Source organism: Trichoplusia ni, chromosome 5, assembly GCF_003590095.1.
Source record: "Trichoplusia ni isolate ovarian cell line Hi5 chromosome 5, tn1, whole genome shotgun sequence".
In the NCBI taxonomy this organism is placed as follows: Eukaryota; Metazoa; Arthropoda; class Insecta; order Lepidoptera; family Noctuidae; genus Trichoplusia; species Trichoplusia ni.
In genome coordinates, this window is record NC_039482.1 from 17,611,412 (window position 1) to 17,755,590 (window position 144,179).

At 35.7% G+C, this 144,179-nt stretch overlaps 8 protein-coding genes across 9 annotated transcripts in view; 4 read left to right on the forward strand and 4 right to left on the reverse strand.

The window, feature by feature from the left end:
• Positions 1 to 7,448: 7,448 nt before the first annotated feature.
• LOC113493792 (cytochrome P450 4C1-like) lies at positions 7,449 to 35,557 on the reverse strand. Its single transcript, XM_026871813.1, has 10 exons — positions 35,329 to 35,557; positions 29,442 to 29,644; positions 25,653 to 25,762; positions 23,767 to 23,857; positions 21,354 to 21,536; positions 20,583 to 20,959; positions 17,878 to 17,946; positions 15,797 to 15,965; positions 12,010 to 12,183; positions 7,449 to 7,651 (listed from the first exon to the last, which is right to left on the reverse strand). Exons 2-10 carry the CDS (start codon positions 29,587 to 29,589, stop codon positions 7,491 to 7,493), a joined length of 1,482 nt encoding a protein of 493 aa, XP_026727614.1. The 5' UTR covers positions 29,590 to 29,644; positions 35,329 to 35,557; the 3' UTR covers positions 7,449 to 7,490.
• Positions 35,558 to 49,644: 14,087 nt separating this feature from the next.
• On the reverse strand, positions 49,645 to 76,544 carry LOC113493793 (cytochrome P450 4C1-like). Its single transcript, XM_026871814.1, has 9 exons — positions 76,367 to 76,544; positions 75,565 to 75,674; positions 66,742 to 66,832; positions 61,415 to 61,597; positions 57,396 to 57,775; positions 56,750 to 56,818; positions 53,233 to 53,401; positions 50,956 to 51,129; positions 49,645 to 50,162 (listed from the first exon to the last, which is right to left on the reverse strand). Exons 1-9 carry the CDS (start codon positions 76,512 to 76,514, stop codon positions 50,005 to 50,007), a joined length of 1,482 nt encoding a protein of 493 aa, XP_026727615.1. The 5' UTR covers positions 76,515 to 76,544; the 3' UTR covers positions 49,645 to 50,004.
• Positions 76,545 to 93,184: 16,640 nt separating this feature from the next.
• Positions 93,185 to 99,286, reverse strand: LOC113493807. Its single transcript, XM_026871828.1, has 3 exons — positions 98,924 to 99,286; positions 98,396 to 98,525; positions 93,185 to 93,343 (listed from the first exon to the last, which is right to left on the reverse strand). The coding sequence occupies exons 1-3, from the start codon at positions 99,010 to 99,012 to the stop codon at positions 93,242 to 93,244; spliced, it is 321 nt and encodes a 106-aa protein (XP_026727629.1). The 5' UTR covers positions 99,013 to 99,286; the 3' UTR covers positions 93,185 to 93,241.
• Positions 99,287 to 99,595: 309 nt separating this feature from the next.
• On the forward strand, positions 99,596 to 112,574 carry LOC113493805 (GTPase HRas). Its single transcript, XM_026871827.1, has 2 exons — positions 99,596 to 100,227; positions 109,148 to 112,574. The coding sequence occupies exons 1-2, from the start codon at positions 99,832 to 99,834 to the stop codon at positions 109,328 to 109,330; spliced, it is 579 nt and encodes a 192-aa protein (XP_026727628.1). The 5' UTR covers positions 99,596 to 99,831; the 3' UTR covers positions 109,331 to 112,574.
• A 531-nt stretch (positions 112,575 to 113,105) lies between these two features.
• On the forward strand, positions 113,106 to 116,174 carry LOC113493798 (conserved oligomeric Golgi complex subunit 5). Its single transcript, XM_026871819.1, has one exon. The coding sequence runs from the start codon at positions 113,221 to 113,223 to the stop codon at positions 115,468 to 115,470; it is 2,250 nt and encodes a 749-aa protein (XP_026727620.1). The 5' UTR covers positions 113,106 to 113,220; the 3' UTR covers positions 115,471 to 116,174.
• A 337-nt stretch (positions 116,175 to 116,511) lies between these two features.
• On the reverse strand, positions 116,512 to 126,686 carry LOC113493795 (lon protease homolog, mitochondrial). Of its 2 annotated transcripts, none has more exons than XM_026871817.1 (14): positions 125,978 to 126,686; positions 125,126 to 125,387; positions 124,202 to 124,445; positions 123,458 to 123,587; positions 123,039 to 123,179; positions 122,508 to 122,671; positions 121,947 to 122,176; positions 121,383 to 121,575; positions 120,694 to 120,881; positions 119,741 to 119,916; positions 119,381 to 119,546; positions 118,731 to 118,917; positions 118,176 to 118,365; positions 116,512 to 117,754 (listed from the first exon to the last, which is right to left on the reverse strand). In XM_026871817.1, exons 1-14 carry the CDS (start codon positions 126,359 to 126,361, stop codon positions 117,590 to 117,592), a joined length of 2,820 nt encoding a protein of 939 aa, XP_026727618.1. In that variant the 5' UTR covers positions 126,362 to 126,686; the 3' UTR covers positions 116,512 to 117,589. The 2 variants fall into 2 exon arrangements, with proteins under 2 accessions (XP_026727618.1, XP_026727617.1); XM_026871816.1 differs by having other exon boundaries at positions 124,202 to 124,499.
• Positions 126,687 to 126,753: 67 nt separating this feature from the next.
• Positions 126,754 to 132,667, forward strand: LOC113493799 (probable tRNA (guanine(26)-N(2))-dimethyltransferase). The gene is made up of 10 exons (XM_026871821.1): positions 126,754 to 126,886; positions 126,983 to 127,231; positions 127,701 to 127,888; positions 128,508 to 128,736; positions 129,133 to 129,281; positions 129,827 to 129,995; positions 130,504 to 130,724; positions 131,101 to 131,238; positions 131,713 to 131,880; positions 132,505 to 132,667. Exons 1-10 carry the CDS (start codon positions 126,842 to 126,844, stop codon positions 132,644 to 132,646), a joined length of 1,698 nt encoding a protein of 565 aa, XP_026727622.1. The 5' UTR covers positions 126,754 to 126,841; the 3' UTR covers positions 132,647 to 132,667.
• A 408-nt stretch (positions 132,668 to 133,075) lies between these two features.
• Positions 133,076 to 144,179, forward strand: part of LOC113493802 (glycosylated lysosomal membrane protein A-like) — a 16,865-nt gene continuing 5,761 nt past the window's right edge. Inside the window, exons 1-5 of the mRNA XM_026871824.1 lie at positions 133,076 to 133,466; positions 134,127 to 134,372; positions 142,323 to 142,505; positions 143,380 to 143,610; positions 143,942 to 144,075. Of these exons, the coding sequence (XP_026727625.1) occupies positions 133,404 to 133,466; positions 134,127 to 134,372; positions 142,323 to 142,505; positions 143,380 to 143,610; positions 143,942 to 144,075 (857 nt within the window). The 5' untranslated portion in view covers positions 133,076 to 133,403. The remainder of the gene's footprint in view (positions 133,467 to 134,126; positions 134,373 to 142,322; positions 142,506 to 143,379; positions 143,611 to 143,941; positions 144,076 to 144,179) is intronic.

Genomic DNA, 144,179 nt, shown 5'->3' on the forward strand with positions numbered 1-144,179 from the left:
GGACTAATCAGAACGAGTGGCGAGTTCTTTGAAAGTAAAATAAATATTCTGACAATAATAAAACCAATTTGAATAGGTTTGGTTTCGTGTAATCGTAAAAAGAGGCGATATAAAAATGTAAAACCTACATAATTTTTTTCATTTTTCTAAAAAGCAACGAGTATTATTGTTTTTAACACACTGGCGTTTACTAAGTCGAATCACGATTAATACTTTCCGTGAAAAAACCGTTTTCAAACAATAATGAATCTTCGTCAAAAAAGTTGTTACAATAACAAGTAGTTACTCTGAGAACAAGTGTTGCTATACTTACCGGATTATCAGAAATCACTTCACTGGGCGGTTTTCATAACTCTATTTATTGTATAGGGATGCCTTCCCATATAATAAATAGAGTTACACAGTAGCTGAATTACAGTAGACTATCACAACTCAGAGTAAAACTGTTCAGAGTGATTTTTGTTTCTACAACAACAAGATTCCTGCTATAAGAGCAGTTATTTAACTGTCAGCAATTTTGTAAATCCGTTTCGCTTTCACCGTTTTGCTGATTAACATAATTACAAGTAATTGTTTATTTAACAGGTCACTCACGCGTAATATCTTTTTTTGGATCTAATCGGATTCCTTAATCACGAGCAGAAGCTCCTCATGATTCAATTAATAATTACGAATCCACCTCACGAGAGTTATATTAATATTATAGTTATAACTTCTTGAACTAGTTACTAAGCGTTTCAGCAACATTTAATACACGTTTTCCTTCCTTATACGAGCGGTTTAGGACTTACCGGACCTTTCTTGAAGGACAACTATTAAACTCAAGGAGAGTCAGTTGCGATCAGCTCTACCCACTTAGGTCAGCACTATTTATCTTTCTTATAAAGATTCTTCTATTGATAGAGAAGATTTTTGTGCGCATAATGAAATTATACCAAGTTATACCATTACCAAAAACATAAATGTGATAGTAAATATGTACGGTACATTTTTACGGCTATACCTCTCTGCCAATCGAACTTAAACATATATTGATGTTCAAGATATCCTCATACAAAATTTTACATAAATGAAACGTGGGTAAGAATATTTATTTAATTAGAAATTGTCCTTATTATCCTTCTTAAAAATGAAGGAGATTCTATATTCAACTGTATTTATCTTTATCTTATTTCAAAATGTTTCGGATTTGAAAACAGCTAGCTTTTGTTGCTACGGGAATTTTCAGCCGAATTTTCGTATCAGCTTACATTGAACAAATACGAGATCTCCTTTAGAATAGACTAGAAATCTACTCTAATACCTATCGAAGGAGATCGGGTTTCTTGATATTTTTTTAAAGGTCTGCCTAGCCTTCATTTGATTCCAGAATGTTCAGTAGTGAATAGGCACTTTACGCAAATCGCTTAAGTAGTTATTAATGGCATCACGCTATGCGAGGATCACTAAATGGAAAGGAATAAAAGCTGCACTAGCGCAGGAACTGCTTCGTACTATAATCTAACAAAAGGGCAAAAAAGCGGAGTGTTCTTACATGTTTATTTTACTCTTTTTAGCGGCAACAGAAACACATCATATTATTATGTGAAAAAAGGCAACTGTCTAAATAACACGGTTCACGAGATACAGATTAGTGACGGAGGAAGATAATAATTGCTGACAGCGGAGTCTCTCGTTGGTACATTCGGTGCAGAAATTAAAAAAAAACTATACGTCAATCGTTTGATTAAGCTATAGGTATGAACTACAACTACAAATAAACTTTAAAAGAAATGTACAGTTCGCAGTAAGATAAATTATTCTATACTCGTCCATCCAAAGATTCAAAGGTTTCTACTACTTAAAACAATCCTCAAGTAAAAGTGATATATCCACAAGAAATAAGTACATTCAGCCGAATTATTACCTAGTATATATTATCCAGAAACTTTGCACCAAATTCAAATCACAAGTGATTTAACGTCATCCTTTGAGGTATTCATTTCTATTTCCGAACGGCTTTGTCAGATTCCCGCGATTTATTTCGAGCGATGAATGTTAACCCTTTAGATAAAACAGTGTGAATTATAGCAATCCGTTTAAATGGTCGAAAGATTGGAAAAAATATTTAGGTCGTTGAAATCTGAATTTCAAACATTTACAGTCCTTGGACTGGTTTTTGTATGTTAACGTTGATCCGTCAAATATTTACGCGATGTATACAAAAATAATGTTTAAAAAACGTATTGAAACAAACTTTTTTTCAATCTGAAATTTCGACTTAAAACTGCGGCAACGGGCAAAACTTTTCAGGCAAATATTCGTACAGTGAAGTTAAAGTGATTAAAGTGATAGATTAAAGTGACGACCTCCGTGGTCGAGTGGCGCACGCACCGGTTTCAAGGTGTCGCTAGCTCTGAGGTCCCGGGTTCGATCCCCGGTCGGGTCAATGTAAAAATGCACATTTCTACATTTTCTCGGGTCTGGGTGTTTGTGGTACCTTCGTTGTATCTGAATTCCATAACACAAGTGCTTTAGCAACTTACTTTGGGTTCAGAACAATGTATGTGATATTGTCCGCATTTATTATTATTAAAGAATTAGAGTGAAAAAAAATGATAAATGTATGTTCTAATTACTTATAATGTTACTTTTCTGAAGTAATATTTTGTTTTCTCGCGAAACCGAAGATAAAACACTGAAATTTCATTCTTTTAATGTCTTTTTTTTAGAGTTCCGTACCCAGGGGCACTATGGAAATCTATTACTGAGGGTCAGCTATAAGTCCGTCTGTCCGACACCTTGCTGAATCTCATGAACCGCGATAGCTATACGATTTAAAGTACAACAGATGATGTATTTCTGTTACCGTTATAATGAAAAGTAAAAACAGAGATCGCCTCTCGTCAACAGTTGTAAATGCGTAAACCTAAAAAAAATGTTGTGGTTGGAGAGGTACATTTATTTGACCTCCAACCGATTTGTTTCTGTTTAGCTTATTTGTAGAGAACCCTCAGTGTCGCGAGTCCGACTCGCACTTGACCGATGTATATTTTAAGAAACAAGCGAATGAGTACACACATTAAGTTCCCTTAAATTTAAATGTTAAAACTTTGTAGTATTTACCCGAAAAATGTTACGAGGAATGTAAACATATTGTGTAATTTACTGTGTCCGAAAAATATCCTATATATTCTGGAAGCCTATTTTTATCATAGACCTATGTAAATCGTTAAATCTGTAAGACTTCTGTTATTGTTTAGCATCTCAACATCTTACCGTACACGAGAAAAGGGATGCCTAAAATTACCATAACATTTTAGACAGAGACCATTCTAGATAACGTTTAGATTATATTTGTAAACCAAAGGGTCTATAATTTCTTGGGTATTTTGAGCATTATGTTCTGAACTGACGATGCTACTAATTAGAGTCTGGTGAAAATTGAATTACTGCTTTTATAGATCAATTATATATCAATGTTCTTCAAGTCTTTATTCATCATTTTGTTTTTGGTTTTCTGGAGATTATGTTGCCGCCACTCGATATTAAACGTGGGCTTGAAAAGTGAAACAAATATGAGTCGAACTCTCGACCCTGAGGATCCCATAAAAAAGGGCTAAAAAAAGCAAATCAGTTGCAAGGATGATAAACTCGATCTTTATTGCTTGTATATTTGTTATATCAGAAAAATAAATAAGCCATCGAAAATTATCTGTTTAAAATTATGTAGGTTCCTGAAATACATTCTGTGTACAAATTGAATTAAGAACGCCTAAGTTCACATTGTGGAATGCAATAAACGTGTATTAAGTATTGAGTATTGAATAATATATTAATGCTTCAACTTTTGCCTTGAAAGATACGCATGGATAAGACCATGGGTTAACCATGGAAAACATAGCCTTGCGTCAATGGACGGACCACTATGTATGCAGCATATTTTCGTTTTATACCTCATTCGTTAAATATTATTTGTCAATCCTTCAAGTTTTCTCAAGTGCTTTTTCTCAACTCTCCGCCTGAAAAGCAGAATGAGTTTTAAAGACATAATTTTTCCCCACGAAATATATTTTATGACTTAACCAGCAACAAATCTAACGAAGGGATGATTCGATAAAATAGCTGTCATCACTTGATTGATGTCAATGACTTGGTCGTTCGGCCTATTGTTCATTTTTCGCTTCGAAAAGTACACCTTTTTGCAATAATAAAAAATTGGATGACTTAACAGGATTAATTTAAGAACAATTTTACGATCGTACGGCTCTTTCGTAGAAGGTCTTCTTGCTGTAATATAATAATTATGGCATATAATTCACCTCTAATACACAATAATCCGTTTGGGAGCTATGACGCTACAGACAGACAGGCACTCCAAACTTATTACACCCCTTTTTTGCGTCGAGGGTTAAACATATGCCCCAAAGTATAAAATATATAAGTGCTTAGGTACCCATTACAAATCATAAAAAAGAAATTGAGTTAACTTCAGGTAATTTTAAAGTTTTTTTTTACTAAAGGGAAGTAAAAATATTTTACAGTTAAATGTTATTGGTTACTAAAGATAGAACCTTGAAGCTTAGTTGTAATACCCTCTAAATATTCATATCCTCACCTCGCAGAAGCGTCCATTGAGCCTATACCAAACATTTACATTCTTAAGTAATTCAATAGCTTTAGTTTCAATAGGTTTGTTTTAGCAGCTTCCAAGGTAAAATTACTGACTGGATAGGCCGAGTAGTTGAGGTGACCACGCCAAACCCACTCCGCGACACGAGGAGTAAATCCCTTACTGTGGGAGTCGTTACATTAAAAAAAATGAGAAGGTGGCTTCTGGTTTGCCGTCCGTCTATGCGTTACCAGGCTGTATCGTAATAACCGTGCTAACTAAGCCGCCGAATTTTCACAGATGAATTAATGTTATCGCTAAAACAACAGTTGTCTAAATTGTTGAGTGACAAACACATTGATGAGGAACCCACCTGATTTGTTTTTCTACAGCCCATACGAACGGAACCAGCGACGCAAATCCAACACATCCTTAACCGTTTTTTAGTAAAATAATTTACTAGGAAAATGTTTGAACTTTGCATTAACAGGTATATTTTAGAGTCATGTACCGAATATATGTCACGATCAACTAAAAGATTGTAAAAACAATCCCAAATATTTATTCAAATTCAGCTAGTGAGTATCTTCGTTTTGAGTTTTATTCGGCAGAAAACCCAAACGGGCTGAAAAGAAAATGAATGAGCTCGGTAAGTAAACCTAATTGACCCTTTTCAGTAAGACAGTTCGAGGCTGGAGTTATTCTCATTTTATGTCTTCAAATACTAACAGAAAATAATAAAACAAAAAGAAAACCGTTTATATTTTTCTTCAGAGTTTTGTATCTATCCCACATATTCTGCACTCTTCTTATTTGATTGTCCGTCTTATAACTTAGTAAATAAGAATGTATACGTTGTTCCCACGTTTTTTGTCCTGCAAACATAAATTGATCAAATACAGCAAAGGAACTTACGCATGACGTTACGCTTGTACTTACATAAATTATTCGAAATTCTTACGTCACAAGCTCTCCTAAACTAAAAAGCAATCTTTTATTAGGATAAAGGGAAGAAAACTTCTAATATATTATTCGACGAACTAAAAAGATTTTTAGATTTACTTTTTAAGTATCACAACTAGGTATTAAAAGTTAGAAATATTCGTTTTTTTACTATATACGAATTATGGCCATAGCATAAGCTGATTGTAAATAAAACATGAAAAAAATCAACTTGTAACAAATGTCAATTTGACAGGTAATCCATAATCTCATGAAGGATGGTTGAAAGCAGAGTTCTATAGATCCCGTAGTAAACATTACGGTTTGAATGACGGATGGTTGATTATGAGTGGCAGAAATGGAAAAATCTATGTAACGTAATGCAAAAGGGAGATGAAATTATGATGAATGTGTGGAAATATTCCTATGAATATGCTCCTCAACGGATTGTATATCAGAATTTAGCTTCATTTTTATGATTACCAAAGTTTGCCCGCGCTGAAGAATAAATACATTGTGCCACCACGGACAGTCTTGTCGCTAAGAGAATCCGTAATTCCATTTAAAACAAATGCTTTGTATGCAAAAGAATTCAATAACTTGTGAAGAATTCGTCGTTCAAAGTTAAATGGTCGATCAATTTATCGTCAAACATGAAAAGACGGAAGATTTTCTTCGGGAAACTTTTCTGGCAAACTTTATCTGGAAACGGTGCACATTTTCGCGAGTACCATTAAGGACATTTTTACGTTGTTAACTTCATTGCAGTTGGGAACGGTTCTGACAGTTAAGGAGTTTTCGATTCGAGTCGTAGCACTTATTGCTTGGTGGAAACTTTCGTGCGACGTTCAAGTGTAAGTGGTGTTGGGCTGCACTTTTGCACATACTAGGTATATACACGTATATGTATATATACGGATCTTTATATCCCGAATACACAGATGATGGTACTCATGATTACAATTTTTGGATGCATTGGAGAGTATATTTAAAAAAAACTTTTGGATTTTATTTTACACATACACAATGACTTGGATATTGCCTTTTCATATAGGTATATAGTATTTGAAAAGAAAGTGTTACACGACAAGGGCTCAATTGGATGTGTTTGTCAATTGCTTTAAGATAAGGTAAATATTAGTGACGTCGCAGTTCCTTCATTCTATACTGTGTCTGTTTCTATTTTTTCCATAAATGATCTTGCGAGTGCTGCGTTTTTCTTCAAACAGGCAAACGATAATAATTTTAGGGAAAAAATAGTATTTTTTTTTGTACAAGGATGACTGTATTATAAAAACAAATCACAAATAAATCGAATCATAAATTACGATTTTCAGCTTTTTGTAAATTTAACTAACATTAAACGATTGTTCTCAATTTAAGGCCCAAATATATTGGGTTCAAATATCGAAGCAATTCCTTTTAAATTGCTTATATGGCCACGTAAGTATTTGGACTGCGCATAACGACCTCTTTCGTCTGTTAAAGGAGGCTGTAATGGGCAGACCAGATGACATCGAAATGACGTAAACATAGATTATAACTAAATGTAGGATCATGCAAACATTTCTTGAGCTTAAGATAAAGTGTAATCATTTTAACTCTTGATATTTTGCCTTTTCGTCTCATACTTCTTTCCATTAAATAACTTTCGTGAGGCGGATTCATAATTATATTGGTATTTATTAACGGTTCTTCCACTTATTTATCGGCATAGCTCAACTAGTAGACGCAACTAGAGTCGTAAATCAGATTTATCAATAAACGATTTCTAAAACATTTTAGTTCACTATTCTTGAAAAAAGAAAAACTGATAAAAATCTTTACAATGGCCTTGAAAATGAAAATAAGTATTTTACCATTCGAGCTAAATAGAAAAATATGTTTCTTTTTTAGATATAAAAATACAAAAAAAGAACTCTGACACATACTTTATTTCATAATTCTCAATAAAAACCTAGACTTTCCTAGGTATAAACTTCACAAGCACTGGTTCCTCAGTCCGTATCAACATGTCAGCGGTGAGCGCGGGCCTCGTATTAGTGGCTCGCGACAGTTTGAAGTTACGACAGATTCCGCTCAGCACGCATTTCATTTCCAGCATCGCAAACCTTTGACCTGCGGACAACGTTCATTTTTGTTAGAAAGCCAGCAATGTAGAATATTCATTTTTAGGTTTTTATGTTTTAGCATGTAGAGAACCATGTTATTGTACACGTTGTATGTCAATCTCAGCTGTTAAAGCTATTGTGTTTTGTTCTGATCATAAACAAGAATTTAGTGGAAGGTCAACTGCGTGGGCTATCACATCAATGGCATCTATAAAGTGTTCCGAAGTTTGCTCTGTAGTTATGTTATAAATATTTCAAACAATTGGTTTAAAAATAAAGGCTTGCCAAAAGTTTGAGGATTGTTTATGTATGTAGAAACTGCAAAGATATTCGAGTGGATAAGGTAACCCCGACAAACCCACTATTCTCGATGTGTGCCCGCGAAGGACAAACCTTTGTTTAATCCAGATGATTGTCCTAAGTCTGGGTGTCTTTGTGCATGTAATTTGAATGTTTGTGAAACCCCGCGACACAAGGATTCAATTCCTTCTTGCGGAAGTTGCTTATTTTAACAAAACCGAAAAAAGAAACAAATACTTGTGAAAGCCATGCAAAGGGTATGATTATTTTTTGTAGGGGAGCTGTTTCAAATTAATATATATTTTATTCTTAATTCATTCGATACTTATACTCGTAAAAAGAATGGTCGTTTTGAATGGACGCAAATGGTGGCATCGTTACCAAAATTTTCTGTTAGCTGTTACAATGAATAGTTTTGTGTATCAAATCTGTACCTATAGACTAAATTCCATTTCGTTGCACTTACTAATTACTGACTCCAAATGCTAATTAAACCAATTAGTATTAAATTACGGGGTACTTAGTCTTTGCAGGTACCTACTATACTTACACTATACTGCTACATTTTCCAGAATGAAAGAATCAAAATAATAGCTATCAATTTGATGGTTCCTTAAACGTAAAAACGGAATCCTATCATAATGGTTTCTTAGGTTTACGCGAATGTTAGACATTGAAATGAAACTACTTTTAAAATCCGTAAAAGTAGTTTCATTTCAATGGAATCCTATCACTTAGGCTCCGCTGTCTGTTCGTCTTCCGGCCCTCTGTCGCCAACCTTTAGAAAGTGTTTTTTACAGATGATGCATTGCTGTTATTTCTGTAACTTTATTTTAAGTTACAGAATCAAAACTGCTATTGAAAAACATCGAGGCTTAGCAACAGTTGTTAGGGTCGATATGGAAAAGATCAATTGTCTAGCTATCTCAGCTCATGAGAGACAACTTAGTGACATTGTTAAATGATGTAACGGTTTACTCACATTTATCGGGGTATCCCGACTATTTTCGGACCCAACCGGAGTCCTTAATCATGAGCAGACGCGGCGGGATTGTGAGTCGAACTCGACTCGCGATCCCGCCGCGTCTGTCAACTGGTCGGGCTACCCCGATAAATACGCGTGAGTAAACCGTTTCATCATTTAATAACTTACTTAGTGACAGCTGAATGGACAGACAGCTGTGCCTCAGTAATAGCGATCCATTTGTACTATTTATTAACGAATCTCTAAAAATCATGGAAGGAAATCAACATTATTTAGACATCAATAGGTCAACCAATACCTTAACTTAAAAATAATCTAGGTACACTTGTCGGAAAAGTTTAAATTGCAAAGCCATTGTTCAGCAAACAATCGTTTGTAAGGCGTTATTAGTTTTCACATACTCCCAGAACTAAGGGGAACATACGTAGTTTGTTATCCCGAGAGTCTACTTTCAGGTTAGACAAAGAGATTTTCTATTGGTGATATAAGTATTTAATAGAAGGTATATGTAGTTTATTGGTGTTAGGTACTTAATAAGGGGAGGCAATTAATACAAGTGACAGCTATGGACACATTGTGTCATTGACCGGTAAAGACACATAAACAACAGTTGGTTTGTGTATGTACTAGTGGTTATAAGGCGTAAATTGAATAAATGTATCTGGCCAGGTAATGAAAGTCGAAAGAAAAGAAAGAAATTTTTAAATCAAAATTTAAAAATCAAATACATTGGCAGCTTTAAGATTTTTGCCGTTTGTGTACTTAAAAATGAAAATTAAGGGTTTTATCTTCGCGTACGTATATGTAACTATTGAAAGTATAAGTGCCTTTTTTAAGTCAACCAAAAAGTCGAAACGAAACGGTGATTGATCTCCACCGTCATACTTGTAAAACAGCAGAAAAATATAGCGCTCAAACACTTAAACCAAAAAGAGTAACTAACTTTTAACGTATCCACAAATCAAACAAATTAAAGAAATTCTTCAACTTCCTATCGGATATAAGATAGCTATATCAATAGCGAAAAACTCTTTTAAAGGAATCATTACAAAGCTTCAAACTCAGACAGTCCAAGTAAACAAGTTTAAATGTGAAGTCTTCAGAAACAGTTCCATTTAAATGCTAACGATTTAGAAAAAATAGAGTCTTGAAATACAATTCGATAGCTATTAAAGAACGTGGAAGTTTGTGAAGTCGTTAGATCCCTACAATTGTGACAGTCGTAATGAGGTCTGTATTACTTCGACTACGAGTCGGGAAACAGCAGTGATAGCCGAGCGGTATGACTGTTGGACTGACAAAGGACAATGGGCAAATTTGTATGGAGCTTGTCCCATCGGCAGCCACATATGTAGTATTTATTTTCTAGTGGCCAATGATGTATACAATAATACTACAAAATACTGTTTCTGTAAGTTACTTGGATAAGAAGTTATCAAGGGTGGATTAATGTAATGTTATTTTAAATGAAACTAAAGATTTGTTAAATACGTTGAATCATTAAAATAAAAAAAGATGTGTGGCCCTCGGAGACTGCCGAAATTACAATTATATATTCATTTTATTTATGCAATTTTTTTTCTTTGTTTTTTTTTCTTTGATATTATGTATGGAAAGAGAAAAAAGTCCTTTAATGTCAATGTACAAAGATGATAAATACCTATACACCTATATACTTTCTCACTAACAACTACTTCCGGTAGTTTTCCAATAAAACCAATGCCACTTAAAGGCGGGTTGCTGAACTAAAGAGATAAGCGTGATATTTCAAAAAGTCATTAAATCAGCCATACTAGACTACCCAGTACATAGAAAGTCCAGTATAAAAAGCACAAGTCACCAACTCAAGTGTTGTGTCGCACTCGTCGCTCATTGGTCTATCTTTTTTCTCAATTGATATTTAATCATAGTGCTTGAACAATATTTGTTCTGCAAGCATTCACCTTTCAAATGACACTAGTTTTATTAATGGCCGCTAATGGGCCAGGATGCCCATTGTTCTTTAAAGTCGTAGGGTCGAGATCCTTGGCTCCAAATTCAAAGTCATTTTCACGTTTTTTCCGGATGGGAAATCATCAAATGACTCCTTCCGCTTTAGGTTGAGTCTTCTACTGACTAAAACTACCCATGTTCTGCTGCTCTTTCGGGCATCAGCCCTAATGGGCTCCTCAGACCTTCGCCTGTAATGTAACTTCAACTGATGTAGATTTTTTAACTACCACAGTCCTTTATCTTTCAACTAGATCAATTAGATGAACTCGGACGATTGTAGAACCTCTCTTGTTTAAGGAAAGGAATAGACGACCTAAACCTAACTTAGTAAGGGCTTCAGGCGATTATCCGATAGGAATACCGCGACCCCACAAACTAACCCATGTTACTTTCTTTGTTCCTTTGTGTATTGGTGTAGGTTTAAGTCAGTTAGTCTGATACTACCTTCCTCTCAACGCAAAGCAGGAGGTGTTATTTGATGATTTCCCATACGAAAAAAAGGAAAATCTTACAAAAAAAAATACATGTTTCCGTAACCAACATTTTTGAACATTATTTTAACATGTTTATGTTAAACGCTTATTGTAAGTACCGAAACCAGAAAATATTGTTATTTTTCCGATCCTAAAACAACATAAATATTTGTGTTACCGTTTACAAGTGTTACCGAAGTATTAAGAAACTGTTATTTTACATTGAAAGGGTTCGATCGTACGATGTGATATTATTTTTGGGGGAGAAATATGTTCTAGCAGTGGACCGATAGACTGAATTGATTGATTGAATCTATTTTTCAAACAGAACATAAGATTTTTCTACTCATCAGTGCATACTCGTTGAAAATTTATTTGATTCTAAGTAACTTAAATTAAATTAAATATCCCCGCCGACTGCGCCGACCTAAAATTGTCATTCTTATGAAAGTGGTTTCAGGTTTGAACCCTATCCAGAAATATGTCTTTTTAAACCTACACGTTATGTCTTCATTATTTTAACATCAACGGTAAAGGAGAACATCGTGAGGAAACCAGTATTCTAAACATTGAACTGAGGGACATTCACAAGCTTGTATTATTTATCATGCTTACCAATACAGTTTCTAGGTCCAGCACTAAAAGGTACAAATGCATAAGCATGCATGGGTTCTCCGTTAAGGAACCGGTCAGGTTTGAAAGCTTCGGGATCATTGAAGAGGTCCGCTCGACGGTGGAGGTCATATATGTGGACAGCCACCTCCACACCCTTCTTTATCGGAAGATCATCTGTAACAATGACAATAGTTTTTGTAATAAAACTAAAATTATAAATGCGGCAGTATATGAATGTGTGTATGTATGTGTGTTTCCGCATCATGCCCAAACGGCTGGGTATATTTTGATGAAATTTGATATAGTGGTCGCTAACACCTTGGATTAACACTAATGCTACTTAAATCCGATTTAATTAAGGTGGGGAAATATTTTTGCAGCTATAACGAAAATAAATCCGGGAATAGCCGTGAGTAAAGACTATGTTATGTAATAGAGATTTTTCGATAGTAACTGTCGTGAGAATGATTCATTATTAAATGATATAACGGTTTACTCACGCGTATTTCATGCCACGTCTGCTCATGATTAAGGACTCCGTTTGGGTCCGAAACTAGTCGGGCTACCCCGATAAATACGCGTGAGTAAACCGTTACATCATTTAATAATAGAGATTTTATTTGTAGTAGTAGTAATTTAGTCTACAAGGTTGTCGATATGTGGCATTCAATCTTTGACTCAATACTTCAATAGCCAAGTGGCAATGGTTTAATAGCCAAGGGCTTTAACAAATATCTTTGGAGGCTGTCATTGGGCGTTTGTTTCAAGGGCTATCATAAGTATTCAATATATTATTTGATCAATAAACTTTATGATGAGCAAAGACACCCTCGGACATGTAAAAGCCGTCCCACATTTTCACGAAAAATACGCAGCAAATAACTTGATGATCAAATTTCTTCCGTTAAGACATCTAATTAATCACTGCCAAAACTTTTAATGAAGTGAATTAAGTTAGCAAATTGAATTGGTTCACCATTTAGCCGGCACCCTGACCCGTTGGACTGAAAATATCACAGTTGTTGTTTTGTAATTTTCCATGCTAGCTATTTCCGCGGTTACACCTGCACTTTTCTACAGTCGGGCAAAATGACGTCATCTAACTGTAGATCAAATTTCATGTCAATTAGTTAAGCCGTTGTGTGAGAACAAGCAAAGTATGAATCCGAAATGTGTCCTCCCCCTTTTTAGACATACGAAAAAACATGTACATTGCTCCTACACTTCAAACATGATTACATTTCTGTAGGACCTACCCAGAAATGTATGTTAAAGCCTTGCTCATATTGTTTTGTGTGAAAAAGGATTTGTGTACCTAATTGGAAATCTCGCAATACAAAAACTTCTGTTTGTATAAGGAATATTTTTTATTTGAATTGGTTTCAATATAGATTATGCTAGGTCATCATTGGCCTCGCCTTTCCCAACTATGTTGGAGTCGGCTACCAGTCCAACCGGTTTAAGCTAAGTACCAGTGTTTTACAAGGAGCGACTGCCTATCTGACCTCCTCGACCCAGTTACCTGGGCAACACGATACCCCTTGGTTAGACTGGCTGTCAGACTTTTTCAAGCTTCTGACTACCTGTAACGACTGTCAACGATGTAGGAATAACAGCCGGGACCCACAATTTAACGTGCCTTCCGAAACACGGAGGAACTCGTTATGACAAAGATGGTCACCCATCTACGGACCAACCGCGTCAAGCATAGCTTAACCTGTGATCGAATCACTTATGCGGTTATAGCTTAGCCACGAGCCAGCTCCTCTTTTTATTATGCTAGGTGTTTATTCGTAAATTGAACTATGTTTAGGTGTCAATGTCGTCATAGTGGTTGGTAAAGTTATATTTTCAAGCCATTCTGTTTACAAGGTCCAAATCATAAATGATAGAACACAAAACCTTCTAACACTTATGTACGTAAATATACAAAAGAGCGCTATTATTGCAATGAACTATTTATTTTTTCTAACTTAGTCTTCTGTATAATTATATGTTTAATAAATAAATAAAACAAATTGGTTAACTTCGAAGAATCCAAATTTTGTTGTAAATTATATTTTCTTGATCCACATAATTGTATGAAATAAGTATATTAAAAGCACTTTAAGAAATCTTCCCAGACTTTCTTATTCAGTAAGTCTGATTTAGCCTGATTTTGCTGAAGGGAAGGTAAGGGTCAAAGGTGGAACGTTAAGTAAGTTAGGTTAACTTACTGAATAAGAAAGTCTGGGAAGATTTCTTAAAGTGCTTTTAATATACTTATTTCATACAATTATGTGGATTAAAATTCGTATCCATATTCTATTTAATTAGTATAATTGTAATTACTTGTAATATAAGAAAATACTTTCCAAAGTATACGTGTGTATACACGGTGACTTTTTAGTCGTCTTACAAAAGCAGCCCAGTTCATGTATCCGACGTAAAATTCCCCTAGGCGCAATTATTATTTTTTTATCATCTACTAAGGTAATAAGTGCAAAGAAAAATTAAACAAGAGAAATCTGAAGTATACTCTTAAAAATCCGGCGCCAGCGCCCTTCACCATTGTTACAGGGCTCAAACCGCGCTCGCAACAGAGCTGTGTTTCTAAAAAACTACGAATTGCGTCATTTATTCAATATTTTGCTATTTTTTTTATCATGAACGTGTTCTAGTCATTGGATACATAAATCGGGCTGCTTTTGCAAAACGACAAAAAAATCACGGTGTATATGCTTCAATTTTTTTTCTACTTACCCAGCATTTACCCAATTGAGTTCGGCGTCCTATGATACCAGGGTCCCGAATCAGCTATTTACAACAGCCGGTTAATGAATGGCAATTGAATATAATTTGAAACTATTCCTATTCTCTTAAGCATTTTGCCAACACAATCATTGGAAATTCATTGTATTGACTATTAGTGTACCGCTCCGAACTGAATTTCCAATTATGGTGTTAAAAAAGTGCTAAGAATAATACGGATGGTGTTAATGTAATCCAATTTTCATTAATTCATGAGACATTGTAAATAGCAGAATTGGGAGCAGATTAGACTACTTATGACATTATTTTGAGTATGCAATCATAATGCGGAATTTATTCAACAAATTAAAATTATTGTTGTATCTCAACTTATTTACAGGCAAACAATTAAATTAAAACTCGATAAACTGACTGGAATATTCAACATTTATTACCAGAGACAATTGAAGCGACCACCGGCGAGCGAGCAAGCAAATCCGATTACTTAAAACAAAGGAACGGAACAATCGGTTTAATGAGTTTACATTGTCCAATCAGAATGCTGATATTTCATGAATGTGTTTATTTATTATTATTACTCAGCAGTACCAAATTACCAAAAAAAAAATGGTAATTTGCGAATCAGAGTTGCTGAACTGCAGGTTTCGTACTACTATTGACGTTAGCCGTAAGTAAGTATTTACGGATTATTACGAAAACTATTTGAAAGATAATTTACATTAATCAATTTGTTGTTTTTAATGATTTGCCAAGCTTTCCACAATCTTATACAGAAATACATCATCTGCGAAAATAATGAAAAATATCTTAACTCAGCAAAAATATGTCTGAAACAAACGACTTCTTATCTTGAGTCTGGGTGTCTGCACATGTAACTTAAATGTTTTCAAAACCCCCACGGCAACTCCTTACTTCGAAGTCGTATTAAAAATATCCTACAATTTAGGTGTGCTAATGAATAAAATAACCCAAAATAGATTTCCGTACCTACGTATGGTCATGTAGCGATGCAACATATAGCCTTCAAAGATCTTACCCAACATGAAGTCCTCAGTGATCTCCCGAGCGATGAAGGGCACGCTGGGGTACAGCCTGAGGGTTTCCTTGATGACAGCTTCCAGATACTTCATGTCGTTCAGATCAGCCATACTCGGAGCCTTGTCTGAATCATCCAGGATCGTCTGCAACTCCTCGTATAGCCGGTCCTGGTGAAAAGTAGATTAGTTAAATAACTTACTGTTGGATCCTAACAACGGTAACACAGTCATGTTGCCATAAGTGCTAAAAATCAAACTATTTTGAAACAATTTGATGGTCGCTTAGACCCATTTGAACCCATTTTATGCCGATTCGCAGATGCTTTATGGCAACAATACTTTAATACTTCTACTACCAACAGGTTAGCGATGTGATTAAGAATCCTTCCATGATCCTTAACGTTTATTGAATCTGGAGAAAGTTTACCTAAGAGTTACGAATACAAATTTAGTTAAGCTTGAACCTACTTCTTTCTTTTTTAATTGTTAATATGGTAACATTGTAATCTTGGTACTACTAAGGTAAATTAGGTAAATTTAATAGCCCTTCCACTGGTGCTACCAGTTCGTGCAGTTTCATCGTGACCTTTAAATCAGGCACGTTTCCCAACACTGTGGCCTGTTTTGTCAGAGCGAGAAGCAAAAAGAATCTTTGGTTATAACCCGCAAGTTTCTATTTAAAAGGAACACTGAATCTATATGTACAGGAATACCAAAATTTTATACACACGGAAAAAAAACTGAACTTACCCTTAACTTATATTACTACTACGTAAACTATTTTGTTTCAGTTCACTAGCACTATTAATAAAACTAAACGGTTTGCTGCTTGTTTTAAAGTCAGCAATAATAGATAACGTCACTTCAGATTGCACTTGCAAAGCTTTCCGGTCTTTAAAGTACAGTGTAAAGTTACGTTGGAGACAAAACTTTTGTTTTGTCTTGACTTCTTGTAATTATGATAGTAGGTTCATATTTAACCGAAGACGAGGTGAAAAATTATATTAACTTAATTTAATGTGACGGAAAATAAAGCTCACTTTAGCATTGCCTTATGTACGAAGGACTTAAAAATAAAGCTCTTCTGATCTCCATGGATTTTATACTGCGGAAGCCGACGGTAAGTCACAGAAGATTAACTGTCGTTTCATCAAGACTGGCTAAACTTGAATGCATACAAGTTTGATTTAAAACAATTTAATTAAACAAAATGTCAATGTAAATAGCTCAGATGTTAGAACAGATTTACTAACACGAATTAAGGAAAAAAACATTGCTATAATGTAATAATTATAAAAATGTCAAGTGACAAGTAAAAGTCGATAACAAAATAAAAAAATAAACGAGTTTCGTAATTCCATTAATTAATTGGTGCTCAAACATGCGATTGACATCTGCGAATTAATTCGTACTACTTAAGAACTGTTAATTGACAGACGCCAGTTTGACACTGACATATGATCCAGGCCATTAAACATCGATCGAAAAAGAAAAACTCAAATGCTGAAAATAACTTTCTTTGCATTTAATTATTCGGGCTATCTCTCTTAAACGAGTTTGTAAGATTTATTGCACTTTCGATAAGAATTTAAATATTTTATTTGGTCATAAATACATTTATAAATCAGACAAAGGAAACAAAGTTTTGAAAATAGCCACATTTAATATGTAGTGTAGCCCAATGATTCGTAATTAACTTCGGTCGAACGTGATTTCGATTAAATTCATTTTATCAAATAAATTTGTTACATTGGGTATCCGCTTAACAACCGTATACAATCTTTTACATAATATATGTATACAGTGTACAAAGTTATGCAAGACGCAAAACGTGGGAAAAATATTATACCTCAAAACTTAGATCGACAATTTAAGTTGGTAAACATGACGTATTAACCAACTTAGATACCAATATGAAAACTTTTTAGCCCAGTAAAAGACATTTAGATTCCAGTATTACAATGATTCTTACCACAACAACAGACCTGGACGCCTAACACCATTAAAACCTCACCAGCCTTTATATTGAAACATATTGTTATGTTCAGTAATTATAATGAATATTGAGACATTCATTTACCTGCACTTCCTGATGATCGGCTATCAGCATTAGTCCAAAAACAATGGCCATGGCTGTAGTATCGTGACCCTGCAACAAACAACCATTAGGATATAACACGATAATATTAAAAACAAAAGAATCTTGAATTTGTTGAAATCTAAATACCATTCCATTCAAATTTTGTCATAATCAGTCCAGCCGTTTTCAGCCGAAGCTACTCTAAAAATTTCAGCCTGCTAGCTTCTTGGGAAATGCCTCAAAATTAAGTTACAAAAATCCAACCGGAACGACAAACAAACAAGAAAGTGATTTTATAAAAATGTGGGAAAAAGGACATGTTTTTTCTACGTATCAATAAAATTATGGTTGAAAGACACATTTTTTTAATTTCTTCAGTTAGTGCAGTGTCCAGCAGGTTGCCCTAGTTAATGTTTTCAAAAACTAAAATCTTAGAAGTGTTTTTTTTTTCTATGTTTTGATTATTGCTACGAAGTTATTTAATAAGACTTGTCTTTACGTTAAGCTTCCTATAACAAAGTTTAATATTATTAAACTTAACTGAAGTCATTAAAAATCTTGAATGCCCGTGGTTCCTTCAAAGACAAGCAAAGTCGATAGTCGATGGGTAGAGTCACCGATCAAGTGCGAGTCGGACTTGTGGCACTGAGGATTCCGTACAAATAAGTTAACGATAATTAGTTCGGTCGGGTATTGCTGATCCTCTAACTCGATATTTACTTGTTGAATTTCATGTTATAGCGGCAACAGAAACAAGGCTCCAATTCTCCTATTTACAATGGCCAATGATTGAATGGCAATTGGATTAAATTGATACTATTCGTATTATTTTTAGCATTTTTTCCAAGTCAATGACTGAAAATTCAGTACGGGCGGACCATCATCATTCCCCTGCCCTTATCCCAATTATTTTATTTGGGGTCGGCGCAACATGTCATCTTCTTCCATACCTTCCTATCGGCCGTCATCTCACAAGAAAGATGTACGGGCACAGTACGGGCGGACCAATCACGGTAAAAACAATGAATTTCCAAATATTGTATTGGCAAAATACTTAAAAAAATAGGAATAATCTCAATTTTAATCCAACTGCCATTCATAAATCGGCCATTGCAAATACCAGAATTGGGGCCTAGATCATCTTTTAAAATGTTTACTGTCTTGCTATGACAGGTCATGAGATACAGCTGAGACAATGGTGACGGCCGGACGGACAAACAGATGGATAGATAGCGGACCCTCTGTGAAAGGGTTTTTACTTTTCAGTTACGGATCCCTAAAACTAAACAGACCTGACCTTTTACAACTCTATATATTATTTCTATTTGACATTTTATAAAATAACAGTTTGTTTTATTTATCTTTCATCTGAATTTGCTTTGTGAGAATTCTTGTTGATATTAATCGAAATAGATTTACTGTCTGATATTTACAAACACACAAACATTTGTATTAAAATGTAAGTATATATTATTTCGTAACATTTTGTTATATTATAAACAAAGACAGTTTTTATCTCTATTATATCAAGTCTACTAGGTACAGGTAATTGTATCATAATATTTGAATTGCGGGGGCTTTCAGAACTAGTGGGTTTCAAATGTACGCCTACTGTAATGTACTCCTTTGCAGGTATCATGGTCACGGGCAGTCTGCCCGAGAGAAGTCGAAACGTCGTTTACTAATATCAAATATTAAACCGCGATAAAATACAAAGTTATTTGTTAAAAATATCATGAGATAAAATAAAAACATTTCTCATTTACCAAATAGAACCTTTTGAAATGCCAAGAGGTTGTATATGGTTGTATAACTAATTTGCGGTAGTATAGTTGTTTAATTTTTATGAGTTAATAAAAAAAACAACATTTTTTTCCAAATATATCTAGAGTGCTATAATTAACTTTATTTTAGTCCTTTTCAACTATTATTTAAATATTACTAATATTACAAACGGGTAAGTTTTAATGTATGGATGTTTGGTCTTCTTTCACGCAAAAATCACTGAACGGATTTAGATGAAACGGTAGGCCGATGAACACAAATAATTAATTAAAATATGAAGGTAGAACGAGCAACATCTTCTGTCAAGACGAACGCCATCTCAGTCTGCCCGTGACCATGATACCTGCAAAGGTTTCGAAACGTCGGGAACTAAAATCTAAAATTAAACCGCGATAAAATCCGTAAAAGTAGTTTCATTCCTATGTTTGTTATTAAAACCTTAAGTGTAAAGTTGTTTGAACATTTGTACTATGAATTTCATTCAACTTTTCAATGCTTTTAGTCTGACATTCTGACTACAATGGGGAGAAATATAAACTTAAACATGTAATACAGAATTCAAACCTTCGATTTATTCTTGTTGTAATGTGAATAACATGGTTTTGGTCTTAATAAGTATATTTCATTTGAAATATCAGAGAAGAGCGGAGGTCTAAATACTCGTGTAGTTTGTTAATTCTATTATATAACATTTAAATTCGTCAATGTTTGGATACTTATAAAAATTATACTTTCATGGCACCTAGGTAATATTTTATTAGTCCTGATTTCAGGTATCTAGTTATGAAACAGTTAGCTGTTAGCAGAAACATTATGTTTCTATGGTACGGTAAACGGTTACACTACGTAAGCAAGAATAAACAAACCAGAAAACTCGACAAGCACAAACAAATGAAAATCTATTCAGACATACTACTAACCTCAAACATAAAAGTGTTCACTTCCTCCCTGATCCCTTCAAAATCGATCTCCCCTTTATTCTCCGCTTCCAGCAGAAGATCCAGCATAGCCAGCCTCTTCTTCTGTCCGATGCTATCATCATCCTCTTTGAAGTCCCCTTCACCTGGTTTCCAAGTACTCTTTCTTTCCATTATGACGTTGTCAGCAAAGGAACGAACTTGGTGAAGGTATTTCTCGAATTGTTTACCAATGGGGAACTTTCGGAAGATGTATTCATTATGGAGCCACACCCTGGTAAGGCGGGCTAGGAGAAGACCACCTATTTCCATAATGGCGTTTTTGTAGGCTACAGTAGACTTTGATTTGTCTGCGTCAAGTTGTGTGCCCATTGCAGTTTCTGGAAGTAATGGGATATTTAGTAGATTTCCCAGTTTACATTTATCAAGTAGGAACATTATTTTGTTTATAAATATGGGTGACTGACTTTATACTATTTCATCTTTGTTTTTTGGCCGCTGGAATATAAAAGTGAGTTTTGTCAGGATAACTATCCACAAGAAAAAAAGGGCATTTTGTTTGAAACTCCTTGTTGTGGGGTGGCCCAGCACCGCCTTTTTAAAGTTTTTTTTTACAATTGTAGAAGCGAGCATTTCCCTACACGCCGTGGCGTCGGTCATCCACTACTGCAACATTAGGCTTCTACAGCACGTGGCTTTAATGCTCACAATATATGTAAGCAATCCGATCATCGTTACCACTTTTCCACACGCCCTTCACCTTTACTTACTTACCACAGATAGTGGACAGTGTGTAGTCACTGATGACCGGCATCAGACTGACCTCAGCCCCGTCCAGTCCTCGCAGCCTCTCCACAAGACCTCTTGCTCGCTCCTCCATCACAACCGCGAAGTTCTTCAGAATGTTGAAGTGGAACGTCGGAGTCAAGATCTTGCGGCGTTTGTGCCATTTTGCACCTAAAGGAAAAAGGTATTAGGTTGCTATTGATAAGTTGCTTCTCTTTTCAGCAGCGAAGTTGGTATTTTTTTTATTCGTTGTAGAAGGTTTTGTAAGTCCGTCAGACAGATTCCCAAAAAAAAATGAATACGTGTTTTTCATTTTATCGCATAATTAAAAAATAAGGAAGATAAGCAATTAAGTTTGGTAGTGGGAGCAAAAAACGTCACTTGCTAGTAAAAAGCGTACTGATGAGTGACGTAACGCGAGCGTTGAAATCACTGTATCTCCACTTCAGTTTTTTATTTAAAAGATAAAACAAAATAATCGTATCCATTATTTTTTGGAAATCCGTCTTACGGACTTAACAGATTTTAGTGAAATGCGCTATTGTAAGAATCGTAGATATATGGTTTTTAAAACCAAATCAGCATTATACTGTTACCAATGTAGAGAGCACTTACAGAGATACAAATTGCAATTCATACGTAAACTGTTTATTTGGAAAATGGGTAAACACAAAATAATAATATCACAGTACTCAGTAGCACACAATACTCAAACAAAAACCTTTCCATTTTTTATTTTAATCCTCTTTGCCATAGTTTAACTGCCTTAAGCGATAAATACTCACAAATTCTCTATAAAAATATTTTTTTACTTTTTGTAGTTTTTCTTCCTGGCACATCCTTTTTAGGTAAAATTATGGTTTTGTAGTCGTTTTTAACACGAAGATTATAAATCGAGATTTATTTTTATTTGAAGACGGTTGTTTTTTTTGTTGGTAAATGAATATTATCCTTGGTAAGTAAGGAAAAGTGTTTCAATACACCAATAAATATTGTGACAGCCCTACCAAACCCCATTAAAACAATTAGGCACTATTGCAATATGATCGAAATGAGTTTAAACCAATTAGTGTCGTGCCTAAAACGTATAATTGAAACGAATTAACCAACTTCAATGTGGCACTTATCAACGCATTTAGTGCCCTTGTCAAGCAAACAACTCGCTTTGTGACCACAATGCGCTTTATTGGAATTATAGAGCATTTGTTTAAACTAAATTAGTGAGAATAAATTGAATGTAATAAATAGAAGGAATTTGGAAGCGAGAACTAGCTAGAGAGACGCCAAATTAATGAATCGATCTTTAAATAATTTCAGTTTATTTTTAATTGATTACATTATATTTTCTTTAATTTATATAGATGCTATTCTGATGATAAATAAATATATATATTTTAACCGTTTAAGACCCTTTTTTTTTTTTGTTTAGGCGGGGGAATCCTCATGGACACCCACTCCCTCGGGGGAGGAAATGGGTAGTGTCAGACTTTTACTGACTAAACCTGAACCGCCGTGCTACGTCATCCGCGTTTTTGTGTCGGTGTATGGCAATGCGTTGCAATCCTTCATTCACACCGTTTAAGACCCTAATTACATGTTTTTTTTTCAAGACTTAAAAATAAAGGAAATCATTTTGAACGACTTTTCCTTTTAGATTTCCCTGATTTTGATCGGCTTTCTTTTTTTCCAAAACTAACATAAAATCTATTAAACATCTAACATTATTCTTTCAAAGGATTAACTTGTTCAAAGACGCGCCCAGAATCCATTCTTAGAATTAAACGTTTATCAGTGCTTTGTGTTAAAAATATTCTAGTTTGTGTGTTGTTTGAAAAGAGGTGTGTTCTTTTGATGGTTCGAACGCAAAAATCCTTTTCTTCAAAGGGAAGTCTCTACTAAAGTTAGAGAAAATTATAATAATACAAAAAAAAACTTAATTTAAAATACTCATCTACAGAAAGCTGTTAGTATTTAGCGTATCATATTTAAGTAGCACTTGAGACAGCGCCCCGTACCTGCCTCTCTTCCTAAGTGCTCTAGTTTTGGAAAAAAAACTTTACAGTAAAGGAAATGATTTCATGCTTCTAGAACGTTTGATATTAGATTTGCTGAAATGGTAAGTGACGTCACATAATATTTAAACTCACTGTCTCAACTTATACAAAAAATACGAAGCAAATATTTTTTTAAAGTCTATCTGATAGATTAATTCAATTGTATTAGTCAAAAACCCAATTTTGACTAATCCCGGGAGACTTGAAGCCGACTCCAACCCGGTAAAGTAGTTGATAACGGCAAACCCACCTCCTGAACTAATTGCGCCGACATCAATTCGACTTACGACAGCCAGCGTAGCTTGAGATAATGTTGAAAGAGTTAGTTTATAATAGTAATGTCTTACCACTACTGAGCAGTAGTCCGGTGCCAAGCCAAGCTTCCAGGAACGTGTATGGTTTGCTCTTCTTAATATTTCTTGAATGGGAGAGGACAATCTGAAAAGAAAAATATACTTTTGGTTGTCTTTAAGACATCGGTATAAGTGATAAGGTCAAACGTTTTAGCACCATGTAACTTATCTTTGACAAATCCTCTACACATTTGTTGTGCTATAAATAATATTCTATATATCTTTTTCAATGCTTTGTACTATTATTATAACTAGCCATTACTGTCCCACATGAATTAAAAGGTCTCTGGTCCCTCCTTTTATTTATCCTAGTCTAAAGCTAATTGGGGCCAGGAATCAGAATCCAACTCGTTTGGGACTCACCGCAAAACGTTTTGACTTGATGATGCGCTTCAAGAAAAATTGGTTAAAAAAAAGCCGTAGCGAGGGACCAGGTGGATGATAAATTAATGAGTAATCGATTTTCCAAATATCGCAATCCCTAGCGGTATATCTTATCTGTCAAATGCAAAAGAATAACGATATTGAAACATTTTTATCGCGGCAACAAAATTCTGCCTAAGCATTACATTAACGTTGATTTTAATTATTTTTAAACCCCGCCGCAAAAAAAGAGTTGTATAAGTTTAACGTTTGTCTACTTGAACGTATGTCAGTCTGTCTGTGGCATCAAAGCTCCCGGACGAATTTTGTTCGAAGTGTAAGAATACATGTTTATAACAATCAGTCGATCTATTAAAAAGTTGTTAGGGTGAAAGTTTTCAATGTCAGGGTACTCTTTATTTTCAATTTTATCCTGTGTTCCAAAAAATATTGAAACCTTTGTCAGATTCGTATCTATACAGTTAAGATTGCAATAAAGTAAAGGAACGTGTTGCAAAGTAAAAAAGAGCCATCCATACATCCAAATGAAAATGTTTGTACCCAATGCCTGACTAGTGCAAATAATGTTTAGAATAGAGATAAACCCCACCCTTTATTTGTTAGAGTGAAATTGCGTATGAAATCAGTTTCGTTTTCCTTTAATAAGTGAAACCGGGCTCATTGCTATGAGGCAAAGGCATACACGTAGTTAAGAACAAAATGTGATATCGCGAAAGACCCAAAGATTTCGAAATCGACGCTTTCGCACAAAATTCGTTTTTGAGTTTGGATAAAATCTTTAAATTCTCAAAAGCAATATATAAATCTTTCAACAGTTTTTAAACAAACTTTGTCATATTTAAAACTTCCTCATTTGATCTTTCGTGTTCTAGTCATTAATCATTGTTAGATTTAATAATAACCTGACAATTTACTAAAATCGGATTTAATATGTATTCACTTACTAAAAAAGTAAGCTAGAGTTTTCAACGAGTGTGTAAAACAATCTAACCACAAACAGAGCCTTATGTAGCAATTCAACAAGGACCCTCGACAAAGCGTCGAAAGGGCTTCAGCCTTTGCAACAGACTAAAAGCAACACTGACTTGAGCTAACAATCTTCCTGAGTTTGTTTTTGTTATAATTTGCATTTGCAACCGACTTTCAAAATGTACAGAGTTATGCAGAACCTCTTCTTCTTCAATTTGTGTAGAGTTAAAGAGGTTTTACGATGAAAATATTTAGTAGCTGAGCATTAATAGGCCTGTCCTTTCTCGTGCCAATTTCTACGGTCCTGTGCTAGCCTCATCCAGACAACCGTAGAAATTGGCACGAGAAAGGGGAGCCCTATGCCCAGCAGTGGGAGGATAAAGGTCGTGGATGATGATAATGATGAAGAGAATTAATAAGAATTATTGGGCATGACAAACTTATATTTCTTAGATCTAACTTCTGTTATTCTCAACTTATAAGGTAATACTTCAGGCTCAGGTCTTTCTTAATAAAATGGTACATACCTCAACATCCTTAACGCTATTAATATGAAGGATTCTTCTCTTGAATATCTTGATGACGTAGCGGTCTCCATAATCTCTAGTGAATTGTCGAATCTTCAGGAACATTTCACCTGTAAGTTAGGAACTTTTGAATTACCAGTTCACTATGCATAGGATTTCCATTCACATACTGAATGCATGAATGAATGAAGCATGTATCTGAAAGGCTTAAACTTGAAGAAGTGTGCCTGGGAAAAGGCTAAGCCGATGATGATGTGATACAATTGGTGTAAGACCGTATTACTGCTAAGTCAAAGGTTCGAGCCCAAGGTACGCTAATAATTTTATTGAAAAAGAACAACAGCTTAGTAATAGATTCTTTGTTTCGGACCAAACGTCCCCGTATGTCTAGATATGGGATTGCCATCCCATCGGGCAATGAGTGTAAGGGAGCAGAGAATTCAAGTGCGTTGATGCATACCCTTGTACTACGCATGTCCCGCGCAGGCCCAAATTTGGTCAGGACACTATTATTGTTAAACTGGTCGTCTTATTTTAACCCAACAGTAAATATATCTTAATTGGAAGAATATAGTCATTTAACAAATTACCAACAATTTTCAAAACATAAGAAACCCTAACCAACATTTTATCTCCATCAAACTTGTAGATTGCAAATCGTTAAATAAACCCCAGTCGATTGCTGTACAACTTTGCATTAAGTACTCTCGAACTTGTAAACTATTTAAATACATCCACAAAGTTCAGTGCAAGCGCTACGAGTGCTTGGTTCTATCAATATTTATTCACCTCCAACCTTACATCATATCGAAAAGTTCCGAAGTCAGCAAGTCGAAAGTAAAAGGCTGATCAAAGTGAAACTATGCTTTGTACCGAGAATAAAAGAGTAAAAATGGGCTACGGTCGCTATTAAACGCCTTTTTCTTTTTGGTAAGACGGGGAATCCTCATGGACGATCCCTCCCTTGGGGGTGGAACGGGTAGAGTCAGTGCTACTGATTACACTTATACCGAGATGCTACGTCATCCGATTTTTGGGATAGGTGCATTTCTATGCAATCCTTCATACACGGATCGCGGCTCGGTTTCTAGTACTGTGACGATGATGACGTGTAAAGAGCGTCAGCCTCCTCGCCTTAATCTGGGACCACATCCATTGCACCGAATGTGCCCCCCCCCCCATCCTGAGATTTCTACAGTTTGGAGCTAGCATGACGTTATGCTAGCATTTTACCCACCTTTAAGATCAACTACCAACAATTTTGAATAAATTCTCAGCATTCGCGGTGGTTTTATAAAAAGAAATAATGCTATGCGCAGTGAAGCGAAGATTCTGTTGTTCATAAATATTTTTAAAAGAAAATGTAACTTTCAATGGAAATATTTAATGTTTCTTCTCAGAGGCGCGTTAAAAGAATTGTTGATAAAACTAGTGACGTCACTTATCAGTACACTTGCAAATAATGTTAGTAGCCCCACTCTACACGTTTGACCATCCTTGAAGCGTTTCATCATATATTTTATTGATGTGATAAAATTAAAAAACAATGTATGTCATAGTTTATGTAGTAATCTAGGTTCTCAACTCGAAACACAAATGTGGTTTCTCCTCAAGCAAAATAAAAGTTTACCAAAAATTACATTTGCTAGTCTTGAATCCAAACGTGTATAAAATGAGAGTCTACGATCTAAATAAATTGTCTGAAGCATTAATCAGACTTAAAAAAGAACCCCTCATTACGTAATGTTTTTCGTTGTATTAGTCTTATCTTCCCTTGGTGAAATAAGGAAGCTGAAGAAAGATTTATTTCTCTTTTCTTATTAGTTGACTATTTGTCTTGGGCACTTGAGCAGCGTTAGTAATTACGGCAAGCAAAAACAGGCCAATTAGGTTTGGTTAATAGGTACTAACCGTCATCGTCCCTAAGGAAAGTGAGTGTTTTTTTTGTTTATAATAACTTTCGCGAGACTGATTCATTATTAAATGATGTAACGGTTTACTTACGCGTATCTATAGGGGGTGCCCGACTAGTGTCGGACCCAACCGGAGTCCTTAGTCATGAGCAGACCTGGCGGGATCACGAGTCGCGTGAGTAAACCGTTACATCGTTTAATAATGAAAGTGAATGTATTTAGAGAAGATTACATTTAAGTTTCTCCAGGTGAAATTAATTTTATTAATTAGTATATTCTGAATGAAATAATAGCTATACCGGCCGAGTAAGAGTGGAACTCGGGATACTAGAAATTAAGTAAAGATATGCCTAAGAAAAACAAATTGGTAGTCCATCCAATTGTTGAAATACAACAACTGTGAAAAATATGTATCATGCTTCATGAGATACAACCTGGTGATAGACAGACCAACAGACAGCGGAGTATTAGTATACGGTTCCATCTTTACCCTTTGCTACGGAACAAGCAAAGTTCAAATGAAATGTCTTCAAAAAGTAAATCTGAACATCAAAAGGTCATTGTACATTTGTCAGTAAGTCTGATAATGTTCACTATCTTTTGTTTTGACTGTACACTTGACTAAGCCTACGCATATTATTATCAAAACAAAATATAACATAAAATACCTCGTCTTGAGCAAACAAGATCAGTGATACAGTCTGTTTCGACTTGGCACTCACGTAGACAATGTTTATCGCCGGTTGCAATTACAAGCAATCAATAAAACCAGTCTTATCATTAGATAACATCTTGTTTTATGTAAACATCTGTGTCTGCTTATAAATCCTTATCTGACCTAATAAAGCTGACGTTGCTAGTTTGAACACACGCCCGAGTCTGAGTAATTTTAGGAAGTGATAACTTTGAAGGTTACCGCGAACCACCTATAGCAAACTCTAGCTGTCTATCCGAATTATTACCACGTGTATATACAGGATCCTTTTTTAACAATCTAACTTTAAACTGTGAAAGATCATCGTAATGAAACATAAATTCCAAATCTTGGAATCTGAATTTGCTAACCCGTAAAGCTAGCGTGGTTAACTTTCCCTATATGGAAAGAGACCTATGCAGGTGAACGTGTTAGGATCGTATTAGGGTGTAATCTGTTGCCCTAGCAACTTGGTTGAATGTCAGATGGTCATTCGCTCCTTGTATAACGCGTTAGATCAGACACCGAACCCAACATGCTTTTAAAAAGGTAAAGTTGTTATGATTATTCGTTTTATTTTTTCACGGCTTCTTCATTTTCTTGAATAAACGTAATTCTTGTTAGCCTAATACTAAAGCAATCTGCTAATAAAGATGCTACTTTTCCAAATCATCAACTCATTTAAGGAGTTGATTTTCATGGAAACTTAAGTTTAAAGTTAACAGAATTATACTTACTTTTCTAGGTAATTGCCAAGAATCCTTATCTTTTTTGCTATTAAATATAAATATAATGGAAAAATTAAAAACTCAGACACGGCGAGAACCTGCGACTCCTGGCTAAATGCCTTAATCACTTTATCACTGACTGAGGTTACTGACCAAAAGCTCTTTGTTCACTTTATCGCACTTATGGCGGCTGAGTAGGGCATCTGGTGAGCTAATATAACGTCACCTTCGAGAATATATATTACTGAATCCCGCGGGCCCGCCCGCTAGAAATCGAAAATTATCCGACGGGAACATAAAATCGGAATAAATGACTATTCTCTGTATTAATTCAGGATATAAACTACTTGTGTACCAAGTTTTGTCAAAATTCGTTTAGTGGTTTTTGCGTGAAAGAGTAACAAACATCCATACATTCAAATTTTCGAGGTTTTAATATTAGTAATATACTTACGGGGTGAAATATTCAGGAACTCTAATGTAGATCCAATAATAGGCCTGCGTGGTGGTCCCGGCAGCTTGTCCAGTGGAGACACTTCATCATCCAAGAGTCTCCAGATGATGAGAGCGGTTAACACTAACAGGAATATTGATAAGAACATTTCTGATTACTACGTCTTTCTTTTTCTTAGAAAGTCTGTTCCATGTGATTTTGACCTGAAAATACGAACTGTGTTAATTCAAACAGTATTGTAAGAAGTGGTGTATAAGGGTACCTACTTCAGTACCACTTCTTTAAGTTATATACCTAGTTTATGTTTTTTTTCCAAAACATAAACTAGCAAAGCTTGTATTATGGGTACTAGACAACTGATAAACATACTTATATACAGTTTTCTAAATACATACATTACAAAACATAACAACACAAACTCCGGTATAGCAGTCAGGGTCACTAACCACTTGACCAACAGGCCAGTCAAAACTCAAGTTGTGGAGCAGAGAGCGATTGTAGAGTTGGGTAACAGGAGCTTGCACAACTGCAATTGTTTTACTTTATGACTTTACGGTTACAATACATTATTTATATACCTAAAGTGCAGAAAATAAGACCACTAAAAGGAGGCAACGCTCCACTCCTACTCAGACCACTTCAATTGTAGAGAGACTTATGTTGAAATATATATTTTAAATGTGGCAAACAATAATAAAACTGAACGAAAAATGTGACAGTTTTGCAGATAGCAAATGAGGTAATAGATACTGCTATCCACAATAATTGAACGTGTACAATATCACACCAATACGTCACGAGTTGATGAGTAAAATTAATGGGGATGTTGACTTCGCACTAAAAAGGTGTTTTGTCTTTTTGATCCCGTATTTTAATAATATAAAATATGTTATTTATTTAGCTTTTATAGATTACGAAACATAAACCGATTTTGTTACTTATAGCGAATCTAAATTGAGGAAATGAGACTCATGACTTCACTGACAGCCAATGAACAATTGTCTTTGGGTAAGAACGGACGAAGCAAGTCCACTCTGACTTTAATTAATTATTTTGTTGTAGATCGGAGTTAAAGCATTAATAATAGTAGTAGGGGATAATAATAGTAGGGTTTCAAAATTAAAATCTGATATTATGAAAGATTAAAATAATTATATACGAAACATGATATAATTTTTATTTCTTTTCTTATTCTCACTAATTTGTTTCAACTACGTTTTTATCATTATTTCTGTCAGAGATTTTTTCAAATTTGGGTATCAAGGATTTTAATACGGAAGTAAGTTTCGGATTATTCTTATAATGGCGCTAAGCTAGTCTTAATTACAATAGACTAAAATGAAAATGTAAGTTGTATGGTTCACTGCAATTTTGAGAAGGAATAACAATCCAAGGTCAACGTATAACGAGTTTTTAGCTTGTTTTCTTGATGTGGGATTAAAGTAATCTTCAAAACAGTGACCTCCATCCAGTACCAGCATTTAATCAACACCATGTCATAAAAATATTGCATTGTCACGCAACATATTAAACCGGGAAGTGGGTCAAATTTAAGGCTTGGAAATTTACCTAAATTGCCTGAGGGTTAAATGATGTAAATCCAAAAAAACTTGTTTTATTGACATCATAGTTTTATTTATAAAAATCTTGATTTCAAGGTCCCCGTCACTTTTTTTGTTGTACCTAAATAACATTACACATTAAAAGAATGATTTAAATACGTCATTACATTAACTGCCTCTGTCTAAAGGTAAATTAATTAACATTTTCAAAATTTTTGTAAATACTAAGTTTGATTGTTATTATGTAAAATTTTATCTTTCGGTCAGTGACCTTGACTTTAGTGACTGTTGCAGTCAGCATGTATATTATCAGATATTTCTAGAATACAATTAAAAAAATATTATTTAATGATATTTTAAGCAATTTTGTTTGTCGCTTCACGAATTTTATTGCTTTGATCAGAGATTACTCATTAGCACAGATTACTTCCTATTCGTTGCAGCTTCTATGCCTGTCTAGGATTAAATTAAAAATCAATATGATAATGAGAACAAAAAAATAGCTGATGTTTATTAATTTAATTCATATATAATATATAAGAAAAACAGCATTTTTAACAAAACCAACACTGCACTTTACCCTTTTGAGTTCCGGTTGTTATAGATAAGATAGTACAATAATTAATTAATTGTTTTGACTTACTATCTTTAATCCGCTCGTATGTAAACTCCGCGCAAAGCTCTATCTGTATGAATTATTGATAAAAAATGAGAACTTTGACGCTGACTTCTTTTGATAAGTGACCAGGGATTATTCAAGTTCATAGTCAGGCATTTGATACATCTAACATCTATCACTGTTTATTTTAAAAGCAAGTGCGAGTCGGACGAACGAACAAAGGGTTCCGTACCGACGCCAATAAATATAAAACATATTTTTGTGAAGAAAATTGATTCACGGTTTGTTTTTCGTGAAGTAGAATAGAATATGAATAGGACAGGACACTAAAGGTTATACCTCCTCGGTAGAGGAACCGGGGCAGTCAGGCTCTTACTGACTAAACCGGAACCGCCGTGCAATAGTCCCTAAAATTCAGTCGGTGCGCGGCATTGCATTGCAATTAATCACGCACTGATATTATGGGCAGGCCACTTCGCCAGACGAAGTGATGGCAGGTGGACTAAAGCGGTGACAAAATGGTGGCCAAGACAAGGCAAAAGAAGCGTCGGTCGTCCGGGAGCAAGATGGGTCGATGACATTATAAAGGTCTCGGGTCGAGTCTGGATGAGGCTAGCACAGGACCGTAGAAATTGGCACGAAAAAGGGAGGCCTATGCCCAGCAGTGGGAGGATAAAGGCTGTGGATGATGATGACATATTTTCGGAGGTCGAAATTAACACTCTACTTTTTCCAAATCGTAGCATTTAATTTAAATTGATTCGTTTCTGAAGACTTGACATTTAAACTTGTTTACTTAACTGTCTGAGCAGTAAATAAATGAAAATATATCGCATCAAAGCTTCAATTTTTGTACCGATTTATCACTCACACACAAACCGCGAGACAAAGCTACAGAACCCTAGAAGAGGAATAATTGCGTATCATCCTCGCCTACATATTCATTCACATTATTACAAGTGCTTTTTCAGCAGATATTAAACTCGGGGGAATGAAAAGGCTTTTTATTAAGGTTTTGGTTCTAAGTAAATATCAAGACTTTCGTACCCTTTGAAAGGATAGAAAGGAGCTAAATGGAAAGTACTAGAATATACTAAAAGAAAATATGAGACTGCAGACTTTTGAAATTTAAAAACGTTAATACGTAATGGCGTTATTCAGTTTTTGTTCAATATTTGAATCGGTTAATAAGCGAATGAGGCTTGGGTGAATATAACATGTGCATTTAAGAACATGTGCCTTTTTTAGAGAAAAGTTCTCTAATCTGCAATTTTTTTTTTTTAATGATAAGGCCTTTTCGCGCGATTGAGCGGTTTGAAGGTTGGCTATGTGAGCTATGTCTCGTATATGTAGACCATCATATTATTTGAACTCCTTAATCTATCGCACCTTATGACTCGGTTACCGGAAGCCTGCGTTGCCTCGTGCAAAAAGCAGTGGAATTCGAGTCCGATTCACGACGTTGAGGGTACCGTGCAAATAGACTTAAGTAAATTATATTTTCACAAGTTACTTAACCTAGATTTTCATTTTTACTATTTATTTTTTTAGAAATACATAATCTGTAAAAAAAATTACTGTCTTGCAATCACGGCTTAAGAGATATACCTAGAGACTATTCTGTCTTGTATAGAACTCTAAAAGAAACCTTATCGTATCAGATTTGAAGAAAGCAATCAAATTTTTGATAAAATTTATTACTAAAACAGACAGCTGTCTGTCCCTAAAAGACAATTAACATTAGTTTACGAAATCTATGATTATTTGAGTTTGAAATCATTTCAAAATCAACACAATTATTTAGTTGTTATTTAAACTTCATTAAAATATATCTTACTGCCTTTGACAAAAAGGGATTTGTGACTTTTTATTCAAAAAGGTTTCTTTTAGACTTTATCTTTCCACAGACAATACGTTTTTCAAACAATTGAATTTTATGCAAAAAATGGCCTTGCGGTTTTATGCATGGATTTAAATGCACAAGGTGGAGGTTCGATCCCAGCACAGGAAAACAAAAAAATGAGACTTTTTCTCAATTAAATGTTCTTTTTTAATTATTCTGAGACACCACTGACAAAAATAAAGAGAACATCGTGAGAAAACTTGGATTTCAAATGTTGGAATCTGCAATGGCCCTCAGTGAGATAGCTTAGTGATTAATGCTCAAATAAAACTTACCCTATATGATAAGAGGTACGTGCACAACAATGGGAGATTCATAGTCTGGTATTATTGAAAGGCATAGGATAGAACTACATGTGATAAAATTTTCGTTTCGTGTCGTAACTTAGATCTTTCATTTTAAAACACCAAAGAAGCCCTGAATCTCCAATTGGAAAAAGTGTTATCTAAATCCAGTTCCATTCATTCATCCCATTGCCATTGTAAATAGTGGAATTTGGGCCCAGACCGTATTCCGCACGTTGTCCATTTTCCGATATATCAGCTACGGCTACATTATTAGAAGAGAGACGCAAAATACTTGCTATCTCGCTTCCACAATTAACCAGTGTTTGTGGTAAGCCTTGAGAGATCAAAATAAAAACTCTAATACCACACTTAATGTCAATGTGCAAAAAAAAACGGTAAATTGTTATTTTGTTTTAACGCCGAGTGTGGGAGACTAAATTATAATTTGTATGTATGTTATATACATACTACATGTTTATATATTGGTTAGGTTAGGTTAGCATGGTTAGTTTAGTAATATTGTAGGTTTTGAATACTTAATAATAATTAAATCTGTTATGTTTTGTAAACTGAAAGACAGCGAGCTGCTAGGAAGCTTATTGCGCCAATTTTTATCTCGAAGCGAAAGCAATGATAGGTTGGCAAATTTGGCTGCTGTCCATTGCAATTTGACATTTAAAAAGTGCTGCTTAATAGCATAATTTGAATAAATGAATATTGTATATTTTGAAATATCATTTTAAAATAACATTTATCGTCATTATTACGTATCATTCTAGAAAAGTACTTTCTATAGATACTAGATATAACTACAAAAGATACAAAAATACAACATAGAACATTTATCGAAACGTTATTGGTAAAGTACATAAATAAAAACACGATTTGTTGATAAATAGTATACCTACGTTATCAATGATCATGTATCGACTATTTATAAAAGTAACCGTTATAACTGCGTATCCGATAATATGTTTAATCTATATTCCATTTGATTAGTTACTTAAAAAGGTAAACACTTTTGTCGGTTCGTTTTATACAAACACATACCTTTTAACAAATAAACGACTGTTATATATGATTTTATTAGCTATAGCCCGCGGGCCTGTCTTCTACGTATCGAAAATGATACAACGGGAACATCAAATCGGTATCAAAATGCTATCCTATCCTGTGTTAATCCTGGTTATAAACTATCTGTGTACCACGTTTCGTCTAAATCCGTTCAGTGGTTTTTGCTTGAGGAGGAACAAACATCAGCATACAAACAAACTTTCGCGTTTATATACTAGTAGGATGTTTTTTTCGTCGTTTTACATTGGTATTTAATCGCGTTTTATTTTTAAATCGAGATTTTAGCCAAAAATACACTCAAATAGATTGTTTATTTTTATTTATGTACCAAAAAATAGAATACGAAGCCATACATACATGCATATACATAGGACATTAACAAGACAGACATAAACAACAACACACTTATAATAGAATAAACCTTAAAATAACGAAAACTCACTTTATTGAATCATCCGAAACTATTGTACACTCACAAACAATTAAATACCTCACACTAGACATAAACCAATAAAACCATTACAATGCAACGCCACACAATATCTATTTTAACAAACACCTAATCACCATACTTTAAAACTGTTTAGTATTACAAAAATATTAAAATATTTCGAAGTATTTTAGCTTTATATAGCAACAATAAAACTGTATCTGATCATATCAATTCGGATACTGAGTAAGAGAGCCGAAGCCAACACTGACACTGACAGATAAACAAGATATTACGAACCGGTAACCACACAATGTAACACATCCATGGATGGCGGAACAAGAGCAGTGCAAACAAACTATTGCATTAAAGTGGCAATGTATACAAACCCGAGAATAGCTCGCACGTGCCAAGGTCATGAACTGTAGCTTGTCTACACATTTTTTATCACTATTCTATTAAATACGTTTAATTACAGATGTTATTATTGATGAGAATCTTATAAACAATGGAATTACGCAATCAGTTGCTATGTATTTATCTGTACCTACTTTGTAGTTCGAGCTGGTTTACATAGATGGCGCTATTTTCAATGTACTCCGGCGCATTAAGAGTAGAATTAATTTCTTGGTACACGGATGCTGTAATAATTGTTTAATAACCGGACTTTGTCTTTGAAGACGATAATTTTAGAAGGATTGCTAGAAAAATAGCTCTTTTTCTCTGCTTTTACTGTATGCTGTATCGTGCTTTTTACTTAATTTAGTGTTAGCAGCTAAACTAATATTTTGTTTTAAATACATTACGTTTGAACCATTCATACAACAGTGGACACTTTGAAATTTATGCTATTTAAAGAGGTACGATAGAAACTCCGCTTGTTACAAACTAATCAATAAATTAATCGTTGACTGATTTTCATGTTTCACTGAATCGTGACAAGACTGTCTTTATCCCCTTACAATCCACACTTGCCTTTCAATTAACACTTACTCATTAAATATCACAAAACGTTATTGAAAATACTATTTCAAACTAGAATAGTAAGAAATCTGTATTCAATAAATTCGTAGTATCTAAAGAATTCTTAAAATCGTATACAATTTGATTCATCGATGTCTCTTTCTACGCTTCGCTGATTCGATTAACAACAGGTGTCGTTGACCGGGTATTTACTAGAATTTCTCAATATTATTGAGTAAAAACAATTTCGTACTCAAGAACTATATTCACGACTAACTTGTCTTTATAGACTGCTGATGTTCAGATTACCCAAGATTTTTATAGTTACTATCGTGAGAATGATTCATTATTAAATGAAAAACAGTTTAATCACGCGTCGAACTTTTCGAGTTCGACCCGCGACCACGCCGCGTCAGCTCATGATTAAGGACTCCAATTGAGTCCGAAACTAGTCGGGCAATCCCGACATAGGCATACGCCTGAGTAAACCGTTGCAGAATATAATATCAGATTAACAAACCTCGGTATACATACGTATATGTGAAGTATGTCTTGACCTTTACTTGAAGACATTCTCGAAGTTTCTACTCAGAGAAAGTAAAATAATATAACTTAAACAAACTACTATCCTTGAGAAGATAAGATTGAAAGATACACAATGTTGAGAAGATGTATTCACATCTGCAGCATACTTGTGTGTTAAAGATTTTAGATTTAAACTCATTTGACAAGACCTAAGAACTATGTGAATTATTTAAATGTGAAATTCTCTATGTTAAATGTCTCTATGTAAAATTTATCCATCGTGTCTTTATACATCTCAGAAAATCATTTGAACTGCCCTTAATACATAACGACGTACGTCTATTCAGCTTCAGCTCAAGTCGTGAAGTAAATAAAATAGACAAAATAATTAGATTGATGGACCTTGTAATAATAAAATAGTTTAATGCATTTCTAGTAAGTTTTAGGTAAGTTTTTTACTTATTATAGAGCTAGACTAGTGTATATTTAAGTCACATATTTACAGCTGTGAACGTGACAGCGTTGTCGTACAGCGTTGCCTCTCCTTTGAAACTGTAAAATCCCACTAACATTATTTTATGGATGCATGTTTGTTACGCTTTAACGCTTAAACCACTGGACAAATTTGGGTACACAGATAGTTTATAATCTGGATTAAGACAAAGGATAGTTTTTATCCTTATTCCATGATTATTGCAACAGCTATTATAAGTATGAGACAACAATAACCACCTATTTTTATAAGAGTCAACTGACAAAATTACTTTAATTTTCTTGTACTTTCTACGTTGAAAGAATTTTAATGAACCCTGAAAACAGTGAAGACTACGAATTAAAGATTAACGATAAGGGTGACTGTTTTAGTTTTCCATCTTAAAAAAATGATCAAAATTCACAAACACGTCTTCTAAAGCTTAGGCCCCGATTCCGAATTAAAATGACACTATTCGAACTCTCCTAAGCATTTTGCCTACACAATAATTGGAAATTGGCGGAACACTCACGGTCAATACAATACATTTCCAAATATTACCTATACACTTATTTAACGTTTTAGATCGTTAGACAACAAGCGATGTAATAAATTTTAAGTATTAATATTGCTTAAGATTCATCAGAAATTGCACAAAGTAAAGACATATACTTCAAACATATAAGGAAAATGATAACATAAATATTGAGATCCACAAAGTTAGTCAGCGATGCACGACTTGCAAGATAGGTTCACATGATGCAATCTCAACTTGAGGATAGAAATATCTGCAATACAGCCTGCATGAATAGCTGTCTGACAGCTGGTACTGACACGATGCCAATGACCTTTCAAGGGCTTTCTGTGGGTTAGTACAACGCACGGACAGAACATTTATGAGCTTCTTAAATACTTGATCTAAATCTGAATCTTCTTTATGCATGTGTTTTGAATGTTTGCGAATTTTTGCAAGGGATAATAACCTACTCTTAGTGGCGTAAAAATTACTAAATATTTTAATGGTCGTTGGTATATTCCACCGCGGTCTTGTTATCTTTAAATGATTCTAGCTACTACATCGTTCCATACCATGACCGTGCTATGAACGTGTCAGGCAAAAAAAATATTCTCTGTATTAAAAAGGCGACGATGCAGTCGGCGACGGGCATGGTCGCATACTTTTGAATACAGAGAATATGTTTTTGCCGGACACGTTCATAGCACGGTCATGATATGGAACGGTGTAGTGGGCAGTCGCCTTAAGGTAGCGTAAAGCACTGCGAATTAAAAAGTCACTTATTTAAATGAAATCTCCCATGGGTACATACATTGCTCTGTTTTATTTTGCAGTAATATCCGTCAACAATGGAACCTCAACAACGTGGCATACACTTTTGATTACCGTAAGCCTTCGTAGGTACCGTTTTGATTAACGACATTCAATTTAAATAATGATTCATTACACTTTATTCAGATAAAAATATAAATTACAACACGCCATTATACTCCGATTATTTTCACGGCTCACTTGGGAGTGAGCATAAATCCGGAGCATCCACAATTTGACAAAATAACGAAACTTTTTCAATTTACCTTTTTATACCCTGAAGGGCTGCTGATTGTGGAAGCTAATTGCATTAGGTATAAAGTTGGTTCCGTTCGTGATGGAAATTCTTAAAGTTAATATTCTACAATTTTATTGCCTTACTAGCTGTTGCCCGCGACTTCGTCCCCGTGGGTAGAAGATATAAGTAATGATTTAGGTATACCTCGGTTTTTTTTCACATTTTCCACTGTATCTTAGCTCCTACTAGTCACAGCGTGATGGTTTATAGCCTAAAGCCTTCCTCGATTAATGGGCTATTCAACACAAAAAGAATTTTTCAATTTGGACCAGTAGTTCCTGAGATTAGCGCGTTCAAACAAACAAATAAACTCTTCAGCTTTATATATTAGTATATACACCCTTGAAATTTAATTGATCGGCTAGCTGAGTACTTAAAGTCACCATGCCAAACGCAAAGTGCGATTTTGAAATTGATTTAAAAAAATAATGAAGCAACAAGACTTAGACAAATAAAATAAATTTCTTTGGATGTCATTTAATTGAACGACATATTTTCTAAATTATTTTAAATCTATTCAGAGCTGTTCAAAAGTATAAAAATCTTTTACAATAATACTAATAAAATAGACATCATTAGAATTAAAAAAATATAATTCCTGTCACGCGACACATAAATAGTGTCAAAGTCAAATTCTTTATTTCAATAAGACCATTATATGGCACTTTTGAACGTCAAACAATTTATTAAATTGTCATATTCCTTATAAACATAAAAAGATAAAGTTACTATATTAAGTTCCGATGGCGCATATTCCTCGGGCCACGTCAAATTGAAATTGGATTACATCAGATGGACTCTCCGAAGTCGAAAATAGAAACGTTTTATGTCGAAACAGGTTCTGCTACTATTTTGTTTTTTTTTATTCGCACTTGTGACTTTGGACTTGTTTGTTTGTTTCGTTCGTACCGAAGTCCATTGGCCGTGTTTAAACTTGATATCGTGTTCAAGCTTCAGCTCACTTGTGGTTAAATGCGCCGCTAAGCTGACAACTTTTGTCGTTATTTAACCCCGATCTCGATAACTAAAATCCATTTTTTCATACTGATGGGCCAGATTTCGTGTGTCCATATTTAAATAACTTTATGGTTACCTAAAATATCTTAACTCTACTCCATTTATATTTATAACTTCAGGCTTAGGTTTGTACATAATAAAGCACACTAAAAACACACTAAGATTGGACTGTTTTGTTTCTAAAAAACTCCGTTTAAAAATATATTTGGGTGATTTGGGTACCTTTAAGTGACCTCTATCACTGGGTAACCGGTCCAATATACTTCTCCGGTCACATTGTGCCTATACCTATACACCTCAAATAAAATACAAAAAAAGACAACCAGATAAACTTAAACCATAACGGTTAAATGGCTCGGCCGATTTTTGTTAAACATGTCTAAGAACGCCCGGACAAAATTCACCTTTTATTCAAAATAAACTAAATTGAAATCGCTTAAACTGTTTGAGAGCCACGATTCCGCATACAGATACATCAAATTTACAACATCCTTCTTTTTGCGCCTTTAAAATTAAAACTATGCATCAAACAATGAAGAATCAAAAATATAGGTTATCATTTCTTATATAAGTATATCGTGACAAAAGTACTAGCCAGCCCATGCCAGCGTGTAGTTTTAATTGTTCTATATGTGAAGATATTGAACATTGAACAGCAACTGCTCACAATCACTAAGTAGTATAATTTGCTCTGACTAGCACTCTTTGGATTCAATTACTTCGCTGCGCTTATCTCGTGTTCTTTAAAAACGTTTTTTACTATGACTCATACAGATGTGTTTAACAAGAGTATTTTGTAAAATCATTATTCTTGTGAAATAAATAATTGGATATATTTGATACTGTGTGATGTATGTCTAGAAATAAAGGCAGGTGTCGTAGATTTTTTTAAGGAATTAAATCATTGTAACGCAACATACAAACATTCAATTCACATGCTCAAAGACACCCAGACTCAGGACAAGCATTCCTAGATCACACAAACGCTTGTCCTCCGCGGGGATCGAACCCGCGATACGTTGAGCTCACCGTGCAGTCAAGCCTAAATGCAAATCACAGCGCAACTGTTATTTGGTTCAAAACAAAATTTTACAAAATTCCAAATATTTAATGACAATATCACATTGATAACTGGAATTCGACGGTCGCAGGCAAAAATGTCCTTTAAAAATATCGAAAACGAGGAAACAAAAACATTGGCAAAGTAAGGGAAAATCCCCAAAATTAATTTTATTGGTAAGAGAATCTGAGCGGTGTATTATTTTTAAATTAAGCTCCTTTCTCTCTTTATATTCTAATATAAAAGCTTCTAAAATGTTTTCTCGTCTTTTGTGAACACATAAATAAGTGTGTTTTTATTGAGGTAAAGTTTTCCGCATTTAGCATCCGGTAATATGGGACGTGGTTCATGGGATCGTTGACCTATCCTGTCAACCAGGAATTCTAAAGATTTAGTATATTTTGAAGTTTTATAATAATAAATGCGTTTATTAGGTGCATTAAAAGATAAATATTAATAACGTAATGGTAAGTTATAAACGCACTGAAATAACTACTCTCTGATGTCCCCCTTGAAGTGACTCGCCCTTAACAGACAATTCGAATAAAAGACAGAACCTTGTTAAATTCTAGTCGAACCTATAACACGGAGGGTCCCGTACCAATAAAGGTGAGAAAAACAGATAAAGGCTAATGATAACACTAATTTGCAAAAACCTTAACTTAAGGTTAGAGCAACAATTGCTACTGAACCTAGAATTTTTATTTTTAAAAACTTTCTTAGATGATGTTTCTAGTTTATTAAAGTAAAAACAGAAATACAACATCTTGCCTGCAGCAGCCTGGTTACTTGAACGCATGAATAGACAGCGGAGCTTTGATAATAGATTTCCGTTTTACCTTTACGATATGGAACTCCCAAAAAAGGCTACAATCTTTAGTTACCAAAGCTCTTCGACTCCTCATGTGCAAATGGCACAAATTGACACTCGCATCCATTATATCCACAATGTTCTGCAAGTCATAGCGCTAAGTGAGCTCTCTGCAATATTCCCGGTAAACTACGCAGTCGCCAAAGGGCTGTCATACTTGTGGATAAGATGCAAGTCATGCTTACAAGTCAGAAATAATGTACACTGCGCTTTATATAACATCATGGTATGGACCTTTATGTAGGTGGAGGTAAGCAACGTTACATTTGATATGCAACAAGAAGTAAATTATAATTTGTAGTCGCTTGTGATGAGGCCTTGGTAAATATTGAGATTAATAATCTGAATGTTCTCGAAACACAAGGTTTACGTTATATGTTTTGATGCAATAATAACATAAACTCTGGTTAGTTGGGCGTCGGGTGACAAACTGCTGCAATGAGGAAAGTGTACATATTCTTAATGCTTAAGAAGTAATCATCTGTCTTAATTTTTGTACTTAATTCCCTGTGCCATGGATTTGGGGGAAAAATCCTTTTATTATTATTCGTCCTAGGCCACCATTCGAACCAGCCCACATTATACATTTATATGATACCGCCACCTTTTCTAAGTCTGAGTTAGGTCTATTAAGATATGTTCTCGCAAAACTGATGAGTCCATAGAAATACATAACAAAAATGGTCATCCATCCATTTATGAACGTACACACCTTTGCTGTATTCGATTGATTCTGTCTAGCTAACACGGTTCATAAGATATAGCCGGTTGTCAGACAGACGGTTAGATGGCAGACCCTGTGCAATAAGGTTCCACTTTTGCCCCTTGGATACGTACCCTTCAAAATGAAGTCCTCAAAACGAGGGTGGCTGGAACCGCGACCCATTTTGGTTCGTCCCAAATTTTAACGCTTATCTTTCAAAAATTATCAATTCGTCAATGATTAAGTTCTATAGTTGAGAAGTTTGTTTAAATAGTCTCTTAATATTCAAGAACCTTCCCTCCATTTACCGAAATATTTTAGCGCGATTGGCGTTTTTACTTTATAAATTCAAAAAGGCAATTAATTGATTCTGTCTGAAGATTTAACTTCATAAATCACGAGTTTCCTAAAACTGTTGAGTCATGGAATGAAAAGGCAGGTGTTGGTGTCCTCGGGAAAGATGAAGTGTCATTAATCTTAGATTAAACACTTACTGTACTATAGGCAAGGGTTCTTGACTTTTGAACTATAGTCGATTTTAAAAAATAACAAAAAAGGAGTATCTTAATGAAGCCCCCGACAATAACCCAAAACCATACCCCATGCCAAATATTTTTGCATGGGGTATGGCGCATGGTATGTCAAATTATTTAAAAAAGTCGTAGGTTAAAGATGTATAGAGAGACTTTGTTGTGTATTTTATAAATACTATTCAATTATTTCTGCAGGTGAACAAACTGACGTAGTTTTAAAATTTTGTTTAAGTGATCAGGAAAAGAAAACTACTAAGTATACTATCTAAAAAAATACATCGGAAAGCTAGATTGACGTTCGAAGCTATATAACACTTATAAATTATCCAATAGGTCTCACTTCAAAAAAGGCAACAAGCACTCAGGCTATTAAATTTCTACTATCAATATAACGCACCAATTAACTGCACAAGAGTTGACGAACCAGAGCAATATTCCAAATTGGCAATATCAATCCGTTTTAACGATTTTGCTGTAGCTTTCGAGTGTGTATGTAAAACCAAAACAAAATAAAAAGTTTACAAACTACAATAAATGTTACTAAATTACTTTATAGCTCTAGAGAGTTCTATTAAGTAGTATAACCATTAAACCCAATATAAAAACTTTGAAGCGCATTTTTGGTTACATTTACTATTTTTTTTATGAAAGCAATAACAAAAAACAGATTAGTTCTCTACGAGCAACTTTTACACCATCTAACTTTTTTTGTTTATTATTTATCATGTTAAATATGATTAATAAGAACGACATTAATACGATACGTTATGCGTAAATCAATTCGTCCCAGAAGTCTCCTAAAAATATATTTTCTCCCGCAATGAGGAATTTAATACTTACTTCTCTTGGTTTTTCACAAGTCACATGAACAAAGACTGTTGTTAGTAGATAATATTTGTATTCACACATGCAAACAGTTCATTGTCATCCTTACATTAACAGCTTTGATAAGTGTTTCCTAGACGCAACATCGCAAAATGATAACATTTCTTGCGCAGATGCAAGGTATGTTATGTCATGTATATCTGAGATTTATGTGTTTGACACAAACTCAACAACAAACAACTGTTAAACCAGTTCTAACTAAATCTGTTGTTTGTATAGTTAGTTTGTAACTATAAAACTAATTATTAAAGTGATTTATGTTCCGACATCTATTTAAAATTTTATTCTTATCATAAGTTTAATTTCGTTCATACCATATCTTTTTATACGATCTCAAAAATCAAAATCCATTTGGTCACGTCATCTCAGAGGCACTTTTGAACATCAAAAAATCATGTTATGTAGACAGGTACCCGTATCGACCACCCGTCACCGCTTCATAAGTACTCTGGCTGTGAAAAACTCTTTACAATATTAAAAACAATATAAAAAAATACGAACATGAATTAAATATCCAGGAACCACAGCAAAATCAGATGCTGTTTAAGGATACTGAAGTATGACTGTAAGAAATACCAGCCGTTGCCAGCGACTTCGCGTTTTATACACCGTTCATGTATCCAATGACTAGAACACGTTCATGATAAAAAAATAGGTATTTATGAGATTTAAATAAATTTAAAATGCAATTTTTAAAATCGGATACATGAACTGGTCTCCTTTTGTAAGACGACTAAAAAATCAACGTGTATATGTGAAGAACATAAAAGTTTGAAAACAATTTATTTTCTTCAATCGTTTCAATCGACTTAATTTTTTTCGGCAATATTTTCTGTTCTGTTTTTCAATTTTTTATGAGCCTAATGTCAGCAGGCCTGCCAGTCGCCATAGCCCTTTGTCATCCCGCTTCTGGGCATGCTGGACAGTGGACACAGGTCTAGGCTAATTATATCATGATATTCCTCTCGTTCCTGTGTCCTATCCTGCTTCCAATCGAACAAAGGCTGAGCTATCGTTGTCAATTTATCTTGCTCTTGAAAGAGCGAAAGTACGTCCATTGCTTTTTTTTTATTGAATTTATTTTACATGTAGACATCCAATATATATGTTACTCTCAATTTATGACCGTGAGCTTCATATTATGTTACGTTACACGAAACATTATGATATTAATCAGTATATAAATTGTTTATTGTATAAGCTTGTCTTTTTAGGGATCCGAAGGGTTCTAAGGATGAACGGAACCCTAAACTACCTTAATATTACTTATACTCTAATGCTATGCTATCAATCCGACTGGCAGTCTGTCCATCTGTGATTCCGAACGTCACCAGGTTGTATCTTACGAACCGTTATAACTAAACTGTTAAAATTTTCACAGTAAATCGATTAATGTTACAGCGGTAGCAACCAATATGAATGCAGAATGAAAATTCCAAGGGTAGAGATACTTTAATGGTTGACCATTTATTTGGTTCTTTCGTTAGCCTCTTTACACGGAACTCTCAATATCCCGAGTCTAACTCGCACTTGACCCGTTTTTTAGGATATGCTCGGGTTCCGTTCCCGGAATATCGTAAAAAGTATGTTTTATTCATTTTATGATGGATCACGTTTTATTAGATCCCGGTGTAAGATCCCATGCTAATAAAATTCTCGATGTATTTTTTTTTTCATTTACATTACAACACATGCCTACAAATAATAGGGAAATGTTTACTTTGGTACATTAGCGGTAAAACGATTGAAATAAAATTTTACTGACTGGCTATGTATATTGGGCTTAGGCTTAATTTTACCCCTCATGTCCGTCGTCTGTCATCCTACAATACTGCAAAAAAGCTACATTCTGTACCTACTATGGGGGTGGTCCCAGTACGAGGCGAGGGGGCCGGCGCTGTTTACGCGTAGGCGTAAGGGTCACGGAAGCCCACGGTGCATGAATTGCCAGTATGCACCGGCACCAGAACGTAGATGACGTAACACGGCAGTTTATTTAGTCAGTAAGAGTCTGATACTACCTGCTCCAAGGCCAGGGAGTCCATGAGCATTCCAAGAAGACTAATTTTATGCAAAAACACATGATCAATTTTGATAATGATTTTTTTACGAACTGTGCAGTTCTTTATCAAACAATGACTAAAATAAATACAATCTGAAACGCAGTTAATATCGCTGTAAATAAAAGGCATTTTCAATTACTAAACCCTTTATAAAGGCCGAAGACAATTTGTTTCGCAAAGGGTTCTTAATAGCCAAGCATTTGTCCTCATTGTAAAGAGATGGCCAATTATCTTTATATTTTCCTCTTTCTTTTACTAAAAAGAATATGATTGTTTATTCTAAATTTAACCAAGTTCTGTATTAATATTCCTGGATTTGAGATAAATCAAACGACTAATCGGTTTTCTCGGATTGTGATATGTTTTTTTATATGGAAATATAAATCTCTAATAATATAAATGCGAAAGTTTGTGAGCATGTTGGTGTTTGTTACTCTTTTGCGCCCAAAAGGCTGTTAAAATTTTGATAAAATGTCCTTTGATGTATTAAGTAGTATTAAAATTTGTTTATTTAGGGTTGGCAGACACTCAATTAGATCAAAAAAGACCTAGGTAGTACATGAATAATAGGATGATGACTGATTTTGGTTTTTAATTTCCATTAGTTAAATTATTTTTTAACGAAATTTTAGGCTAATTAAAGTTAAGGGCTTGGGAAGTCTCTATGTCCAGAAATCTAAGCGTTTTGTTTCCTTCCTCAACTTTCAATTCGCGTTCTTAGGTAGATATTATTTGATACTTGGAAAATAATACGTTTGATTTGATTATTTCCATCTCCTCATGTAGAAGTAATTATATTTCTACTTTTTACTCTGTTAATGGATAATTTCAAGATGAATACTTTATGTATTTTGTGCCTTTCTCTGTTCATCATTTTAAATAGGAGTAATCTTTATTTTAACTCAGTGTTTTAATGTTTTAATGCCCCTTTAAAAGCTATGAATTTCGCATTAACAGAAACACAAAATTAATTAGGAGTATTCGTTATTTCAGTAATTTGCTGTATTTGCGTACGACTTATTTGCTGTTTTAATATGAATTTTCGTAATTGCTGAGATTTTCTTTATTAAGATATTTGTCTTACTTTGCTCTAACTGGTTTATTATACTGAAAAAGGAAAAATTGGTTTTGTTATTGATATAATCCGGTATCAAACCCACTCACTATCATAATATATAACAACTCTGCCAAATTGTTATTTCTTTTACATTTTATCAAAAATGTCTACACTACGATTAATTCCTAGCCATTACCTGATTATACTCCCAAAGGAATTAGATAAATCCTTCGTACATGCATTCCCAAAATGTTTTGGAGAAGTTTCTGAGAATGATCCCACAAAGCAATACACGTTTCAAATATAATGGTTTCCTAGACGGATACTACAACGATTAATGCTCTGTTTCATAATTCAATAATTTGCATAAGCAGCTTACGTGGGGGAACTCCTGAAATAATACTGGCGCTGTGAGTTTGCAACTTCACAAATATACTCTCGCTTCGTACGGATCTGGGCACGTGTGGTCAGGGATTAATGTCTTCGGATACAGGAGAGTTGATTTGTCTCCTTTAATACGACCTAAAACTCTAAAAAGACTATAAATACTTTAAAAGTTTATTTTAAAAAAACCGATCAAGTGCGGGTCATACTTCCGACAGCGTTTTAAATAAGCCAAAGACTAACAAATCGCTTAGGTGACAAATTTATGACCGAAAGATCCGTTGCTTAACTACTTCGGTATAATACCAATAAACACAATATTTAAACAATAGAAATGTTCATTACATCACTTACGAGACAGGGAAATGGTTAACCTTGATCTTTATTTTACTATTATTGGTAATCGCGTCAATTTAAATACGTCATCTGGAAAATATCAACTGTTTAGCACGGCTCTTGAGAAACACCCTGTTGACGGAAGGCCGGACAGACAAACGGAAAGAGGGTCATAGATCATAGGGTTTAGTTAGTTATTAGTTATTAATACACCTTACCTGAACTTTTTAATTGATATTAAACAAGAAATTGTAAACAATTCAAATATAAAAAAAACATCGTGATTCCCGGTACTGGAAATAAAAGTTATATGAGACAGTGACATAGCAAGGTCATTCTGTTTTATAACATTATCATTAAGGTGTACACGTAAAGGTAGGAAGGCAGCGGAAATTAAACGTCTGTTTATCACACTGGTGCGTTGTAACGAGGTATCAAGACATCACATTAAAGATATTTTCTCATTATGGTTATGGCTTTGATATCAAGAATGAACTGTAGTAGGTAAGTACCCAAATATATAAAAACTAGCTGTTGCCAGCGACTTCGTCCGCGTCCGCGTGGTAAGAAGATATTCCATTGTATCTTCGCTCCTATTAGTCTCAGCGTGATGGTTTATAGCCTAAAACCTTCCTCGATGAATGGTCTATTCAACACAAAAATATTTTTTCCATTCGAACCAGTAGTTACTGAGATTAGCGCGTACAAACAAACAAACAAACTTCAGCTTTATATAGAGTAGTATAGAGTATAGATTATTTTATCATCATTTTATAAAATAAATATGAATTAAAATAAGTAGTTAGAAGATATTTTAAATTTATAATTGCTACTGACTTTGTTAATGTGTCTGAAACTCCCTACGACACAAGCATTTAGTTAGTCAAGCCACTGGTCCGCTTGCGCAAATAATCCTAAAATGTTATTACAAAATAAAGTACCTACCTTAAAGACATATTGACTACTTAAATATCAAAATCAAAATCAAAAGTTTTTACTTCAAGTAGGCCGTTTTTCAGGCACTTTCAAAACGTTAAGGTGATGGCTCTAGTTGCGCGGTTCCAAAGTGTCACTATACTACACAATATGCATGCTGTTTAGTGGTACCGTACCAAAAGAATAAAAATGGAACCCTATTATGAAGGTTCCGCTGTCTGTCCGTATTTCACCATTCTGTATCGCTAAAACAACGTCAGATAAAAGGAAAAAATATCATAGATGACCTATTTCTGTCGCCACTGTAAACCAAATCACAAAAACATTTTTTTAGTTAAGCATGTGTCACCAGTTGCATTGCATTTTTTTTTTTTAATCTATTTGTGTGAAACTTTCGGTATGACGTGCGCAACTTGCTCTTAGATGGCTTTATTTTTATTTTTTTTCCTTCTCTAATAGCACCAACCGAATAAGGGATATGAATAAACGGAAATGTCGTCAAAAAGTAAATAGACCTCTTTAAAGATAATTGTCAGTCAATGTCAGTCGTGAAAATGTAAGTGATGTTGATAACTTCGAAATATAATACTAATTAAGTAATACTTGAGGATAATTACAGGATTACAAATTTTAATGAAACAACACAAATAAAATACTGTTATTTATTTCTATGAAAAATATAAACAAGAAGTTAATATCAAACAACAAAAAAATCAATTACAGCAAATTAGCTAGAAGGTGTTAGACTTATAAAAACTAGCTGTCAGAACATAAAATTGGAATAAAAACTATCCAATGTGTTAATCCAGATTATAAACTCGTTCTTTTGTTTTTGCGTGAAAGAGGAACAAACGTCCATGAATCCATACATAAAAACTTTCGCGATTATAATATTAGTAGGATAGCTCGGAAATGTTGTTAAGGTCGAGAGGACGCAAATCAAACACTAACATAAAATGATTAAACTTTTGGAAGACGGAAAAGTGATTGAGACAAAATTCTTTTGAGAACATGTCCACTATTGTCACTACTTTCATTAAGACAATGACGTTCTTGATATAATTTACATAATTTCTCATAATCAACTTTGTTCCTTCGAATCTTGCATGTGGTTTTCAGAAGACCACCACGTCTTAAAGTAAGACTTTTAAGAAAGCAAGACAGCGAACTAATTGGAGTAGAGCAGCAATTCTCTTCCATACGGCAGCACTTTTACTTGAAGGCCTCAGGAACCGATCTTCCCTTACTAATTGAGCATCTAACGCGAAAGGAATTTAACGTTAATTGGATCGACGGGTCTCAACACGAGGTCTGCCATCAGAGTAGGCCTAAAGCCCTTTACTTTAGGGACCAGCTTGAAGTTACGGACGATCTCGCTCAGGGTAATCTTCATCTCTTGTATAGCAAAGCGTTGACCTGAAGAAGGACAACCTAGATTATAATATGAAAGTCATGTCATCCTAAAAGCATCCTAATTATCGAAATGGTAAGGTACTTTTTTGTCATACATTACTACCTATTTCGTAACTTGGTATTTATGTTTTAATAGTAGGAGAACGCGTAAGAACGGACTGTGCTGTAAACATTTCTAAGAAATAGATATTTAACAAGTAGCTCAGACTACGGAAACTTCATAAAATAAGACGATCGTATTACTCAGGAAACTAATAATAAAACAAAAATGAAAAGTAAAGACTTCACAAAGCTCCTGTTCAAGAAACTAAAGTTCAAAAATAATAGAATTTCTTCAGAAACTTTACTACACATAAGCACATTGACTTGGTTTCTTATAGTGAACAGAAAATATTTTTAGAACCGAATTTGATGCTTAGTATATTTTTCATAAATAACTGTGCTACTTGGTTCAGTCAGTCAACACGTCGACATATCCTATACTATACCCTACCCTCAACGCGGGTAATTAGTTACGTCATAATCATTTCTTTTACTCTCCCAAAAGCGTGACTTACGTCACCGACGAAAGGTCCACCTCCAACGTCACTGAGAACGCTATTTATCTGCATACATTATGACCGGCGTTGTCACTCCCGAATAGGCCTTCTTAACCACCAGCGCAAGTGGCAAAATCAGAAAAACTAACATGGCTGCTGATTCAATCATCTGTCATACATGTTAGAGGCGACTGGTGATGAAGATGAATTATTTCCCTAAAATCAGCCTGATTAAAAAGGTCTGTTCCAACACTCACCGATGCAGTTCCGAGGTCCAGCGCTGAAAGGCACGTAGGCATATGGATGCCTCGCTTCTCCCTCCAGGAACCGGTCAGGTTTGAACAGCTCTGGCTCGGGGAACAGCTCCGGGTTCTGGTGCAGCAGGTAGATCTGCACGTCTATCGTGGATCCTTTCTTTACAAGGAGATCGCCTGGTTAAGAGAATGGATATTAAGGGTATTTTGTATTGACAGTAGAAGTCAATCGCTTCATGATCACTGTTTGACAAGATAGATGGATGGAATATTCTTTATTGCACACCACATAAGTACAGGAGTTTATAGAAATAAATAGTTACATGGTGCCACAATGGGCGGTCTTATCGCTAAAAGCGATCTTGGACAAGAATTATCATTTGGATTCAGCATTTCAGGTGTTAAACAAACACCGCAAAGGAAACAATACCTAATATTTCACGTCGAAGACTGGTGTTTTTAATTTTTTATTTATTAAAATTGTTAAAATATTAAGAAAAAAAACATTTACTAAAAAATCAATCTTCGATTATATTTACCGTAATTTATTGTAAACTCAAATATTATGTTTTTTATTTTTTCGCGTAACAACTGCAAGTTATAAAATGACCCTGCGTGTTTCAGCAACTAGTAACCTTAGCAATGGTCATTTGATACCGACAAACAAACATTATTGTAACTTAACTGCACTCTCGCTAACGTTACCTAAACCAGTCCGGATGCATCCCAAAGGAGAATTTAAACCACAAAGACGTTAGCAAATATTCCTTGGAGATAAATTTCAGGTCGTTGTCTTTTGTAACCAAAAGTCATTAAATTAAATTAACTGAATACTAAAGTATCTTTGTAACTTTTTCTAATGCATTTGACTGGCCGATTATACTTTTGTAATCGACTTGCTTCTTTTTGAAATAGTTTAATGGAATTTATCGTCCCTTATTTCTAAGATAGACTATTATTCGTGCATTACTAACTGTTATCTAAGAAATAAATTTAATCCTTGCGGATGCATGAGGTGTCAGGTTTCTTAGTTACTCAATAAAAATGTGAAAGAACATATCGTGAGGAAATCTAAATCCCAAATATCGGATAATCAGAAAAAAACCAACCGCTGCAATGTGCTGTCTCGGTTATCAATTTCTTCAACTATTCCTATATGAAAAGAGGCCCATTGAAATGCACATAACATTAAGACACGCCCTTTTATGACGATTATATTACAAAACAGTCTTCTTTCATCCATTATACAATTCTGCAGACTTATAACATTTTATTATAACTCTCAAAGCTTGCAAGGTTTCGCGAAAGACAAAGGCGTCTTCATATTATTTGACACTAAGCTCTATACGATAATGTATTTTAAGAGCTTTGGAAAGAGGGCGGGCTGGAGACCAAAGTAAATGAGAAAATTGTGGTTTAAATTAAGCTTGTTACTCGGGATTGTAGCCTGTTATTAGAATAATAGAGAACTTAGTATTCTCTTTTGTTATTTTTATTCGTTAACATTTATTAAAATAGCATCTAGATACACTTAGGATAATAAGAATATAGAATAAAATTAAATTTACGAAGGGCCAAAATTTGTAATTGCGTATTTTGTTTTTTAGCTTATTTTAAGTATGGTTCTGGTGTTTAAGCTTTTTGTTTTCCGGTTCCAAAAGTCATGATTTTAATTGAGGGGCAATTTATTGGTAACCGTAACTAAGAAATATTAAAATAATGCATTTAAATAACTTTGACATTAAGACGTGAATCGCTGTAATCTCGAAAAACGTTTCTTGATCACTGTACCGCTTACACCGAGGTCGGCAACAGACATAAGGATTTGTGGAAGGTCTCCAGTGGATAGCGGGTATAAAGTAAATATCGAAGACAGCTCTGAACCCTCGCGGCCATTCTCCTTTCAAGGGAATACTCGATTTATTTCTTGAATGTAAAAGTAGTCGTTTCATTTCTACTAGTCAAGGTTGAACTGCTCTTGTTAAAAGGCAATTATGAAAGTTCCTTTGATCTGTTGCTGAGTTGGATTTATATTGGTTTTAAAAAGAATTGGGAAAATGAATTAAGTATTGGAGCTTACTGAAACAATCAAAAGATTTTTTAATGTCTCGTATTAACAGCCGTATGAGGATAACGAGTAAAATGCCTGGTTTTGTCATTATTAAGTAAATTAAGAGACAAGATAAATGTTTTAAAATGTCCTTAAGTTTCCTGTTGTTCACCTATACTGCTGCAAAAAAATCGTTAAAGAAACTTTTTTGAAACAAAAATGTCACTTGCCTAACTTAAAATCTTCGACTGCCTCTCGTCCTATGATCGGTACACTTGGATAGATCCTCAGGATTTCTTTGATGACAGCTTCCATATACTTCATCTCCGTCAAGTCAGCCAGGGTTACGGGCCGATCAGCACCAGCTAGGATGCTCTGCACCTCTTCAAAAACGCGCTCCTAGAAACGTACCTTAATGAGAAGAAGGATACTAGGACAAAACGCGAAGGCTTTGAAAAAGGATTTAGCCAGTTTGGCTAATGGGTATCGTGTTGCCCAGATAACTGGGTTAAGGAGGTCAGACAGGTATTCGCTCCTTGTAAAACACCGGTACTTAGTTTCATACGGCTAGAATAGAGGCCGACCCTAACACTGTTTAACATCGATCTTTATTTTTAGTTATTTCTTGAAATAATGGCCGCAGAAATAAATCATCTGTGATCATTTTATCCGTCTAGCTATCACAGTTCATCAGATAATATACAGTAATACAGTAACTGGTAATGTACAGACAGTGGTGCCTTTAGGTAAAAACCAAAAAACAAATCCCTCCTGCCTTCAAATTTTTCAATATCTTTATCACACGCTGTCACAGAATATTCAATTTCAGGAACTTTCACTGGAACCACATTCCTCGATATTTCGTAGCTAAAATTGACCCAAAAGCTACTCAAAATTCGTAAGAGATGAACGTTCCAGCGTACAGTGCAAACAGCCATACAACGCCGGACACATGACACGGTTCAAGAGGCCCGACCTCGACGGCAAAACGGTTATCCTTCATTTCGCGTGGCGAATAGAATTTCATTTCAATTTCCTCCAAAGCGCAGCTTTCATTAAAGCGATTTATTTCACTTATTCCACTCTGTTTGAATATTAATATTAAATGCTGCAATGATATTAAATGTTGTGTTTGTTCGGTTTTACGAGTTTTATGTTATGTTGTTTATTTAGTTTATCTAAATGTTATGAGACATAATCCAAACATACCTATAAGCGGTTGCTATAAGCACTAACGGCTCTGGCAGAGGGGTCTATAAAAACATGACTAAAACTTTTAAACGCTTTTTCTCGCGAATACACGGACAGCCGAGTGGTATAGCGCACTACGCCTAACCCTATTTGCGCGACGTCTCGCGGGTTCGATCCCCGAGTAGGACAATAGCATTGGTGTGATCCAGGAAAATTTGTGTGGATCTTTGTGTTTATTAGTCACAATTTTTATTTTCTAATTTATTTTGGATTAGTAAATAAATTTAGACGATGACATAAAACACCAACCACTATTACATATTATTACAAACCATTTCAATCCCTGCCTTGGTCTAGCTCTTAGAAAGCTGGAAAAGACTCAAATGACTCAAAGAACTGGAATTCAAGTGACTAACGAGTTCTAGTCCTGAAAATGTAATCAAACCTGAAATGGAGACTAAAAGACTCGAGTTTCATACAACACTACTTATTTGAGTAGGTAACAAATTTAGTAAGAGTTTTACAAACATGATTGTAGCACTCTTCTTGATAAATCAAAATAGGTTGTTTCGTCGCAATAAATAATACTTGTTTCGAATTACAAACTCCACTTCTCTAGTCGTATATTTTTACTACTACGGCTAAAATGAAGGTCAAAAGCTGCATGTGCCTGTATCTGACAGGATTTCAGTATTGATGTGACTGTCCGTCCTTCCGTCACCACGCTAAGGCTCATGAACTATGGTAGCTAGACAGTTAAAATGTTCATAGGTAATGCATTTCTACTGCCGATATCTAAACCAAGATACGTTGTTGTTTTTTTTCATTTGATTGTAATTTTACTAAAGACCTTTTGTAAAATTATGATCAAATGAAAAAACTTACTAAAAGATACTTAATTTAATTCAAAGGCAAAAGCTTACTAACGGCCGCTTTCTATATTCGATCCCGAATCTAAGATTCCGATCAATCCAGATTTTACTCAATCCCTCGATTGAGCTTGAATCTGCATTTCATTAATCGATCTCGTCTCAAAATCCATCGAAAAAAAACGGATAGATCGCCCTGCTAAACGTTTTGTTTTACGCATGTGCAGAAAAAGTACTTCAGCGATTATTAATGAGTAAAATGATGGCTTTGTTCTTAAAGCTTATCTATTTTATGAATAATCACTAGATATTGCAAAAATACAAAAAAAAAAAGATTGGGAAGTCGTAGCGGTAAAATACTATAATTCTACCTCAAGATTTTCTAACACATAAACGACAATAAACGTTTATTGATGAGCAACGGAACGTCAGTCAATCGAAAAGTTGTCAGTCAGTTTGACATTAACATAATATATTTTAAAATCGCAAGTTTATTTGTTGTTTGTTTTTCCGATGTCTCAGTTATAGAATAGAATACAGCGGTAATATTCGAGCGCATTTAGAATAAGTTCACGCGCCATCTGTCCAAGAAACTGTATGGAGTGTATCCGTTCTACCTACTCATGGATCTCACTCTGTTTGTTCTGAGCATGGTTGGCAATGATCAACTGTATATGAGACGGGAGTTTGCACTGGTCGTCTACTTGGTGAAGGTGCTTCGTGGAGTGGAGAATCACCCGGAGTGGGCGGAGAAGCCCGCACCTACTGCTGGTTCCTACCGCGAGAACAAATTTGCTCGCCAAAGCACCTCTTACAAGAGCTCTCCACACCACCAACTTCTTCAAAATCAGACTGACGTGTTTATGTGTTTTTAATAATGTAATGTGTTTCAATTTTTGTTTAGTTTAAGTTCTTTGCTGTCGCATTAGGGTAAACCCTGTAATGATACTTCATGATTTTAAATAAATAAATCAAAACGAGAATATTATAATCGTTATCTATTGATTCCAGTATTACAGATATTGGTAAAAGTGTACTTAGTACACAAAAACTATAATACCGAAAGCAAAAAAGTTTAAGCGTCAGCTTATGCTTAGCAATCCAAAAGAATTACTGAGCGCTGGTCTTCAGCTTAAATCCTTGACCCCCGTTTACAAGTAAAGTACAGAACAACCACTCGATACCTACATCACAATCAAATTACAAATTTTAAGGACAGAGTTTGTTCTACTTCGCTGTCACTACTATCCCAGTCCAATAGCTGAGCTAATACTTCAAGATCGCTATCACTATCACTTGAAAATATTTCCATTTTCACAGATTTCTCAGTACAATCCGTGAAAAATTGGGGATCGCAATTATAGATCAAAAACGTCAAAAATCGATTTGTCAACACCAGAGATCGGTTATAGAAAACGCATAACTGTCACTTTCGTACAAATACCAATCTAAAATCTCGATCCGCCCTCCCAAAGATAGATTGAAGAAAAAGATCGAGAAAACGATCCATGGATCGGTTATAGAAACACTAAAAGTTGGAAATGGATTCAAATGTCAATCTCGATCCGTAAATTAGGGATTGAGATCGAATATAGAAAGCGGCCGTAAGAGATCTTTTTGTGAGATTCACATTGGATGTACGAATATGTAATTATTTGAAATATAAACTGCAAACAATGGATGTTACCTGCACGTCTGCGTGATCAGCCAGTAGCATCAGACCGAAAGTGATAGCCATTGCTGTTGTATCGTGACCCTGGAAGAAACAGATTATCAATTTCACCATTCAAGCTTAGCTGATAAGGTACATATTTATGTAACTACTTGCAATCCCCACGCTGTGGTTTATCAGATTCACTGCCAAACAGAATTACAAACATGCATACAACTCCCGCCTTTATACTATAAGTGATTAGGGTTACAGTGTGATAGTGTATTTTTTAGATGCCAGTAGCACCGCAGGTGTGCTAGTCAACTCTTCAAAAAACTGATTCAACATAGAACCTCTTATCTGAATTTATTGCCATGTAGAAAAATCCTTTTTAACTAGGGTTCTCATGAAAAGATACACTCGCAGTCAATATTTAAGTTTCTAATCCCAGACATTTGGGCTCTGCGGTGTCAAAAAGTAGCTAACGAAGTCTTGCAGCGTTATTCGAAAACAAAATAAAGAGCAAAATAAATAATTTCAGCTAAAACAGCCTATCCTTTTGAGCATGAAGACGAAGCAAACATACATACACATCTTCAAAATATTAGTGAGCCTGCCACCAGTCTTAAAGTAATACACTTGCAATAGTGCATTACGGCAAGAAGCATCTTAAAATGTGTACCTCAAACATGAAAGTGTTGACTTCATCCCGGATCCCTTCGATATCGATCTGCCCTTTCTCCTGCGCCTCCAGCAGTAGATCCAGCATGGCCATTCTCCTCTTAGTCCCAACGCCATCGACTGACTCCTGCCTCTGAAGACTCTGTTTCTGAGCTCTCTCTTCTTTCCGTTCTGCTATAACCTTGTCGGCGAAAGATCTCACTGTCTCCAAGTACTGTGCGAACTGCTTGCCGTGTGAGGACAGGTTGAATATTGTGTCGTTGTGCAGCCAGAACCTCGTGGTCCTGCTCAGTGTCGTCATCCCGATCTTAAGGATAGCAGCTTTGTAGTCCTTTGCGTTTGATGTCTTGTCGCTGTCCAATTTGGTACCCATTGCCGTTTCTGTTGGATAAAACGGTTTTCAGTTTATTTATTCATTGAAGGAGAAAGTTTTACTGCATGGATAGCCGAGTGTTAGCAGTCTCCACGCAATTCACAGTGCGTTACGTATCGTGGGTTTGATCCCCGCGTAGGACAATCGTTTGTGTGATCAACGAAGGCTTGTCCTGAATCTGGGTGTATTTTGCATGCGACTTAAGTGTTTGCGAAACGTTCCTTAACACAAGGACTAAATTGCTTAGTGCGGGAGTCGGAAAAAAACAAACAAAACCTTTTTATTACTTTTTAAGTATAGTTTGATTTGCACATTTATCGGTATCTCGAGATGAAACAAGGACGGAAATCAACGAGATTTAATACAGTTTAGAATCAAATAGTCCACTTGTGAGTCCGTCTTACCAGTAAAAGTAAAATGGTTATTTGGAAAAGTATTATGCAGTAAATATTGTGATATAGTACCTACATTTAAACGAAAAAAGAAACGACGATGGATAATTTATTTTTATTAATTCTATCAAAAATACCTACTATCCTTAAGTTTTAATTTCAAAACATTAATCTAATTGCGAATGAAGAACGAATATACCAGAAATATGTAGATCATTCAGAAAAGTTTAATAAATAAGGAAAACCACCGATACTGTCAATACACGTGGCAATTATGAGTTGTCGACTAGAAATAGACATTTGAACAACAATAATTGTTAATTAAATTATATGACGACCTCCGTGGTCGAGTGGCGTATGGGCCGGTTTCAAGGTGTCGCTAGCTCTGAGGTCCCGGGTTCGATTCCCGGTCGGGTCAATGTAAAAATTCTTATTTCTACATTGTCTCGGATCTGGGTGTTTGTGGTACCTTCGTTGTATCCATAACACAAGTGCTTTCGCAACTTTGGGTTCAGAACAATGTATGTGATGTTGTCCGCATTATTTATTATTATTTCCTAGCTTTTAGCCCTGTACAGACCATAAGCTACACTTCATTCACCGTTTTCTACCTAGAGTTAACTTTTCATTTTTTTATTGAAGAAGTCCAGCTGTCTATCTGAGAATGACGTTAAAATTCCTGGAACCCTAAACAAGAAGTCCTCTTGTGATCTATTCTATTACCGTTGACCACAAACCAATACATGACAAATTTTAAAATAAAAAAGACTCTTTAAAGTAATATTCTCACCCTATATTCTCACCCCGAAACTTTTTGATATCTCAATCAATTTTTATCAAATATATCTAAGAACACTCGCATAAATCACTTTGCAAAACTCACTTAATTAAAATCTCTCAATCCGTTCACAGCTATGATGCCTCAGACAGACAGAGATGTCAAAAAATTTAACACCCCTCTTTTTGCATAAGGAGTAAAAAAGAACAGAATGTAGATGTAGCGATACTTATATATCTACTTAACTTCTACAATACATAATATCTACCTACGTTACTATTATCTTAGTTTACGATCTCGAGTTCAGTCAATTATGGTGCAATTTAGTAATAATCATAGCTCGATACGGCAAAATAAGAACATAATATAATACGCAGAGAATATTAATGTTTCTAAGAGGTTGATGAACTTCTTAAATCTATTTTAAATAAATGCAACGGTGGATGGATTGTGTGAAAGACGATATGGCTGTAAAGAGAGTTTCTTGTGAGATGACGGCCGATAGGAAGGTATGGAAGAAGACTACATGTTGCGCCGACCCCAAATAAAATAATTTGGATAAGGGCAGGGGAATGATGATGAAATAAATGCAACGTCACGTCTTTATCGGAATTACCCGACTAGTTTCATTTAAGTCCGAAACTAGTCGGGCAAACCTGATAAATCTTAAACTTAATAATGAATCACCTTTACGAAAGTTTCTTAAATCTACTTATACCGCGAAAGTAAATTTGTGTGTTTAATTAATCTTCCCACTGGGAAACTATTGTAAAGGTTTTGATAAAATATAGTTCTTAGGTAGTTCATAGCCTGGACTTATACAAATGGTCTAGGGAGGAGAACATACCCCGCCAAAACCAGCGAAGCGTTACGGCTTACTTATAATTATTTTCCGTTTTAAACTTAAATTTTAATTCGATATGAAAGATATTTCAGTAGGCTTCACTTTTTGTGAAAAAAGGCTATATTATAACTTTTACATACATTAATAATTTACATATACAATATATCCAATTATCCAACGACGGTACATTACCATTCTCCTCCAAAACATAATTTCGGAGTGAAACAACCATGTTTGACTGTAATTAAATCAATTGAGGAGCTTTCTCCGCAGATAAGACCCTCTTATAATATCAGATGATTTTACTCTAAATTTGATTAACCTTAAAGGGCATGTTATTTTATGAAAAGTTAATAGCTTTGAATATTTCGTAAGATGTTGAAGAAGAGTAATGATTTCATATTTTATTAAAGACATTTTGTTATCTGTATCTTACGAGGTTATGATCATCTACGGCCGCTTTTAAGTTTAAAATATACAACGCGATTTTTTAGTCTTACAAAAGCAGCCCAGTTCATGTATCCAATGACTAGAACACGTTCATGATAAAAAAATAGGTATTTATGAGATTTGAATAAATTTAAAATTCAATTTTTATTCAATATTATGATGCAATTCGTACTTATTATCCTAGTTGATGATAAAAAAATAATAATTGCGCCTAGGGGTATTTTACGTCGGATACATAAACTGGGCTCCTTTTGTAAGACGACTAAAAAATCACCGTGTATGTAAACTACTTTTTTTTTGGTTGGGTGGGAGAATTCTCATAAACCCCTCCTTGATGGAGAAAGGGTGTGTCAGAATTACTGACTAAACCTGAAACGCCGTGCCACATCTCTTGCGTTAAAAAAATTAATTTGCCCAGACATGTAATGCATACAGAATTAAAATAGTACATTTATGCAAGATCTTAAACAAAAGTGGTTCCCGACATGTGTGCCATTTTCCTAATAATACCTGCATCATTTCATGACGCAAGAAGCCCTAACCTAGCTACCCACCTTCTGAACTTTGACTTTGTGTTATATAAACGGGTACTAATCAAATTTCTATAACTATGCAAACATGCGTGCAAATATGTATGAAAATTACTTTGAAACCTATTGACCTAGTGCTCGTAAGACATATTCTTTATTCCCTTACTTTTCTGATTGCTCATGGGACTCGGCAAGGTAGCGGTATACATTTTTGTACTAAATTGTCACGTAAGTCTCGGGGTTTATAACACGGCCGTTACCGCAGAACCTCTGTGTGTCTAGGCAATAAAATCACTACAAAACAATTCTGAGACAATTGGTAAAAGGTCCCGGTATTAACGCGTCAATTCCTTTGAATCGTCACTTAGTAATATTATTGGATAGTTTAATAAACTTTCTAAAAAAATAAGCTGATAAAATCTGTTTACAAATTAATTGACTACTCGATTTCTTTCTACTTTTTCAGAATAAATACTATAATCGTTTTACTTGTTTATCGTTCGGGTACACAACGAAACGAACGCTTTGGAAAAGAAAGAAAAAGGTAATTGGCACTACGATGTGTAAAACAGACAGCATTACTTTAATACGCGTACCTAAGGCTACAGACACACGCCAATACAGGTTTACAAGTATCTACAAATACCACTTACCACAAATAGTGAAGAGTGTGAAGTCACTGACCATGGGCATCACATCTAGCGCCTCGCCATTCTTCGTCTTCAGCATTTCCACCATATCCTGCACCTTCTCCTCCATGATGATGGAGAAACTCTTCAGGATGTTAAAGTGGAAGGTCGGAGTCAGGATCTTGCGGCGCGCGTGCCAGTGCGCTCCTGATAACAAGTGAAAAGGTATTGTTTATAGGGTAACAAAAGGGTTTGGCTGTCTGTCCGTCTGTCTGTTTGTCAGTTACCAGGCTGTAGATAGAGAGTTCAAATGTTACAACAATTCAACAAATATTAATAAACGTAAAGGTCGAATTTGGTGCAACCACAAATTTGATGGGTGATCATTTTTTTTGCAAATTTGAATTTATTTCGTATAATGACAGTACGGAGCCCTTATGTGTTTTGAATTTAACTCGCCCTTCACGAGCTTTTGTGTAAAAGTGGTCAGTAGTTAAATATTTTTTAGGTTTAAGTAAATTAAACAATATCGAGTCCTAATAGAAGTAAAAATCTGTGAATTATTTGGTGTCAAGTCGATTGACATTATAAATTGAAAACGAATCTCAGTAAAGAACTAAAACACCCTCGGCAAACCTCGCGCACGAGAAAAAAACCAATTAAACTTGTTAAATAAAGCACTTATTTATAGATAGTCTACGTAAACTACACGTCAGCTGGTATAAACAAGACTTTACAAGACAGCCGAAATTTAGCCCTCAAGCAAAATGAAATTTTGACAACTGTCAGCATTGATAAAAAATGTTCAGAGGGAGGTGACAGGCCAAACATAAAAAAAAGAAGACGACTCACTCATTAAAGAATTTAGGCCTTGTTCCGCGGAAAGTTTAAAAAAAAACGACTCTCGCATTCAGGAATTTAATCCTTACATCGCGGGGGGCTTTACAATCACACAACTCACGTGCACAAAGACACCCAGACTCAGAACAAACATAAGTGGATCACTCAATTGCTTGTCCTACGCGGGTTCGAACCCGCGATACGTCGCGCTCAGTGGGTAAAGTGGGTTTGGCGTGGTGACCTCAACCACTCGGCTATCCGTGCAGTCAAGATTCACAGTTATCAAGACACATGCACAAAGACGCCCAGATTCAGGACAAGCATTCATTGATCACACAAACGCTTATCCTACGTGGGGATCGAACACGCGACACGTGACTTCAACGATTCGGCTATTCATACAAGTCAAGTCACTGGAATATCGAAACAAAATTTCAATCCCATACATTTGAGCGTGTGACGCAAACTATTGTAAGAATATCCCCTGGCTGGACGGTCTGGCTCGTATAAGTTATTTTGGAACAAATTGTAAAGCCAAACAAGTTTCTAATTTACAAAGATCACAATTCAATTTGTTCGCCTACGCAGTTTATTTAAATAAATCAGTTGTTAACACTTGTGATCCTTCTTAATAAAGAAACAATATTACTGAGGGATGAGTGTTCATTCAATTAGGATACAAAAGGATCAAATCATTTTCATTCTAAGAATTCAGTAGCTAGACAAAAAGAATGGTAATAAAACTATTTTTATAAATTCGATAAGTATTTTCAAAAATCCATTCATTCATTGTAGTGTTGTGGAAAGAGATGCCGCTCTACGAAGTGCAGCTTGCTGTCTCGCTTCTACAACGGCAACAATTATACTTAACAGGCGTTAGTGGCGTTAAAATGTAAATTTCCCCAAAGCAGACAAACTAAGCTGTGTATACAGATTCAAAGCTAGACAGAGTAAAAGTCGGAAAAGCCGACCGGCTTTTGTCTTGCCCAAGATAAGCTACACGTAAAGCCAGCGTAAGTAACGTCAGGTCTTCCCTACCGTTGAGGTCAAACTACAATACCAGTGGAGACGAAGCGACTTTTAAAGTTATTTAAGATTTATAATTTTCTTTCTCTAGCCCACTGTGTCCCACTGCTGGGCAAAGGCCTCCCCCATATCCTTCCACGACTCTCTATTCTGGGCCGCATGGAACCAGCCAAACAACCAGCAAGTTTTATAATTAAAGTTAGTAAGTAAGTTTAAAATTCTCAACATCGTAATGCTCATTACGGTTGAGATTAAAATCAAGCAAATTATAAGTATTAAGACTTATACATATAAGTATTAAGACTTTGATTCACGCCTCAATAGGCTTTGAATGACTATAAGACGATTCGAGTTTTGAATCACTAAACAAAATAACATTATGAAAATTTATTCTGTAAATATTATACACCATCGCGAACGACATTTCCTATCTGACAACCCTGAGAAGAAATGTTGAAAGAAAGGCAGAGGTTGAATGTTTAAAACTTTAAAATGAAATACTTTATTTTTTAAAGTAAGTATTTCAGCTATGTAAGGCTAAATCCTTGGCTGGCCATTGAAGCCCGCAAAATGGCTAAAATAAACTTATAACTTTTATACTCTCCTTTGCATATTCTTTCTTATAAACTTTAGGTTCTCAAGTGGATTTCGAGAGGAATTACATAGCTTTCTGGCTTAAGGTTTTATTCACTTACTACTTGAAATCCATTTTTTGGTAAACATTTCTACGAAAAAACGGACCGCTCTTAAACACAGGCGGCGTTAGAATTATTGAGCGTAATATTCGATATTTGATAAAACCTAGTGTGTATTACAGTTTTGACGCTGACTTTCAAAAACTGTGTTACGTAAACGTGCAAACGTGTGTTTCGTTGTTTTCTATGTCTTCAATATACCTTTTTTGTGGACAAATTACTTATAATATCATTTTATTTATTTGAAATGACCCTACGTGGCAATATCGTCATTGTAGAGAAGATAAGGCAGAACAGATTGAACAATTTCAATGTGGTTTGTTTTATATTAAATGTGAATTTCTTTCCGAAATCAGTCGGTTTCTTTTTTAATTTTATTTTTATCGTCCCTTAAGGCAAGAATGGTAGGTCTACACTGCCTTTGCCGATTCGTGGTCAACAATAAAAAAGTATACGATGGCAAATTATTAAAAAACTGTGTAAATAATTATTCTGCATTCTGCAGGCAATGTTGGGGAAGTCAATTTGAACATAGGTTATTGTAATCCATCTTCTTTGTTTCGCAACTCAATACTACATTGTGCTCTCCACAATACACAGAGTAACATTCGTACACCGTATCGGCTGTTGATCACTTTTAAATATTCAATTGCTATCGTCCTAACAATAGTGTCAAAGAAGTGTACAAATAGGCATACTTAAATTGTTATTCTCTGTTGGATTAGATAACTGTCAGCTCGAAAAACAATTATTATTTATTTAAACAATATCGAAAGATCAAAGAGCTATGCCTTTGGGGTTCTTGCGGTAAACTTAAACAAAGTATAAATGTTAAGAAAACGAAATAGTAATTGTTATTTTTCATATGGTATTAACGCGTTATATAAACATTCCTCAGCGAGCTATGGAGAGGGCTATGCTCGGCATTTCTCTGCGGGATCGAATCAGAAATGAGGAGATCCGTAGACGAATGAAAGTCGCCGATATAGCCCGTAGGATTAGCAAGCTGAAGTGGCAATGGGCGGGCCACATAGCGCGAAGATCGGACGACCGATGGGGCAGAAAAGTTCTGGAGTGGAGACCACGTACCAAGCGCAGCGTTGGACGGCCACCTGCCAGATGGACCGACGACCTGGTGGAAACCGCTGGGTCCCGTTGGATGCAAGTGGCAATGAACCGGTCGCGCTGGAGAAATTATGGAGAGGCCTATGTCCAGCAGTGGACTGCTATAGGCTGAGATGATGATATACATTTTAGAGACCGCACACAAAAAGTAAAAACGGAAGATCCCTTAGCCCATCTGTCCGACATTTTAGAACAAAAGAGGAGTACTCACATTGCATTCTGAGTAAACAAGTTACGCTATTTAAGTAAATAAAGCTGAAGTATACGAAGTCATTTAAGAACGTTAACTCAGGCGTATTTATCTGAATGTCCCGAATCATGATTAGACTCTGGTCGGGTCCGAAACTACACAGTTGGACGATCCCGTTTAAAAAGCGTGAGTATACTATTCTTAAACAATTATAAATCCATGTCCCAAAAATAAAAATGATAATATGATACTAAGCTGGCAACTTCAGCCACAGTGGGCTCAATGGTTAAAGCATTAACTGGCCGGTTGGTCTAGTGGTGAGTGACCCTGACTGCTATACCGGAGGTTCGATTCCCACCCAGAACAAAAGTTTGTGTGATGAGCACGATCATTTGTTCTGTTTCTGGGTGTAATTTATCTATAATATGTATGTATTTAGAAATATATAAGTAAGTTTATCAGTTGTCTGGTTACCATAACACAAGCTCTGCTTAGCTTTGGGATCAGATAACCGTGTGTGAGTTGTCCCCGGATATATTATATTAACTATTAACGGTAAAGACCTACAAATTAACGACAGAGAAGAAAACTGATATCTAATACTTAAATCACAAAAAAAAAAAAACTTGACAATCGAAAACAAAGAAGCTCCATGTTATTGTGTAAACTTTACGATAGCATAGAGAATAGCTTCAGCATTCCAGACATCATCAAATACCTTCCAACTTGCTTTATTTTTGTAACCTTTTCATTAGGATATCTTTTACATTCCATTTATGAAGCTTTCTCTATTTACGAGTAGGTATGGTTTTAAAGGTCCCTAAGAAAAGAGTCAAAGCGGGACGGAGTATTACTGAAAATCTTATGGACCGTAATTCATACCTGATTAGACAGTTAACTTTTTTGCAAACTGTTGTTACAGTCATTAAGTGAACTTTGATAACCAAAAAAAAATGTTGGGTATCAAAGTTCAAATTTATTTATCTGTCCTCAACCGATTTGTTTTTTTAAGCCTATGGTACAGTGGTACCGTACCAGTCAGACTTGTAAGGCTTTTTTAGAGTAAATATTTGTAAAAATCATGTTAAATTTGAAAGTTGGTTTCAAAAGTACGTAATAATCCTACCCTCAAACTGGATGTTTTACACAATCATAAACCCTGTAAGAAGGTGCAACGTTTGAAGTTGATATGATAATACAGACGTAGTTATAATTAACAGTACGAATAATCGAATTGTATAAGTCACCACGCCAAACCCACTGAGTGAGACGAGCCGCAGCGCGGGTTTAGTCCCCGCGCAGGACAAGCGTTTGTGTGATCCTTAAATACTTCTTTTAAAGTCTAAATATCTTTCTACATGTGATTGAAATACCCGTCTCAAGAGAATTAAATTCCTTAGAGCATTCCGGCACACACGAACTCTCCTTTTAAAAAAGGAAAAGAAAAATGTAAGTACCCTCTTACTAGTACTTACCGGTGCTCAGAAGTAATCCATCCCCGAGCCAGTCCTTCAGGAACCTGTACACTATACTCTTCTTAATATTCTTCGTATGCGAGAGCACCACCTACGTAAAACAAAAGAATTTCAGATTTTATTAAAACTTCAAACAATTTTAAGGTGTTTTTTCTTTAAGTGACTTCACATTTTTCGTTTTGGCATGCTTTCATTTCTAAGACTGCTTGAAAATACACGTTTATATACTTAGGTTTTTTTTATATTTCGTTGTTTGAATGTGTTTAAGTTCGACTGCTAGCAAAGTGGTTGAGATTACCACTCATACCACAGAGATACCACATTAGCATTAGTGTATTCTGCAAATGATTTTCAGAGGCTGAGTGTTTTTGTGCTTGTATCTTGACTGTTTGCAAACCCCCCGCGACACAAAAATTTAATTCCTTAGTGCGGGAGTAGCATATTTCTCAATATGTTGGAGTAAGAGTAATTCCTCATTAATAAAATCGCAAATTACTTCGGCCTGAAACTACATGGACTGTCGCAATTAGGAACTCCTTTGGTCTTTATCTCGGTCTTTTTATAGAGCTAGATCTTTTTCTATACGAATATCTGTGCTTATAAATAGGAATACTGTCCAAAAACAACAGCCTGTATTACCAAAAGTCTAGTGATATCGTGACCCTTAGGAGCCATGTACGATCAAACAAAAGAAAGTTTTAGGTTACAATATTATTCACATATGACGGTCCCCCAGCACCATTTCACTGCCCCTTAAATTACAGTTTTAAAAGCGAGACGGCATTATACACGACGTGGAGCGACTTCTCCCTTCCACAGCGGGAACAGTTTTATCAAGAACTGGTGCTACGTACACATAGCCGAAAAACTTCCGAGACACATTATTCTAACCTTTATAAATTCATTTACATAATAATAGAGTCTAATAGAAGTTTTTATAAGTGGTCCCTTGGGATGTGAAACTGATAAAAACCTTGTCAAGTGCTACTCGGCTTCTCGACACAGAGGGTTCCGTACAAATAAACTTACGATGAACGAATCGGTTAGGTGACACATATTTTTTGTAGATTCAATCCTCAAATTTATTTCGATGCAACCAACAAATTTGTGACCGTAACCAACGTTGCTTAACCTCGATCTTTATATGTCAATATAGCGTCAGACGAAATACATTATCGGTGGAAATTTAAACTGTCTTAATATGATTAGTTTAAGAGATACAGCCTGCTGAGGGATGGACTGACAGAAGGCCGGACAGAAATTAATACGACACCGTTTACCCTTCGGCTACGGAACCTTAAAAAGAATAAGTTAGTAAAACATTCGGACCCTTATCGTTGGTAAAATTAAGGACGTGTCCAAGTGAAGCGTATAATGTGACACTTGGACACATATTGGTGTTGAACTACGATAGTATTAATACTAGAAAACGGTCTAGATGGTAGCTAATGTCCGTGTTATTTTGTGACATTTACAAAAAGAACATGTATTATTCGGCCTTTGCCTAAAGGGATTAGGAAAAAAGATAACGATAAAGTTACAGGTACGGACAGTTAGATAATTTGATGAAAAAATTGGTTGAGAATAAAATCGAAATTGTCAATTTTGTTGGTAAAAAAATTCGTTGAACTGAAAAGTATTATACCATTCTTTTTAAACAGTTATAAGGAAACAAAGTTTCTAACAAGCGGGGTTCAAAGACACACGAACAAGAACAGTGTTTGACTGATCAATAACTGAGGGTTCCGCAAAACCCACGCGTATTTATCGGGATTGCCCGACTAGTTTCGAAACCACTCGAAGTCCTTAATCATGAGCTGATGCAGAAACGCGAGTCGAATTGCATATAGACTTACTTTGTCGATCAAAAAATTATAGACATAACAACGTAGCTTACGATCTTAATTTAGAGTTTATTTTTGTTATAACGGCATCAAGAATACATCATTTGTTAAAAAAATACTACTTTGCTTACACCACTTCCAAAATATAGCCTGTCGAAAGACGGAAAGACAGCGGTGCCTCAGTAACAGAGTTGCTTTTTTACCCTTTGGGTATATAAACTCTTATAATAATTATAAATAAATAATAAATAAATAAATAATAAATGCGGACAACATCACATACATTGTTCTGAACCCAAAGTAAGTTGCTAAAGCACTTGTGTTATGGAATTCAGATACAACGAAGGTACCACAAACACCCAGACCCGAGACAATGTAGAAATGTGAATTTTTACATTGACCCGACCGGGGATCGAACCCGGGACCTCAGAGCTAGCGACACCTTGAAACCGGTGCGTACGCCACTCGACCACGGAGGTCGTCAAATTAACAATAAACAATTTTGAAACACCAAAACGGTTTTGTTACGATGGATTTTACAAAACAAACGAGTGTTAAACTGTTCCGGGTATTTCGAACTCAATTAAATTCCGAAAATAAAGCTTTATTGGAAAAGTTTAACAAAAAACAGAGTCCCAAAAAAGGCAATTGGGTATTTACGTAGAAAAAAGAATCAGTCCGTCGAATAGTTTTTTAAAACATATCGGATGAGTATTTTTTCTTCTTAATCGCATAAATAAAAAATTAGATGAAAGTTGAAATCTCGTGTGACGTCACTTATCAGTACACATTTACGCGACGTTTTTAACCCGCTTCCATACGTTTCGCCACCTTTGGTTAATAATTCAAATAGGAAAAAAAACATGTCTAATATTTTCTCTCCCTTAGTAATCTTGCCATGCATTAAACATTCATGACTTGCTTGACAAAGTTGTAGCTGAGCTCGCCATCTGTCAACTCGAGACCGGAGCAGAGTGCCCTTGCAATCTGGACAAAATATCGTGCAATAAGGTCTTACCTAGTTTATCCTTCTTCTTACTAATGTTATAAATGTGAAAGTTTGTGAGAATGTATGTTTGTTAAACTTTTACGCAAAAACGGCTGGACCGATTTGACTGAAATTTGATATGTAGATAGGTGATACTCTGGATTAACATAGAGTTTGATTTGATATAAAATTTTATGTTCGCGCGGGATCATTTTCGATAAATAGCGGGCGGGCCTACATACCTCTACATACGGACCACAGCAGGGCTTCAAATATATGCGTTTTGTGTCTTCAACTTTAGTAGGTACTAAGACATGTCAAATTCTAAAAGCAAAATAAAAGACATCTTTCAATACTTATTTGTCGTTTAGATATCAAGTAACAAATACAGACTCAAGGTTCGTTAACCTAGACAGAGTATACATTATTAGAAAACTAGAAAATAAGTATAAAAAGTCGAACATTGCACTCTTTTCTTAGATCATTTCTCTTGGAAATCCAGTACCGTTGAATCAAGTATGAAATACGATGTGAATGTATTTCGAGTGAACTTTCGAAAAAGGTAATAAACACACCGAATTATAATCATGTTGAATTGAAGAGTCTTTTGTCTTGTCTTCAATATTGAATTCATCTATACTTCTATACTTAAATATATAAAGCTGAAGAGTTTGTTTGTTTGTTTGAACGCGCTAATCTCAGGAACTACTGGTCCAAATTAAAAAAATCCTTTTGTGTTGAATAGACCATTCATCGAGGCTTCACGCTGCGAATAATAGGAATAATAATAGGAACGAAGATACAATGGAAAATGTGGAAAAAACAGTTCAGGTATAAATCATAACTTTTATCTTCTAACCACGCGGACGAAGTCGCGGGCAACAGCTAGTTTAATATATGTATTTCTTAAAAGATATTTACACTGCATTCTAGGTAAAAGTAATTTTTTGCTTTCAATTTTGAGAGTATTGCAATTCTTTTTACTTAAAGCCTATTTTGAGTATTCTGCTACTTTAGATATTCGTTGATTTTAATCTTTTATTTTAATTACTTTCATTTGAATTTCTCCTAATGGCTGTGTTATAATTTTATTGAAGCGAAATCTTTACTTTTGCAGGCCTTTTGGGATTGCCCGACTATTTATGAAAAAGAAAAAAAAAAGAAATATTAAATTAAAAGGACAAAAACGACCAAGTTGATTGCTTTTTTTATTGTCGAAATGTAGGAAAAACAGTTATGTTGCAATCAATCCGAAAGCTATGATTTTTCACAGTCTTTTTTAGCCTTTCAGCTACATTTTGTATCTACCGACTGTAAACATATTGAAACATTATATTTACACTGATACATAAAAAATAAGGAAATTTTTTTTTGGTGTTTTAATATTAGTCTGATTTATCTGGAATAGCAATTTGGAAACGGGCATCGAGCTCAGTACTGTAGCTAACATTAAAAATACCTATTTTAGGCCTACTGGAATGGATGTCATGGAAGCCATTAGACGATGTGCCCATCCGGAAAAAAAAATCATTTTAATTTTGTGAGTGTTCCAAAATTACAATCAACTTATTTGATGTAACTAAAATAATGGCCAAGAACATTACTCTGGATAAAACTTGAGTTATAACCTACGAAGACAGCAACTGCTTATATAAAATTGCAGGATACTGATAATAATGAGGTCAGATAGACAAACACATCAGATAGTCCCTCCTTGTAAAATACTGGTACCTACTTAGCTGCGTCCGGTGAGACTGGAAGTCGACCCCAATATAGTAGGGAGAAGGCTAGAATGATGATGATGACTGATAATAATACAATATTAAACGGCTGGACGCAGAATTCTTATCAAACAAGGTAGGTATAATGATGATTTTATTGAAAATGATGACGTTTTTAAGATGAAGTGGGAAACGATCTAATCGAATTCATTTTTCACCTCGCGACTCAAGGTTAATCCCCCGACGTGCGGGGCCGTAAAAACTGATAGCTTCGAATGGATTCTATAAATGAAGAAAACACGGGTGAACACTAACTCATATTATAAGAAAAATTCTCAAACGTCACTAGAAGATGATCAGGGATGACGATCAGGAAGGTGACCACCAACTCACAAAGCGATATTATTGCAGTTGTGGAAACGACATCACGCACTACACAACGAAGGACGCAGACTTTTTTCATAAGCCCTCTTTTAAATGTAACTTTGAAGTTAAGTTAAATAAAAATAAGTTCTAGTTGTAAGAAGTTTTTAACAACAAAAACATAAAACCGACTTCAAATAAAAACTACTGATTGAAACTTGATAAAATGTTCATGAGACCAAATCACAGCTACTGATATTTCACGTTAAACAAAAAAGGATCAACAAAATCAGTTCACCCAGTCCGGAGTTCTGAGGAAATGAGCGTAAAAAAAGTGAAGACGAATTGAGAAACAACTCTTTTTTGAAGTGTTTGAGAATTTAAAATACAAAATAAACTAGTAACCTTTCATCAATATGACTAGTGGTCTAAAGGGCCAAAAGATAAGTAGGGATTTCAGGTTCAAAAAGCCACTTTAAAAAACAATGTCAAAAAGGGATGCAGCTTCACAGTGTAATTCGTCGTGCCTCTTCCACAACTGGTCGTAAACTAACATAACATAAACTGCAAATAAACTCGCTTTTGTTTTAAATGCTAAAATATTACAAACATACAAAAAAGAATTTACGCTCAAAGTTTTAGGTTCAGCGACGTTCAGGGTTTAATTTAATTTACATGATAATTATGCTTAAGTACTAAAAAGACATTAATTTTCATATAAGCAGTTTCTCTTTGAAGGATTGTCAAAGCCTTTATATTTAAGCTTTATATTACCTAAGTCCTAAGTCCCATGTCGATAAATAATTATGTTCTAAGAAAACACTAAGCGACTTCTTTGGAAGATAATTGTTTTTATTAACAGTTTTATATTATTTACTTGGTACATCGTTTTTTGACTTAATAGGGTTTTTGCATTTGCTATTTTTAGCTTTAACATAAAAACGTAATCAAAAGTTAAGTATTCTGAAATAATAAAGGACTTCTAAATGATAACGAAATATATTCTCGAGTTTTCAATATTAATATGATTATACTTAACGTGCCATTTAAGTATGTTGTAGTAGCCTTGCCTTGGGCCTTGGCATTGGTTCTATGAATGGATTTGTAGGCATTAAGTGCAGGTGCGATCGCCTCGCAAACAATGTACCAATGTGAATTCTCCAAAGCATTTTTTTTATTATTTTATGAGGCTCTGCTAAAATATTGATTTCAATTTTTATCAAAATTTCTTGTATGATGACGCCTATGCCCAGTTGTGGGACCTCTACTACAGATTCCATAGGTTGGTATTTCAGTAAATATACCTATTATTTCCATAGCCCAATTATTACAAGTAGGTAAACACGATTGTATTTACTGATATGCAAAATCTAACAATTAACAAAACACTCCTAAAAATAATGACACTTATTGAAATAGAGGGATTTCTGCATAAAGCAATAGCGAGGTATAAATAAATTGAATTTCAAATTAACACGCTATAGTTTTATAATTTGAGATTAATAATTTGATTTGTTCAAATCAATACGTACAGACAATGATTAACAAGTTCATAAAAAAAACGAATTCTTGAAATTTTCAAACAAACTCTATTTTAATCTTCAATTTCGAATATTGCCAATAAAATACAATTCGTTACAAAAGCGCACAAAAAAATCTTTAAATTTCAATTTTTTTTTACGATTTACAATATTGCATTTGTTAAATTGCAAAAAGTTTTTTTTTTAATAATCATTATTGTGAGATGTTTGTTCCGAAATTATAGTTCTCCAAATCAGTGTTGTTTAATGAAAACGGTCAGACGTATTACTTAGGATCTGGCTTATACTTCAGCGGCCAACGAACTTAATCAAAAGTCTAAGAAAAACTAAAGAAATATTTATCAAGAAGGTATCTTGTGATTTTCTGATGAATGCGTCTGCTTACTTGAAGTTTTTGTTCAAAGAATTTTGTTTAATTACTGTAATATTCAATTAAATCATCTCGCAATTAACGACTAATTGAAAATAATATCGTATATCATAATGTGCAGAAATATTTCCGACCGTTACCAAATTTCAATTCTACGTCAGGTTTTTTGTCATAAAATTCGAGTAAACATTTAATGTAAAGAAAACAAACCGGTTATATTACTTTTTGTCCACTTTTGTTCTCCCTCTTTTATCTTTAAACGAGCCATTTTTGTATATAATTTCAATCTTGGAAACGGCTCGGACGACTTTCGTAAGTCTTATTTTTTTTATTGGAAGATATTATATCAAGAAATTGGCGATAAGGTAGGCCTAATGTTACCTCAAATTTGATTAAAAAAAAAAACAGTTTTCCTATACACAGCTGTGTTATTAAATCTGACTGTTACCTAAATTAAATAATATAATTTAGACAGACAAATTCAGATTCATTTATTCCAATCTCTGTACAAGTGACATTTTTATATGAATCGCACAGTATGAAGACCGGCACTTAAATAAGTGTCGAGACCAATGACCTCTACAGTCCTTTTTACTCTAAGTCCGTACGGCACTTAAAGACGACTTTTTACCCTGAGTTCTGTTTGGCTTTCAGTTACTCGCTTAAAATTTGGAAGTCAGAAGTCTAAAGTGTGTGTCTTATAACAAAACATTGCTATTTCCAAACATTTTACACTAACTAAAACCCATCCCAAATAGCAGTTAGATCATTGCTCAAATCTTCCATATGTGTGTGGGAAAAGGCCCGTGCCCAGCAGTGGGACATTTAATACATTTATAGATTCGGATTGTTTAGCTCTATATACATATAGTTAGCTTTCTTTAACGCGAGTTCAACTACCACTTTAAAGGGTTCATAGGTGCTCATTTTAAATGGTCTGTTGGCCCTGCCAGGACAAATGTTTGTGTGACGAGTAGGTGCGACAATTTGTTCTGCACATAAAAAAAGATATGAATGTGTTTAGAAAGTCTAGTACTCATAACACACGATTCTTTTCCTTGAAACTAACTTTCGCTGTGTGAAAGAAGTATAAAAAAAATGTACTTATCCCAACAAATTATGCCTGAAACTTTAAGGAAATCGACTTCAAATTCTATAATTCAAAGAATTCCTTGAATCACCTTTCCGAAATCCTTTACAACACAATTTCCGGGTGTTTGTTTAGCAACACAAAGGCTTTTAACGAAATGAAATGCTTCAGGCCAGGCTCGTGGGCTGCAGGGTTTACGGTTTCTTTAGTGGAAACGGAACAATAAACAATCACGGAAAGGGGGAAACGGTGAATGGGCCGATGTTTTAGAAAGTTTCTTTATGGTGCTTTACGAACGTAGTTAACGTATTTTGTTATTATATCTGCAGCGAAGAAAACAGTCAATCGATACCTAAGGTATTTGATGAAGAAAAAATATGCGATGTTTTAGACTACACTGATAGCCGAGGTATATGTCAACAGCACAAACCCACTGTGTGTAAAGTGTCTTGCGTTTCGATACTTGAGTAAGACAGTCATGTGCATGATCCACGAATGTTCAGAGTCTGGGTGTCTTTGTGCATGTGACTTAAATGTTTTTGTAACCCTCCGTGATTCAAGGATAACTAAATAACCTTAATGCGGGAGTTGTTTAAAAAAATGAAAATAATTAAAAAAAGGGTTTCGTGCAAATTGGCTTATCATAAACATTTTGTCTTGAAATAGTTTTGTTGGGAAGAAAATTTTTTTATTGAAACACGTTAACATTTGGTTGTCATTTGGCAATAAACTGGTTTTGAACCGGGTCTGAAGGTCTTCAAGTCGTCAAGTCTTAAATGATATGTTTGGGGGTGTGAAAAAAAGAAATGCCGCTCTACGCGCATATATTGCACTGTCACGCTTCCACAGCCACAATAGCTTTAACATAAGACGTGATGGTAGACTCTCATGAACAGATATCCTCACCTCAATATCTTCAGGTCCAGCAACGTGTAACACTCGTAGTCCTAATATCTTGAACACAAATCGGTTGCCATGTTCCTTCCAGTTGTCCCTTAACAGGTACAGGAATTTATCTGAGGACAATGTTAAAATGCGGCTCAGAAAAGAATAGAATAAAATGGAAAATTCGTATTGAACACGTCTTGAAGCAGTGAAATTATTACTTACAGTATTAAGGTTGTTACAATGGAGGCCTTATTACTAATAGGGATATTATCCAGACAACCTTTGAAAGGACAGGAAAGATAGATTTACATATAGAGGGAGTCGACTGGTTCACTATTGTAAAAACATTTTGTTTATTCGGTTTGTAGCAAAATACTATTCTGGGCTGTATCTGTGCCATTGCTTTCGATTTGTATTCCGAATATCTGTACCAATATCAGGTGTATAGGAATCTTTTACCGGAATACATATAACGATAACTCAATTTCAACATGGAATGAAATGAAATCATTTATTCTGTAAGTAGGATATATAATCACTTTTACATGTCTCCTTTTTTTTAGAACGCTGGAGTCGACATTTCCTATCTGACTACCCTGAGAAGAAATGTCGAAACAAACTCAGGGGTCACAGTCTCTTTTGAAGTACAGACAATTTTAATGCGAATAGATATGCATAAACCAATGCACGGTATTTTTATATGGTGCAATTTACTTTTGACATAGCAGCATAATATATAACATGCCAGCCTTTATCGCAAAGTGGCATGAAGACTTATTCCTATAGAGAGAAGGATTGAACATAAATCATAATAGGCTACCTGGAGGATGTCTGAAGATCTCCCAAGCGTTGCCTATGATCGGCCTCTTCGGTGGTCCCGGCACCTTATCTAGCGGATCTTCGTCATTTTTGAACAGCATCCACAGCACCAGCACCGCGGCCGCGGCCAGCAGTACTTCCACCAACATCTTGTGTTAACTGCGAACAATTGAAACGAAATAGAAAGAAATCCTTTACCTTTAGATGTGAAGAGCATAAGAACATCACTTTTAGACAAATTATTATATTTTCGACCGACTTTAAAGAGAAGGCTGTTCTTAATTCGTCGGTTTTTTATGTTTATTACCTCAGAACTTAGGACTGGATATACTGATTTTGTTTTTTATTTAACGTGAAATAGCTGTCATTTGGTCCTTTAAAAGTCATCAATTTTGGCCCAGTAGTTTTTATTGCAAGACGAATATACGCCTTTGTTCTTAAAAAATATTCAGGTAGAATTGCTTAAGGCATCGATCAGCATTTACAAAAACGAAATGTAACTTGCAAGAAGGTGCTTTTTCTTCAAAGAATTACTTAATAACTAAGTAGTTTAATACTAAGTTACTTAGAAGAATAAGCATAAATCACGTATTAAGCAAGCTTGCAGTTTAGGTACTCAAACTTAAGTTGTCTAATCAGAGATCTTTATTCAATAGTTTCTCACAAAATCTTGTCTAAGACAATTTTTTCTTGAATATAAAGACCGCCATGAAACTGCTGAAACTGCATGAAACGAAAATATTCTCATTGATTAATTTATTATGTTCAAAGTTCAGCGAAAAATGAACTTTATCTTCTTAATTATAAGACGTATTCACTGCTGTATTAAAGCTTCTTAGCGCCTTTACCAGTTTATTTTCAGACTTAACTAACTGACAAGTAAACATTCATTTATCAAACTCTTCACACTTTACTAGGAAACGAGAATCGAAAGGTCGTTGTAACTGTATTAATTCTTCAGGTGTAGGGTTGCCAGGTCATCAAACCTTATACCTGGACAGAAAAGACAGTTTTGCCGGACATTTGGTTAAGGAAGCCTACATTGTTGAGGGTTTTGAGTAATACTTGGTAGGAAAATAATAAAATAAAACTCATTTTTTATTACCATAAGTCTTGTTACATACTAATGAAATTAAAAAAAAATTGAATGCTAAGGACACCGTGTAGTTTGGTCTAACGAATGGCAATTGAAAACCCTAACTATGTCCACTTTTATTTGGGCGCCTGGCAACCCTACTCAGACACCTACTATAATCCCTTCTACTTTATAACATCTATTGTAAGAACAAGACGCCGCTACCTCAGTATAGAGCACCGTCTCGCTCACACAGCCTTCAGTCCTGCCTAAAGAACTGGAGACATAGATACAGGCTGAGGTTAGTTACTCGTATAGCGCAAACATTCTACACAGTGAATCTAGATAAACATCACTTAACGTGCCTGACTGAACAAGCTCCTTTTATCACAGTAATCTTATATCTGCTATTCTGGGTGCATTTGTATCACTTTTACACGGTACTAGCTGTTGCCCGCGACTTCGTCCCCGTGGATAGAAGATATAAGTTATGATTTATACCTGCCCTATTTTTTCACATTTTCCATTGTATCTTAGCTCCTATTAGTCGCGGCGTGATGGTTTATAGTCTAAAGCCTTCCTCGATGAATGGTCTATTCAACACAAAAATATTTTTTCAATTTGGACCAGTAGTTCCTGAGATTAGCGCGTTCAAACAAACAAGCAAACTCTTCAGCTTTATATATTAGTAAAATAAAAAAATAAAAATATTTTTATTGGAACTAAAACACAAATTATACAGTAAAAAATTTACGTACGATAATGACTGCATTAGTTATAAAACTGTGTCGCAGCCATTAACGCCCATACAAAAAGGTTTGCGCGTCAGCGTTCCAGCGTAGAGAAGTTATTTTAATTAACTTTAAATAACAATTACAGATAAAAAGAAAATATGGTATAGTATAAGTGTGTGTGATGTGGTGTGTGTGTGTGTGTGTGTGTGTGTGTGGGTGGTGTGCGTGCGTGCGTGCGTGCGTGCGTGTGTGTGTGTGTGTGTGTGTGTGGGTGGTGTGCGTGCGTGCGTGCGTGCGTGTGTGTGTGTGTGTGTGTGTGTGTGTGTGATAACGTACGAGTTTTGTATGAGTGCGTGTTGACGTATGAATTGCGTGTTAAGAAATTTTATAATTACATTTTAACTAAGTTTTCTAGTTCTTCATAGGTTAGACCATGTAGCCATTTATCAACTTTGACCCGACACTCTCTTAGAGTAAGGGAATAAATTTTCAATATTTTGTTGACACGATTGTACAAAATAGGGCTTAGGTATTTATTTTGACGGCTAACTACTAAGGTGCTGACTGGCTCGGTTGAACAGACTCTAATAGACCTTCTTCCTTGTTTAATGAGGTCAGCATCGAAGGGCAGTTCGGAGTGTTTGCGTAGTATGGTGCTAAGTACAAATGAGTGTCTCACTCTCGGTACCTCACATAATGCGTAGAGTTCACTTGTGGGGAACCGTATTGGTTTATGTGTCATAACTTTTAAAATAGCCCGCTGCGCCCTTTCCACTCGCAGTAATGAGGTTTTTCCAGAACTGCCCCAGGCTGTTATACAATAGGTTATGATAGAGTGAGCCAGAGCATAGTATACGGTTTTCAATGTAGAAAAGTCAGCAGAAGCTCTCAAGTTTTTAAACACATATATTAATTTACGTACTCTACCCACCAGTGATTTTATATGTTCGTTCCAAGTCAATGTACTATCAATATAAATACCAAGATACTTCATGCAATGAGTACGGTCAATTTGAGAACAATTGCAGTCCTGGTTTGAATTGAGGTTACATATGTGAGCTGTTAGTGTGTAGGCATTAGTCGGTTGTGATGTTATACGCGGGGAAAAGGTCATAAATTTAGTTTTATTTAAGTTCAGGGTCAGCAGATTATTTCTTAACCAGGTCATAGTAGCCTGCAGAGCAGACTCAGCGTGAAGACGCGTATCGGACCAATCATTACCATGTACTACTATTGCAGTATCATCTGCGTAAGTTATAATTTTGGAATTTAGTAAAGGTAGGTTGCAGAGATCATTAATGTAAATCAAAAATAAGGTAGGTCCAAGTACGCTACCTTGCGGAACACCGTAACTGAGATTTTTTGGTCCACTTATGTAATTTCCTATTTTAGTAGTCTGAGAACGACCTGTTAAGTAACTTGTGAGAATATTCAGGGGCAAACCTCTGATTCCAAGTCTTTCTAGCTTGTTTAGTAAGAGTGGAATAGAGACCGTGTCAAACGCTTTAGAAAGATCTAGGAAAATTGCCAATGTTTTTTGTTTATTGTTTAGGTTTTTAGCTATAGTATTTGTTAATTCCAAAACTGCGTCTTCAGTACTTTTGCCGGATCTGAAACCATATTGATTCTCAGCAATAATATTTTGGGCTTGCAAGTAACTGAGGAGCCGACTATTGATGATTTTTTCTAAAATTTTGGATAAAGTAGTAAGTACAGAAATTGGCCTATAGTTGTCGACACGGTCTCTAGCTCCACTCTTATATATAGGGTAAACTAAACCAGTCTTGAACACCGAGGGGAAAACCCCTGTAGCAAAAACAAGATTGAAGATGTGACACATGACTGGGATGAGAATATGCCTTGCATTTTTAATAAGTGCTGTAGAAATACCATCACATCCAACTGCACTCGTAGAGTTCAAACCGACAATAATCTTATCAATTTCCTCGCAATCAGTTTCGAAAATAGCCATAGAGTTTTGATAGGTACTCATTGTGCGGGGGTCTAAGACACGTGCAGAGTTATTATGATCCGAATCAATTTTGGAAGCTAGATTCTTTCCTACATTAACAAAGAAGTCATTAACAACGTCAACAGCAAGCTCAGGGTCATCCATCAAAGACAGTAGTTCATGAGCATTTGATTTATTTGTGTGAAGATTTGCAATAGTTTTTATAAGATTCCATGTTGCCTTCGGGTTTTTGTTGTGTTTTTTGAATTCGGCCCGCTCATATTCACGCTTTAGTTTTTTTAATAAATTGTTGCAGAATTTTTTATAGCGCCAGTAGATCACCCGGGTCACTTCATTGGTGGGTTCTTTTTTAGTTTTCTTATATAATTTATCCCGGTGACGTATGCATTTTAAGATCCCTGGAGTGATCCAGGGCTTAAGTATGCGTTTTTTACTTGGAATGCGATCATTACGTGTATTGTTACTGACAACATTAGAAATTATATTTACTAGTTCATCAGCAGCTTGTGACGGTTCACAACATTGTAAAATCGGTGAAAAATCAATTTTCTCAAGTTCGTTAACGCATGCTACAAAGTCCACACGACGAGTTACTGTTGCGGATTTTGAAGTTTTAATACGTGAGTTAAGAGACACTATCAAAGGGGCGTGGTCAGTAACAAACGAGTCTAGAACCAAGGTGATCATGCGCGTTTTTGATTTAATAATTGCGTGATCCAGGCAGCTATCGCAGCGAGTTGGAAAAAGATGAGCTGGTAACATTCCATGTGATGCAAGTGTATCAAGGTAAAAATGAGAATGCATGTCATTATTATTCGCAGATATGTTAATATTAATATCACCCAATAAAATAATACTTTTAAAGGAGTTTAATGAGTGGAGGGTAGTATCCAAGCTGTTAATAAAGTTTTGGATATTCCGGAAAGACGGAGAACGATATATTGCGATCAACGCTAGTTCTGTAGAAAATTTAACAATGAGACAGTTTGCATCATCGAATATTGGTTTTTCTAAGATGAACTTTAAATCTGACCTTATATATACGACCACGCCATCATTTTGATTATTATGATTGGACGCATAGGACTCAAAACCTGGTATAGCAGGAAGATAGGGACATTTTTGTAACCAGCATTCAGATAAAACAATCACATGAAAATACAATTTAGTTCTCTCTAATATAATTATAAAGTTATTAAAATTACTAATATTACCTATGCTACGAATATTTACGTGGAAAAAGTTAGTATAGAAGTATAGATTATAGAATTATAGAATCATTATTATTGGAGACAAATGGGAGATATTTTAGGCAAAGCTAGTATGAAACATATTTTTAGTTGATTTTGTTTTCTATGTAGTTTAGTATCTCTATTTAAGCCTGCGTATATGAAGATTACCGTCTTTAATAAGTATAATTAAGAGATCAAGTATACGAATAGGATACGTAATACTAATGGTTCCGTAGGTACATATAGAGTAAAAAAAATCGTTTAGATTACAAATAAATTTTGGGGTTTATACCCACAAATCTGGGACCGTTACTGACATGCTGTTATAGCGACAATAGAAACACATCGGTGAAAATTTCAAATGTCTCACTATCGTGATTCTTGAGATACAGACTGTTGTCAGACGGAAAGACGGATTTCGTTGCCTCTATAATAGCCTATTTTGATCCTTTGGGTACGTAAGATTGATTTGTTAAATAACATCAAAACTGGTCTTGTTTTATATTATACAGTGTGATATCTACTTGCAACCTTGACATTGGTGTTAGTTAGTCGTAATCAAAGACTGTAATACAATACTGGTTAGTACAGGTTTCTGAGGGTCGATGGATAAATGGATGGATTTCCACTTTATTTGTCGTCAAGAATATTTTTTTTATATTTTTTTTGTATAAAATGTGAATGTAGTACAGCATAGGCCATTTACAAAAGATACAATAAAACTTAATATGAAAGAAAATAAAAATAAAAATGTTATTAAAAAAAATTACTGTAACAATCTTTTTTGAGAGATTTTTTGTTGTAGCACCAGCAGAGAAACAACATGTGTGAAAATTTAAATCGTCTAGCTATGACGGTTAACAAGATACAACCTGTGAACAGATGGACAGACAGCGGTGCCTATAAAGCGACAGCGTTCCGTGTTTCCCTTTGAAAATGGATCTTCTAAAATCATGTTGTAACGTTGTATGGAAAACACTTTTACTAACAAATTGTGACATTTACATAACGAATACTTGACCGACAGCGAAATTAGTTTATTGGGAAAAGTAATCACGTATTAAAGCAATAAAGATTGTACGATACGGAACACGCAAAAACTACTTCTACCAAGTTAATGGCTTTGTTAGAGTTCCTTGCGTAAAGGGTAAAAAGGAAACCCGTTACTGAGGTTCTGCTGTCTGTTCATCCGACTGTCACTAGTCTTAATCTCTTATTTTTTTACGGATGTATTTCTGTTGCCGCTGTAACAAAAAAACAAGCATCGCGATTGGTTAGGGGACTTAGGCAGCAAACCCCAAAATATTGATAGATGAATATTTATTTTTTTGCAACTTTTAATTTCTTTAGTCTGTTTTTATAGGAACCTCAGTGTCGCGCGACTGATTCGCACTTGACCGGTTATTATTGTTTGTCAAAAGTACTATGTAAAGTACTTTTGACAAACAGTATATATAATATAATGTAATGAATCATGATTTAGATCACGATAGGAAATCACCATATTTTAACGAAATAGTAATCCGAAAAATATTTAACTTTATTAACTCTTAATCTATGGGTTACTTATTTACATAACCTCCTTAGGAGGCTATTCAGTGAGTTCTGTCCTGAAACCGCAAGAAAGCTACTATTCTGAAAGCGCTAAGACTTATTATAAAATAACCACTTAACATAGGTAGATTATAAAGCGGTAAAAAAAATGTTTTATTGAATTAGTAGGTATTCAACCGTCTTCAAAAAGGACCACTATCACCACTGTACCAATTTCTTAGAGATATTTCGTTCAATTAACGTGGTTCTTTTCTTCACGCATGGCAAACCATCAATTGACGTCTCCTTTCCCGCTTTCGGTTGAGTGGAAGGGAGAGTATCAGACATCTTCTGAATAAAACTCACCCACCTTTCGTATAATCCAGTTGAGATACAAAGTAGCTGCTATTTAGTTTTATAACAATTTCGTTAAATTTCTTCAATCAATCAATCAATCAATCAATAACTTTATTGCATTCCATAATGTGTACAAAGCTGGTAGGTAAAATTAAAAGAAACAATTATGGACCCTGTCGGGCACAGCAAAATTAGTTTTTTAGAGGAGAGGATTACCATTCTCCATTAGGATTCTCCCAGTACCTAGCGTTTATTTTAAAGTTAAATAAATTTTACAGTTACTAATTCGAAGTTATTAGTTCACATGGACCAATAGTAATATCTATTCTAGGCTATTGGCCTTTTGATCATTAAACCTGAGATTAGAAAGCTCCGATTAACATTTTTTTACGAAAGGCTAAAGTCTAAACTAACTCAAAGAAATCAGCACATAAAGGCGAAAATCAACCGAGTGATAAATACTATTAGCATAAGAGCTTGCTACGGACTTGAGTCTGTGCCTAGATGATATGCTAATATTATTTGTCATTCAGATTATTTTTCGCTTTTAAACACCGATTTTTTTAGTTTTTTACCAGCTTTTTATTTGTTAAGAGTAATTTATTTAAATGAACGTGCAAGTTAATCCAGTATAAAGGCTAAGTTAAACATGTTAACACTGTATTGTTGAACTCGCGGTGAGATACGAGCTGATCTGTGCCCTTTGTTTCGAGATAAGAGTGCAACGTCTTGTATAACCACCAGCTTTTTGTAAAACCATCTTACGTTTACAGTATACATAACTTATTATTGTTATGAAAATCTGCAATTTCAAAGAGCGATGTTGCTTTTTTATGCTCTTTTTTACAGGGGAATCGGAACTTTGTGGAAGTGACAGTCGCTGTGGGGTGTCGCTTGTCTTGAAATGCAGTGATTCGGGCATTTTTGCAACATGAGAGGAATAAAATGTTTCTCTTTTAATGTAATTTTATTTTATTGGACTGAACGGATAGCCGAGTGGTTGAGGTCACCACGCCAAAACTACTGTACGCGTCGTGTCGCGGGTTCGATCCCCGCTTAGGATAAATATTTGTGTGATCCACAAATGCTTGTTCTGAGTCTGGGTGTCATTGTGCATGTGATTTGTATGTTTGTAAAACCCCCGCGACACAAGGATTAAATTCCTTAGTGAGGGAGTCGTTAAAAAAAAATTGTTCACATTTCTATTCACAATTCGAAAAGGAATTCTGTATAGGTCCAATTATTAGTGTTTTCATTATAGTACTGTTTCGAAACGGTGCCAGTTAATATTTTTTTTGTTATCCTCAGAATTTGCAATACGAACCGAATTACGACCTAAGACTTAAGCTAAATTCGTAAGTAAATAAACATTAAGGGACCCAACCTTGTGGACTGACCAATCGACCCAGCTTTTACTGCAGCGAACTTATTTCAGTCTTCCGTGTGACCTTCAAGTAAATTAACTTGATATCCATTTTAACTGTCAATACTTGGATCAATATGGTCGCACCATGGTAGCTATAGGTTACCAAGCCATACCCACTGAGCGATAAGTCGCAGTTTCGATTTCTGCGTAGGACAAGCATTTGTAAGATCTATTGAAACAAGTCATACAGAGTCGATTGGCGACAGCATAATATGTTTTTTAACCAAAAAAAAATGCCATTTAATTACTTTTCTCTATTCTAGTTGAAATCTAGAACGTTGCATCAAAGCAGGGTTTCAGGATAGGTATGTAATGGATTTCTCCATCCTCCATGGGCCTCTTCGTATATTTCAATCAAACTCTGTCGAAATTACTGAATTTATTCTTAACGAAACGTGAACATACATCACTGAACCTGTATCGCCTATCTTTTTGTGCCGAGTAAATTGAGAGTATCAGAAGAAAGCGTCATTATAACTCACCAAGTGTGAATCGGACACACGACAAGGAGGGAACCCATCCAGTTCATAAGCCAAAAACAAATCAGTTGGGTCTCAAATAAATGTATTTATCCTTATTTGTCTCCCAGCAAATTTGTGTCTGTAACAATCTTTATTTTATTTATTTGTTGTTATGGCAACAGAATACTGCGAAAATTGACGCGCTATTATGGTTCATGAGATCGGTATATGGACAGCGGTTCCTTAGTAATAGAGCTGTTCAGCTTTTTTTGGATACGAAACCCGGGAAAAGTTATAAAATCTCTAAGATCTTCTTATCCAATTGTTTTAATGGCGATGATGTTTTATACATTTTGAACCGATTTTCAACAACGCTTCAAACCGTGTATTCCCATTTCATCAAAAAGTTTCAAAAATCATGGACAACTAAAGGAAAAATTTCAAGACAATATTTGACATTCAAATGTTTCTTTAACCATTTATCCAACATGGCGGCGACTATAATACTGTTGGCGGTATTATTCGCGCCCACGGTCATCATGCGACGCGAATTGATGGGAAGATTACAGTGATTACGGCTTCGCTGAGGTCAGTACTCTCGGTACCCGTCTGACCGCAATGGAGGATGCATTTGCAGCCATGATTACTGCAAATAAACTAACAAAACAACATGATCGAGTTTGCATACTAAGTACTTAGTTGTTTAAACTTTTGCGGCAAGTAAATAGAACCTCATTTTCTTATTAACTTGAATGAAAACGTCTATAATATAATTCCAGCTTGTTTTGTTTAGCTAGCGACTTCGTTTGCTTGGAAAACTGACTACGGACTTATGACCAGTAGTAGGCAAGCCAAATAAATTCTTCTAAACAAATTAAGAGACACGAATATTATTTGATTTCAGCATATTCGCACAAAGACGGCACGAAGATGTTTCATGACTCCTGAACATATAGATTTCAAATTTTCTACGTGGTGCTCTATATTGCCATAACCTATTAATTTGTGATACTGATTGACATAAAAACACTTAATGTTATTGTTAGCTCGCCGCGATATGCCAGAGAAGAAATCCCGCAATGAGTCCCACACGCATAAACAAAAATGCTAAAATTAAAACAATATTTTAAGTTATTATTTTTTTTTAATTGGTAATATATAGATAAAACCTGCTCCATACTACCGGTACTAAAATACAAACACAGAACTTCTGATAAATGTTGACAACATGTCTATTTAATAAAATACTCTTTTATTAAAAAAATCTTAACTTTAAATAATTTTATCCTGTAATACGAGTATCCTATATCAAATAATTTCGCCACTGAAACGTTAAATATTGTACGAAAGAGCGTCTTATCACACTAGAATTTTATTCTAATTCAGTAATTTAATCCAGTTTCACTGAAACTCACTGACCAGAGATAACAGGTTAAGATGGATCCGTTATCCGATCGCATCATAAAGTAATCCAGTAAAAAGGTTAACAGAAAATTCGCTGATCTGTGTAATCCACGATCTTATATTTTTCTTACTATGCCAGTGATACTAAGAATAATTTGTTTCTGTGTATAAATAGTACGCAGTAGTTGTTGCGCGCGACTTCATCCGCGTGGAAATGAAAATTTAAGTTAGGAATTTTTATTATCAGATTAATAGTTTAACGGTGCGTAGACTTCATCCCATTTTTTTACATATTACACTTCTGCTCAGCTCCTTTTAACCAGTGCGTGATGGTAGGTTTAGAGCGTATAGCCTTCCTCTATAAACAGACTATTTAACACTGAATGATTTTTAAATTAGGAAAAGCAGTTCCTGAGATAAGCGCGCCCAAACAAGAACAAAACACATTATACAAATAGTATGTAGTGGTTTCTTAGGTTTACGCGAATGTTAGACATTGAAATGAAACTACTTTTACGGATTTTATCGCGGTTTAATTTTAGATTTTAGTTCCCGACGTTTCGAAACCTTTGCAGGTATCATGGTCACGGGCAGACTGAACTAAAATCTAAAATTAAAACGCGATAAAATCCGTAAAAGTAGTTTCATTTCAACAAATAGTATGAATATATCACAATGTGCGGAGGTGTCAAGAAAACTTAATCAGTAAGTCCAATTATAGACGTTCCTACTTGTAATTGTATTAGTGATAAAAAAATCTGTTTAATCCATCATCAAATAAATTTCAAAACACGTTGTTATCCACCTCATAAATTGCAAGACAGCCCGAATTACGGTAGTCCATATTTATAGTTAGGTACTTTTGATCCCATTAATCTGTGGACAAAAAATCTAATTGCAAATATTTTATGATTATTTTCATCTATTGTTTCAAAAAATTCCCTTCGAAGTCTCTTCAGAATACCAATAAAAGTTAATATTACTAAATCAAATAAAGGCATATACATCTTTGAATGTAAGAAGATGCTTTAAAATGGCTATAGGCAAGAAATGTACTATCGAAGAAGAACGTCAAATTCAATATCTATACTTCTATACTAATATATAAAGCTGAAGAGTTTGTTTCTTTGTTTGAACGCGCTAATCTCAGGAACTGGTCCAAATTGAAAAATTATTTTTGTGTTGAATAGACCACTCATCGAGGTAGACTTTGGGCTATAAACCATCACGCTGCGACTAATAGGAGCGAAGATACAATGGAAAATGTGAAAACAGGGCAGGTATAAATTATAACCTTTATCTTCTACCCACGGGGACGAAGTCGCGGGCAACAGCTAGTCTCATATATTAAATACATCAAATGATATGTATTGCAAAATCTCAATCATTTTAAATCATTTTGATATTACTAAGAAAAAATATATAATTTCAAATTATTAAACCACAATGTATACTAACAACTAAATAAATATCTATAATTTGAAAATGTATCTTTTAGTTCTTTCTTCGTATTTTTATATCTAACTATTGTGCAAATAACAAAGAAAATTCTTAGTATTCGTTAATGAATGTAAACAATAATAAATATCACAGACATGTAAAAGGGAAAACCAAATTGATTTTATTTTATGAAAAATATTTTGGTTTTCATTCGTAAATGTTATTGTTTATGACAACTATAGTCAAGCTGATTAATTGCGAGCGTTGTTTTTTTATAGCTTATTCTCCATTTTTTTTTATTTACTTATTTCTTATTTAGGCAATGGTTAAATATGTCTAATATAAGGGGACAAATCAAATAATAAATGCTTGATCGAAACTAAGCACATGGAAAAATAGGTGCAAAAATTAAAGGAAAGAAAAAGTAAGCACATGGCCAATTCTACTGTGCTTATAATCGTACCCAAATATTTAAAACATTGACAACATATGTCTATAAAGATCCATATATTCGAAATCTTAATCATTTATTAAGATCACATGTCAAAAAAAATACTGAAAAAGTAACAATTTTGAATTGGTAACCAAATATAATTAATAACACCAGTCAAGCGCCAGTCGGACTATCGACACTGTGGACATTAACATAAGCTGTTGTTGACAGATAAATTGGTATTATAGTATATGTTGTTATAACCGCTTCAGTACATAGACTATAGACACCTGTGCCTCAGTAATACATATATATGTACCCATTCGGTCTGTAAGCTTATAATTAAAAAAAAAGTTAAATGAATGTCACTTACTTCAATTCGAATCGTCAAATTTGAATTAAACTGTCACACTCTAAATTCGAAAACAAATTAACACTTGTGTACTGATGCACTGAATTGTATACAGCGTGCGTGCGCAGGAGTCCGTGATCTGTACTCAACTGGTCAACACACTACTGGGACTCAGTTATTCGTTATTCGCAGTTAACAGACGCACTTCACGTCTTTATATACAGTAGTATACAGATACACCTGTTGACTCGATTTAATAATCTTACTATACTATAACCACGGAATATAGAATAGTACTAGGTACGCTATAACTATACTGCACAGCTTAGGTATTTAAAAAAATGTAAACAATCAAAAATTACTATGCTGTAATATTACTATGCTCTTACAGCTTAGGTATTTAAAAACGTATTTAGAAATTAAATGAAATCAGTTATTCTGTATGTATGATACATCATCACTTAAACATGTCTCTTCTTGAGAAAACTAGACTTGACATTTCCCATATAACTACGCTGAGAAGAAACGCCGGAAGATATTCAGGGGTCGCGGCCTCTTTTAAAGTCTAGACAATTAAAAAAAACCGAATAGCAGCAGATAAACTAATACAGAGTATTCCTTGGACTGGACTTTTGAGGTAAGTACAATCTGATCCTGACGTTGTTTTTGTTTAATTACTCAATTAAAAATAAAACACAAAAAAATGTTGCCTTTTTTAAGTAGATAACTGAAGGAATGTAGTAGGTTTAATGAGTAATGGTAAAAGTGGGCCGATCAAAGTTCGATTTACTTACCGTGACGCATTTGATGTAATCAACTTAGTATAGTGTACTTGATACTGGTTGATAAGATAAATAACAATAAAAAAGGATAATGAAAACCTCTTTACTGTTTTAAGGATTGTTCTCCAACTATTAATTACTATGAAAATATAAATATTTAACAAGGATCACTGGTTCGTCTCTCACGCTACTATTTTGCTCAGTTACTCGTCTTTTTCGATCGAAGAAGGTTTACTAATACAAAACCCGTTGATAATTCTTGTAACGCGAACCAACCCTAAAACCGGACAACTGTGAGTTGACTCGTCATACTAAGGGTTCCGTAATAATATTTGATTGGTAGCATTAAAAGCACATGATATATTATGTGAAAATTTCATTTTTTTATTTCAATTTAGCTTGACGTTTCATAGTCTGGTTACAGACTAATAGCTAATTATAATAGACAAACCACGCAACTACAATAATGCGGAACTCTAAAAACGAATAACTTTTCTATCGGCTACTTAAACTGCAACTTTTTGGCGATTTATAACATAGTTTACAGACTATGCTGCTAAGTTAATGAAAATAAATACATTTTAACTCATAACATTTTAATCATCGGGAAAACGTAATTGGCACTACACGTATAAAGTTTCCACGTGTAAAACTCTCGTGTACTAATTGTCAGCTCAGAACCCATTTTAGTAGAGCTCTTTTAAACTCAGCTTCTACGTTAAAATTCTTATTTCATTTTCATGATATACAATCCTTCTTATCTCCTCCTAGAGAAAATTTTGTCTTTCAGAAAGATATAAGTTTTGTGGAAGCGAGACGATATTCTACGCTTTGTGTTGGTCCATCTCACTCTGCTGCATAAGTCTTACAATAATAGGTGGTAGAAGGTAGCCATGGCATAACAGGAGCGAACTCTAAACTGTATCAACTTTGTTTTTACTCGTTAATGAATATTTGATATAGTATGAAGATAAATATGAAGCCATTTTTTTATGCGACTACCGCATTTGCACCCACGTCACTATCCTTATGACGCGAGAGGATTCATAAACCTTCAAGTTACTTACACAGACATTAGACTCAGAACAAGCCTTCGCGGATCAAACAAAAGATTGTCCTACGCGGGGATTGATTCGGCGACACATCGCGCGCAATGGGATTGGCGAGGTGACCTCAATCAGTGCAATTGGTGTTGATTGGAACTTCAATTTAGTACTATTTATTTTCAAGCAAGCTTATAACATAGACTTTGGACTACTAAAGTTATTCTATTATTTATATCATTATCTTATCAAATAGTACTTATTTGCGGATATGTTTTGCTATCGAGGTGATGCTTATTGCTTAAAGATATTGTAAATTACATAAATCAAGACAGAACTCAAGGACTACTTGAGAGTTAGTTTACTTAAGTATTATGCGATACCAACTAAGTTCTCAAGGATTTTCACTCGCTACGCTTGTCTTTTACACTGCTTGCACTTCGGTTTTTTTTAAATGGACGGAGGTATAATCAGAGGTCGGAGAACTCACAGTCACAGGTAACCGTAACCAGAGACCGGTAACCGGTCTCTTCCCAGTTCCCATGAAGTTATCCCGTGACAGAAAAGAGATATAAATAATAATAATAATAATGTGACAATAGGATCGGCAAGTATCAAACCTTTTCTTTTTACGATTTCACGTTACGTAATATTTTCTCATGCAACTCTTCATTCATAGAGGTCAAAAATTGAATGTCGAACTCATGCAAAACACAAACAGTGTATTATCATCATAAGAAAATAATACAATGAACACGAAAACACCCAGCAAATTATACCCAAACATTATCCCGTCTAACAAAAACTGCTGATGTATACTTAATGAGAGTTTTTAGTACAGTTAAAGAGGAATGGCCGGACGGACACGCAACAATTATATTCGCAATGAGACACAAAAAGAGGCTGGAACTGGTTGTTAATATAACAAGGTTTGAGGTTAAGGGGAAAAATACAGGTTTTTGTCGGATACACCTATTAAGCTCTAGAAAATTGACACTAAACATATGGGGAGGATGTTAGGCCACACATGCCTTTCATTGCATCTACTTTCAGCAGGCAGCAGCTACGATCTACATTGAAGTCAAAGGAAACCACTGAAGCTCTGAGTGTTCAAGGGGAAACGACTGCTTTGGAATCCGCATCGAAAGTAATAAGAAATAGTAAAAAGGGGAGACATCGCAAGCGGGAGACAAAAAAAAAGATACTGAACTGAGTTAAGCTCAGTTGCCAAGCGCCATGGATATAAACTGACAAATAAATGGGTCCTATAATTAAAAACACAACGACATTCACAAAAAGAAGAAGGAATGACAACCACCAGAGGCAAAGAAAATGTGTGGGCGGTTAAAATAGAATTCAGGGACTTTTTAAAACACAGTAGTTTAATTGTAAGAGAAAAAATGTTTTATATGTCACTAAACACCAGTGTTAAACGTCAGTGTGTCATAGTTCGAATAAGAATATTAGTTAATCATCAATCAAATTTAGTATTTAGTCAAAGACTAAGAGTTACACCCACGTAAGGTATGACCTAGAATCAAATTGAACAGCCTTTCAGAAACAGAGCATAAGATCCACTTTGACGAAGATTTTTGTAATTAACAGAAGCTTTTCTGTCTGCGGTCGTTATCTTTGGGCTAAGATTATAAACCAAACTAAACGTCTTACGTCTATTAACTAGCTATCACTCCAATGTTGTAATTAAATTAAGTTAGGATAAAGGGCTGACCTAAAACCCTTTTTAACACGTATCAAAAATACTTTTTCGATTATTTTTTTAAAGTGTCTGTTAAAATACCTACCTATTTGTAAATTTAATGAAAAACCGTTCATTTTGTTTTCAAGTTACAGCTGCCTGGGCTGAAGATCCCTTAAATCCACAAATCGGTCATGATTTTAATCTAAATCTGCGATTAAATACTATCAATATTAAGAGTTTGTTCGTTTGAACGTGCTAATCGCTAAGACTTGAAACTGATCCGAATTGAAAAGTTCTTTCAGTGTTAAGTTTTCATGTATTGAGAGAGGAGATGCCAGCACACTGCGATTAGTCGGAGCAGAGTAGCAATGAAATTTGTATCTAAAAAGGGGAAACGATGCGTGCACTATAAACCTGTTAATCCAATTAAAAAAAATCCTAACTTGTATCTTCAAAACAACACGGATGGAATAACACGCTACACCTAGTAGCAAATAATTACAAAGCTTTTAATTACAAAACGTAAACAAAACAATCTGGAAACAACTCAATTGTTGAAGATTAAAAGTCATATTGCAAGAGCAAGTTTTACGAGCATTTAAACTTAAACATATTACAAGTAAAGCTGTGCTCACAACATCTCGAAACTTGAGGCAAGCACGTCTATCACCACCTCCTAAAGTCACACAATTGCAAATGTTAAAGGGAGATGACGATATGCGTCTTGTAGCGTGCCCTCTCACTTCATCAACGGCAATAGTCCTTTGGGAAGTGGAGATAGAACCTTCAGCTCAAAACTTCACGTTCTCATAAATTATAAGTTATACAGATAACTTGTGCGCTCTTAGCAGTATCTTAGGAACAGAAACAGTTATGTTCGAATCAAAGTTTATTCCTCCTTAATACTTAAGGAAAGTTGTGAGCTCATATTGTCTAAGGGTCCGGGGGTGCGTAGGCGAGCCCGATGTTTCGTAACTCACAGTCCTCTTGCATGAAATCCTTCAGCAGAAGTTTCTTTAACGCCGTGCGACGTACCTGTTTGTAAATATCACGCTTTCAATTATACTGTACTAAGTTAATTAACTGTACATATCTAAAGCTGACTATATTAACTATTCTGTAACGTTTCTAAAGTTACGTTGATTAGAATTGAAATGAAACAATTATAAACTAATCGTAAGTTTAAATTACTTTTTTAAATTTTAAATGACGGACGAGGTTTTCGGTGTACTTAAATTGTTATTAAATGGCGTAACAGTTTACTCACGCTTATTTATTGGGATTGCCAGAGTAGTTTCGGACACAACCGGAATCCTTAATCATGACCCCGCCGTCGAAACTAGCCGGGCAATCCCTGTAAATACGCGTGAGTAAACCGTCGTACTTTATAAAAACAGACTTGACTTGACTTAATATATTTAGCAAATCATTACTTTTATTAATACGTATCATGACCTCATAATAAATGACTACAGGTAGAACCATTACCTACGAATACTTAAAAAGACATGAAAACGACATAAAGAACGAAATCCCTAATTTTGCTGCCAAGTCGTTGAATAAAACTACCTTGTTAGTTTCTCTCCTACGCAAGCAAAATACCAGAAGACAAAGAAAAAAAAATATTTACGGTAACTCCTTATTAACTACCACAGACTGAAATAAAAAAAGTCTCGTATATAAATTGGGACTTTAGCTCTAATTTGTAGGCCGTTGTCAGGGTTTCTCCGACTGTTCTGTGGATTATTTTAATGTATTGTCTATTTAGACCATTATAACAATTAAAGTGATGGTTCACCGAGGTTCTGAAGGCCAAAATAAATGAAAGTAGGTTCCAATTGTATTCTGTTTCGCCATCAAAAACATGTAACCAAAGGGTGAAAAGGGTAAAAATGAAATCCTTCTGCTCAGCCACCGCTATCTGGCCGTCTGTCTATCCGTATCCGCAGGCTGTATCTGATGAACTACGATAGCTGGACAAATGAAATTTTCACAAAAAATAAAAATCGAGGTTAAGCTACGTTTGTTACGGTCACAAATGTGTAGGTCGTCACCCCATCTATTTGTTATTCCTCAACCTATTATTTTTTTACGGAACTCTCAGTATTGCGAGTCTAACTTGACACTGAAAGTAATTGAAACTGTTAGTAGAAAAGTTATTTCATAATTGTGTACCTACGTCAAATCGTACTTTGGACCTAGCTAAGTAGATAATAGAATGTCAGGTAATTAACTAATACCTACTCGTGGTGAGTACCTACTGATCTACTTTTATCAAGTGAGTACTCGACTAATTAAATTCTATGCATCATGCACAGGGACGCAGAGGCTATGTGATTGGTTCTCAGTGAAAAACCGAGTCTATTGATGAAATAACGACGCACAAAATCTCTTTACTGCGAACGTATGTTTTTTGGAGTAGCTTTTTCAATTAAAAAAGAGACTTCAATGAATGAAATAAGGTTTGAAAGAAAATGGTAAAGATTGAATTAAACTAGATGATTACAGGTTCATCCCTTACCCCGTGCAAAGTGTGTTTTATCCTACTAACACGAAAGCGAGTGTTAGGATATATAGATGTTTGTTACTCTTTCACACAAAAACTACTTGACGGTTTAAGACGAAAGTTGGTCCACAGATAGTTTATAGAATTTAATTGAAACACATTACATAATAATATTAAAACAGGATAGGTTTTAGGGACCCCTGGGATCATTTTTTACTTGTAGCGGATAGGCCCACAGGCCTACACCTAGTAACTTAAAAAATAACAAAATAATTACGGCTTGCGGCCTTGAAATTTTCGTGTTTTGGTACTTAAAACTTTGGTTGCTAACTGATGATATTATAAAATACCTGCTTGAGCTCTTAATGTTTTAAAACTTATTCGAAAATCAATCGACCTTTTCCGACCACGCTAATTTATTTACTTTCCAGGCGTCCCCGAAGGTATTCGACGACGAAAAAGGTTTAATTTGGAATATTAAAACTGGCTTAATTATTACAATATCTTACTGACAATAGTAAATGGGTGATTTTTAGGGTCCGTACGGAAAGTGTAAAAACAGAACTCTATCACCAGGGTTGTCGTTTATCACTGGACTATATACCAAGAAGTAAGAACCGTGGTAGCTAAACAGTTGAAATGTTCGCAGATATTCTCGCCGCTATAACGACAAATACTATAGTATTAATAAAAAAAGAAGACTTTGTTGCAAATTTAAATTAACTTAGTCTATTTGAACGGAACCCTCGCTAGTCCGACTCGCACTTGATCGATTTTTATTTTTTTTAATTTTGCATAGATGAGACACATGAATGATAAAGGCCAAAATTACAGGAACTACTGATTTTTTTGTGGAACACAAAAAAGGAGGAAAACTGATAATTTCGTCGCCCTAAAGACACAGGTAATAGAATCGACTTGTTATAACATTACTAACTAAATTAGCCCTTTAAGGGCTAACTAAACACTGGAAACCAAAACGCCATGACTTGTAGTGTTTAACGTAAGCTGCAATTACTGGGGTAAGGGTCGTACTGACCCTTATAATGAGAAAGGGACGAACCGCTTACACAAACCGTTACCCTAACGAGAGTTATTGTAAACCACTCGACAACTTGCATGAGTTTGATTCAATAACCGGTTTCAGTATTTCCGGTTCCTAATACCTGCATACTGTAAATACATTGACCTAATAATAATTGGACTTCATTGTATTGACAATGAGTGTTCCGCCCCGTACTGAATTTCCAATTATCGTGTTGGCAAAATGCTTAGGAGAAATAGTGTCAATTTAATCCAATTTCCATTAATTTATCAGCAATTGTAAATAGCAAAAAACCTGGTTACTTTTTGATCTCAAGAACTTTAGGTGTTAACTTTGGGCAGCATATTGGGGCATGCCACTTGATGTTACAGGCTTGTTTGGATTGGCTCTTTTTTCAAAAGGCCAGTCCAGATAGGAAACTGCCTTTGTTTACTCAAAATGAAATATTATTACGTCGTTTCTGTTCAGGGTAGTCAGTTAGGGAAAACATTGATAATCGGCACCAGCTAGCTTAAAATAACCGTTCACGTGAAAAAGTGATATCATTTATCCTTTTGGTAGAATAAACAATTTTATTTGATTGTCAACAAACACCTTGAAAAGAAGGCGAAGGATTTCCACAGGATTTTACGTTATTCAACTTACACTATAACACTCTTTAATGATGTAAAATAAAAACGGATATTTTATTTCCTCAGTCCTTTGGAACCTAATCGTGCTTGATGAAATTCTTAAGCTTATAATGGTCACATTGGTGACCAAATAATTTCATCTAAAATTAACAGCTGTGTATATTGTAAAGGTTAGGTCTAGGTCGATAATTAGTCAAAAATTTGAGCGACAAACAACCTATGCTAATACAGCACAAACTTTGAGATGAATAAAAATACCTTATGCGACATTTAAGACAGGCTAAAACATTGAAACTAAGCGCAGATTAATAAGACATCTCAGTACTAAAATCATTTATCTACTTATTCATGTTTAACAATTACCCGTTAATGGAGATTCCCGAACTAGCAGAGATTAAGGCGACTTAAACGTTTAGTTAATAGCTTTTACTCGTGATAATAGCGTTGAGGATCGACCGCGCTTTTAGACGCATTAGCTTCTAACTAATACATGTTAATACATATGTACATTAGTAATTGTAACTAGCGCTAGGTAGCATGTAATTAGGAGAATAATCAGACATTATTTAGTCTATAAGTAAGAACAATGACATCAGGCATGTGATAAAGTAAATAAGGAAATTTGTGTCGTAGTTTTAAGCTCTATGTAATTTTTTGAACGATGGTGTCGCTGAGCGACAAAGTTCTTAAATAAAAAGAAAAAAATATGGAAATAGTGTTTGGAAATAAGCAAATTATTTCAGGAGAATTCGACAAAAAAAATAATTAAATCGTCAAGACTCAGAAAATGATCACATTTTATTTGGGAGGCCAACTTCCTTTCCAGTTAAAATAAGTGAGTAATTTTATTACATAAAATCATCATCATTGGCAGGTTGGCTTCCAGGCTATCCGGATGAAAAGTACCAGTGTTTTTACAAGGAGCGACTGCCTATGTGACTTATTCAACCCAGTTATCTGAGCAACACGATATCCCTTAGTTGTTAGACTTCAACCTCTTGGCTACGGGATGAGTAAATAATAGCCGCAGTCACCCATCCTCGACCCCACCACATCAAGTAGTGTAGCTTAACCTGTAACCGATCAACTTCTAATCCTGTCTTAGCCCTATTCATGAGCATTTTCAGCGTCATGGATTATAAGTCGGTAAGTATTTTAGATACCTATAGTTATTATAATTATCAGATCACGCAAACTCGTTTAAAACCAGAGACATCACGGAAACTTGTCAAGACTGTGTAATTTCCTGAAGTCGTACTTGTACAGCTTTAGTTTGCAACTAATAAACAAGTTTCGCTTACTTTGCTATTACGGATACAATACACTGTTTGTTATACATTATTGAGCCCTAACACGTGGACGTATAGAATATAGGTACAGCTGGTGATTAGTAACATTTATAGTCTTGATCTAAGTAATAGATTATAAGCAAACGCTGTTTCCGCGAAGTGGGATCTTAGATTTAACATACATGTTGTGGTTACATTGAAGTTTTAATGAAGTCTTACTTTAGAACATCGTAAGCGTCCCTTCTCTAGAATAGGCTCAAAGCTAAGATTCCACGTATCTAAGTATGTATAATCTATTAATTTCTGTTCGCGGCTTGGTGTTTACATTACATTATGTAAGTTCCTTTATTTAAGCATGTAGATTTTCAGCTTTGCAAGTAGCTAGGTAATTTTATGGTGGTTTGCCAGAATTGATTAGGTTTGGATAAAAGTATCTCCATTTCATATTATACCTATAAACCTATTCAAATTAAATTTCAGTTTTCAGTTAAAAATAGGATCTATTATTGCTCGTGGATTCCCGCCTAATACTTTCACTAAGGTCAGGCCAAAGTACCCGCTATAGTAATGGTGAAAATTTGCATAAATGGACAAGTAAACGAATTATGAACTTACGGCAAGAGTTTGCCACTTGGCTTGCCGCAACTCCTCCCGGATGAACATCATTTCCGGGCGTAAGTCACGATGTGCAAAGGGATCCATGTCGATTTTGAGTCTTGGGTCTATGCCCGCTAGCTGTTGATCACTAAAATAATAGTTAAGTAATTTTGTTTAATTATTGAGTGTTAAAAACAGTAATTGTTTCAAAAAACTTAGACTAGTATGAGACTACTATTGCCATCTGTGGTGGCAATGTAGAACTAGAGTTTTAAAATGGCTAGAAAGATGGCGGGAAAATAGCTTAACCAAAAAAGAAAATAATATTAATTGCATTGCTCATTAGTACGAAGCTTAAATTAATAAGATATAATTATACCGTTCCTAATTTTACCAAAATTGAATGAAGCCTATTCTTTGATTGCATAGAGAAGTCATAGCCAAACAGCTGATTGATACGTTTTTAATAAAATACTGTAGACAGCGACGATACCGTTGTAATGTGATTTAATGAACTTAGATATTCAAAACAACGTGATTCCTTACAAATTAGCCCCGACATCTGCTTCTAGAGCACCCGCTTCTTCTAAAGTTTCCCCGGCTTCATCTTCCTCGCTCTTATTTTCAGCCGACATGATTATTACTTCGTGTTAAGTTTCAAGTAGAAACACAGTATATGGAATAATAAATAATTATTCTCGTCTAGTTTACCTAATATTCAATACTGCAAACTGGTTTTGATCGTCAAATAATATTTTTAATTCTAAACATATGGGTACTAGCCAGTAGCCAGCATTAATACGTTTAGTATCAATTTTAATAGATGGGTAAAGCACAATAACAACCACATAATGTAACTTTCTAAAATTAGTTTAAGAGTGTTAAAAAGGACGTACATAAATCGTTTATCATATTTAATAATTTATGTTTTAATATAAATCCAAAAACAACGCCATCTCTGTCTTATTACTGGAACATTTAGTGATAACGAGCCTCAACGCGCTGACAAAATTGTGTCGCAACATAAGGTACGTTCAAAACTCATACTTATAAATGCGTGTAAAATTGTTTCTCCATGTATATATTTTTGTAGACGTTTTCTAATTTAATGTTAATTAGTATTTTGAATATCTACATTAATTATTAATATTTACTGAGGTAGAAAAGAAGAGTAGTATTTTACTACTAGTTAACGATGACTCACCAACACTTAAATTTTCTGAACGCACTCCCACTCCGGTAAAAGGGTGAGTGAACCGCCTCATTGTTATTTATTGCATTTGCCTCTAATAATACATTAATTAGCCGTTTTACGGACACAGCGAGTGCAATAACATAGGTCGCGACAGCCATGCCAATGTGAGTAATTTAAAAGGTGTGGCACGACTAGGGGCGTTGTTTCTCATCTAGTGACATTAGTGGTGTGAAAAATATTCTTCCTAACTCGTCGCAAGATGACCGAGTACAAATTGGTGGTAGTAGGCGCCGGAGGCGTCGGTAAATCCGCATTGACTATACAGCTGATTCAGAATCATTTCGTGGACGAGTACGATCCTACGATAGAGGATTCATATCGGAAGCAAGTTGTTATCGATGGTGAGACGTGTTTGTTGGACATCCTCGACACGGCGGGGCAGGAGGAGTACTCCGCGATGAGGGACCAGTACATGCGGACGGGGGAGGGCTTCCTGCTCGTGTTCGCAGTGAACAGTGCTAAAAGTTTCGAGGACATTGGCTCCTATAGGGAGCAGATCAAGCGGGTGAAGGACGCGGAAGAGGTGCCCATGGTGCTGGTGGGGAACAAGTGCGACCTGCAGGCGTGGGCCGTGGACATGGCGCAAGCGCGCGAGGTGAGCATTGTTTACATAATAACACCAGCACTACTCACATCCATATGCATGCTGTGTGTACATACTGACACTACTTGACTACTGCTGCCATTCCATGGATGAATAACCATCATTATTGTTACACTTAATTGAACAATTGTCTCTCATTAATTTGTAATTTGTTTCAAGTGAAATTATTGCAGTCATCTTATGTAAGGTCTTTGTTTGTATACAATCTTACTTGTACACTACCATTTGGAAATGTACTTCCAACTTTGATACTACTACATTTTCCTCAGCTTTAACATGAATAGACAGTTTTTAGCATTATATTGCGCTCAAAATCATTTGAGGGAACAATACTATTACCATGTTTTGTATGACCTACTTAAGGAAGGAACTTGCAATTATTTTTGCAACAACATCTGGCATCATTGTCTTATACTGTAATAAATATAATTTATCATATGGCAAAAAAAATAAATAAATAAATGGTAGCCTTGTAATTATTTGTTGTTTACAATAATGTTGCCTTAAATATAAGCAGTAGTATAAAAGTAACAAAGAATATGACTGGTTTCAACCTATATGTCAAAATTCTTCATTCATTTACGATCAGACTAGAATGCAGACAAATGCAAGGGTCTTATAAACCAAATTTGGTCTTTACAATTCAAATGTATGTTAAAAATAAAGATCCATTGTTAACTTATTCATATTAAGAAACAATACCATCTCAAAAAAGGTTAAAAACTTTAAAGGTTTGTTTACAAAGACAATTACTATACCTACCGCTATCACTCCATGGAATGATGATACACCGGACATGTGATGACAGCTAGCTTACAAACTAACCATAGTTAAAATTGTTCAAACAATTTAACTCATACATATCATGATGCCATCTAATTCTTACTCAAACAAAGCTTACGGTATCACATTAACCTCATTAGTTTCAATTACGAAATTCATGTGTTACAACTTAATATAAGGTATTATACAACTTCACAATTTTCTATATTATTGTAAACTATATGACTATGCTCATGCATTCTTTATGTTTTTTTCTGATTATGCCTCTCATCAAGAATTATGAAGGAAACTGAGTTCGGAATCTTTATTTGGCAATTGATTGTCTGGTGATTCATGCCCATGCCTTGCCTATATGGGAAGAGTCCCAAGGGGATATTTGAAGGAAGATATTTTTATTTTAATATTACTCTCGCAAAGAGCTTACAAAATTATTCAAATAGATACCGAGATTGCTGTCTACAACAGCAACTGTTCAATATCAGCCATAAACTACTACTGAGATAAAGTTAATTAAAGAATTAGCTTGTGTTGTTCCTCTGATACTACATTTTGTAGAGGTTTATGACATCGTGAGGCTTTCCATATCAATCTATCATTGTAAATATTAGATAATAACATTGATTCAATTCTACTTTGATAAAATATGTGCTTAATGTTGGTTATATTAATCTTCCTGTCTGCTCTGACAGATATAAAAAGAAAAAAACATTTGAAATGAAATCATATATTCTTTAAGTAGAGCTTCAAGTGATAAGGTCTCCTTAAACTCACCGATGAAGACAACAAGTAAAAAAACAAAATATAGAAATTAAATCTGGCCATGGGCAAGTTGGACTCAAGCATAAAAAGTTCTGTACCCACCACCAGAAAGGCAAAAAGGAATCTCAAATGTATTATTTACACTCAGAAAGGGCTTAAAATTTGAACTGCCTTACTATCACAGAACCGTGTGTTAAAATCCTGGTGACAGACAGATTTCCCAGTTTATTTCTTTGGGTAGGGAACCACCCTAACAAGTTTTTTCTTTTGAAATTACAATACCTATAATATGATTATTCTATCCTTTGTTTGTTTTTCTTTATCTATTTAGGGTTCCTAATTTGTAAACAATGGCTTTACGATATCATAATTAGTTATATTGTATTTATCTTTAAGAGTTTGTTGCACCTGTTTTCCTTAGCTGTATTCCACACCAGAAAACATGAGTCAATTATATTTTCATTTAATTCTTTTTAATTCATGGTATACATGATCATCATCCTTCAACTTGTCTCACGAATGGATAAAACAAGTTCACTTATAGATAGAAAATAAGCTCTATGTTTATTTTGACACAATTTAATAATAATTGGATATTATGTTCTTTAAGGAAACTATTGGCAGGCTTGTGCTAAAATTATAAAATGTAACTGAATACACCTAACCAGTAAACATCCTTTGATATTATGTGTATAATGTGTGAAAATGATGTCATATGTATTATAAGGTCAATATGTCACTATAACAACCGTAAAAGACAAAGTTAGTCATTCATTCAGCTTAGTGCCCGGTATTTAGATTGTCCAGTAGTCATTCTACCTCACCATGATATATCTGTACTTATCATTACTTTTAAATAAGAATAACAGCACTAAGTAAGGCAAATATTTATAACAAAAATAGTAAAACTGCTTTTAGTAGAACTTATTTGAGTGACATCACTATATAATCTTGATAATTTATTGTCCAATTGTTATATTCCATGTGTAGAATAATAAAATATATTATAATGTCAAAAGAAATGGCGTGTTGCCTTAGCAAAGGTTTATTTTACTTTAAAAGACCTATAAGAATAAAATATGAAAAGTAAAAAAAATATGTTTGAAGATTAAATAATCTTTTGTTAGGTCTATGTAACATGCATATCCCCTGTGTGTTTCATGTCATAATCAAGAATGAGAGAAAATAAAGCTTGATTGCTTAATTAGGATTATTAAAGTGAGTCATTGTCTGCAAACCGTAGGATAACCAGTGGCAGTGTTTAGGTAGTTCTAATGCACCTTTTTAGAAAACTATGTCAGAAAATGTTCCTCATGCATATCCTATCATGAAAAGTTTGCTAATTTACCTGCTGCCTTATTTCTAAGGTAAATCTGTTCTGAGTCTGTTTGTCATCATTTAAATAAAGTTAACTAGGAAAAAAAAAGGATGATAATTTTTTTTTATCATGGGACAACTCACACACGGTTATCTGATCCCAAGCTAAGCAGAGCTTGTGTTATGGTAACCAGACAACTGATAAACTTACTTATATATTTCTAAATACATACATATTATAGATAAATTAAACAAGAAGCTTTGATTTACATATCACTAGCTGTCTCAAATTCAAAATACTTGTCCTCTTCATTGTATAGGTTGAGCTTTGGTTTTGATTGTAATTCATACATTTTTATATTCAGCTCATTAATTTTTTTTGAAATTTTCACGATTCATGACTTAAAAAATTCTTTTTTTAGCAATTATTACGGCCTCCTTCCTGTCTGGATAACTTGCACCCAACCGATTGGTTTTTCTTAAACCTATTTGTAGGGATATCTCTGTGTCGCGAGTCCGATACACACATACTTATACATTGTATATGAGTTATAGACAGATACATAATAAAATACCATTTTACATTTGATGCCACAATTATTCCAGAAATGTTAATAATATTACGTGTGTTTACATTTCAGTAACAAACTGTTTAGTAAATAATTACCAGCATTTTATCCGTCTGTAAACATCAAATTGTACACATTATGAGTTATAGATTTTTAAAGTAGGTAGTATTGTTGAAGTCCCTTAATCATTGTCATACCTGAGGTTTACCTAACTCCTACCACCATCATTGTCATCCTAGCCTCTTTCATATTATGAGGTTGGCTTCCAGTCTAACCGGATGCAGCTAATTATCAGTGTTTTTCAAGGAGTGACTGCCTAACTGACGACATCCTCCTCGTCGCACTCGTTTTGAAAAAGTACCACTTTATTTCTGTCCTTCTTTTCTGCTCGGATAAAGGGCATTCTTAGTTATAAGCCTAGGCTCTAAACGAAGTCTAATCCAATCGCAAAGAAGATTCTCAAAGTCAAGAATCTTCTCATTCCTCCTAAGCGACCTTCCCACGTCTTCTTCCTAAGCATGTTGATAAGAATTTAAGTTTATAACATATCTATACACTTATTTGGACATTAACTTTCATAGATTTTTGTGCCACTGCTTTACCAACGGTTTTTCCTATTAATTCTGCCGTCTTCGTTACTTTGTCCACGTAAGAGCTACTAAGAGCAAGGTTTGTCATGTCTGCAAAAGCCTTGTGCAGCCTCTTAAAGCAGAAATATTGCGCTGCGTAAACGAGAGATAGATACAGCCTACAGGCTGTACAGGGAATCACATGGCTTTGATCTAAATGGCAATAGTCCAGCTTCAAATGCACATATTAGAAAAACGAGTATCATACTGACACTGAGACCCACTATCAGTGGCACCATGCATCAATATTTATGTACTTACGGGGCGTGCAATGAAGAATATTCTATTCTATGTTTTGCCGAGAAAAATAAACTAAACACACAACATATCTGTACTGTATAAGGTTAAAATAAAAAAATGTCTATATATCCAAAATATATATTTGATATTTTAGGACCCATAAAAACAGTCAAACTTAAGAACAGTCACCACACCAGTATCTCCGAGTATCATGAGCTTTTACAAACGTTCTGTAACCTTTATGGTTATTGTCGAATCCTTTTCTTTTAAGTTGGTTTCTGTGCAAAAATCTGTCTTCTATAATGGACGATACAGCAACATTTTACTTACAACTTAGCGTTCTGAGGAATTCTTCCGCAAAAGTCATCTGTTCTCATACAAAGTAATAAAAAAAACATTTCTCCACAAGTCTTTTATAAGTGATATCGAATTATAACAGCAGTAAGTTCTATAACTCTTTAAGTGTCGTGCAAAGGGCAGAGTTCATGAGTTCTAGTGTCCCAGAATAGTATTCTACGTCAGATATAAGGTTAAAGGTTCAATTGCTGACTGAGTTTCAAGTACTATCACTGGCCTTTGATAAGCTTTCACTTCACTACCTAAAGAAATATTATACTAGTAAATAAGGTAATAACATAAACTGAACTTTTCACGTCGTTACAATAATGGGCAAAAATGATAAATTGTATTTTCTACTCACTTTTATAGGATTCCGACCCCGAAGCGCATAATAGAGCCCTTATATTCCGTTGTCTGTCCCCCCGTCACCAGGCTGTATCTTATGAAGTAGACAGTTTAAATGTTTACAACAAGTAATGTAGATCGGTAACGGTCATAAATTTTTACGTCACAAATTAAGTCCGACTCGCACTTGACCGGATATTGGGACATCTTTTAAGTCGTATAACCGTGGAAGGTCCTTTGTAATAAAGCAACCTATAATATCTGACAACCCTAAACGTTAAGAAAATTTTCATAAAAATCATCAAGCCTGGCGGTAATCACTATGGACACTAAAATTGACAAGTATCGGCGTCTTCTCACGTGACTAACATCTCTGTAAAACCTAAATAACATTGTCGACTTCAAAGCATTAACTAAAACCAATGTAAAGTTAATAATACTACATACTTCTATCAGACTGCAATATAACTATCCTGTATCTACCGCTCACACCACGATGACAAAGCATTGAAATCACAAAAAAATGACTCAATACAAAACTTACAAGACCACCCAAATTGTTTTGTAAGATTGTGATAACATTTAATTTAACGGACATAAGGGTTAAATCATGCGACATTCTGATTATGTTCTTAATAATAAACAACGTTCGAAACTGTTTATTGATTGATTCTGGGTATTTATAGCTGCAGTGCTTTGCGTCCCTAAATGATGAAATAGTATTGACGAAGAAATAAAGACAAAAGAAAAAGATGCAGATGTCGACGATATGCGATGTCGATGATACGGCCTTCTGACTAGGATTTGTACGAGATGCAGGTTCAATCCCAATGCAGATAAAGTGTCAATGTGACTATTTAGACATATGTACTTTCTTTATTATTCGAAGACATAGTATAGGCATAGTGTTCAATGCTCAAACCTTCCCTATACGGAAGAGGCTGTGCGCAGCAGTCGGATGTATACAGGCTAGTAGTATTATTAAATGCTGTGTCAACTTTCAACTGTTTATTCAGGTCAATAATTTACCTGTACAGCATTTTTCAACCGATTTGAAAAGGTTGGAGGTTCTCAACCGACTTCGGGGAGGTTCTGGAACTTTGATGATTCCTTTTCATTTAGTATCAATCAGCTTCGTTCCCTTAAAAATTTGACCGAGTTTGGCTCAGTAGTTTTTATTTGAAATCGGCTGTATACTTTTGTTGTCAAAACAATATTATTATTTTTAAAATGTAAACAGCAACTTATTTTTTTATGAACTCAATTGTGAGCAAATAGCATCCTTATTTTAAAGAAATGAGATACATATTCCGAAATCATGAATCTACTAAAGAAATATCGTTTATATCCACCATACATATTAGGTACTTTTAATTAGATCGGAACATTGTAACTGTGAGTAATATGATCTGTATTTATATTATTTTGTATTTCATTGGATTAAACAGGAACTATTAGTCATTTTATAATATTTTAATAACGTTTCTATAAATATTTATGTGTACCTACTATGTATAGTGTTAATCACTCCGATCATGAATTTCCTCTTAAAATAAGGTATTAATTAATTTATACTCAGTATTTCTTAAAGTTTTCTTTAACAGTTTAAGTTTTAGCTGAAAGACAGGTACAGAGCACGCAATAAAAACAGCATGGTTATTTGAAGTATCTGTTGGACATATACTTGACAATATAAACTTCACTTAATTTTGATTACTTGGTCGACCTGTGTCAGAAAGCTTAGCAGACCCATAATGAGGAAATGAAACCTGTTTTTTTTTCTCATTACCTTGATAGATGGCGGTCTACCACAGTGCATGGAATGGAATTGTTTTTTTATATTACTGAAAATTCATCTTTATACAACAGATTGACAAAACCATGAACCAATTTCAAAATAGTTATTAGACTTATTTAACTTCATGAACAAAGTGCATAAGCTATCTTATGGACTGTACCATGTCTGTGTCTTGCATGTACATTATGTACAACGTTGTATTTAGAGAGTTGTACTTTCTTTTACCATGAGACATCTAACGTCGTCCCCGCATAGCCTGCTTCTGAAAAACTTCACGAAAATTGAATTTAAAAACTCTGCGCTCTTGAGAGAACTAAATTTCCATTTCCGCTGCATTTCATGTTTCATTTAACTTCATTTGCTCTGATGTTTAGCTGTTTAGCACATTCTAAAATATTTCATGTCTTTTAAATAATATGATTGAGAAATGTAAGCATAGACTTAATCTTTATCAACGTGAATCTTGGCATGGATAAAATGTTTCAAAACTCCCTCGCACAGCAAATTTCCCCGCGCGTAAAACTTGCAGTTGCTCGCGTTTTAAACCATTCCGATATTTCTGTCTGGAGATACAATCAATAAGGCCAAGGTTGTGCTCTTATGAAGAGCCTTAAGCGATATAAATAAACTTCTTGCAATAGACGATACCATCACGACTAATGACGTTTTAAGAAAAAGTGTTTTAGTTTTTGCCGGCGACATTTTAGATGTTACTACGTCATACCAAATTGTCATTGTTACCAAGTCAAAAGATTTTCATTGTTAGTTATAGTATACTTCGATACTTCAAGTCGTTTAATTCGTCTACACATTATTTGGCATTACACTACCCAAGACAAGAATACAGAAAAGTAGAAAATACAGCGTTTTTGGGGAAAGCTTCAATAGAAGTCATTTCGTATTACCAATGAAAATCAAATAAGTTTCGCTATCTAATAGATGATAAGCAAATTTCTCAGCAAAACCAACTTTAGTGTTTATTCAGAGTTTACTTGTAAACTAAATACCGTTTTGCCAAATTTGTATCAACATCTGCCTACAACTTTGTTTGTTAGCCTAGCAACTATCGCAATCCAATATATTTAGGTCATCTCTTAATGTTTTTAATTAATGTAAATTGTTCGGGACAATCAGAGCATGAATAAATTGCACAGACGTTTAGTAGCTCAAAAATACATGGACGGTATATAAAATTATCATGGTGGATAATTTGATCTATTGCGATTAATCAGGTCAACTGGGATTTTATAATGTTTTGTATATAAATCCTAGAGGAATATCTAGCAATGCAATGTAGTTATAAAAAGAAAGTAGAAGAATAGTGGAAAATATAACAATGACGTCGACATGCTGGCCTAGTGGTTCACGAAAATCACGAGCAGGTTACGAGTTCCACACCAGTCTAAAAAAAATTTCTCGTGTTCCCCCACTTAAAAATTTTATCCTCGTATCGCGAGGAGGTTTTACTAACATAAAAGTCTCATGCACGACACCCATTAGGATAAGCATTCGTGGATCACACAAACGCGTGTCCTACGCGGATCAAATTGGCTCACTAGGTTTGATGTAGTGACCTCAACAACTCAACTATCCGGGCAGTCAAATTGTTCTAACGTACTTGAAAGATGACATGGTTATTAAAAACATTCATGATCAATTCATCTCCTTGAAGTGGGGTGAAAGTTTGTATGCGAAGGCTAATAGGCCCATTTTACGTTATTTTACAACGTGCTACAACGTTTAATATGAGGTATTTTTTTATGGGAATTGATGAATCGTTGGCACGTTTGCAAGATTTGTTTTACTCTTTACTTTAAGCTTCTTTCATTTTTAATCATACTAAACATTGTTAAACTTATCATAAGCATGTTTAAAATGCTTTACAAGGTTCCGTATCCAAAGAGTAAAAAGGATCCCGGTGGTTCTTCTGTCTCCAGTCTGTATCTCTTGAACTGTAATATTAAGTCTTTATAATTCCTTCGTTGTATACAATCCTAAATATTTTTATGTGTTTCTCTAGCGATCTCGACCGGAATATTATTTATTTTGGTGAACAAGAATATTGTTGCAAGTCTTCTTGTATCGAATTCCTTCATAGATAGAAGTTAAATGTTCAATGTTTGCATTTCCAGGTGGCGCGGAGTTACGGAGTCCCCTTCGTGGAGACGTCAGCCAAGACCCGCATGGGGGTCGACGACGCCTTCTACACGCTAGTCCGCGAGATCCGCAAAGACAAGGCGAGTCGAGACAAAAGGAATCGGAGAGGGAGGAACGGAATAGGCCCCGGACGAAAGTTCAAATGCACGTTTCTGTAAATTGGTATGTAATTTAGTGATACGTAATATTTGTGGATATTATCTCACAAGGAGTCAAGTCACTGTTATTATCGACAATCTCTATGTTAAGTATTGTAAAGTTTTTAGTACACTTGTGACGTTCGCGGCAATGACAATCGATTATGCGCCGATATGTAGTATTTCTTATCACTGAATAGTTTTTGTTAACAATAACATTGACTTCGTGCCACTAGATTAGCTTTCGAACACTTATTTATAGAAACTGAACTCTGACATGAGACTGTTCAGTTTCTATGGACGCAGTGTGTAAGTTAAGAAGCGCTGTAGGTATAAATAATTACTTATAAGCCCTCAATATTATACAAATTTGAAATATGTGCAATTAAAGTTAATTACTTATGTTTATTTAGATGGAAGGTAAACTCTCAAATGTTATATCCAGTTTTTAGCTTACGGATCGAAAGTACTAAACTGTTACGCTTTATTGTAATATACATAACAAATTCTGGTAGTACTAGATCTAAAACAATATCTAAACTTGTATCGACAATCGAGATTGATTCCCTCATACTCACTTGTTTCGATAAGCGCTTGCGTCATTCTTTCTTACCATTTTTATCAAGCATTGTAAGTAGTATGTAATCCTTGTATAATATTAATTGTAATTAGCTAATCTCTGTGAGAAATATCCATAAATATTATTTGAATAACCTAGTAAAGAGGCAGTTATATACTAAGGCATACTTCTATGGCTGAGTAAAACCTTTTTGTACAGTGAAAATTTTCAATTGTGTGCTTATTTGTATCAGATACTTCAAGCTTTTGGAATGTCACGAGGGTAGTTCGAAGTACAGAGTTGTTCTTTGTCGAGCTACCCTCACATTGATGAGATGACAATGATTGTGGGCTTATCACTGCTGCCCGAACATGTTAACCTAGACCTCAGTCTCAAGACTGACAACGGATAGACAAAAGATTCTATTTATTTTTAAGTATTAAACCCAAATTAAGTCTGATTTACGCGTTTTGACTTTTTAGACAAATGTCTCTGTTTGTATCAAAAGTAAGTTGTTATTGACTACGAGGAGAATATATTTATGTTTCAATAACAATTAATTAAAGAAACATTCACTTCTCGCTTAATATCGGGCTTAATTGCACCACCAACTGTGACACTAACAGGACACAGGACGCGCAATGTACGTTTAATCAAATCATATTGTACATTTCTGTCGACATTTAGGTTCAGAAGAATATTGCCAATAAGGCAATAGTTTGTTTATTAATACTCCATTAAAAACTGAAGACGTGTAAATCAGCCTTTAGGTGAATAAGAATAATTTTGTAGACGAAAGAATGTGCTATATCAATAAGTTTCAGATCATGAGGGTACTTTTCTATCTCTAAGCTTATGAAATACTTTCAGGACACTCCCGCCTTCATCTAACCTTTCATATTTTCCGATTCGAATAACTTAACGCTACTGATACATGATATTACAACAAGCATCGGCGTCTTGTTCTCAAGGTGCTATTTAAAGCATAGGACGCTTGTAGCAGAAGCTATGTTTGTTCCAAGACAGCCCCCAACTTTTATATGTGAGCAAAATGCAGTTGTACTTATTCAATGCAGATGAATGTGTTGTGTCCCCCAATTGCTAATAACATTACATATGTAAGCATAACTCTTTTTTCAATCATTACATTGTAAGTTATATCAATCCTATATAAGAGATGATGGGTAAATTCTCAATATTATAGTTATAGAAAATGGTTGTGCATTATTACAGTACAATTAGATTGGTTGTTGTCAGTTGTCATTTTGTTTAGTACAAATAGTGCACAATTATTGCGTAAAACATTATCGTTCCCATCTCTTATTACCTTAATATTAGGATTAATTAACTATATAGCTCAACAAGACTTACAAATCCTATGTAAAAACTATGTTAAATATTTTCAGTTATAAAGATCTTTTTTACTATAAAATTCCTGTTTTAATAAACTTATCTTTGATAAAAATGGCTGCCAGGAATAGTGTGCAGCCAATATCATATACAATCGTTACTCTAGCATAATATTAGAGCATTGTTAAATATTTTCTATAGCTAGAAGCAAATTAGCTGGCTGTAATGTAACTCTATGACCTGTTCTTTTGTTTCAATGCCACCGACTAGGCGTAACTTGTTTGTATAAACTGATGGCTGCCTTAAAAACTAGTGTCTAAAGGTTTTAATACTTAGGCCAGATTATACAAATCTTAGTTACGTTTAAGGTGCGTAATAAATTGAAATCACCCTCTAGGAAGATACCTGAGTTACGCCATGTTTGTGTGTTCCACATTCGCAAAGTGTTATAGAATACTTCTATGAATTATTATTTTACTCAGCATGTACAATGAATTATTCAAACGAATTTTTTTAATCAAATATCAACAATCATGACTTTTAATATTTTGACAGTGTTTTTTTTAGTATTTTAAGTTAATATAATGGTTAGTTGTTAGTTTAATTGTAGTCTAAAAATACACCAATTACCTACTTTTTATTTGTACGTTTTTGTACAACAATTCCTTGATCTTAAGCTTGAAAAACTTACCGTTCTTTGTTTCAACCAACTGCAAATGGACCACAGTGACAAAGGCAGATTATGACTTGCCTGGATGTAAAGTGTGTGTGTGTGTTTACCACTTGGGTAATTACCTACCTTTCGGAAAATAAAATAAAATGAAACTTGAATCGCTCAATTACTTTTTCTTTACCAAGGCAAGTCAACTAATGCTGCTACCTTTTTAAATATATTTTCCTTATTTTTAGGTGCCAAACTTATACTTGTACTCGGTGTATTTTTATTGACATTGTATAATTTAACATACGAACGAAAAGCTGCCATGAAATTCGTCATCAGCCAGAATCATTTTGCCATGAATATGTATTCCCCATTGAGTAGCCATAATTTTGTATTTAACGAGATATTTTTTTAAAGCTTTGCAATAAATATTTACAGTATAAAAACTTATATAATGCTGTATATTAATTACCTTGCTCGTGAGCATTGTTTTCGGTCATTTCAGTCTATGAAATATGGAAACAACGTTCAAAAGCAAAGGCATTATAGTATGTAATATTTTTATTATATTTAAATATAAATTTCAAAGCTAGTGCACAATTTTGTTGGAAATAGTTGGTATTTTATAACTAATTAATTCTGTAACAATATAGCACAAGACTGTGTGCTAATTGAAATAAATAAAATTGACGAGGTTTAAGCGTTTTATTTCACATCGAGCAGCTCGAAGAATATAATTTACGTTCAGACAATTACGATAACAAATCCTAAATCTGGTTTCAAACCGACGTTACGAGTTCAAGTAACCTGTAACAAATCGAGCAGTCAGTCAGTTCATGGAAATAAGCACAAACAAAATAAAGATAAAAATGTTTTTTTAATTTTAATTTAAGTAGGCACTTTCGAAACGTTCTGTGCCTACGCAGTACAGGCATAAAATTTTAATGCCCAAGCTTATTTCAATGATAGGCTTATAGTTCGGAAATCGTTTCCAGTAACACCATCAAATGTCAACAGCAAAATAATATTGGTTAGCTACTGTGACTGGCTACTTACATATTTTCAGTAGCTAAGAATTCAATCACAAGCAAGTTTTATATAAAGAAATGTTTTTGTTTGTATAATAGTGCAGGTTACTGAAATGTTCTTTATACGTCGAAAATAATGAGTTTAATTTTTCGTTCGGAAAGTCACAATCGCAATTTTGAAATTGGCCACACTGCACACACTACTTGATTTGTCAATGAGTCAATCTGTCAGGCTACGACATGTCACCAAAAATCTTGTAAACACGGCAGTTTCAATAAAAATATTGGACTTATACTAATTAAGTGTGAATAAATGCCTACCATGGAAGCAAAAGACGTTTGCGTTGAAATTGAAAACGATGAGTTCTACAGTAAGTTCTTGGACGAGTCCATAAAACCTATAATTAATGAACAGGTATCGGTAACAGATCAAGTGAATAAACTTACTCAGGGGATTGAAAAACTGAGCAAAAGCTTAGAAAAACAAGTTCTTGCCAAACATAATGATCTTCTTACGCAGGCCAGTCATATATCCGATTTGGAAATGACTTTAGAGTCGGTCCAAACGCAAGTACAGAACTTGTTACGCGGCGCCGAAAAATTAAAAGAACGAGTGCATACACCGTATTACGCATTAGAGAACCAAACGTTGATGCTAGAGAGAGTGCAATCAACTTGCAATTTACTTCGACATTCTTCTAAAATCTTAGTATTGTGGAATAAGTTACAAGGTGTCAAAGATAACCCATCGAAAGAAGCTATCATCCTCTTCGAACTTAACGAGTTGATCAGTGATTACGACTTTGAGGGGATTGATCTACTTGATGAAATCCTGAAGGCTGTGCAGCAAAGAAGAAGTGACTTGTTGAAGAATTCTACAGACTTATTGCAGTCTAGTCTATTGAGTGGAGACAAAGTCAAACTTTTGCAGTGCTTCAAAGTATTTCACAACCTGCAATGTACAGAGGAACAGATAAAAAATACTGTAAACAGTATACTGAGTGATTTGAAGAAGGAAATCACAGCAGCATTAAATGTTCAAATGGTCACAATTGAAGTTAAAAAGTCAAGCTCTGGAAGAGTAGCCCCTGGGAAAGCAAATATCATGAATTCCCAAGACTTTAAAATAAAACTATGGGACAATATTGAAAAACTTTTTAAAGTTGACATTTATAACAGCTGCACCAAAGTTATCATGCTACAAAATGTGATCAATGAGTTACATGCTATTGGAAACTTCAGGAACATTGCAAAGAACTTCTGGTCCGAGTTATGCCAAGTCTTTAGCAATGAACTTGAAAAAAGTCCTCTAACTGTCAACCAATCTGTAGAAATTGACTTCCCTAGACTACTCAAGAGTTTCAATGATTTACTTTCTAGGCTAAAATGCAAGAACCTCGAGATGAACCGGTCATGTCTAACTAAATGGGAGAACTCCTTCCTATCAAAATCTTTGGGAAAGCTGTTAGAACCTGTAAGAAGTATGTGGCATATGTCACAAGTACCTAACATGGATCAGGTTGATAATGCCATTAGAATCATAGCAGAGGCCCTGAGCATCTCACTTGGGGACAAACAGCTGAGCATCAGTCTAGCTAACAGTGTTGCAAAATCAATAAAGCAAATGAATGTTGAAGCTGAGCAGAGGCTGTCAATGGACAGTGATGTTGCCCAAATCATTGAACCACCAACAAGCACACAACAGAAGAATGCAGACCTCTGCAATGCCTTATACTATTTCTCATCACAAATCAAAAGGGTCCTTGTAAATATGAACTCAATGTTGCCCCAAGAAAGTATCCAAATTGTTCAAAATAGTTTGAAGGATATTTCTAGTATGCCTATACTACAGCTGTTTGCTGAATCTATCAAAAATTCTTTGTATATTATCCTCATGACTATGCATGATGAGCCTGACCTGATCAGGGCTGATGACCCGGCTGGCAAGACCCTGTCCTGCTCCCCTTACATGAAGGAGCTCCAGCAGTTTGTATCAAGATGCAAAGACATCTACTTGTCCATGTTCACTGAAAAGCCCGCTCTCAATGAGTGTTGCCTAAACATTGCCAGAGCTTGTGTTGAAAGGTTTATCCAGCATATTTGTAATGTTAGACCTTTGAGTAAATTTGGCAGAACTAAGTTACAGATAGATTGCAAGCATTTGGAGATTGCTTTGTCACCATTAGTTAATGATATGACTGAGCTTGGAGACCATTACAGACAACTGAAAGCCTTGCATCTGTTATTGGAGAAGACCCCACAAGAAATAGCTAAGAGCCAAACAGAAGGAGCTTGTTTACCATATTCTTTGGTCATGATGTTCTTATTTTCTCATGGAGGGCATCACTTATTGGCGCCCCACACTTGTGCTGGTTGGAATGTGCAAAAACTGATGCAGTGGTTGGACTCCCACAAGAACGAAAGAGAGAGACTGGAGTTCATCGCGGGAGCTTTGCAGAGATATCAAAACCATGTGAGACAGAACCAAATCGCGACCTATGATGAAGTATACCCAGTATTGCTACAGTTGTTAGATGATGGCAGAAAGTCCATAAAGAAGTAATTGACTTATACAATTTTAAGTAGCTATATTTTAACTGGCTAGCTTTCAAAAAGCCATACCTATTGTACCTTAAGTATACTATATTTTAGTTATAACCTTTTTAACAAGGGGTATATTATTTATAAAATGCAAACTATAATTTAAAATATTAAGTCATTTATTGAAAATAAACTGTTAAAACAAAAACAATGTCTTCTTATATCCCCTTATATCTGGAGCGTGCCGCGCTTTGTGTCACCTATGTTGAGATGACGCACGAAATTAATTCGACGAGTCCAGACCTCGAACCTCTTGCTAAAATGAGCAAAATAACATTTGAGCATGTCGAACTACAAGCTACCATTAACAGAAGTCTGGGAGGTGGTTAAATGGTCTTTCCTGGAAGCAACTTAACCAGACAAGAAACGAATAATGAGCGCTCTTATAGATTACTTTTTTAATTAGGTATTTTGACTATTAAATAAAAACAAGGGACTTTACAGGCGCTCGCAGAAGTTGACATGATTCTGTTTTGTTACTTATCAATGATTTATTATCTTCCTGCACTTATTTTAAGTAATGAAAATCTGTTTCAAGTAACTATCTCAAGTATTACTACTAATAGAATCAAAAGTATTAAAATAAAACTATTTGAAACGGTCGATTCAAGTATTCAAAAGCATTATCTGTGTATAGAATCAAAAATAAACTACCATGGAATCTTTTTAAAATAGTTTTATTTCAATAAGGTATATTAAAAAAACATAGTTTTGTTTAGGAATGCGACTGTTGGGCATGAGTCTTTTACGTGAGAACGGAATTACTGACACCTTAATTTCTATGAAATACGAAACCAAAATGTTAGTAAGACAATAAATAAAATGCAACCCTCACTTTGATATTGTGTAAAAACTAATGTTAATAACACATCATCTCAAATAGTGATATAAAAATTTACTCTTTCAGATAATGCCGAATTAACAGTGTCCCGCGGTTAGATCACCATTTAACGTTTAAATATTCAATATATACATGGTACAACATAATACAAAAACTACAGAATAAAAAAAGAAAATTATTTATTATATTTTAACAACATTCTTCTATAGTTAACAACTCAACCAGCAACATACACACAATCTACATAGCAACTATAACTATAACTACATATTTATATTCTTATTATAAACAAATGCATAGACTTAAAATAAACTGGACAGGTCACGGGTGAACAATTCCTTATGACTTGTGAAGTAAGAATAAGTTCTAAAACCATAAAACCATAGGAAACCGTAGTAAATAATAGTACTTATTTTTATACTGTTTGTAAATATTTGCTTTCTGCACTTAAAATGCCGACAAACCAACGGAATTGATGGAAGAATTTTAGGACTAGACTACTCTGGGTCTTAGGTCTCTCTCTGGGTCTTTAGTGTGCTGCCATCTATAATTTCTAGTTAAGTAATATTAAAATATAAGGCCTTTAAAAGGTCGCAACTCCAATAATATCCTTTAGGCATATTCGCTTGGATGCGAAAATTATCGGGTCAAAAGGGAAAAAGAGTCTAAAAGCGATATTATGACCTCAAAAAAGTAATATAATAGGAACAAAATTTACATGTATTAAAATACAGGTGTAGTGCAGACAAATAGTGCCACAGTCTGATATTATTAATATTACCTAACTAGACATATAATATGTTTTGAATATTAAAATATATCTATCTCTTACACCAATCAACAATGCTAAAATAGGCATACCATCTTTTCATATGACTCCAATAGATTCGATAAACATCTCATACAATATATTACATAACATTCCATCAATTCTTTCTTATAATGATACAACGTCTATCATATATTTTAGTGTCTTGAAACACTTTAAGGGATCTTACAACAAAACTTCTTAGTTCCAAAGGTGTTTTTACAAAAAAAAATATAATTACCAGATTTTATCCAAAATCTTGTACAATTTCGATGCTGTCATTCTTTAGCCGTTTGGCCTCATGACGAAGGGCCAAGTCTACCATCGACCCTAAAAAAAAGTATCCCCTAAAGTAATTCAATCCACCAAGCCGACCAACTGTCTACTCAATCTAGAGTCAACTTTATGCGATTACGATACAGTCTACATTGGTTAAACCTGTTGTTGTTGTTGCTCTTCGAAGGCGACTTTGAAGACGTCCTCGATGTCGCTCACGAAGTGTATGTCCATGTTCTCGCGGATGAAGGAGGGCAGGTCGTCGTAGTCGCGCCGGTTCTCTTCCGGTAACACTACGCAGTTCACGCCCACGCGCTTGGCCTGTGCAACAAAGTTAGATGAGAATGTAATTTGATGTAATCATGGAAAATTGTGTATGACTGTCTCATGCCTAAGATTCAAAGTTTTAAAATTTTATACAATTATTAGGATAAATGATAAAATGTAGGATGTAATACTTTTAAGGAATTAAGTCTCTAAAATGCTCTGCGTGCTTTTAGTTCTGTCATAAGACATGAAACAAAGCTGTTATTATATTTTTTATAAATATCCTTTTTTTGTTGATTTCAGTGTTGTTTCACGATTTTATTTTTAAAGATTTTTGTATTTGAACAGTCGCGTTATCGTCTTATCAAAACAATGCACAGATGTAGTCAATACTGCGTCAATAATCTTCAGAAGTATTTGTAAGGGTTTGTAAACAGGTGAAAGTAAGAGTTGTGTATAGAGGTGGAGTACAGACCGCGATGATCTTCTCCTTGATCCCGCCGACGGGCAGCACGCGGCCGGTGAGCGTGAGCTCCCCGGTCATGGCGAGGTCCTGGCGCACGGCGCGGCGCAGCGCCAGCGAGGCCAGCGCCGTGGCGATGGTGGCGCCCGCGCTGGGGCCGTCCTTGGGGGTCGCGCCCTCCGGCACGTGCAGGTGCAGGTGGCTGCGGGGGGAGGACACAATATGGCCATTTTATTATAATAAGAAGTAATGGAGAGCGTGGGTTTGATTTCCGCTCAAGACAATGTTGTGTGAAGAGCACAATCTTTTTTTTTCACGTTTTTCAGGTGTCTAGTACTCATAAACTTTGCTTAATTTGAGACTAGAAGGCGTTATATAAAAGTTATGTAATATATCTGCGTAGGACATGCTAATATGAGATTCACGAATTCTTGTTCTGAATCTCACTCTCTTTCTGCATGTGATTTGAATACGAATCTCCCGCGACACAAGATTTCAATTTCAAAATAGTCAAATCTCACAATCGTTTTTTCTAGATAAAACTGAAGTTTGACAACCGTCACTGACCTAATATTAAGGAACTTGTTATCAGGATGGCAGACGCCCATGTAGTTCCTAGCGACGGTGAGCGCGATCCTGGCGGACTCCTTCATGACGTCGCCGAGGTGTCCCGTGAGCTCCAGCGAGCCGAAGGGCGCCTTGTCGTCGCACCCGGAGTTGCGGATCGCGGTCTCGATGAACAGGGTGCTGCCGCCTAAGGGGAGGGAAAGGAATTACTTTAATAATCAGAAGTGTCATATTTTATATGAAGGATGTTTGGTTCTCATGGAAATTTTGCGAAAAGTGGTTTGTTTCCTCAGGATTTATTTCATTAGTCATTAACGTAGGTTGGTTTTTCTTTACACGACGAGGAAGGTATTTTTTCTCGAAGATTTTTCAATCACTATCTTTTATATGCTTGGAAAAGTATGTTTGTATATTTTTATTAGCTGACTTGAACCAATTTTTGTCCTGCCGGTCCGATTTGTTAAACTAAACCATTCAAGATGCCAGCCAAACGCACACAAAAGCATATTCCACATTTCACCGATTCTCAGGAAAATAGTAACACAAATTACGGATGTCACCACACTTTTAATACTGCAAATTGTTTAATTAGATGTTATTCTATGTCTAAGCTGAGAATCACCCACATACAGTAGATATATTATACTGACCCATAGCAGTCCAGGCCAGCCCCATGACGACGCCGGGCGGCGTGGCCGCGTACATGCGGTCCTGCTTGAAGGTGGGCTTGCCCACCAGCTCCGACAGGTTCTGTTCCGTCACAGTCATCGTCTCCGCCTCGCGCTTCACTATCTTGTACGCCACTTTGCGTGCTATCTGTTATTGTACAAGATAAAATGAAATAAATTAAAAGTCGACAGTAAAAACTTTAAAACAAAAAGTAAAAAAAAGACATTCAAGTCACATACACAAAGATGCCCAGACTCAGAAAAGTAATCATGGATCACAAAAATAATTATCCTGCACGGGGATCGAACCGAATTTTTTCTCTACTTTACACTATCCCGTACCTTCTCGATGTGTTTCTGCAGGTTCCTGACGCCGCTCTCGCGGCAGTAGGAGCGGATGAGCGCGTGCAGCGAGGAGGGCGTGAGCTCCAGCTGGCCCTCGCTGAGGCCGCAGTTCTGGCGCGCCGTCGGGACCAGGTACTGCTGGGCGATCGCTAGCTTCTCCTCGGCCACGTAACCTAGAATAAAATGGATGTTTTAACTTTAAACATTCCACTTTCAGACGTTTTAATAAACTCTCCTGTTTGTGTATTTTGTTCCGGATGGATTTTTGTAACTCAATTTTAAGGCACTTTCCGTTAAGCTATCAGGCTGAAATTTTTAGAGTAGCTTCAAACCCGATGACAATGCAACAACAACTATAAAACGGCTGAACAAATTTTCGATAAAATTTGAATTCTATTTCACTTCAAACGTGGAGTGGTGTATTTAGATTTTTGAATCTATTAATTTTTGAGTCTACTCTTCTTCCTTCTCAATGCCTGAAGGGTAAAGGTCGAGACTGTATAAGGTCTGTATAAGGTCGCGGTATCAACGAGAGGTCTAAGGCGGGCCAATCATCGACCATTCGAACCGACGTTTGAAAGATCCTTCAGGACCTATAACTAGTTTTCTTGGGATATATCAGTCACGGTAGCGTCCCATTCCTTTTTGGGGTCCCGGCCAGGTGAATCTCCCGCTACGTGCGTTTTAATAAGCCTCGGGTAAATTATAGTTGTAACTTCTGCTTCTTTAAAAAATAAATTTCTTAAAGGCGATACTTTATTTAGAAAATAAAACTAACCGAAACAAATGTTTATGCTGAAGATCAAAAGTATAGGTTGCTCAACTGATGTCAATTTCTTATGCCAAGCAAATTTTTGTTAACAGTTAATGATTTAAATTTTATTAAATAAGATCAAGTAAAATAAACTAGATATTTTCGAACACCACATAAAACCCTATTGTTTACTTACCGGACATATCAATAAGTTCCATCCTGTCCCGTAACGGTTCCGGGATGTGCTCTATAACGTTCGCGGTACAGATGAACAGCACCTTGGACAGGTCCACCGGCACGTCCAGGTAGTGGTCCAGGAAGTTGGCGTTCTGCTCCGGGTCCAGGAGTTCCAGCAGAGCGGACGACGGGTCGCCGTGGACACCTCTGAACAATACAAGTAGCTGTATAAACTTTTTGCTTAGGTTCATAGACAATTACTCTGATTACTCACGCTGGTTAATGGATATAAATATCTTTAACAACAGGTCAAAGTTCCACAAAGTCAATGCTAAAAAGTAATTGCGATGAAACGTTTTTAAAAAGTTTTTTTTAATTATTGTCGGTACAAAACTCTACAAATTGCGATGGTCTTTCAGTATTATCTAGATATAAGTAGTACAAATCAGAACTTGATCGTTATTTAAGGCTTGTACCCGAACTTCTTTATTCAGGCTTCGCTGTTGATCCGTCCGTCTGCTATCAAGTGGGTGTGGTGTATTGTCTCTCTAACAAAAAGTTAAGATGAAGCAACGGCCGATATGATCACTAAGAATATTTGCAAAATTATTTTTCTTTAAAATATTTTTACGGAACCCTCAACGCCGCGAGTCCAACTCTCGAAAGACCTTTTACAAACTAACAACGTAACGTTATCCGAGTACTAACTTGCCGATCTTGTCGACCTCGTCGATGAGCACGAGCGGGTTCTCGGTGTTGGTCTTCTTGAGACACTGCACGAGCTTGCCGGGCATGGCGCCCACGTAGGTGCGGCGGTGGCCCTTGATCTCGGCCACGTCCGTCATGCCGCCCACCGAGAAGCGGAAGTACTGCCGGTTCAGCGCGCGGGCGATCGAGCGGGCTGCAACAATACGACTTGGTTAATCATACTGATACTAATCGTTCCTGAGAATAAAAGGCATGAACAAACTTTTATGCTAAAATTACTGAAGATGTGTATTTGTACGGAAATGTCTGGTATTATTGCACCTATTTTCGTGCTTTTCTTGCTCTTCTCAACTCGTCGGCATTTGTTTTCATGTTTGCTATCCCAAAATTTGAGAATAAATAAACCGATTTGGTTGATTCTTTTAAAAAAAATATCTCTCATACACATTTATAAGTCAAAATAAAAATCTAAGATTTTTTGTTTTTAATTGATTTTCAAAACTAAAAAATACTACCAAACAAGATCTTACGCATAACACAAAAATCAATTTAACATAAACTAACCTATACTAGTCTTGCCCACACCAGGCGGTCCATGGAAGCACAGAATCTTGCCCTGCGTGGAGCCCTTCAGCTGCGAGACTGCTATGAACTCCAGGATCCGCTTCTTGATGTCCTCCATACCGTAATGGTCTTGGTCCAGGATGATTTGAGCGTCTTCTAGTTTTAAGTTCTCCTCAGAGGTCACACCCCAAGGTAAGGAGGTCAGCCAGTCCAGGTAACAGCGGGTTACACTGTAATTATAAAATGTAGATAATATTCAATCAGTTTTTAGGTTAATAAATTATCAAAATCGTATAACTTATGAATATCATGAATTTGTGTATTGTAGACATTGCTCATGGGCATTTATCCACTATATGCGATCTTGAAACTGTATAAACCAAAATTGAATTCATCTTATTAGCCATAGACCAGTACAAATAAAATGTACGTAGGTAGGCAAAGGATGTCTTTACTCTGCAGTTATCGGACAACAATGTCTTGTGTGTCTGTGTGTGTGTGTGTGAAAGCCAAAAATACTTGTTATTAATATAATCATAAGTAAATAAAAAATAATCTTACTTGAACTCTGAACTGTGGCTCTCCAAGAAGTTAAGTTTATTGAGTTCTTCATCTATAACAGTCTGTACTGTTTGTGGGACCTTCTTGTCGGCGAGTCGCTCACGGAACTTGTCACCGATGGCATCCTTATCGTCTTTCTCTAGACCCAACTCTTTTTTGATGACCTGTGTAGAATAGTTTGGTACTTAAAAAACATATTTTAGTTTATTTATTTTATTTCCAAATAACCAGAAGGCGTCTTTACAAACATTGAAGTCACTATTCAAATTGCCATACTTGAATAAAATAATATCTGGCATATAGTCGAGTGGTTGAGGTCACCACGCCAAATTCACAATGCGTGACGTGTCGCGGTTTTTATCCACGCGTATGATAAGCATGTATGTGATCCATGATTACTTGGCTTAAGAGTATGTGTCTTTATCCATGTGACTTGAACGTTTCCGAATAACATGGATTAAATTCATTAGTGCGGCAGTGCGCACCAACATGAACCTAAGATAGGACAGTCAGTATGTTAAATAGGTTTACCTTAAGCTGTTCGTGTAATATGTACTTCCGATGCTGCTGTTTGACTTTCTCCTCCACTTCTTTGCCTATCTTCTGCTGCAGCTTGGATAGCTCGTATTCCTTCTTGAGCAGGGACAGTGACATCATCAGTCTTTTTGGAATCTGGGGAAAAAGGCAAACAGAGGTTAGATGACTAAAGATAAACATTAAAATAAATTGAATGCGCTAATTTTTATATTAGCTTCTTGCTGTAATTTTGCTAAAGGCGAAGCTTGGAATTCTGTGTTTTACGACATCACTTCCCCTTAATCAACCTTAGTTTACGATAGTTGACATACGCGAAAAAATAAATACGTGTATCTCCGTTCAAGTATTAAGATTACAGAACCAGCAACATCAACCTCGAGGACCAAATACCTATAATTCAAGGTGTCACTTACATCCATCTCTTCAAGCACAGCTTGCAGTTCATTGGGCTCAGCGCCCGTGAGAGCGGCGCCCAGGTCTGACAGGTACACCGGGTTGTCCACCACGCGCTGACCTTGGGCCAGCATGTGGTGAAGAGACTCCCTAAGAGACACATTGACGCAATTAGATATATCTACTGTCCTGAACAGAATTAAATAATGAAACTGTCCTTCCGGAAATATTAAGAAAAACCTTTTCGCGATTTAAGTACATACCTTAAAGTTACCGACTGAAAGAAAAAATAAACTTCAAATTGATGCAAAATCTACTGAGGAGACTGGAAGGACAAAGGTATCATGGAAAGGAAACATCTTTCTCTTTTTTTTTTAATATTCGACAACATTCACACAACGCCACCTAGTGTCACGCCAATTAAGTCTAAATCTTGTATGATGAGCACTTCAATCTAGCATGTCGTATCTATCATGAAGAACTATTTTAATAGGGCTAATATACATACCTACTAGCTGAGACTTCATATTACTGAGACTACCACTATACTATGCTTTCTCTCCACAACTTATGTAATAAACATGATCATTCATTCAAAAACAAAGTGGTCGTTTTTGTCGTTAGTCACAGTTATTTCAAATATTCTATTGCATTAAAGATTAAAGAACATGAATTCCATTTTACTCAGTGCTAGTACTACTAACTAGACTCAAAGTAAACAAACATGATAAGAGCACTATATTTACACTGCAAGTTAAACTCACCTGTACAAAGGATTCATGTTAATAATATCCCTGATAGTCTTTATAATCTCCTGTGTTAGCGCCTTCACTTCTTCTGTCTGCTGGAACTTCTCATGCACCATATTCTCGACCTTGACCATCATAACTTGGTCCACTTGTTCCTTCTTCGGTTCCTTCGGCGGCTCAGCGGCCTCGGGCTCAGCAGTCTTGTTCGCCTGCTTCCTCGTGTTCCGATACTTGCGCCTGCGCCGCTCCGCATCAGACTCTTCGCGGGCAACGTTAAGCTCCACGTTAAATAACGGAAACGACAACTTCATTTCTGAAATTATGACATTTCAGAAATGAAGTCGAAGCCGGTTTGTGGGTCTCATACGAAGTGTATAAAAGCCACGGTTAGAAAAACATCATACAGAAAATTCAGTTTTTCATAGGTAAAAGTATAATACTGGAAATTTTGCAACAAGCGACAATTTTGATAACGACCTATTCCAAAAAAAATCTTCAGTATATACAGATTACCTATGAAAAGAAGTCCAAAACAAACTACAAACTACGACATTTATATTTTCTACTAAAACAGGGCAATATTGAGAAATATCTGAGTATGCATCAGCATTTTATTTCAAAACCCAAATAGAATTTAAGTACCATTGTTCATACTTATGCTCATTTGTTCTATTTCATGTTTCCCATCAGTTAGGAGGGACAAGAATTAATTAAAAGAGTAATTTAAAACTGCATTCTTGAAGGCAGTTATTATCAAGAAATGGTATTAAAATAACCAGACTTTGCCTAAACTTATATTAATATCCTGTGAAATGGTAAAATACCTTGGGATGATCTACTTAATGTTCTAACCAGAAGACTTAAAGCTCACCCAAAAACACCCAATACCTTTTAAGCATTTATACCTTACTCATCTATAGGTACAACTCTTTTACTCACCAGCAGGACCACTCTCAATTTCGTCTTCAATAAACTGTCCCGTAATCTTTATCCGTCTGTGAGCCATAACAACGAGCCGCAACTTATAATCCATATCTTGCATCTCATGAATTTGTGCAAACACACCAACTTGGTGCAAGTCATCCAAGTTGGAGACCACATCGGATTTCTCGTCTTCTTTCTTACGTAAAAATATACCAACGTAAGGCTGGTTTAGTTTCACTTTGCGTCTTATTAAGTCTATTAAAGCTGGGTTAGATATCTGGAAATTAGAATATTGTCATATAAGAATCTATTATAGATCAATATGAACATTTAAGTTGGTTAAACTTCCTTGGTAATTTACATGAAATTGAATTTATATGATTTGGAATATCAACAAATTTTCTTTAAAAAATATTATTTTTAAAGAAATTGTTGTTGATGTTGTTTTAAGCCATTGCCATGGAAAAAAATACTTTTATAAATGAACAACTGCTTCATCATTGTACCAAGGTACCTACTTATTTTACTTAATTCTTAACAACATTAAACATTTTTCAAATAGAAACATTTTTCTCTGAAAGCAATCCTTCAGTTTAAAATATTCTGTAAAATGTAAATTCTCTTTAAATTATGTACAGCAAGATGACTTCAAAGAATAATATTATGCAAATCATTGTTTGCACTTTTATTGATAAATTTTTATTGTAAATTATATATTGTATTATCTGCCTGACACATCACATTTGTATAAATTGTAATTATTTTAATCATGATTTACCTGAATACGGTTTGGGATAAGTACCTGTGTAATGACTGAGAGTAGCAAAACATATATTTGGGAGAGGTATAACAGGTTGTAATATTTACCTCTATAAGCTTAATAAATCGCGGGAAGACAGGGTTCCTGTTGATGGCGATGACAGGGACTTGTGGCCACACCTCGGGCACGGCCACCGTCGCCGGCAACTGACTGCTGTACAGCGGCGACTCGTCCTTCTCAGGGCCATCCTCAGGCGGATCATTCTTGTTCCCAGTTGAATAATACCTCTTTATCCCAACCTCTTTACTAGCACTCAAGTAACTACCGCTATAACTACATATTCGCGCGCCCCGTGCACCAGCTACCCCAGAATAACACAACCTATTCACCGGTTTACTGTGTGATGCAACTTTCGCTACATTGCGGACAACCGAACACTTTAAATTCGGATTTAGGATACTGTTCCGCAACAAACTACTGGCAGTATGCATTTTTGTAAACTACTAACTGAATCCGACGTTTTATATGCTAAGTTCCATTTAAAATTAAATATTTCTGCAGTAATGTAGGTTATTTTTCCAGATTCTTCAAGAATTTAAGATTATGAATGAGAATGAAACGTCAATTTGACGTTTTCGCATTCTGCTTTGAGTGCTCTGCCATATTTGGGTAGTTCGGAAACCACACACAAAATTAAATTATTCATGAATTACGGACTTGCAAAAAAAAACAATAACTGCAAGACAGCTCCAAAGAAGATCTACGTGTATCTTGCAAGTTTCTGGTATTTTACTTTAATTTTTTAGGACATGGGATAACTTTGAAGGCGAAAATCTACTCAAGTCCGCTGCTCGGTTTGTTGACGTTCAGACAATGACAATTTGATTGATTGACTGTTTGATACATGGCTGAAGTGGAATGTTTTGACTTTTGATTATAATTTTCATCAATTCTAAATTATTACTAAGTATATGTTAGTACTAAAATACCGTAGACTTCCTTTAATAGTAAGCCAGGTTTGTAAAATTAACATAAATCACACATACTTATACCGTGTAAATATAACCTCTTCATAAACGTAACCTTTTATTTATATTTCTACCATATTATAGCATATAATCAAGTTTAAAATGTCTACAAATCAGAAGACGATTAAAGAAGGGAAAGCTGAAATATGTTTAAAAACCGAGAAGGTGTTTTATAATCCCGTACAAGAGTTTAACCGAGATTTAAGTATAGCGGTATTGAGTATATTTACGAATGACTTCAAAGTCGAAAAACTTGCGTTAGCTGAAAAGAAGGCTAAGAATAAGACGGAAACTTCAGCTGATATTAATGAAGGCAGTGGAGCTGACACTACGGTAGGTTCTTTGGCTATTGAATGTAATTATTTTATTAACTCTTTATGATCAAACTATCAAGTGGTTGCGAATAAACATTAGTGCAGCCAAATAAGTGCAGTAACACTGCAAGTAATGCAACTGCACTTAAGGAAAAATAATTTTTCAACTAGATTATAAATTCAATACTCAATTCCAATTCCGATTTCACCAAAGGAGTACTTACAGTCAACCTTTTTTCCCACGTTTTTAAACACCCACTTTATTATTTGTCATTCCAGTTGGATTTTTGCAACTCAATTTTGAGGCTTTCCTGGTAAGCTAGTAATCTCAAATTTTAGGGTAGCTTCAAACCCGATGACAATGCAATTTACAACTATAAAAATAGCTGGAGCAATTTTGATAATTTGAATGGAGTGACAATTTAAAACGTGGGTATTTAGATTTTTTAATCTATTTTTTTATTAAAATAAAAAATATATATTTGTAGGGCGACATAACCATACTAGAAGCTCTATCTGCCACCGGACTGAGGAGTATCCGTTATGCTAAAGAAGTGCCAAATGTTACAAAGATAATTGCTAATGACTTGTCTCTACAAGCCGTGGAAACAATCAAAGATAATATTGTTCATAATCAAGTTGAAGACTTGATTGAGACTAGCCATGATGATGCTTGGTAAGTTTACATTCATATTCATATATTTATTTACATAGATGTTAAAGAAGCTTAAAGCTAGGTACAATATTATGGACCCTATTAGGACACAGCAAAAGACATTTTACATTATTGTAGTTTTTTACTAGCTTCAACTTCAAAATGTAAATACTGCCTGGAAATAAGCTACATACCCTTTCTTTTTAATAAGCCTCTGCTTCAAATCAATTCCAGGACTATGATAACAAACCATTTTCTAAAAATATGTCAAACAAAAATGGGTACAAGTTAGTCTTTGCACAGGTGTCATGTCATGTCAGTATTTGTTTGTTTTTAGTTACTGTAATTAATAATCACTGTACTTTCTATGACTTTTTTATTTATTTTTTTAATGTAAGTACCCTAAATACTAAGGCATTTTTGTTTGCTTTTAATCTCTAGTCACCAGAGAAATGTGAAATCTAAATCTCTTGGTTAGGTTACATCTTACAGTGTATTTGTTTACCATATAAAACAATGTCTGTTGGCTGTCATAAGTTTGCTAAAAAATAATGCTAGTGTCAGGGCACTTAACAGAAGTACCAACTTAAATGATTCTAAGTGGGTGTGGCGAAACTATAAAACATATTTTTTTTTCCAGTATGTTAATGTACAAACACAAGCATTTCTCCAAGCGTTTTGCAGCAATAGACCTGGATCCATATGGCTGTCCGTCCGTATTCCTCGACTCCGCTGTCCAGAGTGTACAGGATGGTGGCCTCCTGCTCATCACTGCTACAGATATGGCGGTACTCGCCGGGAACGCTCCAGAGACCTGCTACAGTAAATATGGAGCTATAAGTTTGAAAACTAAATGCTGTCATGAAGTGGTATGTACTTAAGATATGCCTTTTGTTTGAATCTAACTTGGCTGCGAATCTGTACTGTGTTCCAGTTATACACCTTAAGAATAATTAACTAAATAACCAATTATCTAATGTACTTTTTATAGTCGAAAAAATATTAATTTCTACTGGGTTGAGATCTTCAATATTACCCCAGTTTAAAGTTTTTTTTTCACTAGCAACCCTTTTGACTTTGATCTAATTACTACCATCAATTCAATAAAAGGAAAATAGCGTCCACCCAAGAAGAATTGGAGGGTTTGTGAATCAACCATCTGTTGTTCTTTAACCCATTCGTAATTGAAACATCCTTCGAATTTGGTTTAGCATATAATATGTGAGTATGTATAATGTATAATAAAATAAGCAGAACACTTCCAGGCTTTACGGATAATGCTACAATGTATAGAGTCGCACGCGAACCGCTACAGCCGCTACATCGTGCCTCTGCTCAGCATATCAGCTGACTTCTACATTAGAGTCTTCGTTAAGGTCTACTCCGGTGCTATTCACTGTAAGAAGACTACTAGGTGAGTAGATGTACGCTAATCTGTTAGAGGAACTGATTGCTTACTACCTAAACTGACTTGATTTATTGAATCATACCAATTTCGAGAGTAAATTCTCGGCATAAGAAAAGAAACGAGTTCTTCTTCAGTTAAGTTGTGATATTGAGTTACACAAGCGCCAATTCGTGCAGTGGCCCGAGTTGGAACTACGCTTAATCGGCAGCCAAAGATGCTGATATCACTGGATCAGTACTCGATCTTGGCTTAGTTTGATAGGCTTGACTTAGCTTAGTACCATTTCAGGGATCGAGAACAGAACAATATCAAATTTAGATCAATTCCAACCAAACTGAATCAAAAACTAAGATCGAGTAACGATCGAATCGAGTCATTCGTTGTATCCGGTCGAACATGTGTAAGAATAACAGTCGATTTGCAAACAGAAAACGCCAGTCAACTAAAGTAATTCATAATAACAATGTACAGAAAAGGCCAATTCGAAATAATAACTAGCGCGATAAAGCTATAATTTGGTGATTGAAAAATACATAACCCCTTTTTTTCAGTAAATTATCCATGGCCTACCACTGCACTGGATGTGACAGCATAACTCTTCAACCGCTCGGTGGAATTAAACCGAACCCTACAGAGAGGAACCCACAACAAACGAAAGGCTATCTGCCTGCAGCGCCACCTGTCGGGGAGTTTTGTGTCCATTGTAACCAAAGGCACCATGTGGGTACTAATATTAGTGTTCGGGATAAAAAAATTACGACATTATTTTGAGAAAGATTTTTGTTAAAAAATATATAAGTACTTAAATTTCATCCTTCCGTCACGTGAATTTTATTAGTTTTTACGTTAGTTGAAAACATTTCAGTGATCGCCATAAAGTAACCATTGTGAAATTTGGATAGCGCAATACAGGGCGTAGAACGACATCTCTGTAACACACCCGCAATAATATTACTTCTTTAGTCAGCTACTTGGTGGTATTTAACTATTGAATAGCACGGAGAGCCCACTGTGCGCGACGTGTCGTGGGTTCGATACCCGTGTAGGACAAGCGCCTGTGTGAGCCACGAATGATTGTTTAGAGTGTGGGTATCTTTGAACATCTTAATATTTGTGAAACCGGCGACACAAGTATTAAACACCCTAGTGCGGCTATTGTTTTTTTTTTTAAGAAAGAAAGAATTTTTTAATTTTATCGTGTGGTAAAAAAGAACATTTTCCCCTTCAGCTAGGTGGCCCCCTCTGGTCGGCCCCGATCCACGACGAGTCGTTCGTGTCTCGCGTACTCACCCACGTCGAGGACAACCCCCAACTGTTCGGCACCGCCAAGCGAATCATCGGCGTCCTGTCCATGGTCAGGGAGGAGCTGCATGACGTACCACTCTACTACACCGTGGATAAACTCTTCGGGAGGGTACATTTGGAGACGATGCCGATGTTGATTATGAGGTATAGCACTTTTACCTTGTTTTTATGAATATGACTGTAGGTTTAGTTGATCATGAACCTGTAAGACATTACACGTGTATTAGGGTTGCTTTTCTTGTTAATGCGAATGTTACTTGTAGAAAAATGTAGGTTGTAATCTTTTATATTTCCTACCTTCAAAGTGAAGGTTGAAGTACTCGTTAATAACGAAAACAATGATAGATCCCAATCGAACTTATTATAGCAAGGAGTGACTCATTATCGATTTAATTTAAAATAATTACCCAATTTATTCATTAAGTAATCTTCCTGACGAACATTACAAAAAAAAGTATCCTTCTGATAATTCCATACTATGTTTTGGTTTAACAAAATATAAGTGAATTAATATTTCTAGGTCAGCAATACTCAACGCTGGCTACAAAGTGTCGTACTCGCACGCGTCACGCATGTCCATCAAGACGGCGGCGCCCGCGCAGCTCCTGTGGGACATCGTCCGGACTTGGCAGAAGACGCACCCCGTTAAACAGGCCAAGTATGTACTTAATACATATCATTTTAGTCATATATTTTGTTGAATTTGTATACTTCATCATCTGATTTGTTTAGTTCTTGACCTTTTGGGCAGTGGTCGTACTGTGTAATATTATTCGTTTTCATCATCCACAGCCTTTGTCCTCCCTCTGCTGTGCATAGGTCTTCCCTTTCTTGTGTCAATATCTACGGTCCTGTGCCAGCCTCATAAAGACTTGACCCGAGATCTTAACTATATCATCGACCTATCTGTCTCCCGGACGACAGCGCCTCCTTTGCCTTGCCTTGGCCACCATTCTGTTACCTCTTAATTCGTTTTGAAATATTTTTATTTAAAACACTTCCTTAATTATTTTCGAGTAAATCAATTCCAACATTTTTAAATTCAAAGACCTTGTCTGTCATCCTTTTGTTTATAACACTTTATGTTGAAATCTTAACAATATTAATATTGATTTAACCTGTTTCCATCTAGATTGGAAGCGGATATTGTAGCGAAATTCATCTTAGACCAAGATATAAAGACGCCTATTGACCTTACCGAGCGTTTGGACGCGAACCCGAGCAGTCGCCGCAACGGCCGCCTGCGCTTCCAGTACAACCCGACGCCGCACTGGGGACCCGGCGCCAAGGCCGCCGTCAAGTTAGTACATTAAACACTTATATATATAGGATAAAGTATATATTATTATAAATAAATAATATGTTCCACAACTTACACACAACGCCATCTAGTCTCAAACGAAGCACAGTTTGTATTATGAATACTAATTGTATATTTAAGATAGATATATATATAGATAAATTAAACCCAGACACAGAACAAATGATCATGCTCATCACACAAACATTTGTTCTGGGTTTGAATTGAACCCACGACCTCCTATATAGCAGTCAGAGTCACTAACCACTAGACCAACAGGAAGGTTTTTATACATGTGTATGGGGGCTCTGGATGTAGCCTTGTAAAGTCTCAACGATAAATCAGGTGGAACTGTTAAAGCCTTTGTGTCTAGGGAACCTACAGAGATGACGGAAAAAAGTGTATCGACGGACGTTGTTACAGTAAATTTAGTTAAGAGTATGTTACTCTGAGAGTATGTAATTTCAAATGGCATACAGAGTAGGTGATTTCTTCGTAGAATCTGATGTTTATGTAGTAGGATTGCGGGTGGCGTCTAGTAAAAAATGCTATTAGGTAATAGTAAAAAATACCACTATAGAAATTATAATTATGTATGAAATTAATTGATTCTCTCCTTTTTAGTGTGGGAGATGAAAAAGTCTCCAAGGCTGTTAAGAATCAAAACAAGTACGCAAAATATAAGCAGAACGCGAAGAGGCAGCACTCTTCAAGTGAAGACGACGAGAGAAAAAAAGCGAATACGGATGGTGAAACACCCTTGTAAATAAAGTTTTTATAAAAAGAATATAGTTTTATTTCATAAAACCGAGAAATATAAAAATTAGTATCTAAATTTACTAAAGCTAACTATTCGTTCGCTCTGACTAGCTTACTAGCAAACCAAAAAGTAACCTATGCTAGCTAGAAAGGGAAAAGCGTTGGAAATTTATAAATTTTATATCATTTTACAAAAAAAAAATGGGTCATATTTAACACCACCTGTAACCACACAAATTATGGAATGCAAATAAATTGAATAGAAGAGTCCATACTATTTAGCGTACCATACTTCTTGGTCTGTACCATAGCTTTAACCGTACAGAAATCGCAGCACTTATCCGATCACGCTGTCAGTGTCAATGGCAGTTGAATTTCTAAACGAATTTGACATCTATTACGCGATGAAATACGAAGTTGTAGTTATTCACCATCGTTATGTCACTTATCATTGAAGAATGTTAGAGCACTAGCGCCACAAACTTCTCAAAATACGATCTCGGTTTTAATAGGGTTATAAAATGACGCAAATATGATATGACTGAACTCTGAAGTCAGAACGTGTGAATTCACAAAGAGAAAGCTATTAATTATTTAATTGATAGTAGTTATCGTACTCGCAATAATTGTCGACGACGTAGGGAGCACACGTGCCGATGTCATTATCATTTGTTTATTGTACTGTGACACAGTGTCGCTGATATATTAACAATAACATAAAAGTAATTGTTTGTGTAAAAAATATTGTTCCTGGAGCGATAACAATGCATTTACGGACTTTATTAATTGTTTTTTTACTATCTCTTGCGTATGGAGAAGACAGACAGGTGGGTCGATTATACTTTTTAATTTTTGTTTGGTCATGGTATCTATTTTGGAGTGTTTTACCGCCCCCTTTTGTTTAGGAATGTTACGCTTATCTATATTAGAAGATTGAAGGTCACTGATATTGTTAATTCTAGGTCGCAGTTTGTTTAACAATGCACTTCAAACTTTAATTTTCACCTTTTCTTAAAGCACTTAATTAATCTGTAACTTTTTATCTACACAGCTACATTGAAGCTATGATTGTGTCACGACTTCTTTGTGCTGACCATATTTCTTTTTATTTTTCCTACTGACTACTACTATTTCCTACCACTTACCTTTATTCTCATAACAGCAGTAACATGAAACACATTGGTGTAGTTACTTTGTTTACATCCTGCATTCTTTCAGCTTGTCAAGGTGTGATTATCACACCAAGTTAATTATGATACCACTTAATTTACATAATAAAGAAGAAGTAATATAAAAGGTTATCTCAGCTGGGAAAGAAATCATCATGCAATAAAAAGTAAACAGATTGTGTCACAAATTATTCTAGTTACAGCTACTCAAAGATATTCAGTATTTTAAAAACTCCTTAAATTAATATATGAAACATAGAAGCTCCTTTTATTAAACCTATTTAAATACAAAATGAAACATAACCAATCTCTTTTCAGATCATATCAAAGCTGAATCCAGGTTGTCCATTCCCCAAGACTAACAAGACCCTAGTGTACATACAAGCCCGAGGCAGCCATGACACCATCCACCAAGTCTGGGACTTCACAAGAGGGATGCCAACCATAATATACCTTATCTCTTCATTAAACTCCACCCTGGATGTTATATGGGATGATACGGAGCCTTCCAAGTTCGTGTTGAAGGGACAGAGGCTGTATAGTTTTGCAGCTACCATAGACAAGGTAATTTTTTTCCTTAATTTGAGCTTAAGCAAATGCCTTTGTTTTTCTATAATTTTATCCATATAAATTATATATAATTTATTTTGGGTTTTTTCGGCATTGCCTGACTAATTGGAGCTGATAACATTATTTGAGCGATATTTTAAACAAGTAATATTTTGCCATATTTTTAGAACGAAAATGCGTAGGTACCTTTTCCGGCAGTTTTTACTTTCCTTGCAGTTAGACCTTAGCATACATACATGAAATTGTCATTAAATGAGTTTTTTTTACAGAAAGCCCTTAGGTTATAACCAAACTTTCCTTCTACGCCCCTTACAAACTCCCTTGTAATATGATCAATGAATTGTCAACACTTATCATTGACCCACATTGTGTAACAAGATCCCAATATTATGTTCAAAAGATCAATATAATATTGATTGACGCAATCGTAAACCGACCCGCATCGTTCAATAACACGCATCTGTTTGTGTAAAGCTGGGTAGCCATTGTAGGCTCGAAAATGTTAGAATCCTACTTAATATCATAAATGGGCAGTTTTTTAGATTTATGAATGTTTGTTAATCTTTACGTAAAAAGCGCTAGACTGATTTAGACGAAATTTGGTACACAGACAGTTTATAACCTGGATTAACACATAGTATATGTAGGTAGTTTCTTTTTTACGTCAAGCTATTGAAGGTGATGTTTATTTGATTTAATATGAATAACTACACGATGCGATGCACGCATGCTTAGTATAGTATTACGCGTATCTTCAATTAACTAGCCTTTTATTAAAATTGCCAACTCGCTTAACAAACAGTTTCGCGAAAGTTGAATGACTCACTGTAATTTAATCTGTTTGTTTAATTAATAAAAATGGTGTGAAGCTGGAAAGAACAATGGTAGTCAATTATAATTTATACCTAAGCAACAAAGACATAATCAACTTGTAACTGCCGAAACGTTCCCGGAAAAGCAAAACTCGGTAAAACGCGATAGTTAAATGAAAAAGGGGGTTCCATACAAACAGGCTAAAGAAAAAGAAATCGGTTGGGTTTTTTTTTAATTAGACTGTGGGTGGTTCCCACAGATATTACGAGTGATAATTTATGGCAGAATGCAATGCCAAATTTCGATCTTTATTTTTAATGACGTGTTTTTTTAGCGGCAAGAGAAGAGAAATACAAAATCTGTGAGAATTTCATCTACGTAGGTGTCACGATGCTTGAGCTAAAGCCTAGTTTTACTTTAACAGTAGCCTTTTGGCGGTTTTCGATCCAGGTTTATAATACTTAAATTATACAACTTAATTCGCAGAATTCACGTGACTGCTGTTATACTTGTGGTGTGGATGGGTGATGTGGTGTTCGTCAAGAGGTTTCGGATAAATAAAAGTTCCAACAACTTCACTACACGTAATATTTATATTGTTCAATCACACATAGTTCACATACACACAGTCTTATAGCACAAGCAGAGCTATAGAATAGAAGGAGTGCTTGAAGGAGAAAGGTGGATAGGCAAGCGATAGTGATGACGAAAATATTAACAATAACACGCTGGTGCGTGCGGTAGCCGTACAGCATTCGGTTAGCGGGCGACACAGGCTTCGCGAGCGAGATAAGTGGCCGACTGGCGCGGCGCGGTGAGTAGCGGCGCGCGCGCCGGACGTAAGACCGATCCGGTTCCAACCGGAGATGCAACGCGTTTCCAATGCGCCTCGCCGCAATGTGTATGCCGTAGTATTAGATAATTAGTAGTTTTATGTGTACTGATATTTTGTTATTATTGTAAATATATGTATATAGGTAATAAGGCTTTTTATGTATAATATATTTTAAATAAATATGAATTAAAAATGAATTTGTTACGTGTAGATATAAATATAGTAAATTATATATGTATTGTTTGTAAATGTGTGACTGAGTAGGCTACATCACTCCCCCCCAGAGACCGTCACTACGGGCGATAAAAATCAGGAAAACGAACTGTGCGGCCTGAACGCGTCCTTCTGACGTTATCCTGAACTGGCTTGTCTTGGTTAATAGGAGCAGGATCAGGGAAGGAACCGGGGTTGGGGTTAGAAGAAGGAGTGTGAGTGGGGATAGGGTTGGAAGTTGGGTCAATCAGTGAGTAGGCCGGCTTAAGGCGGTCTATAGACACTGTGACGGTTTTACCCTTATACATAATTTTGAAAGTTTTGTCACTTCGTTCTAATACTTCATAGGGGCCGGTGTAAGGGGGTTGTAAAGACCCACGTAATGCGTCGTCCCTCAAAAATACGTGACTTGATGTCATTAAATCTTTGTACATAAATATTTTGGACTTATTGTGACGTGAGGCCGGTGACGGTTGCAGTTTTGATGCAAATTGGCGCAGCCGAGTGGTGAAGTCCAATATATCGGAGGAATCGATAGGGGTCGCTTGGAAAAATTCTCCAGGCAAACGTAACGGCTCGCCGTAAACCAGCTCGGCTGATGACGCTTTGAGGTCATCTTTAACTGCGCTCCTAATGCCTAATAGCACCAAGGGCAACGTGTCTACCCAATTGCAATCTGCGTGGCACATTATGGCTGCCTTTAACTGTCGGTGGAATCTTTCCACGAGCCCGTTACAAGCTGGGTGATACGCGGTTGTTCTACGATGTTTGAATCCAATCATTTTTGCGAGATATTGAAAAAGTGAAGATTCAAACTGTCGGCCGCGATCAGTGACAATATCTGTTGGACATCCAAACCTGGATATCCACGATATCAATGCCTTCCCGACTGTTTCAGCTGTCATATCCGACATCGGTATGACCTCTGGCCAGCGTGTGAAACGATCTACAGCGGTGAAACAGTAGCGGTATCCCTGCGAGATAGGGAGAGGGCCAATAATGTCCACGTGGATAAAGGAAAATCGAGCGCGCGGAAGTTCGAACGAGCCAAGTGGAGAAGATACATGGCGATGAACCTTAGCGCGTTGGCAAGACTGGCATTGTCGGGACCAGTCTCGACAATCTTTGCGTACCCCAGGCCAAACAAACCGGGCAGCCACCAGTTTAGCCGTAGCGTTGGCGCCGGGGTGGCTAAGACTGTGGAGGCTGTCGAAGATTTGTTTTCTCAACACTTTGGGGACAAACGGCCTGGGTGAGGTGGTACTGACGTCACAATAAAGTTCAGCATGGGAGTTAGGGATACCCAACTTCTCCAGCCGGAGTGAAGAATCTCCCCGTAGAAGATGAGTCAACTCCGGATCAGTCGCTTGGGAGGCAGCCAGTACGTCAAAATCGATTGGCATCTGCAGTTCCTCGATGCGCGACAGTGGGTCAGCGACAACATTGTCCTTTCCCGAAATGTGTCGGATATCGGTTGTGAACTGCGAGATGTAATCGAGGTGGCGGTACTGCCGGGGCGAACAGATAGCTTTACGTTCGCTGAAAGCGTAACTGAGCGGTTTGTGGTCAGTGAATACCACGAAGTGTCTTGCCTCTAGCATATGACGAAAGTATTTAATACTTTCGTATATGGCTAAGAGCTCGCGGTCGTAGGGTGAGTACTTTTGTTGCGAGGGACTCAATTTCCGCGAGAAGAATGCCAGAGGCTGCCAGGCGTCGTCTTTAAGCTGCTGCAGAACTGCACCCATTGCCAGGTCAGATGCGTCTGTTACCAGGGCGAGTTCGGCGTGACAATCTGGGTGTGCGAGTAATGCTGCATGGGCGAGACTGTCTTTGCACTTGTTGAAAGCTAAAAGCGCATCGCCAGACACGTCGACAGGTTGTGATGCCTTTACACGGCCTGTAAGCAAGGCATTTAAAGGGGCTTGAATTAAAGCAGAGTGTGGTAAGAACCGCCTGTAAAAATTGAGCATGCCTAAAAATCGCCTCAATTGTTTGACTGTCTTAGGGACAGGGAAGTCATTGATTGCCTGTACCTTGGATTCCAGGGGTTTGGTGCCAGATGCCGAGATCCGGTAGCCTAAAAATGTTACCTCGCGTGCGCCGAAGACACATTTGGAGGTGTTGACGAGGACGTCATATTTCTTCATGCGACTGAAGAGCTGATGAAGATGGTCTTCGTGCTCGGCCTCGTCCTTGGAGAAGACTAAAAAGTCATCTAAGTAGGCATAACAAAACTCGAGGCCTCTCAACATTTCGTCAACAAACCTCTGAAATGTTTGACCTGCATTTCTCAGTCCGAAGGTCATTTTGGGAAATTCGTACAAGCCAAAGGGTGTGGTGATGGCAGTCTTTTGAATATCTGCCTCGAAAACCGGAATCTGATTGTAAGCTTTCATCAAGTCAATAGTGGAAAATACTGTACAACCAGCAATGGAGTGGGCAAAGTCATGGATATGCCTAATAGGATAACGGTCTGGTATGGTCCGCGCATTAAGCATACGATAATCACCACAAGGGCGCCAGCCGTTGTCCTTCTTAGGCGCAAGGTGCAAGGGTGAAGACCAGGGACTTTCAGAAGGACGCGCTGTGCCGTTGCTAAGCATGAGCTCGAATTCACGCCTAGCTATTTTGAGTTTATCAGGTGCCAGTCTACGAGGGGTACATGAGATAGGAGGTCCTGGTGTAGTCCTGATATAATGCAAGGTGTTGTGTTTCGGGACGGTTGGTGTGCCTGAAGGGCGTGTAATTTCCGGAAACTTGCTCAGGATGTTGTGAAAGCGCGTGTCGCCTGTCGAAACCTTAACCGAAAAAACATTAGCATTTACTAAAGAAGCACTGGCTGATAATGTGGTAGTGTTATCAATTAGGCGCTGATTGCGGCAATCTACAATTAAGTTATAAAAGCTAAGGAAATCAACGCCTATAATAGGTCTAGTTACATTTGCTACAACAAAACGCCAAGCAAAATTACGCCTTAAGCCTAGATTTAAGTTAAGCTCAATAAAGCCGTAAGTGTCGATGACGCTTCCGTTGGCCGCGCTGAGCTGAAATTCTGTTTTGGCACGACGCTCTCGAAGCGCAGAACGGGGGTAGACGCAGAGGTCGCTGCCGGTGTCTACCAGGAACTGGGTGTTCGTGCTGCGGTCGGTGACGAAAAGGCGACCTGAAGAAGATGGGCAATCGTCTGTCGCCATTAGCGACCGCCCGTGGCATTTCCCGCTTTTCTGTAGTCGCAGGGCTTGTTACACTTATTAGCCCTTTCCCCGAACTTCGCATGGAACCAGCATATCGTGTACTTTTTATAGCTGGAGCTGGATCGGCTTCTCTGACGTGAAGATGAACGCAGTCGTTCACGCGGTCTCGAGCGGCTGGAGGTCGCGCAGCAGGAAGCACGAGTGTGCTCTTCCAACTTGAGGGTTAGTTGCTGGACCATCCTCTTCAGCTCCGCGATCTCATCCGATGGGTGTGAAGCGGTTGCACTGTGTGATGACGTCGCGGCGACGCTGCATGGGGACGTCAACTCTTGAATGCGGTCAGCCAAATCCGCAAGCTGCTCCAGGGAGTGTGTCGGCTGCGACGCTAGCACTGTCTGGATGTTATTTGGCAGACGGTTGCACCAAATAGATCTGACGAAGTCCTCAGGAACAGATGGGCCGGCCAAGTCTTGGAGGTGCCGTAGAAACTGAGATGGCTTTCTGTCTCCAAGCTCCTCGTGCGTCAGCAACTGCTTGACCTTTTTCTCATGCGAAGCAGAGAGTCGCTTGATGAGTTCTGTTTTAATTTTGCCATACCTGTTCTGGGCTGGAGGGTTTACAATGATGTCCTTCACAGCTTTGGCGTACTGGATGTCCAGGTTGTTGGTGACATGCGTGAATTTTGTGCCGTCGTCGGTGACGTCATGGCTGTCAAATTGGCCTTCAATCAGGGCGAACCACAGTTCCGGATCCTCAGGCGAGAATGGCGGCACTTTAATTTTCGCGCGACAAATTTCACGTCCGTCATTGGACACGCGCACTGCCTTCTTTCGCCGCGTCACATGGCCGTCATTTCTCGAACCGGCTGTTTTTACAGAATCACTGCTGTCGCTCATTTTGTATCGAGTGTACCAACCTTCAGTCTTCGTGTCCTTAGGGGTCACCAGTTGTGGTGTGGATGGGTGATGTGGTGTTCGTCAAGAGGTTTCGGATAAATAAAAGTTCCAACAACTTCACTACACGTAATATTTATATTGTTCAATCACACATAGTTCACATACACACAGTCTTATAGCACAAGCAGAGCTATAGAATAGAAGGAGTGCTTGAAGGAGAAAGGTGGATAGGCAAGCGATAGTGATGACGAAAATATTAACAATAACACGCTGGTGCGTGCGGTAGCCGTACAGCATTCGGTTAGCGGGCGACACAGGCTTCGCGAGCGAGATAAGTGGCCGACTGGCGCGGCGCGGTGAGTAGCGGCGCGCGCGCCGGACGTAAGACCGATCCGGTTCCAACCGGAGATGCAACGCGTTTCCAATGCGCCTCGCCGCAATGTGTATGCCGTAGTATTAGATAATTAGTAGTTTTATGTGTACTGATATTTTGTTATTATTGTAAATATATGTATATAGGTAATAAGGCTTTTTATGTATAATATATTTTAAATAAATATGAATTAAAAATGAATTTGTTACGTGTAGATATAAATATAGTAAATTATATATGTATTGTTTGTAAATGTGTGACTGAGTAGGCTACATACTATATTATGTGCTGAGTCTAACTTGCATTATATCATTGAGTCATAGGTTGTGTCCCCATTTCGAAGCACTAAACAAATACAGATATATGGCGCATTATTATATCATATCAATGTGTCCCGTGACTAGGTCTATTATATGTATAAACTTTTATACTCAATTTGTATTTTAATTTTCAAACTATAAAGTTGAAAATTTGATACAGTATTAATAGAAAATGAGCTAATTAGAATTTTGATAATATGAATTGAGGACCAATTTCAGGGCGAAATACAAGTTTATTCACAAATTGAACACAAAGTAAATGTTTTGTAAGTGTTTAATAAGGAGTATGTATGTAAATATGTACCTACCTATTTTATTAGCACAATTGTTTATCAACGTCAGATATGCAGATGAGGAAACTTTGTTGCTTGGTATGTAATAATTAAACAAATATGAATAAAACCCAAAACAACAGTTGATATTTCTGTACCTTAATTAGGAGAATTATTAATGTTTAATTATAATACTCCAGTATTTTCCGTTGTTATCCTTCAAATAACTCCGTTTAGAAACGGAAGTTGAGCAGTATTTGTAGATTAGTATTTCCACATACTCATAATATTTACTTGAATGCACGCCAATTCCATAAGCATTCCAATCAATGCATAATTTGTGACGAGATTCCTTTCCAAGAATAGTGTTTCCGACTCAGCATGGAGAACAGGCAAGAGTTTGCACAGTAATTAGCTTAATAGGAACGATTGTGTGCTTTCAGAATTTTCTAAAATAAAAGAAAGTGCTAGCGCTTTTTAGTTAAAGAAATATTTTTCGTGATAACTTAATGACTTCTACTCACGCTAGTTGCTGACGGCACGGCAGCGTAGGGGTGTTTTAGGTACTACTGGTATTGCTAAGAGGTCTTTGACCGACTGAAATTACTTAAAACATGCTCAGCGCCTTTAGCGATTGGCGTGAGCTCAAGTCATAAAAATCTTATTGATTTCAGTTCCATCTCTACCTAGTTCAATACCAGCATTTGATTTTTACAAATAAAAAACTGATTTATTAGACTCTAACTCAGATTATATTCAATTGCTACGGACCAAATAGATTGCTAGACCAGCGTAATTGATTTATTTCTCTAATTTTTAAAACAATCACAAAATAATGTACAAAATACATATCCACAAAATAAGATGCACAGAGTAGTCAGTTAGGAAATGCTGACACCTTAAAATATATGTTAAAGTGATGACGTTTATCCTATTTACAGAATAAATTGTTTTATTTCAGTTGCAAATCAAAAAAGAAATCCTAATGTAAATAGACATAATTAACAAGGTCCATTTTTTTGCAGTTACACGAATACGATGACATAGACAACAACGGGCACATCGATAACAAATGCCCGCAGCGCGCGATATCGTTCCGTAACGCGGTGTGGAGCCGCAGCGCGAGCGTGCTGACCGGACAGGAGGCCATGCTGCACATGCAGGGACACTTCGAGGAGCACTGGAGGAAGGGGACCGTCGATATTAAGGTATCATATGGAGACTGTAAGATAGCTCAGTTGTTGAGGTCATCCAAAACCATTGTTCACGGGCTCGACGAGGGTTTTTGTGAGCCACGAATGCTTGTACTGAGTCTGGGTGTCTTGAATGTTTTAGAAAACCTCGCGGCACAAGGATTAATTTTTTGTTAGTGAAACAAAACGGAAAAATTAGTTTAGTTAGAAGAAGAAGAAAAGTATCCAGTATGGTACTGAAAAGAAAGCACGAATAGAACGGAGGGGTTTGTCCTGCAGTATCTGAAAAAATAGGAGGAGCTCGTGGCTAAGCTATAACCGCATAAGTGATTCGATCACAGGTTAAGCTATGCTTGACGCGGTTGGTCCGTGGATGGGTGACCATCTTTGTCATAACGAGTTCCTCCGTGTTTCGGAAGGCACGTTAAATTGTGGGTCCCGGCTGTTATTCCTACATCTTTGACAGTCGTTACAAATAGTCAGAAGCTGAAAAAAGTCTGACAGCCAGTCTAACCAAGGGGTATCGTGTTGCCCAGGTAACTGGGTTGAGGAGGTCAGATAGGCAGTCGCTCCTTGGAAAACACTGGTACTAAGCTGAAACCGGTTGGACTGGTAGCCGACCCCAAAATAGTTGGGAAAAGGCTAGGCCGATGATATCTGAAAAAATACGGTAGAAACTTGCCTTTCTCAAGACAAATTCATAAAAGACCAGATACCTATCCAATTCCACTCAACCAATACGGTTTTTCAAGCTTCGCCACTTATTGCCTGATATTGGTAACGAACTCCAGTAAGTTCATATCTTGGCCAATCCCTTTTTTTCTGTCGTCCTGAAGAAAACCTACTTGCTTTATACCAACTTCCAATTCTAATCAAACATCTCCCACAGCTGGACCTCCTCCCCTACACTGACTACGCCGTAGACCTTCCCCACTTGATCCACACCGCCAACTCGACGCTCGTAGACATCGGGCTGGTGAACCTGACTACGTCACGTGACTACAACGCGTCACGATATGCCATACACTTCGTGATGCTCAGTACTGATAGCAAGCAGGAGAATATGACGTATACCATGAGGAAGAGCTTGGATGATGAGCATACGCCAGGAGTTTTTGAGGTAAAAGTTTAAAATATTATTTTTGAGTATAATTTACACATTTTCAAGGAAAAAGGAAATTCAACGCTTATCAAATAGGGTTAACAGAGGATTCGATTGGTCTGAAACGGCGCTTAAGGTAATTAAAAATCAAATTAAGAACCGAGCGCTTGCAAAAGGTATGGAGCAATAAATTTTTGTTTCGCAAAAAGTCCTTTGAATGTCTTACGTATATTCTGTAACGCATTTAATAGCTAATTAAAATTATTCCTTATAAATTATGCTAAATAAAGAATACAATATCGATGATCAAATAAAAGCGACTGTGACTGAAAATGTTGAAAATTCTCAGATATTCGAGATCAAGACTCCGAAGTCGTATCGGTCGGACGACGGCGGCTTCATGCAGTTCCGGCCGGTCGGCTACACCGAGCCCGAGCGCAGCGTCTCCTCGTCTACCAACGCTTACATCTCGAACTTCACCAAGTAAGTACATGTTTATATTAAACTTAGCGCCGATTTTTCAATGATTTTTTACGTTTTGACAGCTTTTGTATAGAAAATATGTCAACCGCCCATATTTATTCCTC

Coding starts and splice junctions, on each gene's coding strand:
- LOC113493798 (XM_026871819.1), top strand. CDS start 113,221: ATGCCTACCATGGAAGCAAAAGACGTTTGCGTTGAAATTGAAAACGAT.
- LOC113493805 (XM_026871827.1), top strand. CDS start 99,832: ATGACCGAGTACAAATTGGTGGTAGTAGGCGCCGGAGGCGTCGGTAAA. Junction 100,228..109,147: donor ACATGGCGCAAGCGCGCGAG/GTGAGCATTGTT, acceptor TTGCATTTCCAG/GTGGCGCGGAGTTACGGAGT.
- LOC113493792 (XM_026871813.1), bottom strand. CDS start 29,589: ATGTTCTTATCAATATTCCTGTTAGTGTTAACCGCTCTCATCATCTGG. Junction 21,537..23,766: donor CGGACTACTGCTCAGTAGTG/GTAAGACATTAC, acceptor TTTTTCCTTTAG/GTGCAAAATGGCACAAACGC. Junction 20,960..21,353: donor CACACTGTCCACTATCTGTG/GTAAGTAAGTAA, acceptor CATTACTTCCAG/AAACTGCAATGGGCACACAA.
- LOC113493795 (XM_026871816.1), bottom strand. CDS start 126,361: ATGCATACTGCCAGTAGTTTGTTGCGGAACAGTATCCTAAATCCGAAT. Junction 118,918..119,380: donor GCTGGCCTGGACTGCTATGG/GTCAGTATAATA, acceptor CCCTCCCCTTAG/GCGGCAGCACCCTGTTCATC. Junction 117,755..118,175: donor TCAAGGAGAAGATCATCGCG/GTCTGTACTCCA, acceptor TTTGTTGCACAG/GCCAAGCGCGTGGGCGTGAA.
- LOC113493793 (XM_026871814.1), bottom strand. CDS start 76,514: ATGTTGGTGGAAGTACTGCTGGCCGCGGCCGCGGTGCTGGTGCTGTGG. Junction 56,819..57,395: donor TCAACACTTTCATGTTTGAG/GTACACATTTTA, acceptor TGTTTCTTCCAG/GGTCACGATACAACAGCAAT. Junction 51,130..53,232: donor AGTCGAAGATTTTAAGTTAG/GCAAGTGACATT, acceptor TCTCTTAACCAG/GCGATCTCCTTGTAAAGAAA.
- LOC113493807 (XM_026871828.1), bottom strand. CDS start 99,012: ATGTCGGCTGAAAATAAGAGCGAGGAAGATGAAGCCGGGGAAACTTTA. Junction 98,526..98,923: donor GCAGATGTCGGGGCTAATTT/GTAAGGAATCAC, acceptor CTATTATTTTAG/TGATCAACAGCTAGCGGGCA. Junction 93,344..98,395: donor CCAAGTGGCAAACTCTTGCC/GTAAGTTCATAA, acceptor ATTTACAAACAG/GTACGTCGCACGGCGTTAAA.
- LOC113493799 (XM_026871821.1), top strand. CDS start 126,842: ATGTTAGTACTAAAATACCGTAGACTTCCTTTAATAGTAAGCCAG. Junction 128,737..129,132: donor CTAAATGCTGTCATGAAGTG/GTATGTACTTAA, acceptor GAACACTTCCAG/GCTTTACGGATAATGCTACA. Junction 131,239..131,712: donor CACCCCGTTAAACAGGCCAA/GTATGTACTTAA, acceptor GTTTCCATCTAG/ATTGGAAGCGGATATTGTAG.